Genomic DNA, 128,372 nt, shown 5'->3' on the forward strand with positions numbered 1-128,372 from the left:
TCGGATTAACGAACCTTCGGAATATCCGAACCTTCGGAATAACGAAGCTTCGGAATTACGAATGTATGCGATGAATGACGATTGTACATGGATCATAATTGCTCAGGGTTATTTTGCGGTGTTTATGAAGAAGAGTTCGATGTATCATTCGTATTGTGCCATCTTGTTTTTTTTATCGATCGACACGACTCAAGTGAGAAAACAAATCACAGAAAATTCTCGGAACCCCAGATAGTGAGTCGAAAAAGATTGAAAATGAGATAACAATGACTGTGAAATAATTTCCCACTTCGTGTGCTGGATTTATTGATTGGGGATTGAACTTACCTTAACCTTTTTTTTTGTTTTACACTGAAGTAATGAAAAAAATGCATGGTGTAAACTCTAAGTAAACACCCCAGTTAGAGGGCCTGCATGCAAGCAGACTGAAATTTTTTTTTTCGATTATTGGTGTCTTGATATTATTTTTTTAAAACTCATTTCAAATCAATTCAATTCATTTATATTTATCTTTCATCCTTTTCATATTTACAATGATAGTCCAATTTAAAACATATGGAAATGGAAAAAAATAAATGAATTGATATGAAATGAAATATACAACATATGACATTTTAATCAATTTGTACAATAACAACACCGAAAGGGGGGGGGGGTAGACCGGCTTAAAAGCAAAGGTGGTAGATTGTGGTAAAATTTATAACATTAGAATAAAATAAGTGGATAAAATTAATGAATGAATTAATTAATAAATAAGTAAATAAATACATATTTTTGATGAATTATGATAAAAATGCACACAGAAAATTGAAACTAAATTTTGGATGGTGCAAGGGATAGCAACGAAATGTACGTGTCAATCTCGAATAGGATCGTTAAAAGACCAACCCTCATATTTTGACTTTGATAACGAACGTTGCATCATTCTAAAAATGAATTGATGGACTGATATGAAAGTGTTGTGGAATAGCTGCGACTCACGGATCTTGCCATCCACTCCCCTATTGTTGCGTAATAATACTAGTGACACTGGGAGTATTATGACGTCATCACCCGTCTCGGTTGAAAATCGAATGAAAAGAAATTGTTGGTGCGGGGTGACTTTATATTTTGGTTACCCGTCGGAGAAGTGAATTGATTCGTACATGTTGTTTTTAATCCGGTATTGATGTATTCATATTTGTATGTAAATATTTCATACAGTACAAATATTAATATCATTGTAGAGTCCTTTTAAACATGCATTGTCCGAATATAGGCCCACTGTACATACACAGGCCCTGCCCAATGTATTATCTGTTTATCATCATTATTAGTAATGTTACTATCATTATTTACTTTTCAAACGCCTAATATCCTTTCCTAATTTATCTTTTACTCTCTCTCTCTCTTTGTCTCTTCAATGGTGTTTCTGTCTCACTGATAAACTCTCAAAGAAAAATTAGTACGAATTAGGGCCAGTTTCTTTAGATGTATATGAATGTACACAATTTGATTTTTCATTTTCTCGTGTATTACTCCCTTTAAGCCCCCCCCCCCTCCCCCAGGCGCTTTGTGACTTTACCCTCTGGTACTAATTAAAGCCTTCCCCAGCATTAATTATGCACGAGCTGGACGTATCGTCCCATCTCACATCCCCCTCTCTCTCTTCGCCATTCGCTAAACAGCTTCGTGTGTGAGTGTACACAATATACAAGTGCGCATACATACCAACTCTACTGTACACGACTGTATTCATCAACTCTTCAGTGTAAATGAGCCCCCCAAAAAAATTGACGCGCAGGAGCGAAAAGTTTCCGAATATCCAATGAAAATTTAAAAGGGGCATTTTTTCAAACATAATACTCAGAAAACAACTCCATATTTGACCTATTTCTCTTTCATTTTTATTCTTCCATTGTTTCCCTTTTTGTGAATGGGGGGGGGGGGGGGGCAACAGCATGCCTGTACGCAAATGCGGCAATTATGAAACTATTTATAAACAAGATTTCTGCAGGAAGTCTTCTTTTTTGACAAAAGGAATTACAACTTTAAGAGACTAAGTATATTCATAATAATAAAAGATAGGCCTACATAATTATAAAAACGGAGATAAGAGAAAAAGGGTAAAAAGATAGTGAGATACTGATGAGGGAGAGATAAAGGGGAGTGGAATTGAGGGGGGGGGGGAATTATGAGCACTCAATAAATAGGACAATCATACATCAGTTTAGTTCATAAATCATAATATATATCTCTTTTAATTTACAAGTTTACACGGCAATGTACATGTATGCGATTTGCAATAGTTTTTTTTTACAAACACGTAAATACCATGTACTTAAAGTTTAAGACAAAGAAAACTGAATAAAACATTACTGTTTCGAATTAATAAAAAAAAGAAGTTTTCCCTGATACAAAACAAGCAAAGTATTTCTCCAACAGGAGTGAACCGAAAAGATATCAACTTGTGATTTTAAAATAAGTAATACATGAAATCATCATTACCAACTAACATAGAAACAGATTATTAAATTATAGATTATCAACGAAAGATGAATTTCAGTGCTATTAAGTCAAAAATATGATAATGATCATTCATATGAATATACATGTAATGTGGTTTGTAAAAAATCTGAGACTATATTTTAATCTACTTTTACAATATTATTCCTGAATCTACTGTAGTTATTGTAGTATTTTTTCTGACTACAGATGCATTCACTTGACCTCACCAATATCAGTTTATTACAAAATATCTGGAAAAGTAGCCCCTTTTTGAAGCATTTTAGAGAAATATAGCAAGTTTCTTTCAAATCTGTTAATGCCATAAAACTACAAGTGACAAACATTAAATGATGAATCACTTTCCTCACAGCACAGCACAACAACAAACAGGCGTTACTACCTTGAATGGTTAAACACATTTCTTTCCTATCAAACATTTAAACTGTGGACAGAGAACAGCAAAATCAGAACCAAAAAAAAATAAATGATAATAAAACTCAAGCGGAACTGAGTCACGAAACCACAAATTTAATTTACTCTACTATCAAGTTCACATCGAAACGGTCATCGCTCAAGATCAGACCTTAGCAGAAGATCAAACTCTAAAATGAAAGCCAAGACAAGAGTAGGGCCTACATGTACATGTATAGGCCTACATGTTCATAGGAATACAGTGTAAGCCAATGAATGACCATGTAAAATTTTATCAATCTCAGTGCACAGAAATTTGACATTAGCATACATGTATATTATGAACTGAAGATTCAAATATGAGCCGAACAATACAACTTAGTGTAAATTTTCTCCCATATGATACTACATGTACAGTTGTATGTGATGAAATGCAAGTTACAAACATGGATTTCTCACTGAATTTCTATCCATTCCCCCCATTTCCTCACAAAAAAGGGTGACCTTTAAATTTGACCTGTCTGGCAAGCTTCCAGCCTGGTCTAGGTATTTGGAATGAATAATTTCCTTCCCTTTTGTAGCAAATTTTTTTTCTCTCTCAATTTTGTCTAGATCCCCAACAATCGTTCACGAAAGCCATGCTGTTTTGCGGCTCAAAATCATACATGGCTGGAAAAGGCGAGGCCAAAGCAGGATGACAATTTAATGAGTTTTGTATTATAATAGGCCCAGTGAATTCATATGCCTTTAACATACAATGTACTATATAGTATGTAATGCATGTACCTCAGAAGGATTGCTGTATACAAATATATATTTTTTTGGTTTGGGAAAATACTTTGCACTGTTAAACGATTCGGGATATATATGGGGGAAACCCCTGCTGACTTTCGCTTCTACTCTTCGAGTGAATGAAAACCATTCTTTTTTTTCAATCAACAAGCTCAAGAGTTGTGTTTGGTCATTCTCAATCCAGGGTAATTTTTCAGACATTTCCTTGTTCATTCATGTCCAAAGTTCAGAATCCTCCAATTTCTTTCATGCTTTTGATCATTCAAAACCATATCCTGTACATGTATATTATTCATTTCCTCTTTCGAATGGCTCAATAGCAGGAAGAGGCGGCTTATATCACTGCCGTGCCAATGGAAATGCAGTACTTTAACGGCTATAAGAGATTTAAAAATGAACTTCCTCGTTCTTTGAAAAAATGCAACACTTTGGACTGACAGTACATGTAGGTTCAGTCCAATTGAGGAAATGTGTCTAAAATATCTGGATTTATCTGCAAGATTACAAAGTACAGAAGAGAACTGACCCTTATTTTTTATCGGCCCTTCGTGGCTTCTTAAATTCTTTTACCCCTAATTTGTTTCTTACAAATACAAATAAATGTGAGGCTGATTCATCAAATCCCAATTCACACGAGAGAATTGTGCTTTTGTATGTACACGTACATTATACCATACAGTGTAAAGAATGGGCTTGGCAAGAGAACGCTCAATCCGTCGCTCACACAATACCTGTACGTGCAGTAATGCACACACAAAAATTGGGTGTACATGTACATATACGTGCAGTAACACACACAAATTCGAAACCCGTTGAAATATCTCGCCCACGCACAAGCGATTCAAAGGTCGAACTGGCATGTACATTGTACAGAAATTTCCGTATACTGACTGCCTGCATTGCAGTGAGTACACATTCACCATGCATTTACTGTGGGAGTATGAAGGCCTAAGTGGTTTGTACAAGAAAGCAATGAATGCACAAGCAATACATGAATGCATGTACCAGGAATATCTCAAGTTTATCAATGGATATTCTTTTTTTCTCACGTTATTGCACATCCAAATGGGAGAAACGATGACCAATACTGTTTGATAATGATAGTCGATATGGGCATCATTTTAGAGTAAACATAGGTCCTATTCATAAATAAAGAGCAAAATTTATGGACTCAAAGTCAGGAAAATTATCCAATACATTTACATACAGGTCGACATTATGGTTCCAAATAACGTGCATCAATAACCCTATAGAAATATTAATTGGCCAGAAAAATATGATTATTTTAGAAACAAAAGTTTGAGAAATCAAAAGAAAAATCAGGTCTTGTAAGGCATTAGTTACAAGGAATTTATTAAGAAGATTAAAAATTTATGAGTGACCCTGCTGACTCTGCATATTTTAGTATAATCCAAAGAAAATAAATTTCAGTTATAATCAAGTACTAGTAACAGCCACATACATGTATCAATTATTTAAAGAACTGAATTTCAAGACATATCTTGCACGGCTCACAAAGTAGCTGGTAAGTGGTGTTTGGCTTACTTTGAAAAGAGAAAGAAAATACACCAAAACAAGAAATAAAATCTTTGAAAAATCATATTAGAAAAAAAAAAAAAAAAAAAGACAGACTGCCTCATAATCATTATCATGTAGGCAACATCAAACGGACATCAACGTCACATCCAAGAACAAAATATATTCATCATTAGATAAATATTAATTAATCAGCTGCTAAATATCATGAGCATCCTTTGGTTTTATGCAGGAGCTTTTTCTGATAATTGACTTGTTTTACTGTTTTTCCTCTTTCGAGGCTCAAAATTGCATTGCTTTGCTTTTGTTGAATAAACCAAAAAAAAGTAACTTGCAAAAACAATTTCTACCCTACCATTTGGCGAAGCAGGCAACAGTCATTTATATTGAACTTGGTGTGTTTTCCAAGACTGGTAAGCCTTCTTCAAGTCCATATAAATGATATATCACAGTACAGTTTGTACAGTACAACCATAGAGCTATTGGTACAACCAACAATAATTTTAGGAGTACTTCGAGGAGTGATATTTTCATGGACAAAACAGAAGTAATGTCTGTATTCAATAGCTGTTAGCCTTAGGCCAATCCTGTTCTCCATATCTAGACAACAAAAAGCATGTCATAATTTTGCAACAACTTTCTAGCATTTCAGATGTATAGTGTCGAGGGGCATGTATCTGCAAATCTGCTCCCTTAAAAATTAGAGAGTCTTGAGAGTCGAATGTAAACTGTATTTTTACGTTAAACGTAATCTATAATTTAGCATCATAGTACTGTCTTTAAACATCATTTTAAACACTTGTAAATCAAAGACTATATTCAGTTCATATCTTTTTTTAAGGGAAACAAAGACAGAGTTTTAGAACCTTTCACCTGGCAGTGATAGTTTTCTACATAAAGTAGTAATTTCTCAAGGCTCTTTAAACTCTATAGACTATAGTCTTAAAGATTTGATACTATTGATAGCCAGTGACAAAAAAATATTCTAGTAAATGAGTCTGTTATTGTTGACTTGAAGTATTCTAAAAATATGTTTTCTGGTAGATCCAATTGTATCCCTCGAAGAAAAAAGTTCCATTCTGAAGTTGCTAAGCTGAAATTGTACCATTTGTGTCCAGATTATTCCTGAATAGGGTGCATACTTGAAATCTAGTAGTAGGGTATCTTTCCACAATAGAAGTTTGGCGAATATCCAAATTTCTGCCTGGTTGCTTGACAAAAACTAGACAAGCGAAGTAATTAAAAGTCTGCTCTGTGATGTTTCACTATTTCATCAATAGTCTGAGAGCCGCTAGTCCACCAAGAAAAGCTCCCGTCACCAAGAGAGAGTTGAATGCTGCCTTTTCCTTCCAGTCTTTGGCTTTGAAACTTTCATCAAATTTTTCCTGAAGAGAGAGAAAAAAACATAAAAATTAAAATTCATGTCATTCTAGATTTTTTCTTGATATAATAATAGTTTAGGAATTCTTCACGTATCTCAAAGTCAAAATACATCTTCGGAATCTATTACTAGTATCGCTTTGGCTCAATAATTCTTTTCTTACAATTATTCTTACTTTCATTTTGAACCATAGTATATACCGTATATTGGAAGTGGGTTAAAATAAAAAAGAGATTATAAGATAAAATTTTCTGTGACGTACCCATCCTCCTTGCTTATTTATCCATGGAGTTAATCTTGATGCAACATATCGTCCTGCAAATTCTGATAAGCGTCCTACATGATAACCTTTTCCATTTTCCTGGCAATATTTTGCAAGGCGGGCTGCAAACACATAAACCATCACAACACGTCCCCAGTTACATGACCCTTCCTCAAACATGGCATTCAAACTTGCAGTGAATGCCTCTTCACCATCTTTGTCCGGATCATACTCCAAATTGTTCACTAATCCATTCAGGGTGATGGCGTATCTTTCCTCAACTTCATCCCCAACTCTCCTCAATGTCTCTGCATGCTGGCAAGGCGGTCGGCGTCCATTGTGTTTTCCAACTTTGTAGGAAATATAATCGTCCCCAAGCTGTCGTGCAATAAGGCCTGACTCGCCTTCCCCCACCAGAGGATGTCCGTTCACCTCTGCATCAGGGCTTGGTGGTTGTTCCTTCGTGACATTCCCATTATAAAACAACTGCTTGATACTACTTTTCTGAGGCGAAGAAGCAGTGAGAATTGATTCAGACATATTTGGAGCTCTTTCACATCCGCCAGACCATCCAAGACAGCACCATATGCCCGTCTCCTCTTCAGTTGTCGTCCGGTCTTCCTGACTCATTCAGAGAGATCCCCTGTGCTCGCGCTACACACCACAACGGGTCAATGCAAGATCCGAAGTGATTCCAATATTTTCCGGCTATAGCTTTTGGTTGCGCTGCTAGCTGCTCGAGCAGTTGGTGTTTCACAATACGAGAACTGAGAGAACTCCGTGTGTGGTAAAAAATCTATTGATCCCTTATATCTCGGGCTTGCTCTTTATACGTACGTAGATCTATGCACACGAATTCAAACAACAACACACACGAGTGAAATTACGAAATGACGCTCCGTAGTTCGGGTGTGCCGAATATATACGAACGCACGCCGACATCTTAGTTTCGGAGAAACCGAACCCCCAATGACTAAATTCTACCATGACGTAAACTATTGTGACGTCACATCACCACGAGCAACCATTCGTGAGGCCGCGAGAGAGACTGGTTGATCTTGAAAGTTCGGGAACTTCCCTAAATGGCAGCGTCCATATCCCTCTCTATTCATGGGGATAAAACTTATTTCTCTTGGTAAAATTGGATTTGAAAACAAAGCTATCGAGTATTTTCTTTAAAATATGTTTCCATTGGAAAATTGTCTTTTACTCTGATATTGTCAGATAAAAGAGACTGACAATTAATGTGTTAAAAATTTTAAAACCCATACTAATGTTGAAACGTCACATACATTTCTTCACCCCTCTTTCAAATCAATAATGGTTTGATCCAGATTGCGCAATGACTGTGACATCGTCAAACGAATATATACGTTGTTTGACAATATCCACATTCAGTGAAGACGGAGGGATTTTTAATAGTCTGGTCAGTTAGCGAAATTATGTGGACACGGTGGACAAAAGCGTGATTTTTTCTCCAGACCTTTGTTTATGTATAAGAATTAAGAATGGGGTATGCTCCAAAAAATCTGGCTGCAGGAACAGTGAAAAAATGGGTAAAAATGTCAGAATTTATGAGTTCAGATTTGTCTGATATATAGACTAGCGCTAGTGCAAAACTCAATAGCAGTGCATTATTTTGCATTGGATTAGTTCTTGAATTCAGACCCTTTTTGAACAGATCTTCTGTTTGTCCTCGCATCTCAATGCACCAAATATCTGAATGAAGATGCTAACCAAGCCGAAGGGTGACGGTGGAGGGGGTTGAATGTTGGTGTGTATGTACATATTTTGGTCTTGGGGTAAAGGTGTGCAAGACACATTTTTTGCAGGTGTTGGAAATTGTGTTGCCATGGTAACAGTGTATTATTGCAAAAATAAGGTAAAAATCTTGCAGTTAGAACCACTTCCTCTGTTTTTAACCGATTCTCATGAAATTTGGCACACACATTGGCCTTGAGGTGAAGATGTCTAAGACACACTTTTGTGTGTCTTTCAGAAATCTTGTTGCCATGGTAACGACATATTATCTGGTGAAAATTGGGGAAAAAACCTTACAATTCAAACTGTTACATCAGTTTTCAATCAATTTTCATGAAATTTGGCACACACATTGGTATTGAAGTAAAGATGTACAAGGCACTTTTTGTGTGTGTTTCCAAAATTGTGTTGCCATGGGAACAACATATTATATGGCAAAATTTAGGTAAAAACCTTGCAATTTGAACTACTTCATCAATTTTTTGTTGTTGTTGTTTTGAACCAATTATGGCTCACACATTGGCCTTGAGGTAAAGATGTGCAAGAACCTTTTGTCGGAGAGTGCATTGCCTTGGTAACCATATTTAGCCAGAAATATGGGGAAAACTCATTGTGGATCATTCTACTTCTCAGTTTTCAGCCTGTGCTCATAAAAGTTGACACAAATATTCATTTTGGGTAAAGATTCATATTCAGTATTAAAAGGGAATCAAGCCTTGGTCATAATGTTGTGTGCATGGAAAAGGAGAAAAATAAGAAGTTTTAAAGAAATCGGACAAGCAAAATAAAGTTATAGCTGCTTTAAAATTAAGATCCCTAAGGCTATTAGTATGTAGAATTCAAATTGGCAACTGGGTAAGTAAATTATGACAAGGGGTGAGGTCGCAAGGAAAACTTTCCCATAAGACTAGTAATTAGTTATCAGGATTTTTGGTTTTCTCCTAAATCCCAAATCCATTGGGGCCGTAATATAAACCCGGTAGTATGTTTTATGTCGTCATGAAAGAAAGATATAATTTGAAGTAAAACTTTTGACAAAAAAGAAATTTTAGCTAATTAATTATTCCAGTACATGGAAGAGTGGTCCTTGCTTTCTTACATCACTATGACATCACATATGCGGTCAATTTGAAGTCTTCATGGGTATAGTGATTACCAATGTTTATAACTTTAATATGTTCACAACTTTGTTATGGTTTGTCCGATATTGTTCAAACTTTGACCTAGAAACTTGTCTGATTTTTCATTTTCCTCTGAAACCAGTGTTTATTTGGGTTTGATTCCCCTTTATAACGTCATATAATAGCGCAGGGTATTAATCACCTTCAATGACATTTATAGGCATTTTTGGGGGCGGAGAAGGTCCTTAAAAACTGACAACATAAAAATATAGAAGGTTAAAGGCCATGACCATGACTGAGGAACTTAAACATTCTTAAAAAAACACCCCTTACATTTTTTTATGTGGGGGGGGGGGCTTTAGAAAATTGCCACATAAAGAGTAAAAGGAAATTATAACGACTAGGAACTTAACCCCCCCCCCAAAAAAAAAAGGGGGGAATCCTTTACACTTCAGCACATTAATTTAAAGCCTCAAACATTCTGCTTTGAAAAAAGGGGTTTCTGCTAAAAAATGTATCAGCCCCCTATTTTTTCGGGGGGGGGGTGGGTTAAGTTCCTAGTCATAATCCTTTAACTGTAATTTAATGAGGTCATTTTCTAAAGACCCCCCCAAAAAAGAGTAATGTCTAGCTTTAAAAATGCATTAACCCCTGAGGGACAACGGTGTATACTGGTTTGAGCATGGGGAAGTAGAACTAAAAGTGGTATGGGGAGGGGTGCACATCTTGAAAAGATGGAACTAAGGTTTGGAAAATCAGCTGTTGAAAGTAGAAGGGGTACACATTTTGTTTTGCTTGCCAGTGTTGGAACTCCTCTGCTTCAGTGGAAGGTGTCATATTCACCCAGTGTACCTCCAGCCTATATGCCCTTAAGGGGATGCATTTTTTAAGAGTGTTTATCATTTTTATGTTTCTAATGGCCACTGCCTTTAACCTCCTTTGATGTCAGATTTAAAGGACTAATCCTGCCCCTTCCCCTCAAACCCAGAAATATTAATGAAGGTGATTAATACCCCCACATTTTAATGCAGAGAATACATTTAGAATTTAATATGAATCTTTACCCTAAGATGAATATTTCTTCCAATTTTTATGAGCACTGCCTAAAAACAGGGGAAGAAGTTTGATCCACAATAAGTTTTCCTACATTTCTGGCCATCATATGTGGCTACCCTGGTAATACACTCTCTGACAAATGCAAAAAAAGGTTCTTGCACATCTTTACCCCAAAGGCCAATGTGTGAGCCAAATTTCACGAGAATTGGTTCAAAAGTAGTTCAAATTACAAGTTTTTTACCTAAATTTTTCCATATGATATTTTGTTACCATGACAACACAGTTTCTGAAACACACACAAAAAGTGCCTAGTACATCTTTACTTCAATACCAATGTGTGTGCCAAATTTCATGAGAATTGATTGAAAACTGATGAAGCAGTTTGAATTGTAAATTTTTTCCCAATTTTCACCATATAATATGTTGTTACCATGGCAACAAGATTTCTGAAAGACACACAAAAGTGTGTCTTAGACATCTTCACCTCAAGGCCAATGTGTGTGCCAAATTTCATGAGAATCGGTTAACAACAGAGGAAGTGGTTCTAACTGCAAGATTTTTATCTTATTTTTGCAATAATACACTGTTACCATGGCAACACAATTTCCAACACCTGCAAAAAATGTGTCTTGCACACTTTTACCCCAAGACCAAAATATGTACATACACACCAACATTCAACCCCCTCCACCGTCACCCTTCGGCTTGGTTAGCATCTTCATTCAGATATTTGGTGCATTGTGAGATGCGAGGACAAACAGAAGATCTGTTCAAAAAGGGTCTGAATTCAAGAACTAATCCAATGCAAAATAATGCACTGCTATTGAGTTTTGCACTAGCGCTAGTCTATATATCAGACAAATCTAAACTCATAAATTCTGACATTTTCACCCATTTTTTCACTGTTCCTGCAGCCAGATTTTTTGGAGCATACCCCATTCTTAATTCTTATACATAGACAAAGGTCTGGAGAAAAAATCATGCTTTTGTCCACCGTGTCCACAAGTAGGGCATTTTTGACGCTAACAGACCAGACTATAATACGTCTTGTAAATGTTCTTCTAGAAACTGAAGTTGTAACATTTACACAGTATTTGCAGTTTACTACAAGTTTGTTGTAAGAGAATCTGCCGTGAGTAGACATCTACCAATTTGTATACTAATTTGACGTTTTGTTTTAAAATTTCATTTTTTTGTAGGGAGTCTACTTACGTCCTCCATTGATTTGCATGTACTGTAGTGTAGTGTAGTATCAATATACATGTAGACTATGTTATTTCAGTGGGTCTACTATGTTGATGCAGAACTTAGGTTAGATAAAATGGTAATTGTCAACTGACATTCAGAGACAAAAGTTAGTGATGTACATTCCATATCCTACACGTAGGCATACTGATGTTAAAACAATATATGTTTTACAACTTACAGATCTCGAGTAGTTTTCACTTCATTACATGTTCAGACTTTTGGATATTCATTTACATGTTGTTATGTTATACCGAGGTTATTTTACCTGACTGCTAAGAAAGCACGAATGCCTGTGAGCAAGCAACCAGGGGACCAACGGCTTAAGGTCCTCTCCGAGGGACCTGGTAATGAGGATAAATGCCTTACCAAAGGGCACTAGCGCATGATAATGACAACATAATTATTGTCAAGAAAATTCACGAGTGTTTGAAACAAGGGGTCAGTCACAACAAAGCTACATCATGTATTGTGGTGATGGATCAACCTATGCACAGTTTAAATTCAAGGAAGAGGCTGGCAGAGGATTGATCAGGGGCCTTTTGTACACACCCCCCCCCCCATATTTGGGCCGGGGCATGACCCTGGGAAGTCGGGGTGCACCCTAAGATTTGTCTAGGGGGTGCTGTATAATGTTATACACCGTATGCAGCACCCCCCTGGAAATTTTTGTTTTTTACAAAAAAAAACCATTTTTTCCACCAAACCAGCATCCCCTCTTCAAAAATCATTCCCGGGCCCCTGGGCCGATGGCACTTTAAAGCGGAAAGTCTCCCCCATGACTTTTACTCTCCCTTTAATATAATTGCTAATAATTCAATACATTGATACATGATAACAATACGGTGCCCCCCCCCTGAAAGAAACATATTTCACTTTTCTGGTCCAATGCCAATGCATTATTTTTCCCGTTTAGACCTGTAATGATAAATTCGTCTTTTCTTTTTATTTATTCACAGATTGAAAGGCAGTGACTAAATTACAGATATCTAAGAATAAGCCACAGGAATCATGGTGCTTCAAGTCCCGAGCGATCCAGAAGGCCGCTTGACCAAAGGGAATGGGAACACTCGACGAGACCATCGAGTTCTGAGGGACGGCGGAAGCAACGACGAAGGCTGCAAAGAGCACAGCTTGCCAGAGTATTTCCTTCATGGCAATGGCACAAACATATTAAGAGGGTCTGGTCCGCTTGGATTAAATACCACAGATAGGACCAATGGTGTTAACCAAGGAATGGTATCCACAGGCCCTGGAAGAACAGTATCCACCCTACCTGAGAGGGCGCTTCTCCTGGAGAACACTGGTAAAGAATTGAGGAAAGTGGCAGACATGTTCATCATCACCAGGAACACTGGACACGAACTGAGAAGGATAGCTGACGAGGTTTATTTCAAATTTTGCGGGTCGGAAACTCACCCTCCTGATGTCATTCTGTTTGAGGATATGGCTGGGAGTAATCTGCGGAGAAGAAAATCATGACTAGGCCAAATAACCCATGAGGACTAGATAAACTTAAACTATTCAGGAAAATGCTGCAGTCAATTTACTTTTTTATTGTGTACATAACATGTTCAATGCTTGGATAGTAAGTGCACTCATGACAGTTTCTGAGCAGGCCTCCATGTAAACCTGTCCACAGTGCCTTTAATAAGTGTACTTATATAAAAGTTTTTTAAGCAGATAGAAAAAACAATACTGTATTCGTTTTGTATTATAGTTTTGTATATTCACCTTATAAAAAAAGATTATTTATTTATTTACAACCGATTCACAACATGATCTCAAACAGAGCTCAAACACTCGCCTTGATTTTGAGTCTGTGAATGGCATGAATTGAACGTGTGATGGCGCTAGTACTATTATTACCATGTGGAGAGTGAAGCTGTTTTAACTCTGACATGAATCGTACAGGGAATTCACAAACGTGAAAGTATATATTATGATTGTGATGCACACATCAATGTCTTTTTTATATTGTTTTTGGAGTGTACAAGTCATGCAGGTTCATGATAATAGACTATCCTTGCCTTACTTCATTATTGTCTCATAATTGTTAGCTTCATTTTAAAGGTCAAGTCCACCTCAGAAAAATGTTGATTTAAATCAATAGAGAAAAATCAGACAAGCACAATGCTGAAAGTTTCATCAAAATCGGATGTAAAATAAGAAAGTTATGACATTTCAAAGTTTCGCTTATTTTTAACAAAATAGTTATATGAACGAGCCAGTTACATCCAAATGAGAGAGTTGATGATGTCACTCACTCACTATTTCTTTTGTTTTTTATTGTTTGAATTATACAATATTTCAATTTTTACGAATTTGACGATTAGGACCTCCTTGCCTGAAGCACAAAATGTTAAAATAATCGAATTCCACGTGTTCAGGGAGGAATTAAACTTCATTTCACATATGACAATGGCGAGAAAATAAAAATATTTCATATTTCATATAATAAAATACAAAAGAAATAGTGAGTGAGTGATGTCATCAGTTCTTCATTTGCATACTGACCGAGATGTGCATATAACTGTTTTGTGAAAAGAAGCGAAACTTTAAAATGCCATAACTTTCTTATTTTACATCCGATTTTGATGAAATTTTCAGTGTTATGCTTGTTAAATTTTTCTCTTTTTATTCAAATCAAGTTTTTGTTCGAGTGGACTTGTCCTTTAAGTAAAGATTTGTTTTGAACGGTATTGTAAATTTTGATAGAACCCGCATGAAAATAATGAAATAATGCAGTGCAATATTTTCAAAGGATTTGTTTAATGCAGAAGTGTAGTGTCCTTTTGAAGATTAGAGGTTGCAATATCATATTGTATGGTTTGATGTACATTCAGTAAACAAATCAAACATGAAAATGTATATATAATATACAATGAATGGATTTTTCTTCTTTTTTTTCTTCTCCCTCTTCCACTTCTCTTCCTTGGTGAGATTTTATTTAATTTACATAAAAATAATATTTTCAGAATATAGATCATAGTTAATGTTCCAGTTAACCAGTATAGTAGGGACCTAATGTGAAAAAAGACAAGATGGTAAAATAACTTATCAAGGATGGATGTGTGTGTGAGGGTGTGCGTGTGGGGTGGGGGTCTCCAGCAACCCGATAGAATGGCAGTTTTAAAGGGATACTCCATTCTGAAAATAGTTATATATAAATGAATAGATTAAAATTCACCGAGCAAAATGCCGAAAATGTCACCAGAATCTGATAGCAAAGTAATGGAACTTTAACGTTTTGCTTTGTGTCACAACACAGTTACATGCATATCCCGGCGGTATTTAAATAAGGGGACTGGTGACATCAAATTTGTGAAAAATAAGCCAAATGTTAGCGATTGTACGTACGCTTGATCTTTGCGATTGGTTGTAAATTATTTTTGTACATTATTGTTGTATATTATAGTCAATGCAATCGATCGTAGAAACATGATCTACGATCGTTGCTAATGATTGTGTTACGGCCCCCCTGATTCTCACTTTCACGATTCGAGCCATAATTTTTTTCTTGATTATTCATACATACATAATGAGAAAATATCAAAATACAAAATTATTAAAATAGCATATGTGAAATGTGAATACACAATCAAATTACACTGTAATAAACATAGCATTGAAAACGTGATCTATATAAATCGTGGAGTAATCGTATAGCGATCGTATAGTAATCGTATAGCGATCGCGTCGTGCGGATCTAGGTCTGTCGGTCATGGCATTCGCTGTGATTGTAAATGAAATTTGAATGGCTAAATAAAATCCATGATCAGCTACGAAAGGCCAAATGTATAATTTAAAAAAATCAAACAAACCGTAAAAAGCCAATGATATGCAGGCAGAAAGGAGCAAATTCACATGAAAGTTCTTTTACTTTTAGAAGATGTTAGTAGTTATAGCGAATTAGCAAGTGAAAAGACTTTAAATAAAAAAAATTGACATGCTGGTTCTTCCTGCATACATTTTGTACATAGATTTTGTGGATCAATTTATCCCATAAGGTGGCACAACTCACCCCACCAGATGGGGCAAGTTGAGCCATTTGACATCGTGTTTTTTTTTTCAAAGGTCACAATGACTTTCAGTGTGGGGGTAGAAAGTTATATATAGGTGAAAAGCATTTCCCAAGAATCAAATCTAAAGACTAGGTACTTATTTCTACAATATTATCAGTCATTTCAATTCTAACATGCAAAATGCAAAAAGTGTCACAACTTCATTTGGGAAAATATTAATTTCCCTTCAGGTGTTTTGCATCCGGGCTATTGGCCCTGCTTTTATTGTAATTTGTTTACTGCGGACTTATACTGGTTTATATTCAGGGCCGTAGTCTTTCTTGAGGAGCGTCCTTTTTCAAGCCTTTGTGCTTATGACTGTCCTCTCTCATACAATGATTGTTTATGGTTATTTTACCGTGAAAAGTTGTCAGTATATTTTCTATAGTATGATCAATATTTTGCATGAAAATAAAGAATCAATCGATCAATCAATCCTAAATACATCTGTTGGCGCCCCTGCTACGCAAGTTATCAACGAACACTAACGGAAGACAGTAATGTAATTCTGTATGCCAATATGTATGTTTTGATATCGATGGTCCCTAGATAATTTTTTAAAATAATTTTTCATTTTCTTCCTCTTGCAAACCAATAAGTTTACAATCAGAATTCATATAAATCAAGATTTTGTACATTACTTTATACGAAACAAAGAAATATATCAATATCAGTGAGATTGCAACCTTTCATAATTATTACAGATGAAATTAACTGCCCAATTTTTCTAACATAACAATCTGAAAGCAGAGGAAAAAATATAAATCTACTAGTAAAACAGACTTTGTCAGAGATTTTTTTTTCATTAAACAGAATAGAAATTATTTCTTTTTCACATAATTGTACAAGAAAAAATGGATAAAATATTATTCTAAAGGTTAATAAAAGAAAGGTTATTTTGCCTAAAAAGTCCCTACACACTTACCTTACCCCCATACCCCCTCCCCTCTCATCTCTCCCCCAGACACTCACTCAAGCTCACTTCAAATTTCACCACCACTCACAACTCCACCCCCCCCCTTCCCCAGTCACAAAAATCATACATCCATCTACACACGTACACAGATAATACATTCTGCTCTGGTACAACTATCTTTATTTAACAAATAAACAAAACAAATAAATACGAAGCAACTTATATATCCATAGTATTTGTTCTCATTTTCTTAAGTGCACCCCAGCTTCCCCCTTTTTTTAACTAGCGCATGCGCAGTCTCATTTACTGCGACCGCGACAATTTAATGTCGCCGTCGCAGTAAATGAGACTGCGCATGCGCTAGTTAAAAAAAACAGAGAGCGTGTGCGCGGTGATTGGTTAAAAGTTTCGACTATGACGTCATTGCTTAGTAACGTGCGCCAAACTTTCTCCTGGCCGGCCTTGCATGTATACGGTATGAGAGATGCAATTCTTCACATGTGTTTGATCTTCTTTACCTGTTCGATACGGTTGCTCTAGTTAGCTAATTTTCCGGAAATTCGAAGAACTTGTTCAACAAACCATCGGAAACTAAGGTGAGGTCATTTTTTGTATTTATAGTTACATTGTCATTTATATTTCTTCTGAACGAAATGAAAAATATGAAAATTAATTTCATGGTGAATGCGTGTCAATATGTTTGTACAAGAAAGGCTTGTACAAAGGATGAAAACCTGTTGCTTTTCCGCATCAAGTGCATGAGTGTGAGTGATCGTTATAAATAATTAGGTATAGTGAACGATGATGTTGTAATTTATATAATTGTTTGCTTAATCGTGATAAAACGTATTGATAATGATGGTTAACTCCTCAATTGTTATAATAAAGGTATATGCAATCAAAATGGCTGTCTCACGCGTAAAGATATAACTTTGATTATTCTTAACTAGTCAAAATTTTGGGATTGTGTCGTCTAATGCTTATCTAAGAATTCGTCCACAATTCTTTGGCTTTATTTGTAAATATTTTAATCAAAAATCTTTTTTAAGAACCATGGAGAATCCAGAAATTCTTGAGTTACCCAAGGAAATAGATCAGCAAGGCATCCTGCAGCGTAGATTCAACAGACCTCGCCGCCAGCCAGCCGCCACTAGCGGCGAACAGCACGCCGCTGATATGGCAACTGAGATGCATGCTGCTGTGGTAGAAGGGGCTAGTGATGCGGGTGCTATGGCAACCAATCAAGTTGCCCCAACTGTCCAGGACAACGGTGATGATGGGGTTGTAATGGAGGTAGGAAAAATATTATCTGTTTGATTACAATGTAATGTAGAATAGATAAGTAATCAAAATAAATAATTTACCGATAAATAAATGTTAAAAAGACAAAGCATGTCATGATTATGGTACATAATGGCTGTTGATAATGGATGTAATCGAGATAACAAAGAAGGAATGAAGATGAGATTTTAATATTTTTAGTAGAATGGGAGTAGAAGAAGAAATAGATAGCCACTATCCTCATTCGTTGTTGCTGTTGTTGATGATGATGATGATGGTGGTGGTGACGATGATGATGATGATGACGGTGATAATAATGGTGGTGGAGGTGGTGGTGGTGATGATGATGTTGGTGGTGGTGATGGTGGTGATAATGGTGATGGAGATGATGATGGAGATGATAATGATGGTGGTTGAGGTAGTGATGGTTGTTGATTATGATGATGATGAAGGTGATGATGATGGTGGTGGAGGTGGTGGTGGTGATGATGATGATGTTGGTGGTGGTGATGGTGGTGGTGATGGTGATGGAGATGATGATGATGATGGAGATGATAATGATGGTGGTTGAGGTAGTGATGGTTGTTGATTATAATGATGATGATGGTGATTTATTTATGACACTTATGGTGAAGTTGATAATGACGATAATTATTGTGGTTGTGGTGACGGTGATGTCAAGACTGTTAAAACGTTTAGTGTGATTTCATCATATAAATCAGGTAACTGTAGGGTCCTCCATGAAGCACTCCCAGGTTTAATATCTGTAAATTAAATTTATTTGATCTACATATAATAATTATGCAGTTCAGGCTTTGGAAAGAAAAATAAGTGCAAATTAATCTTTCATGATAAACTTGGCAATTCTGGTGAGAAGGAAGCAAGGAAGTACATGTACCTCTAATCGATCCATGATACAGATGACTAAATGAGTCAGAATTATTGAGATATACATACAAACACTAATTGTTATAAGTATGAAGTGGATTTGGTTAGTTAACATATGTCCGTGAACCACGACGTGGTCCACAATTCAGAAGAAAAAAGTAATTATAGTGGCCAAAAATAGTTTTCCTCATATTTATTTCTATTAATATACATGATGTTAAGACGGGAGTCTCCCATTTCATAATTTTACAAAATTTGTTTTGCTTATTGCAGCAAAAAGGGAATGAGAAAAACAAAAACCCTGAGATAATGGAAGTGATAGAGATGATTATCATGTTGATGATGATGAAGATAATGAAGATGATGATAATGATGACGATTAAGATGTTGGTAATGGTGATAATGGTTATTATCATTAATGATGATGGTGGTGGTGGTGGTGATGATGATGATGATGATGGTGGTGGTGGTGGTGATGTGGTGTTCATGATGGTGGTCATGATGATGGTTACAATGAATAAGATGATGATAATGGTGGTGATGAAGATGATGATGATTATGATGATGGCGATGATGATGTTGACAATGATGGTTATGTTGATGGTGATGATGATAATGATTTTTATCGTAATTATGAATATGAAGATGATGACTATTATGTTGATGATGATGATAAAGATAATGAAGATGATGATAATGATGATGATGACGGCGATTAAGATGTTGGTAATTGTGATAATGGTTATTATCATTAATATAAATATGGAGATGATGGTGCTGATGACGATGATGATGAGGATAATGATGATAATGATGATGGTGGTGATGATGATGTTAATGATAATGATGATGGTGCTGGTGATGATGGTGATGATGATGATAACTGTATCTACTCCTGCTGATGATTATAACTGACCACGATGTCGTCATTGGCAATGACAATGATAAGTTTATTTACCATTATGATAAATATCATAACAGGTTACAGAAACACGGACCCTGACAGAACTAATACTAATATTTAGAAGAAAAACATTTCCTCACCTTACAGTTTGCATTATAGCGATAGAATCAGAATAAATTTGAAAAGTACAATACAATACAAGAACAATGAAGGTAACTTTTCTTTTTATTTTATTTTTCTTTGTGTGTATGTGTAAAGGCCGGGGAGAGTAAGGAACAGAACATTGAGCAACAGCTAGCAGCAGCAAATGCACAACTTAAGGTAAACAAACTAAAACAAAATAAAAACAAACAGAATCAAATTTGGTATGTGTGTCTAAGGGCCACCGCACACCTTACGACTGCTTGCGATCTGATTTTGGAACAAATCACATTTTGCTAATTTTCTGAAAATGTGAATGAAACATATCCCTTTATTTGAGGCTAAAATTAATTGAAAGAATACTAATACAAGCTGAATGCCTCTGGCCGTCTCACCTGCATCACGCAGTTCAATATAGCAGCAGTGCTGACTTTGAAAACTACTCTAACTCGCACAAGATGTTCAGTGATACATGGTTACTCTTATGTCCACTTTTTATGAACTAGACCAATAAACTTACAGAGATATGATGGTTATTCAACAAAAAAACCCAACATGGCCAAAGTTCATTGACCTTACATGACCTTTGACCTTGATCATGTGACCTGAAACTCGCACAGGATGTTCAGTGATACTTGATTACTCTTATGTCCAAGTTTCATGAATCAGATCCATAAACTTTCAAAGTTATGATGGTAATTCAACAGATACACCCAATTCGGCCAAAGTTCATTGACCTTTGACCTTGGTCATGTGACCTGAAATGCGCACAGGATGTTCAGTGATACTTGATTACTCTAATGTCCAAGTTTCATGAATCAGATCCATAAACTTTCAAAGTTATGATGGGAATTCAACAGATACCCCCAATTCGGCCAAAGCTCATTGACCCTAAATGACCTTTGACCTTGGTCATGTGACATAAAACTCATGCAGGATGTTCAGTGATACTTGATTAACCTTATGTCCAAGTTTCATGAACTAGGTCCATATATTTTCTAAGTTATGATGACATTTCAAAAACTTAACCTCAGGTTAAGATTTAGATGTTGATTCCTCCAACATGGTCTAAGTTCATTGACCCTAAATGACCTTTGACCTTGGTCATGTGACATGAAACTCACGCAGGATGTTCAGTAATACTTGATTAACCTTATGGCCAAGTTTCATGAACTAGGTCCATATACTTTCTAAGTTATGATGTCATTTCAAAAACTTAACCTCAGGTTAAGATTTGATGTTGACGCCGCCGTCGCCGCCGCCGCCGCCGTCGGAAAAGCGCCGCCTATAGTCTCACTCTGATATGCAGGTGAGACAAAAACCATTTTGAAAGATTGAAAGCCTTTATTTTGGAGTAAATGCAAAATTAGTTTCAATCGAAGCTAATCCTACGACTGCTGTGACGTCATTACGACTAGATATCAAATTTGCTTTTATTCTAAGAAGGATGATAGCATAGTCACAGATTTGAACATACAGTAGGTATTCGTACGATGATTTCGAACATTACACAGTACGATATTCCGAGTCTCAATATTAGCATCAAATTCTACTACGTTTTATTCCAAAATTGAGTCGCATACCAATCGTAAGGACGTGCGGTCGCCTTAAATTAATCAAGGGTAACTTTGCCTCTGACATTTTCAACTTTCACAAGATAAAATATTGATATATTGTTGTTCATGATATTTTTTATTTATTGTTAAATAATCCCCAAGTATCACAAATTTTGGCTTTTTTATGCTATCATTTTTTTTGTAAATAGCAAATACATAATATCACACGGGTGCAACACTGATGTAAAATAGTAAAGTTAATTGTTTGCTTATTAAATATGAAAAAAAGACAAACGATTGTGTTATACACTCAATGGCTTTTCAAACATAAATGAATTGTATTATCTAGGTCTGTGGGATTTCAAGTATATAGGGAAGACATTGATTTCGATTGTTTTTTTTTGTAGTAAAGAAGCTCTTTGCTGATGCATAGTACTGGTTACTTAACATGAGTAATGAGTAATCAAATCAAGTTTTACATTTTTGGAAGAAAACAAAACAATTCTGAATAATAAACTACGGAAAAAAGTGAATTCGCATCATCGGCACCCTTATTCGCTTACTGCCAATGCTGCGCATATCACTATTTTGTGAAAATGAATGAATATAGAAAATGTCATACATTTTCATCCGATTTCGATGAAATTATCAGTGCTATGCTTAAAAGAAAACTTGTTATCAACTCAACGTTTTGTTAAGGTGGACGGACGTTTTAGACCCTCGATCTAAATATACACCTATTAAAAAAAAAACCTTGAAAATATGCAGACTAGTTCGATTTTAACCTTCTTCAGGCTGATTTCCCTTAAATTAAGTAGAACCACCTAGTGTAGACCTGTCTTCTGTATTCCCTTTTTTTGTAATTTTCACTAGGACTTCAAAGCTCTCTTCGATGCTGCCAAATCCCTGACCGGTTCCACAGAGGACATCCCCGCCGGAGTTCTGGCGAAGGGACTCTTGTCTGCTTGGGAGGAGAAGCAGGATGATGCCCGCCAGATGAAGGCAGAGATCGCTCAGATCCAGAAGGACAAAGATCGCACACAGGATACGCTCAAAGTGATTTACTTATTACAATTGATTAAAAATTAAACGATTATTCATTGATCAAATTTTGTTAATCGGTTTGTCAACACATCTGGTTTATGGGATACAATGAATAACCTCATGGCATTTGTAACAGTTTTTCAACATTTTTTTGTTAACATTCGATATCCATGCAGAAAATCGTGACGATTGTTTTCTATTTCATTCTCATTGGATATCCTTCGTTCATTAAAGTCACTTATATATTTGTCCATCTATCCATCCATCCTTCCATACATTTTACATCTGTTCATTCATTCATTTTTATCAACTCATCAAAATAATTCCTTACATGCTTTCATCTTTTTATTCTTCCATCGACGTAGACCCTTGAAGACCAGTTGAGTGAACTGAGAAAGGACCGTGTTTTCAAGGCTTGTAAGAAACATCAGAGAAAATGGTGGCGCCGATTTTGCTTGTGTGGTGTCGTCAAGAATAACAACAAAGTGGGCGTGGCCTCTGATGAGGTATACATTTTGCTCCATCCGTTGGTTTAAAAAATAAAATCTTGCGTTCATTCGTATAAAATATACATTGCTTGGATTATTTGACAATACTGTACTTTTATGATTAATTTTCTCACTTCATTCTAAATACCCCCCCCCGCTCTCTCTCTCTCTCTCTCTCAACAATCAGCCAGCTTTGCAATCTTTTATCTTTTTAGTTTTCTCCCTAGCTGTTCGAGTTTTTTTTCCATTTCTAATAACCACCGTCCCTTAACTCACAAAGTAGTTTTTCCCCTTTACCATCATGATTTATTCATCTTCCTATTTAATCCCATGTTTCAGGATGGCCAATTTGCAGATTGGGAGACCCATTTCGCAGACGAATTCGCCAAGCAGAATTCCACCATACGGTAAACACCACGTCCCTTTCTTAATTTTAGAGGCGCGTTTCATTAGAGGGGAAGTTCGTCCTAACAATAAAATGATTTTGATAAAGGAGAGAAAATGGCGGGAAAAAATATTGGTGAAGGTTTTATGGAAATCGGTCAAGGAATAACAGAAAAAATACTTTGATGACACACACCCTTGAAGTTAATGATAATACATTTATAAGGCGCCTTTTACTGATGTTTCTAAGCGCACTGTGTTCTGTTTATAATTTATACGAGGGAGAAACAAAATGGAATGGGAAAATAACAAAGCTAATATAACTAATACTAATTATCAAAACTGGTGTGCACCTCCAATTGACCGACCCACAACTGCGAATCATTTACTTAACAGGTAAGTTCTGAGTGGGGTCTTAAACTAACAGACATGGCATTGTGAATGTAAGAGGGTAGATTATTCAAAATTCTATATTAAAAATATTTAAAACCAATTTGATATCAAGTACGTATACAGAGTGAAATTAAAAATAGTCTCGTCGGCTTTTTGCAATGTATTTTCCCAAAATTCTGGAGAAAGATCTTGATTTGCTCCCCTTTTCAACAGTTTTATTTCCTGTGTTTAGTTGTTTGTGTTCTTCTGTATTTCATTTTATATTGCCAATGGTATTCCGTACAGGTCCTTGCAGAAGGAAAAGGCCAACCTGGAAATCCAGATAAGCAAGCTCAATGATAAAAGTGAAGCAACGAAGAAGACGGTCAAGGAGATGGCCCAGAAGCATAAGGAGATGGAAAAGGGAAGGAAGGAAGCGGAGAAGCAGAAGAAGAAGATGGAGGGAGAGAAGGCAAAGGCAGAGAGACTGAAGGGGAAGGCGGAGAGGGATAAAGACAAGGTAGAAAAGAGGATGATGGAGATGGAGAAGAAGATGAAGGAAGCGGAGAGGAAGAGGGAGTACGTGGAGCGGATCAACAGAGCTGTCATTGAAAAACTTAGTCTGATGAAACAGGAAATTGATCTAAAGAATGAAGAGATCAGCCAGCTCAATAAGATCAATGACCAGTAAGTGATTCCTGTTTCTATAATATACATTAACTCAGACTTTTTAAACACGTCTATATAATACATGTATAAAGAATAGAAAGACACCCTCGCATTTGAAGTCGTCATGCTGACTTACCACTTATATTTTGCATAATTTACTTAACTATGTGCAAACGTTCTCAAATCTGTGTTTAAAACATATTTCGTATTTACTAATTTTCCATTGAACAACTACGAACGTATTTGTATTTTTCTTGATAATATTGCAATTCACCTCTTGATTTTGAAGTATTTTTTAAAATGTAATCTGTTTGATACCATATTCTAAGAATGAATGGCAAATAAATCACACATTGTTATGTCACCAAACTCTTTCAGTCTGCAGACGATCACTGATATCAAGATCAAGCGTGAGAGGAGGACCACCATAGACCGTGTCGTCTCTGCCTGTCTTTACATTTATACACCTAAAGAATTATCAAGCAACGACTTGATGTCCTTCAACCAATCATCGGGTCAGGTCAGGCTGGATGTGGTTGGCACGGGTGGCTTTGGCGAGGTAATGATTGGGCGTCTTAACGGAGAGAAGAACCCTGTGGCCGTTAAGAGGGCGCTAGTCACACAAAATCTGACTGCAGAACAACAGGATCTTCAAAGGGAACGACGAAACATCCGCTTCGAGAAGGAATCCAGAGCAGGTCTGGTGATGTCCGACTCGCCGTACTTTCCTCGATTCTTGGGAAACGTGTTGATGAATGGAGATCAATGCCTCGTCACAGAATTCATCGGAGACAAGATCAAAGGCAAACCCTATCCTCTCTACTATGCCATCTTTCCAGAGAAAGGGTGCGATCCTGAGCCGAAGATGAAAGAGTGGAATTTGGTAGCCATCGGTGAGGACATCACTCGAGGCATAATGGACCTGCATGACCGTTCTCTCCTGCACAATGACCTGAAGGATGACAACGTTCTTCTAGAGTTCAGGCAGAATCGCTGGGTGGGAGTGATCATTGACTTGGGTATGACGAGCACAATGTCCTATCCACATTTCTCAGGATCTAACATGTCTACCAATGAGAGGGTATACTTCGTCCATACAGCACCAGAGGTCTTAAATGGCGGTGAGGCGTCAGTGGCTTCGGATATCTTCTCTGTAGGATACATCCTGGATTGCATCGGTAGATTCATCAAGGATGATGACCTACGTAAATTGGGTGGCATGTGCTGTGAGGGAGATCCAAAGGATAGGCCAGCTTACTTGGGAGAAGTGCTTCCTGGCGTAGTTGATATCAAAGAGAAGCACAAGACAGTCGCTCGGCTTGCAGGGGAGCTGATGAGGGATGATATAGATGAGGAACAGGAGGAAGGGAAAGGTGTTGATAAGGATGAAGACTTCCTAACTGAGGAAGAATCCCAGGGAGAGGAGGGAGAAGAAGGTGGTCATCAGGCAGAAGGTGAACAGGACGGCAGAGAACATCAAGGGCTGGAAAATAACGTCCAGGAGGAGGAGGAAGAAGAAGATGGTCATCAAGCAGAAGGTGAAGAGGGTGACAGAGAACATCAAGGGCTGGAACATTACGTACAGGTGGAGGTTGAAGAAGGTGGCCATCAAGCAGAAGGTGGAGAGGGCAACAGAGAACATCAAGGACTAGAAGTTGAAGTCCAGGATGAGGTCGAAGAAGGTGGTCATCAAGCAGAAGTTGAAGAGGGCGACAGAGAACATCAGGGACTGGAAGATTACGTCCAGGAGGAGGTGGAAGAAGATGGCCATCAAGCAGATGGTGAAGAGGGCAACAGAGAACATCAAGGTTTGGAAGATGACGTCCAGGAGGAGGAGATGGAAGAAGTTGGCCATCAAGCAGAAGGTGAAGAGGGCGAAAGAGAACATCAAGGACTGGAAAATGACGTCCAGGAGGAGGGACAAATTGAGGAAGGAGGTGTTGAAGCTGGGGAAGAAATAGATGAAGAGGAAATTGAAGGGCAAGGTGGAGATGGTATTGTGAACCAGGATGAAAGAGACAGACTAATGGACCAACTAGTAAGAGAGCCTGTAGAGGAGGAAGGTAATGGTGAAGAAGACATCCTTAGAGAAGAAGTTCCACATGAACAGGAACTCAGAGATATAGCCGTAGGCAATGGGATGCAGGACGTAGAGGATCAAGGTATTGCAGAACCAGTGCATCCCAATGTCATGGAAGCAGATCATGGTCGAATCAACCTACAGATAGGAAGAGAGAATAACGAACAAGCAGTGGCGGAAGTTGCCGGAGTTGGCTGAAGGTATACAGGATCATCATGGAAGAAGTGGGAACGGGAGTTGGTTCTCTCATGTCGAGTCTAATGAGAAATTTACTACCCTCATCAAGAAAAGGAAATTGTTGATGAAAGAATAAAAATCTAAAGGAAATGCCAACTTGGTCAGCCAGGACAATTTTAACGTGCCAAGGAAACTTTAAGAAAGATCCAATAAAGGAAGCATGGAGACTTATTGATGGAGAAGGAGAGAATCTGAAAACTCAAGGAAACGACAAATTTCATGTAACCAAGGGTAACCAAAACTATAAGCAAACAAGCTAAGCATAAGACAAAATAAGAACATTACTTTTTTATTTTAATAAAAATGTTATATCTTACTTGCGAAAAACTGAGGCAGGAAAACTGAAAGAAACAAGAAATTTGACGGGGGGGGGGAAGAAAACAAGAAAATTGAAAGAAATAACAAATTTGATACTGGGGGAAAGAAAGCAGAAAATCTAAATGAAACAACAAATTTTATTGGGGGGAATAGAAAGCATGAAAAATCTGAAAACAAAAAATTTGATGAAAGGGATTTTTGTATAATCCAGGAAAACTGTTAAAAATAACGAATTTGATTGACAGAACAAAACGAAGAAAAAATCTGAACTAAATAACAAAAATCTTTGAACAGTCGCATGGAAAACGAAGATTATGATATTCCTTCTTTTACATGACGAATATCAACTCTCTTCATTGATGGATGGATAATAAATTTAAATTAATGTAACTAAGGGTAACCAAAACTATAAGCAAACAAGCTAAGCAAAAGACAAAATAAGAACATTACTTTTTTATTTTAATAAAAATGTTATATTGTACTTGCGAAAAATGATACAATCGTGTTACATTATTTTCTTAATCATGAACTCATTTGCTATGATACGACCAAGGGAATGAAAATCAAGCTTTGCTTTTCTCGGCAAGTCTCTCCGTTCATTTCTCGTTTCTTTTTATCAATAAAATTACTGCAACAAATTGTAGCTTTGTTTCATTAATATTCAACATTTGTTACGAAATTTCATTGATTTGTCTGTATTATCTATTATATTGAATATGTATTGTTGCTTTGATTGTATTTTGAAAAAAATGTTGAACGGAAATAGATAAATCTAAATAAATCTAAAATAGAGGAAATCAGGAGAGCAGATAAACACAAATTGTCATTATTCTCATAAGAATCCAGACCCAAAGTTTAAAGATAGATTTGATGGGTTAGAGCAACGAACGTAGAGGGCAGCAACACACGGCAGTGTTGCTGCCAAAATAAGGAAGTTGTTGAATTTTAAAGATTTGCATTATTCCGGTGAAATACAGTTCTAGGCATGTCTTCATGAATATTCATTAGGTCGACTGATGATGTCATATCTCAGCTTGTTCTTTTATATTTTATTATATGGAATCAGGTTTATTCAAAAAAATTCTACCAAGAACTAAAACAATTGAATTGACAACTGATTAAGTGCATTAATAATTCTTTGCTGCAACTTACATCATCATGATGGAAACACACAATTTACACATGAAAAATAAAACAATTATGTTTTCATGTAATAACATAAGAAAAAGGAAAGTGGGGATGTGACATCATCAGCCCACTTTATGAATATTCATGACGATATGCATATGACTGTTTTCACAAAATAGTGATAAATTTTAAAATTCAATAACTTTGTTATTTGTTATCCGATTTTGATGAAATTTTCAGCATTTTGCTCTGTGAATTCTACTCTATTTATCAAAATATAATTATTCTCAGCCTGGGCCATCCCTTTAAGATACAGGGTATATACTTAATTTACAACAGATGTTGCAGGGAAATAGAAAGACCAGGAAGATAGAACCTAAGGCTAAGGATTCATATAAAATAATTTAGTGTAGAGAGAGGTAAGATAGAGATAGTGGCCCATATTCTGAAGTCAGGTTTAATTTAAACTCTAGTTTTAAGTTGTGGTTTAACTATGGAAAGCCAGTTGTAACATAAATCTGTAACAGTAAAGGTTAAGATGTATCAGCTCATTGACTCTCATATCATTCTTAATTGTACAACGCCTACTTAGCTTGTTGTACGCGATCAAATGGGAGGCTGAATGTCAAACATTCGTACCGTTGCACACAAGACGTACCATCCAAAATGTACCATTGCACGGCTTTAGGAGGTGACGTCACAATGCGATTTCATTGAATAAGGTAACAATCAACGAACGTAGAGGGCAGCAACACACAAGCGTCAGAGTTATCAATAGACAGAGTGGCGACACGCGCACTGAAAACATGATACGCGCGGTCAAAGGTCAGCCATGGGGGGCTGATTAGTTCCCCTGCGCACATGCAATTATTTGGCAATCATCACTATTTTTATTCCCGTTTTTATTATTCCTGATTAATTGCTTTTCGGCAAACTAGCCTAGGTCCGGAAGAAATAATAATCGAGTCTAAAAGTAATTTCTCCTCTTTGATTTAGAGCTTGATGATGGATCCCCTTTAACATTTTGGTTTAATTGTCTGGCAATATTTATTAAAGCTCAATTCCGTTTTTTTTATTGAAAATTAATTTGAAGAATTATACAAGTTTGATTCACTCAATTTATAAATAAAAAATGGACAACAAAAAATAGGCAACAATATGGGAATACAAAAAATTAACAAGGTGATGCCGAAGACATACTGGAGTGGAAAACTTGAGGGAGGGGGGGGGGGGCAGGGCAGTTTTTTCCTTCTGAAACACACTACACTGAAATTTGTAATCACAACGCCGGTATCGTACGGGGGATAATAAACAAGAAGCAAAATATAAGTGATCACACAAAATATATAGGAAAAGCATATATTTTGACGATATATGTTTTTTACTTAAAGTTAGAATTTGATATAGTCCCCTGAAAAATGTGGGCTATATTATTATTTGCGCTGATTTAGGGGGTCGATCGGGCCCATACAGGTGGCAACTCCTAGCTACAATATTTTCACTGACTGTCAATCAATTAGAAATAGGAGCATTGTACTCATATCGAATTTCATGTCTTAAAATGAACTCGAATAATTTCAACAGTTTGAATATTAGAATTTAATTAAGATGTCAAAGGCTTTGTAATCGGATCGGCCGGCAAACTTGTCTTTTTTATGTCACTTAAAAATTAACCATTTATGTTTCTGTTTTGTATAACGAAAAGGGGAGTCTTAGTGATGAATTATTTCTTAATTTATTGTTGTTTTCTTTAGTATTATCATTATTATGACTATCATCATTGTCACTATTAATAATTATCATTGAAATCATTATTTTTATTATGATCATCATTGCCATCGTTATAATTACTATTATTAGGGCGGCGAACATCATACTTTCTTTCTCTTTTCTTTTTTAACTAAAAAATTGAGGCGGTTTTTGCCACCCCCCCCCCTCCTGGCGATGCCCTTGATAAGCACTATCATCTTTTTGATAGGGGGCAAACGATCTAAGCGTTATATAAACTTTTTATCAAACGAAAAATAGGGGGTATAATGAAAGTGCCAATACCCATACAATCGTACAAATTCCCTTCGATTTTCTCTTCTTTGTTTGAACTATTTAAAAATATTGATATTTTAAAAAAAATGTAGAGGGTGATCGCCTTTCAACCCGTTGGGCCTGATCATCATTATCATAATATCTTGTACATATCTAAAGAAATGTGATTTATAGTTGTTTCCATCTTAACTTTCATCAGCGGCCGCAATGTCATTCTAAGTGAAATGATGTAGGCTTATTTTGAAATGATCATCTATTTAAATGCTGATTATTTTCCTCTTATTTTCGGAACTTTTCGATCTTCTTAGTAAAAACACTTTCACTTGATTTTAAATTTGCGGATTGACAATAATTGTCACATTAAAAAATATTTACCTCCATTTCCTTTCATTGGTTTAATCTGACAATTCTCCTGGCAAATGGTGGAAATTGTCAATAATCTTTTAGTTGTAAATGTACATGTTTATCAGTACTACCCCTCCCTTTATCACTCTCTTTGCCTCTCTCATCTCTGGGTCTCTCTCTCTCCCTCTCTCTTTCATTCTCCGATGTATACCTTCCTTTCTCTTGTGCAGTGTAATAAAAAAGAAGAAAAACAGAGTCTAAACTTTTATAAAGACGCTTGTAATGCATGTTTAAGATGGAGAGCCTATAGCTATAGCAAGATCAAGGACAAATATTGAAAATGAGGGAGAAAACAACCAGACTGCTTAACCCATAGAGGCGGATCTCATTGGCGGAGCAAAAAAAGGGGGGAGAAGAAAACAAAAGGAAAAGGGAAAAGAGAGGAAGGAGGGAGGCGAGTGAATAAAATAATGTGAGGGGAAGAGTTGGAAAATACCCCCAAAGTATCTTTCATATCACAATATATTGCATGTTTGATGTCTGTGATACATATCTTGTTCAATATGCTGATACGGAGCTTAAAATATCAAGTTTTTAAAATTAATATAATACAAAACATATTTCAGCTCGGACATCGAGCTTTCATTATTTTCTTTGATTTAAAAATTGATTTCTGGGAAATCAATGAAAAATTGAAGTCATCTCTTTGATACTTACTCCAAAAATGTATTTAAAACAACAAGAGCTTAAATCATACTGTATAGGTTAATTCATTTACATGCATCCTATTCATAGTTACAAAAGTGTGTCAAGTTTTCAAGCCTTTACATCAACAAATTTCGTAATCTCATTGGGCTTATTAATTAATAAATAAAACGATAAAATTTTCGAGAATTCTTGATAATTCAATAATTTTTTTATAATGGAATATTGACACATTTCATTTGGCGTTTAGGAAGAGGAATAGAAAGATGACCATTTTCATATGATGACAAAATGTCCTTAGAATGTCCCAGTCATAGGTTAAAATAATTCAAGAAATATCAGCTCTCGCTTCACTTTCGCATCATCTGTTACATGCATTCCATATCCACTTTACATTTTTCAGATCAGAATATCAAAATATTTAATGTAGGAAGATACCTAATTACCCATCTTCATGGTTTACAAAACATGAATAGAGAGTCCCGTTTTTAGGTCTACATGTAAGTCTCAATTTTTTTCCGCTCGCATTGTTTAATTATTCTGTTCATGACTACAAAATTAGAATTTCCTTTTTTAGGTCGGAATGTCAAAAATTTTCAGCACGCGCTTCTCGCTTGCATTACTTGATTGATCTCATATGTATCGTCGTCATGGCTAACTGCAAACAATCCTTAACAGGTCCCTTTTCGATCAGGCCAGAACGAATATTAAAAAATTACTATTTATTCATGAATTATTTAGCTACATACGCATTTTGTTCAGGATCACAAATTACCCAAAAATGTTCATTTTTCAGGAAAATCTATATGAAATTTTTGAAAATTTTAGATCGAGCTTCGTGCTCGCAATAGTTTAAATAGGGCCTTTATATATTCATGTTGTTTTGTAAGAAAGAAGTGACTGTTAGGTCTAACCCTTCAAAGAAACAAACGAAAGTAAACTTTGAGCAGTCGATTGGGGAAAATGTTGGTGAAAAAATTCTGCCCCACCCCCTTCCCCCTCTTGGCAAAAGCTGGATCCTCTCCTGATCACCTGATACTTTTTTAAAAGAGAAAACAATAATAAGATATCATAAGTGATTTCCATGTAAGAAATACCGGTATACTTCTCTATGCACGATAAGATGGATTCAAACAATACTTTGCTTTTAATCTTGCGTTATGTCACTCAATCCTTCACATCCAATAAAGCTCATAAAAACTTTTAAATTGCGCATGCCTATCCTATATATACATCGAGAATGACAATAAGAATGAAATAAATCTCAATCGGAAAATCATATCTTGGTAATTTTCCCATTACATTATCACATGCATTAGATTAAAAATAAACAGGCTGTTGAATCAATTTTAATTAAACTAGATTTTTTAATAATGAATTTCAAATTTGAATAACAGACACTTCTTCTTCTTCCTCTTCTTTTATCGGAGATCAGCATCAAAATGCAGTATGTTGTAATCCATCCATCCATCAAGTACATTGCATTTGAAGGTGAAATTACATAATCAATTCATTGAGGACAGGAAAGAGATACGTTTCATATGAATTTTATATAAAAATAGCATATATGGAAATGCATTTTGATATAAGATAAAAAAGATGGATTATACATGGAAATATAAATGTACATCCTAGCACAAGGATAATAAGGGAATTTCATTGAAATGTAATACAATAGTCCCAATGACATGATGCATTTGTAACAAAAAAGAGGAAATACCATAACAATACATTCATGAAAATAAAGAACAATCATACATAAAAATTATATCAATATATGTTGTTCATTCTTTCCAAATTGCACAATTATAAGGGGGAATGAAAATATATTTTACTTTCAATCTTGCATTATTTCCTGATTGTGTTAACTTTCATTCCCTGATAAATTATTTTTAAAACATTATCAGCTGAGATGTTTATTAGATTATGACTTACCAGGAAACCACCTTTGAAATGAGTAAACTCTGTTCAGCTAGTTGTTTCCAAAGATGCTTCAAACTTGTAGTCACTGAGGTCATTACCTTAATTGCATGATCTTTGAAAACACATGCAATTATGATAACAAAATTAGTGATCAAGTACAGTTACCAGCAGATAATCCATAATGAAGATATGAGGTGCTTAAATGTGGCTACACATTAGACCTGTGCCATTGCCATCATCAATCCACGCAAGCATTGTTGTCATAGTCATATTAAGGTCAAAGCACATGTTAACACATTTTGAATACTACACTGACATACACTTAGGAGTGAATAAAATTACAGTACTGTCAGGAGGCCCTGAACTTGTAGCTAGATGAACGATCCCCATAAACCAAACACAGCTGGGTTACATGCAGCAATAAATATGCAGTCGCTGATAAATATATTTGTACATGTAGATCCAGCACCATTACTGCTATTGAGGACATAGACCAAAGCACTTTGTGTCACCATTCCTTCTGTTTGTATTAATTAGAATCTAGATTGATTCACCTGCTGTCTTGAGAGGTAGATCTAAGGTCTTTTATTGGATTTTAGCCTCTAAATATCGATTAGTTAGAATCAATCTTGGCCTAGACTAGGTCTACATCTACTGTAGATATTGACCAACATTTATTAGTCCCTAGTCCAGATCGAGTAAATAGACTTGAGTATACTGTCTGCAGTTCAGTTGTTAGATTGCAATTTTAATCTAGCAACTGCACTGCTTGCAGTGCTCAAGTCTTATTACTGACCTGACTACTTAGGCCTAAACTAAAGTTAGATTTATGTTTTCAAAAAATCTAATTCTAAAATTGTTAGGGCCTAACACATTTGCCTTATAAAAATATATTAACAAAAACAGAGTCTACAGTATAATATAGGGATACTTTCCTCTCTGATGAGATATTTTCATCTATATATCAGTAGATTTAAGATTAATACTAGCAACTTAGAACTAGACCTAGGCTAGACTAAAGTCTAAAGTTAAAAAGTGCCTCCACCCATTGCCATTGGTGGCGCCATCCCTGCAATTATCCGCCTACGGCCTATAGGGTGGGCTAAGGTTTCCGCCGCCGAAAGTTCCGGCGGCGCAGCTCCTTATCTTTGGCTAGGGTCTTATGAAGGGTAGTCCCATATGCTAAATTTTATGAACTGTTTTTGGGAGAAATTAAATGGATTTCCCCCAAAATATCATGAAATAAGTTGTTCAAAGATCCTTCAACCTTGACAGTCATAGTAAAACACTATTTTCAACTCGTTGAGGTAATTTGTGCAAAACATGATTACACAAAACGTGAAAAATGCATTTTTTCTCTCTTACCAAACACTTTTTCGACATTATTTTAGAAGCCTATTTATGCAAAATAACACCAGATGTATCTACAAAAAGGCAATTTTATATGTTAAAATACTCACATTGGCGTCTAGAAAATATATCCACGAGTGGAAAGTGTCGAGGTATTTAATCACTAAATGTGAGAAAACGTGTAGTTTATTGAAATTCCCGGAGGCATGCACCAAGCAGAAGATCACAAGCGCAGAAAATATGCCTGAGGGAACTAATTGGGGCTCCATAAAATATTGGACCAATCAGAGCACACTTCCGGTTTCGCCACTCTGCCTATTGATAACTCTGACAAGCGTCAGAGTTATCAATAGACAGAGTGGCGACACGCGCACTGAAAACATGATACGCGCGGTCAAAGGTCAGCCATGGGGGGCTGATTAGTTCCCTCTGCGCACATGCAATTATTTGGCAATCATCACTATTTTTATTCCCGTTTTTATTATCCCTTGAATTGATTTTCGGCAACTAGCCTAGGTCCGGAAGAAATAATAATCGAGTCTCAAAGTAATTTCTCCTCTTTGATTTAGAGCTTGATGATGGATCCCCTTTAACATTTTGGTTTGATTGTCTGGCAATATTTATTAAAGCTCAATTCCGTTTTTTTCATTGAAAATTAATTTGAAGAATTATACAAGTTTGATTCACTCAATTTATAAATAAAAAATGGACAACAAAAAATAGGCAACAATATGGGAATACAAAAAAATAACAAGGTGATGCCGAAGACATAATGGAGTGGAAAACTTGAGGGAGGGGGGCAGGGCAGTTTTCTACTTCTGAAACACTACACTGAAATTTGTAATCACAACGCCGGTATCGTACGGGGATAATAAACAAGAAGCAAAATATAAGTGATCACACAAAATATGTAGGAAAAGCATATATTTTGACGATATATGTTTTTTATTTAAAGTTAGAATTTAATATAGTCCCCTGAAAAATGTGGGCTATATAATTATTTGCGCTGATTTAGGGGTCGGGCCCATACAGGTGGCAACTCCTAGCTACAATATTTTCACTGACTGTCAATCAATTAGAAATAGGAGCATTGTACTCATATCGAATTTCATGTCTTAAAATGAACTCGAATCATTTCAACAGTTTGAATATTAGAATTTAATCAAGATGTCAAAGGCTTTGTAATCGGATCGGCCGGCAAACTTGTCCTTTTTTATGTCACTTAAAAATTAACCATTTATGTTTCTGTTTTGTATAACGAAAAGGGGAGTCTTAGTGATGAATTATTTCTTAAGTTATTGTTGTTTCTTTAATATTATCATTATTATGACTATCATCATTAATACTATTAATAATTATCATTGAAATCATTATTTTTATTATAATCATCATTGCCATCGTTATAATTACTATTATTAGGAAGGCGAACATCATACTTTCTTTCTCTTTTCTTTTTTAACTAAAAAATTGAGGCGGTTTTTGCCACACCCCCCCCCCCTCCTGGCCCTTCATAAGCACTATCATCTTTTTGATAGGGGCAAACGATCTAAGCGTTATATACACTTTTTATCAAACGAAAAATAGGGGGTATAATGAAAGTGCCAATACCCATACAATCGTACAAATTCCTTTCGATTTTCTCTTCTTTGTTTGAACTATTTAAAAAAAATGTAGAGGGTGATCGCCTTTCAACCCGTTGGGCCTGATCATCATCTTGTACATATCTAAAGAAATGTGATTTATAGTTGTTTCCATCAGCGGCCGCAATGTCATTATTCTAAGTGAAATGATGTAGGCTTATTTTGAAATGATCATCTATTTAAATGCTGATTATTTTCCTCTTATTTTCGGAACTTTTCGATCTTTTTAGTAAAAACACTTTCACTTGATTTTAAATTTGCGGATTGACAATAATTGTCACATTAAAAAATATTTACCTCCCATTTCCTCTCATTGGTTTAATCTGACAATTCTCCTGGCAAATGGTGGAAATTGTCAATAATATTTTAGTTGTAAATTTACATGTTTATCAGTACTACCCCTTCCTTTATCACTCTCTTTGCCTCTCTAATTTCTGGGTCTCTCTCTCTCCCTCTCTCTTTCATTCTCCGATGTATACCTTCCTTTCTCTTGTGCAGTGTAATAAAAAAGAAGAAAAAAACAGAGTCTAAACTTTTTATAAAGACGCTTGTAATGCATGTTTAAGATGGAGAGCCTATAGCTATAGCAAAATCAAGGACAAATATTGAAAATGAGGGAGAAAACAACCAGACTGCTTAACCCATAGAGGCGGATCTCATTGGCGGAGCAAAAAAAAGGGGGGGGGGGGAGAAGAAAACAAAAGGAAAAGGGAAAAGAGGGGAAGGAGGGAGGCGAGTGAATAAAATAATAAAATAATGTGAGGGGAAGAGTTGGAAAATACCCCAAAAAGTATCTTTCATATCACAATATATTGCATGTTTGATGTCTGTGATACATATCTTGTTCATTATGCTGATACGGAGCTTAAAATATATAATACAAAACATATTTCAGCTAGGACATCGAGCTTTCATTATTTTCTTTGATTTAAACATTGATTTCTGGGAAATCAATGAAAAATTGAAGTCATCTCTTTGATACTTACTCCAAAAATGTATTTAAAACAACAAGAGCTTAAATCATACTGTATAGGTTAATTGATTTACATAAAATTGCATAATTGGTCGAAAAAACTTTACAAACGATTTAATTCAACGTTTTTTTATTACAACCCTTGATGAATTTTTAATAAAATATTAACTCATGCATCCTATTCATAATTACAAAAGTGCTTTAAATGTCAAGTTTTCAAGCCTTGACATCAACAAATTACGTAATCTCATTGGGCTTAATACTTAATAAATAAAACGATAAAATTTTCGAGAATTCTTGATAATTCAATGATTTTTTTATAATTTCATTTGGCGTTTAGGAAGAGGAATAGAAAGATGACCATTTTCATATGATGACAAAATGTCCTTAGAATGTCCCAGTCCTAGGTTAAAATAATTCAAGAAATATCAGCTCTCGCTTCACTTTCGCATCATCTGTTACATGCATTCCATATCCACTTTACATTTTTCAGATCAGAATATCAAAATATTTAATGTAGGAAGATACCTAATTACCCATCTTCATGGTTTACAAAACATGAATAGTGTCCCGTTTGTAGGTCTACATGAAAGTCTCAATTTTTTTTCCGCTCGCATTGTTTAATTATTCTCTTCATGACTACAAAATTAGAATTTCCTTTTTTAGGTCGGAATGTCAAAAATTTTCAGCACGCGCTTCTCGCTTGCATTACTTGATTGATCTCATATGTATCGTCGTCATGGCTAACTGCAAACAATCCTTAACAGGTCCCTTTTCGATCAGGCCAGAATGAATATTAAAAAATTACTATTTATTCATGAATTATTTAGCTACATTCGCATTTTGTTCAGGATCACAAATTACCAAAAAATGTTCATTTTTCAGGAAAATCTATATGAAATTTTTGAAAATTTTAGATCGAGCTTCGTGCTCGCAATAGTTTAAATAGGGCCTTTATATATTCATGTTGTTTTGTAAGAAAGAAGTGACTGTTAGGTCTAACCCTTCAAAGAAACAAACGAAAATAAACTTTGAGCAGTCGATTGGGGAAAATGTTGGTGAAAAAATTCTGCCCCACCCCCTTCCCCCTCTTGGCAAAAGCTGGATCCTCTCCTGATCACCTGATACGCTTTTAAAAGAGAAAACAATAATAAGATATCATAAGTGATTTCCATGTGAGAAATATATTTCTCTATGCACGATAAGATGGATTCAAACAATACTTTGCTTTTAATCTTGCGTTATGTCACTCAATCCTTCACATCCAATAAAGCTCATAAAATCTTTTAAATTGCACATGCCTATCCTATATATACATCGAGAATGACAATAAGAATGAAATAAATCTCAATCTTAAAATCATATCTTGGTAAAAAGAATAATGGTGAACATTTTTTTTATTTTCCCATTACATTATCACATGCATTAGATTAAAAATAAGCAGGCTGTTGAATCAATTTTAATTAAACTAGATTTTTTAATAATGAATTTCAAATTTGAATAACAGACACTTCTTCTTGTTCTTCCTCTTCTTTTATCGGAGATCAGCATCAAAATGCAGTATGTTGTAATCCATCCATCCATCAAGTACATTGCATTTGAAGGTGAAATTACATAATCAATTCATTGAGGACAGGAAAGAGATACGTTTCATATGAATTTTATATAAAAATAGCATATATGGAAAAGCATTTTGATATAAGATAAAAAAAGATGGGTATACATGGAAATATAAATGTACATCCTAACACAAGGATAATAAGAGAATTTTATTGAAAATGTAATACAATAGTCCCAATGACATGATGCATTTGTAACAAAAAAGAGGAAATACCCTAACAATACATTTATGAAAATAAAGAACAATCATATATAAAAATCATATCAATATATGTTGTTCATTCTTTCCAAATTGCACAATTATAAGGGGGAATGAAAATATATTTTACTTTCAATCTTGCATTATTTCCTGATTGTGTTAACTTTCATTCCCTGATAAATTATTTTTAAAACATTATTAGCTGAGATGTTTATTAGATTATGACTTACCAGAAACCACCTTTGAAATGAGTAAACTCTGTTCAGCTAGTTGTTTCCAAAGATGCTTAAAACTTGTAGTCACTGAGGTCATTACCTTAATTGCATGATCTTTGAAAACACATGCAATTATGATAACAAAATTAGTGATCAAGTACAGTTACCAGCAGATAATCCATAATGAAGATATGAGGTGCTAAAATGTGGCTACACATTAGACCTGTGCCATTTCCATCATCAATCCACGCAAGCATTGTTGTCATAGTCATATTAAGGTCAAAGCACATGTTAACACATTTTGAATACTACACTGACATACACTTAGGAGTGAATAAAATTACAGTACTGTCAGGAGGCCCTGAACTTGTAGCTAGATGAACAATCCCCATAAACCAAACACAGCTGGGTTACATGCAGCAATAAATATGCAGTCGCTGATAAATATATTTGTACATGTAGATCCAGCACCATTACTGCTATTGAGGACATAGACCAAAGCACTTTGTGTCACCATTCCTTCTGTTTGTATTAATTAGAATCTAGATTGATTCACCTGCTGTCTTGAGAGGTAGATCTAAGGTCTTTTATTGGATTTTAGCCTCTAAATATCGATTAGTTAGAATCAATCTTGGCCTAGACTAGGTCTACATCTACTGTAGATATTGACCAACATTTATTAGTCCCTAGTCCAGATCGAGTAAATAGACTTGAGTACTGTCTGCAGTTCAGTTGTTAGATTACAATTTTAATCTAGCAACTGCACTGCTTGCAGTGCTCAAGTCTTATTACTAACCTGACTACTTAGGCCTAACGTTAGATCTATGTTTTCTATAAAAAAAATCTAATTCTAAAATTGTTAACACATTTGCCTTAAAGCCCTTATACAAATTACAAAAACAGAGTCTACAGTACTATAATATAGGGATACTTTCCTCTCTGATGAGATATTTCCATCTATAGATTTAAGATTAAGACTAGCAACTTAGAACTAGATCTAGGCTAGACTAAAGTCTAAAGTTAAAAAGTGCCTCCACCCATGGCAGTGGTGGCGCCATCCCTGCAATTAACCACAGAGATACGATCTTACGTATACAGCTTGTAGGGTGGGCTAAGGTTTCCGCCGCCGAAAGTTCCGGCGGCGCAGCTCCTTATCTTTGGCTAGGGTCTTATGAAGGGTACCGTAGTCCCATATGCTAAATTTTATGAACTGTTTTTGGTAGAAATTAAATGGATTTCCCCCAAAATAACATCAAATAAGTTGTTAAAAGATCATTCAACCTTGACAGTCATAGTAAAACACTATTTTCAACACGTTGAGGTAATTTGTGCAAAACATGATTACACAAAACTTGAAAAATGCAGTTTTTCTCTCTTACCAAACACTTTTTTCGACATTATTTTAGAAGCCGATTTATGCAAAATAACACCAGATGTATCTACAAAAAGGCAACTTTATATGTTAAAATACTCACATTGGCGTCTAGAAAATATATCCGCGAGTGGAAAGTGTCGAGGTATTTAATCACTAAATGTGAGAAAACGTGTAGTTTATTGATATTTCCGGGGGTATGCACCCAGCAGAAGATCACAAACGCAGGAAATATGCCAGAGGGAACTAATTGGGGCTCCATGAAATATCGGACCAATCAGAGCACACTTCCGGTTTCGCCACTCTGTCTATTGATAACTCTGACAAGCGTGTTGCTTTTAGGAAGGTCCACTTCGCTCAGATTTTGTGACCACCTTCTCCCAGAGCACTTTTTTGGAAGATTGTAGAGTTGATTTTTTTTCGTTTGTTCAATTTTATTATTTTTTATTGATAATGAAGCCTCCAAAGAAATATGTTAAATAATATTATTTTTGTATATTTGTATTTTTTAAAAATTGTAAGACAAAATGTAATCATGATTCTTGTAGTTTACGGAGCAATAAAAATACATAGACTGATGACATTTGTGTTACCGCTCTTCTGCTTAATTTCGCTGCCCCTACCAATCTACACAAGCTAACGCCAGAGCAAAGACCGTGATGTTCTGGTCTGGCCGCGCCGAAACTTCCCCGGTCACCTGTACCTCGGTGCGCGTACTGCGCTGCGCGAATGATGTGCTGGCCGCACTGCACTGGCAGGATAATCTCGACGCGACTCGACTTTAGCTAGATATGGACTTGAAAGATATAGACTTGGTCTGTCATTGATGTTGCACTATGGCGGATGAGCAACGATAAATATTCAAGGTTAGAATTTCAATTTTAACTTACAATGTAGATTGTAGTCTGAAAATCTGAAATAATTATGATAAATCCACAAATCCAACCAACATTTTGCAGTCCATCAGGCAGGATCGAATACGGCCACTACTGAACTAGCAAAGCCAAGTCCTAGTCTAACTCTAACGTTAGACCTAATATTAGACAGAAATTATCTGGTTCAGTATCGACCTATGTATATTGGCCGACGGGTCTTGACTTGAGAACTATCAATGGGCGAAGCTCTATGTCACATCTACTTTTACAAAAATTGTGTTAGCATATGCATGCAGCCAACCGTACCCTACCTCAGCACCGACCGGCCCGGGGCGCCGGCGCGGTCGTGCCAGCCATGGCGCCGGTATATCGTACTGGATTGTGTAGGCGCATTACGGTGCAGCGAAATTTAAATAAAGACGTATCAACGTCACGTATACTTGTTATCATATTGATATGCAAAGTCATCAAACCGTTGTCACTACTATGTAATATTTTATGAAAAATACAGGAATAAATGTTTCATATTTTTAAATATGATATTTGATTCAAAAGATTTTCAAGCAAAAATAATGATAACGAGGAAATGAAAATAAATCAACTCTACAATCTACTAAAAAAGTGCTCTGAGAGGATTTCGGTGGTCACAAAATGAGCTTGTCTAAGTCCGGGTGAAATTAGCAGACTGGTTTATTCATGACAGAACTTAATCCCGGTTTACTGAAAATGTACAAAAATTTGTGACAATAATTTAGTGATATATTATTTTCGAAATGTGATACATTATTATTAAATGCTGTATATATTTTTTGTTTTTATTGTTTCAATCTACTATTGTCATTATTCATTTGTTTACTTCTATTTTGCTGTCACTCCGTGAGTGTATTGTATCGGATCATGGTTTCGTTGGCATGACTACCAAATTGTTCGCGTATTTCATTTGCATGCGCGTATCGAGTGGACCTTCCTAATAGCAACACGCTTGTGTGTTGCTGCCCTCTACGTTCGTTGGTAACAATGCGCGTACAGCCCGCTGGCTAAATGCGCAATGTTGTCCAAGATCATGTGCGCTTGTGGGCCCGGCTTGTCGGATTTTGCTTTTTGCTTTCAATATTTTTGCTCCCTTTTCATGGATTACTGCAGGGAAAAACTCTTGTGTTTTTTCATATTTTCGCTAGATTCCGAGGCGTTGTACAACACAAATAGCGAATATTCTCATTCGTGCAATGGTGCGAGATTTCGCATTCGGTGAAAGAAAGAAACGCTCTATTCAACTCGGCTAACGCCTCGTTGAATAGAGCATCTTTCTTTCACCTCATGCGAAATCTCGCACCATCGCACTCTGCCTATTCGCTATTTGTATACTGTCTGGAAAAAGATTAGTAAGATATTGTCTTCAACATTAATGAATTAGATAAGAGCACAGTAAACATAAGCATACAATGCAAACATAATTTTGACATGATTGGCTTCTCATGATTTAAGCAGAGTTATGTGGTCTAAATTAAACCTGACTTCAGAATACGGGCTAATGTGGTTAAGTATAAAAGGAGTGGGAATGAGAGGACCGAAGGAATGAAGTGTAACAATAAGATTCAGAATTAACTATAATTACACAATAAAATATGGATAAAACATCAGTCTACTGTCAATTTTAAAATGCTTATTTTTGTACGACCGCTTGAAGGGAAGGAGTTTTTAAATATTTTGGAGTTCATTTGGCAAGAATTTCTATGTCATGATTGCACTAGATTTAAAGGATTGCTTAAAACATTCAATATTTGGCTTAGGTAATACGGCATTCAGTTAATCACCATTTCGTGTATAATAATAATAGACATTTATATAGCGCCATCTATCTAGAAATGTTCTATTCCGAGGCGCGTTGTTATTATTATTATTACCCCGGCATTAGCTCGAGCTTCCTGTAAGCACTCATGCATTCAAGGAATTAATCCTGCCGGGTACCCATTCACCTCACCTGGGTCGAGTGCAGCACAACGTGGATAAATTCTTGCTGAAGGAAATTACGCCATGGCTGGGATTCGAACCCACGACCCTCTGTTTCAAAGTCAAAAGACTTATCCACTGGGCCACAACGCTCCACATTCCATTCCATGTCTGTCAATAAATAGTTCAATATCATTACAAAGTCTCTATTAGGTGCAAGGCCATAATTATATACATTGGTTAGCTAAATTGCATGAGAAATAACCCATCTTTGTATCAGAGGATTGCCATTTCAGTGTCTTCATTAAATTTACAACTAATAGAAAATCATATTCCTTTATTACAATACGTGCCACTCGCCTTTGCAGTCTTATGATAAGTTCCCTGTTTTTTTTTCAATGAACAATTCCCCAAAACAGAGCAATCACAATCTATACATTGCTAATTAGTTGTTTTAAAAATTATTCAGTAAATCTGTTCTAAGAGTTGAACTTAAGTGTCTTCGATCGAGCATGTAACTTATTATTCTACAAAGATGTTTGACATGAACACTCCTATAAGATTATCAACTTCAACACCTAAATATTTTACAGAATTAACTTGTTTCAGTTGCTCGCCATTAAGCTTTATATCCAGTTTTCCTTTGTTATTTTAATAACGAGTTAAAATAAGCATAATATCCGTTTTAGTAGTATTAATATTTAAGCAATTATCATTATACCACTTATCAATTTCATGTAAACGAACCTGTAAATCGCGTTAAATGTTACTTAATTTAGAATAGGAAATATACAAATTAACATCATCAGCAAAAATATTACAAACAGCAGTGGAAATGCATTGTAGAAAAATAACATTAATAGATGTTAATTAGAAATTTGACGTTTCTAAAGGACACCTATACCCTCGCAGCTTCAGAAATTCAGAAATTAATTCAATATGATTGAATTTCATATCGAGCAGAAACCAATTTGCATATTATTCACAAATTTAGACATTTCAGCTAAAGACTGCATTAAAACTAGAAATCCCACCGTCGTGTAATCAACCCGGAGCTGGAAGACCATGGCAGGAACGAGGACAGACAAAGCTTTTGTCATGCCCGGGAAGATCAGATGAATAACAAACTTTCCCAAAACAACCACGTAGCGCCATTTGTCTGTTGCTTCCGAACCTTCCGCCATTTTGAATCAGAAATATCTACGAATAAATCATTATAGGCTTGGTGATTGGTGAAAAAAAATGGTGAAAATGGTAAAAGCATGAAAATTGGCACCAAGGTAGAGTAAGTTATTCTAAACATTTTTAGCAGGGGGTGTCAACTTGAGCTACCCAAACATAGCAATGGTTGCTAGGTAACATAGCTTAACCCCACTGGTATTCTTTTTCATTGTACAAACCTTTTTAATTTACGAATTGAATTTCATTGATCAAAGATATACTTTAACTATTTATTGCAGGGAACCCATACTAACAAGCCTTGCTTTCCAGTGGGTTCCCTTTTTTCATTTCTGTATATGATATTTTTGTGTTATGCTTTACATTGTAACTTTTGTTAAATTTGGAATGAAAAAGAATAAATGCACACTGAAAACCAAAATTGGTCGCCAGACTAGCTTAAAGTTAGTCCAAATGGTGCCCACCTGGACTAACTTTAAGTTAGTCTGCTTTGCTGGACTAGCATGATGGACTAGTTTTGCTTAGTCCTTCTTGCATGACTAGCCTTTCATTAGTCGGCTGACTAGCATGTTCCTAGTCAAGCGACCAGTTTAACGTTAGTCATGCAAACCCGACTAGTTTGATGCTAGTCCAGCGACTAGTTATTGGTTAGTCCAGCGAGCTGGACTAACATATAGCTAGTCGCTCGACTAGTTATTGACTAGTTTTAAGTTGGTCCAAATGGTGCCCACTTGGACTAACTTCAAGTTAGTCTTGCTGCTGGACTAACCTGATGTTAGTCCATCAAGCTGGACTAGTTTGCTGAACTAGCATGTTTCGGTACGTCAAGCTGGACTAGGTTGCATTACTAGCATGACGGACTAACTTGACGGACTAGCCATCATGGCCATGAAATGATCCAGAAAACCTAGCAGCGCCTTCAGACGTTCCCACCACGTTGCTAGACATCGCTAAATTACGAATGAAAATATTTTCGAGGAACAAAATATGAAATCAAGAAAATTTGTAAATTCATTTACAGTAACAATACAGTTTTATTATCCAAATATCATATATTTCCAAGACATGAAAAGTAATATCACATCATCAAAGTAATGGCATCCAGATGGGCTAGAGTAATACCAAATTTTAGACAAATTATTCCTCACTATTAAAATAGAAAAAATACCTCCTTGACAGTATTCATTAATAAATGCATTCTTTACAATAAAATGTTTTGAATTTGTTATTTGTTCACAAGAAAATAATATCAACCTTATTTCATCTGACTGCTAATGAAATTAAACTTCCAAACATATATGCAAAATCTATAACCTATTTACTTTTCCAAATGAAGATGTTCCTTCTAGATTTAAACATAACATTATTTTAGGAAGTGCAGTTTAATGCGCACTTCATACTACGATTATTTGACGATTTGTTTTTCTTTTAACAAGGTTATGTAAACCATCATATTCAAATTCTTTCTTTCAATTTATATAATGAGATAAAAAAATCTTTTCAAAATATATAACAAAAGAAAGTAATAGAAAATGTACATATTTTTATAGAATAAATCGTAGATTAAAAAAACGGTAAAACAAGTAACAGAGGAAAGAAACGAATAAAGCATTATATACTAAATATTCAAAATCAATACACTGAGCATAGTTTGCATGTACATTCCAGAGGAATACCCACTCGAGACAGGCCTGAACTTGAAAACATTAGAAAAGCGTTAAAAATATTGCATATTTATATACACTAAATACAATCATGGCAGAAAAAAGTAAATCAAAATGAATTCGCATAAAAAATCAAAGTAAATTTTCAAAGTTGTAATTATAATCATTAATTAGATTTCATTCTCGATACAGGGAATACATGTATATTTTGTTGAAAACAATATGGCAATAGGTGAATGTAGGTTGATATTCAATTGAAGGACTTGAAATATAAAAATATACATTTGACAACTTCATTATTTCTGGAAGTATATTTGCTTACTTTTGTTCGATGTAGAGTTTTGTACATTGCAGTATCAGTATATGTTATTATGATCCTCATGAAAATATCAAAACAATAATTTTGATACAAATTCAAGGTATATATAGGGAAAAATTTGGGTTTGTACTCGAGTGACAGAATGATGAAAAAATCCATAATACAAATAGTCAGATAAATTCCTTTGTGAAAAGGGTGATATGTAGATAATACAAATTAGAGAATTTGGTATGTACGAACTGTTTCTGTACAAATAAATCCTAATGCATTATGAAAGAACTAAATATTTTTCTCTGTAATGTCATAACACAAACATTTGCATTTGTTGATTATACAAAAAGAAACTTTTTCAAACTTAGTCATATGTATACCCAGAACATCCAATAATATACTTGGCATCTGATTAAGAAAACACTATTTAGATTTGAAATTGTGAAAACCAACATTTTATAATATACAGATTTAAGATAATTCTGATATTGTTATGGAACAAACCTTAACCAAAGTTATTAGGACACTGGAGTGTTGATTATACTAGATTTCAGCAATAAAGAATTAACACAGATAGATAAAGAAGCTTAATTATCTTAACTCACTGCATGTTTGATTTTTTTGTAATGTAAATATGGCCGTGTATGGAATGTTGTCTCCATCCTGAATATCCATCCTGATGTGGTGATGGTGAGGATTGTGTTCCGTGTCAGTCTAGATGTGTACGGGATTCTGTGACATTCCATATAAATAATAAAACAGAAGATGGAAATGACAATTAGAGTGATAGAAACAATTGGAGAATCAGGAGGATGAAATGAATATTATTCAAAGTTAGCAGCAAGTGCTGGCGAGGAAGCCACCACTATACGAAAATCATAGTAATGGTATATAAATGTATTTTTTGTTATAAAAAAATCATAATTGTCATAGAATTGCCTTTAAAAGATGGCCCCTGTATCTTACGTCATAATTACATGGACCATGAATAGTTTTCATACAGTCTGATACTTGTGGAGAAATCCCCTTAAAACAATTGCCTCATAGCTATTTCATTATAAACATACCAAATCCTAAAGACTAATGTGACTAATGTTTCCATAAGAATGTGTTTATTTAAAATGGAAGAGAACATGGGAGTTAGATGTTAAATGAGGAAGGAACTTTATCAGAAATTTCACAATATTTCATGTTTGTTAAATCATATCAACATTAAGTAAATGTGAAGGAAAGCAAAAAATTACACATTGAAATTTAACTAACCTCAGTTCTGGTGACACAAAGAGATCATTAAACTTTCCCTGAAGAAGTCATGTTGTTACCAAGGACGGGCCTACTGCTTTCGTCATTGCTTCTAGAATGTTTAAATGAAAAAGAAGAACAGATGTTCAATTATTATATTCACTTCATCTCTCTTTATCAATCGATGCAGAATATGTCAGGTACAATAAACAATAAAAACAGCTCATGACATGCAGCTCCTTTACACAATTAAGACCAACAGTGAAACGTTGTTTTGTACAGTATCATCAATGGTATAATGGTAATGGTCAACTTGTCAGTAATTAATCGTTTATAATGTTTTTTTTATTCTGCCTATATTCTTTTAAAATGTAGATCTTTTGAAAGCAGCAGATAAGCATAGAAGCACTTCCTCACCTTCTCTTTCTTCCTGACCTCTATCGTCTATAGTCACAAATGATTGGTATGCTTCTTCTTGCCATTCCTAAATTTAATCGATGAGTTATAGATTTCAGCGGACCCATTTTCAATGATCGGCATATACCATATTTCTTTATTCTGTAGACGACCCATATCTGTAGATAGTTGTGTAAAAAAAATATCATCATCATCGTTTTATTATAGAATCAGTGCGTCTTATTAGGTTGTTTTTTATGTGATAAACAATATGATTAATTAGCTCCTGCAGTTCGCCATCGTCATTAGCAACATATAAACATTAATTTTGTGCTTGGGATCTTTTAAATTCGTGGGTTATGTAAAAAGGGATAAACCTATCGATTTTCATCTACTTGCATCAGTTCATTTATAAAAGCCACTTCTTCTTGAACTTTAGCCTAATAATGGACATAGTTAATTTTCAACACTGCCTACAGCAGGCTCCAATTTCAATTGTTTTTAGTGAGATTCTGAATAAAGAATTTTTCTTGTTAAGATTTCTTTCCAAACTTATAGTGGTACAAGTATAAAAGTATCAAAATCAATACAATCCAACTGACAATGGGGGAATTCAACGTGTAAAACATTCCATTTAAAGACTGCTTTACAAATACAAAGATCCACCTATAATGGAAAATTATTATAAAATTTATATACCTACTTAATATTCCAGAAATCACAAATAAAATATAAAAACATTTATACTACTGAACAGTTATAATCATTCTCACAATTACATATCTAATCTTACAAAATTAAGAAAGAAACACATAGAATTTCCTTTCCTACATGTAGAAAACACAACAATCTCAAATAACTTGGGCTAAGTATGTATGACATAATTTTGAATTTCCTTCAAAAAAGATGCATTCCTGATACTAAAGTTAATTTCAAAAGTTCCACAAATCAATTTAACGCCTATTTAATAGTGCAGAGTCAAAAAATATAACCGAAAACACCCAGCCGAAGTTATCTGCACTATGATGTACTCTCCTAAGAATACGAAAATTCTCACACTCCTCTAACACACTTCACTTATATTGGAAACTGGGCAGTGACTTTCTGTGCCTAATATGCTCTTCGTCCTCTCCCAGATTTGTCTCTTTAGGATCATGCATGATATCGATTTTAATCTTTAAAAAGGAGGAAAATCGTACTTACTTTGAATTTTTCGATATGGTTCGACTGATTCTTGAAAACAGGCAAAAGATACAGGCTTTCAGTAGAATAACTTCAGACTTGCTTCCCTGATCGTATCACACAGCGAAATGATGACCCAAATGATGCATTGTTTGTGAAAGCGTTAATTTGAGCGGGCAATTTCCAACTGAATCAAAAGCTGGCTTAGGATTGGTCTTTGTATCCAAATAAGCAACTTCTTTGTAGTGCTCAGTGCTACTGCATGTTGACACTAATGCATGTGTTTGCTTTTCGGGTAATTCAATGCACAGGCTCAGATTCCAGTTAGGCCTACCTGTAAACACTGATTGTGGGACATGGGTTAAATATGCCTATAGGCAACATCTTGAAAGAATCAGAACATTAATTGCATGTTGCTCATCTTTCATCCAATCTTTTTTTTTTGCTTTCATGCACTTCATGATAATCATTGATATTTTAGAACTTTTTGCATTATTCAACAGATGTCTTGCTCCGTGTCATACTTTGCGCTGCAGGTTTTTCAGTATAACCATGATAATTATTTATTCTGTGAAAGTGCTAAAAATACCTAATCTTTTCTAATAACTATATGATTTAGGCGTACTAATCTTAATGCAGGAATAACAATAGAGGACAATGGTATATCCAAGAGCTTTCTTCATTTTCGTGGTGAAGCCAAACATACTTTAGTTTAAAAAAAGAATTGTAAAAGCTATCTTATTATCAGCATCTGACATGAATTGCCTCAAATTCGACAAGCCAGGCTGGAAAAACTTTTTCGCTATTAAGACAAGCAGGAAACCTTGCATGACAACATATCTCGATTTACAAGACTGAAACTAGTGTACTGCTTGACAAACTCAAAGCTAGTCTGTCTAGATTGACAAGTCATAAACTAGTCCGCCCTGCTTGACAAGCCCGAAGCTAGTCAGTCTGGCTTGACAAGCTACAAGCTAGTCCGTCCTGTCTGACAAGCTAAATGCTAGTCTGTCTCGAATGACAAGCCTTAAACTCGTCAGTCCTGCTTGACAAGCCAGAAGCTAGTCAATCTGGCTTGACAAGTTACACGCTAGTTCGTCCTGTCTGACAAGCTAAAAGCTAGTCTGTCTCGATTGACAAGCGATAAACTAGTCCGTCCTGCTTGACAAGCCAAGAGTTAGTCCGTCTCTAAACTAGTCCAGCACCGAAAATGACATTAGTCGAGCAATTTCGACTAATTTCAAGCTAGTCCAGCAGGCCGAAAGCTTGTCTTAGAGGCTGGACTAGTTTCAAATTCGGGGTTTTCCTAGTCCAGCAGCCTCGACTAACATGCCAGACTAGTAAAAGCCTAGTCGAGCCTCCGCTGGACTAGTTTAGGTTTTCAGTGCAATCAATCAATCAATCAGAAACTGAGCTTTACATAAATTTTGATCTGAAGCATGTTCATTTGTGTCACAACAGTTTTGATGCATTTATCCGTAGCAACGATTGATAAGGGACCTTTCAATAGCAACGAATTGTTTATCATAGTTCAGATCATTATAACTTTCTCAGAATAGCTCAGAAATCAAATCTGGCCCATAGATCTTCGATGTGTTGAATATTCCCCTAGGTAGACCCAAATGGGCACCATAGCAACGGTTGCTACGTATTTTTTTCCTCTGTAACCAATTTTCATAGGGTATGTTTTTCATGATTATAATTTATATGAGCCACATCTTTTCTATTAAAGATTAATACATCAACAACAACCCAGGAACTATTATATTATGTATGCCCGACATTGCAAAGTGCCAGTTGGCTAAGTGCCATTTTGATGTGCGTAAATCATAGAGGTACTAATAAAACGATAAATTCCTGAGATAGATAATCCCATGTGTTCCATATTATTGGCATGATAATACTTGATGCATGTTTAAAAAAACTCACATCAAAATCTCCATTTAAAAACCATAATTATTATGGATGAACCGACACATAAAAGAGATCGACCACGGATTAAATTACACTTTGGTGTCTTTCAGAGCATAGGGTTCTTAATATTTGGCATTACTAAACTATTTAGTTAGGCACTTATCATTGAATGATAATATAGACCTCATGATATTGATCGATATTATTTTGTCTCATCGAGAAATAAAAGTCTAGATATCTATTTTCAGGGGGCCCTCTGAATCTCTTTTAGGACACTGTATGATATCGACAAATGAACTTGGAAAGACTTCCGAACATCAACACGTAACAAGACCATTCTTCGACACCATTCTTCTTGTAGAATGGTTAAAAGGGCTCACTAGGAGGTCATGGGTGCTTCACTACCTAAATATCTCTTATCTTGGAGAGATGAAAAACGATAGCCAAGAATTGATTCAGATATGTAATCAAGTTAAAAATTATTGCAAAAAAAAAAATATCACCGGAAGGTAATTTTCAAATGAGTGCTTGGATAATCCCTTGCCAACATTAGTGGACCTATAACATTAGTGGACATAATGGCACGCACGTGCAGGGGTTGATTTTGACTGGTCAGTTCAGTCTCCAGACGTTTTGACCTGGATCAATCCTACGCAGCACCGGGATCTATCATGACTGGAAAGCTAATGCAGAATTTGATTTCAAAAGATCTTGCAGGACTATGCGCAGCTGACTTTGTAACCTACGTACGTGAAGCACGTCTACTCGGCCACAGAACAGTAGCAGCATGAGGTTCTGATATGCTATTTCCTTCCATATGCCTCCAATATCTCTCATGTCCATCTAAGATGGGAATAATTCTGCAGATTGCATTATCATCTTGTCTCGCAATGTAATGTCCTAATGGGGATAGATGTTTCTTACACTAAAGTTTGATTGATGAACATTCATTGTCCCATCGAAGCCCGGCATCGAAGAGAACGATGACTGAAACTTTCTTGATGCTTTCTTTCCTCTGTTGCCTCTAAAATATTTTTTTTTCGAGTCCAATGCATACTTACAGTCGTTTTGCTTTCCCCTAGTTCATTAAGCCAAGCAGTCTTACCTTTAATTATCGAATAAATATATGTCAATATTTTTTCTTTTCATCATCTAGGAGGTTTTGCAAAATATGTTAATGACTTAAGCATGACCCAGCATTGAAATCAAATTAAAAAAAAAATACGTAAATTGGCAATTGCTTCTAAAACTTTAATAAATTTGGGATTAGAATAATTGTTTCGCCAGCAAAAAGATTGTTTGAATTTATATAATACCAATATTGGAAACATCAAATTATTTGAATTTATTTCCCTACATTTATTTAGGATACCTTATAGAATGAAACACGTTTTTTGTTATGCAAATTAAGCTTGCTTAGTGGAGTTCGGTGCATTGGTATACGTCGACGTGCATGGCACACCGTTTTTGAAAGGTTCAGGATTCAGACACTTGTATCGGCCTCCGCAGTTTGGGGGAAACTTTGTTGTTTAACGTGATTTTAAACGTGGTTTTATGTCCCGCCAGAAAAGAGTAAGTGTTTTTTTAATTCATCAGATCTTTTATGTTTTCCAGATATGTCAGACAAATTAAATAAAGTCAATTTATAGTGTCTCGATTTGCTCGGTTTAGGAATATGAGCAGGGCGTGTAGTTTTTTTATCCGTTTTTCGGACCGGTTTCTGTTTCGGATTTCCGGTTTTCAGTTTTTGTCTAGATTCATTATAAATTATGCTAATTGAAAGCGTTGAGCCACCAAAGTGAAAATTGTATGTTTGTGTTAAGAACTTATTTGCGGAAGGAATAATGATAATATGAGTTTGATATAACAGAACAGAATAGTATTCGCATATATAGATAAACATAATTATGAACACTAAATCAAAACAAGTTTTGATTTAGGATCAAATCATTTCAGAATCAAATGAATGTTTAACTTCATTAATGTATACTAAGAAAAATGTTTGGTTACTGTTTTTATATTTACATTAATTTACAAACGCAAATACGTGTCGCATTTTATTTGCTAGCTGGCAAAGGAAATGTAGTAACCAATTGTTACTGTCTGTGAAAAGAATTAGAAGCAAATGCATTTGAGCTTTGACTAGTTTGATTAAATTGATTGTATATGCAAGATAAACAAAGTGACTTTAAATAAACCTGCATGTTCATAGCTAAAAGCAAATTGACAAAGTCAAAGAAAAGGTCAAAGAAAGTTGCGATTAATTCCAAACAAGAATTTTACACATATCTCTGTTTATTATTTGAGCAAACAGACGTGAATTATAATCATAATTTCGATAACAATTCGGTTTTATACTAATTATGATTACATTGTTTTAAAAGACAATAGACAATGGGTGTTCATGTATGAGAACAATCAAATAATTACACCTGAAACAAGATGCAGTGTGATAAAGCAATTTTATTTATTGATATACTGTAAACTGAACCATGAATGTAAACAAAGACTTATTATTGTTTTATATTTTGTTCAAACAGATCGAATAAATATACGTTTAAAGACGTTATATATCGGTACGGCGGGATATGTGACGGTTTGTGTTCCTTCTTTCGACTATCCAATCATGTTTTTGGAAAAGATGCTCAAATATAACGTGCAAGAATTGTGAAATAGACATCTCAAGTAAGTTGGAAGCTACTTGTTTGCTTTCTATTTTTCAACCATACCTTTTGATGACCTGGTACAGCATACAATATCTTGCAGTCTACCGCTTCATCTTCATGATTTGTAGGATGCGGCCTTAGTGATAAGTGTCAAAGAAATAACCGTTTCTCTCAAAAGATTTTGTTGTATAATCACCAAAATAATGTACTACTTTGTTACATATTCACAAGTAATGCATGTACATTAGATGCTTGAGGCTGTTTAGGTCTACTGAACGGGCTATACAGTGCCCATACAGTCAATGATGCGTGAGGCTGTTTCAGGTCTACTGAACAGGCTATACAGTGCACATACAGTCAATGATGCGTGAGGCTGTTTCAGGTCTACTGTACATGGTATAATTCCTCCAGGGAGAACCTTGATGAGGTCTTGGAGCTTGCGTTTCTCAGTCGCCCCAAGAGCTATACTTGCTGGAGCTCCGGTCCCTGTTAGGGCCACTAAGCCAGACAGGTCAAAGCGTAGAGTCGAGACTAAGAGTTATCCCTGGCCCTTCACGTTGGGGGTTGGGCTCAGGGCTAAGTCGGCTAACAACCCTGTCCCGTAAAAATAGAATGTTACGCAGGGATGTTACGGAAACAGTTAACGAATTAATGGCGTGATTAGCCTGGAGGCGTCTGGGGAGTAAATTAATCTACTTACGTAGGGTTATACTCCCCTAACTCCTGGCTTTGCTTTATATGCCTCTCTGTAGAGGCCAGGATTACCCGTGATGAACTAAATCACCAATTTTGTTTTTTGTTTTTCGCCCAAAGTTATGTACATAGACAAGTTTTATGTTTACCCCCATTTTTAAAAGAATTTTTGTTAATTTTCATTAAATAAATAGCAAGTTAAGAGCAAGCGCGTTCACTTACCCCGTCTGTTTACGTCGCCATTTTTTTATTTCTTTTGTTATCGATACCTAGATACACACGCGTGCAGAGCTGCAACTCAGATTTTAAAAATACTTGCATTTGCCGATTAATATCACGATTCGTAAAATATTTGTTTCGGTTGATAAATATCATAAAGTAATTTATATGATATTTATTGATTAAAACAAATATTTTGCGATTCCTGATATCTATCGGCAGATGCAAGTATTTTTTTAATCCATGTTGGCAGTAAAACGGTATAGGGGAAAAGGATGTGTTGGTATGTACCATAGAGATGTATACTAATCATAATTAGGCACTTGACAATGAATTTCAAGATCTCATCTTCTTCTATCAATTAATCCCATCTAGTTGTGTGTCTGCTGCCCTCTCTTGATAATAATAAGGTAGTTTGGACATGTTGGATGAACTATATTGCCCCCAATTCTTGAAACACGGATAACGTGTTAAGGAATATTGAATAACAGGGATTCTATTGAGAAATTGATACTTACAGAAAAAAGGGTTTGTTTTTCCATAATGGAAATATTCCTCAGCAAATATCACAAAAATTGAATTAACGAAAAATATGAAGTGATGAGATTTCTGTATTTCGAATTATTTGGACAAACAGCAGTTTATACATATGCAAATGAGTAAGGTGAAGTTTCGATGAACGCACCGTTTCAATAGTATCATATCATAATCTGCAATAAGTATTATAATGAATTATTGTTTGCATTAAGAATTTCAATGGTACCAAAATAAAATGCCATCTATGGGCTATCACGAATTACAGCAGTTTTCGGTTCGGATGTTTCGTCCCACAATTGATAAAATACAGGCCTAAACTTAAATGGTAATAATAACAATAATAAAAACAATAATAATAACAATAATGATGATGATAATAGTAACAATAGATTAGTACAGTTTTATATGTGCCGTTCAGAAGAGAAAAAAAAAATCATGCTTTACATCTCGAAGCAATAAGTAGAAAAATATTTATTTTCATGTTGATGAATAACAAAAATAACAAAGATGAGCTTGAAGCCTTATCACCTTTGAAGTCGCCTTGCCCATTTTTTTAACCAGAGAAACTATAAGTATAACCCTAAAAAAGACATGGGAGCGGAGTGTTATACGGCACAACCCATACCCCCCCCCCTTCCCTTGATTTTTCCTTTATTTGTGGGGGTTAAATCTGAAAGGGAACGGTTTGCGCCCCCTTTTTTCATAATACTTTTTTCTTTTCATGTCTCGTGCAACATTTGAGACCAAATTTGCGACGTTTGGTAGGCGGAGCCTGAACTACGTGCGACTATGTGCATTATACTACCCCCTCCCCAACGATTTCCATGTACACATGCCATGCAGATTATGTTTGTAGAAAAGATTCTTAACTTTCCTGTTATCTTTTTTTCCCCAAACGATTATAATCAATTAATAAGTGTTGTTTATGATCATAGAATTGTCACCGACAATTCCCATCGAAAAATTTTTGATAAAAAGTCGAAACAAGGAAACTATTTGAGAAATTTCAAAAACAGTAAAATGCATTTTATAAGAAAATATTGATTAGTGCTATTGATCATTCTTTATGTGCATTTGATCAGAATCCCATATAGTCTCTAAACAATATAAATTACAAGTTAAATGCTTATATTGATAGATACACTTATTTCATGCATGAATTAACAAAATTAATTAAACTTAACAAAGTTTGAATGATTTTGGAACAATATCTGAGAATGTTGTTGATGAGCAATCCCATATTTGAAGGTATCTAAATCTAATCTGATGGATTTAAAAACAAATGTAGAATTCCATACTCTCGTGGACCACGCCTATTCAAAGTCAAATTTCCTATCACAGGGAGAGGAGAGCAAGTCTGAAAAAAGTTATCTTGCTATTGATAGGCCTACAAATATATTTGTATTCGTAGTTTTGACATTTGCATAATTATGACGGAAAATATCTGTGGGGAAGTTATTGTTCGTCCAGATAGATTAAAAGAAAAAAATCACTGCCTAATTGTGGCTACAGTATCTGTACAGTAGAGTGAACAATATAGATACAATGCGGGATGTAGTTGTTTTTGTGTGATTTTCTGTCACTGAAATGGTGCATTCTTGTTCATTATATTTGTATGGTATCCTTAAGGGTGTCGCTATATTTACCAGTTTCCTTTGGAAACTCTGTTTTTCTTCAAATATTTATTGAAAACTTATCATCAATGTATAAAAATAAGACATGATGAGAGATTATTTCTTGGACGTTTTGTGAACGTGTGCTGTTTATTATTATCACCCGTTTGTCATGTATGTGTATATCAAAATAATTTCCAATATTCTTTCCTAAAACTTCTTCTTGTACATTATTTTAAAGCATCCCTTCCCAAGTTAAAAATCACACAAGTTAGAAATTATGTAATTTCTTAGGTCTTGTCCTTTTTATTGGGTCAATTTTATCAACTGTGATGAACTAATTCACTATATTCATGTGTTGTATTGAGATATCCGATTTATATACATGTAATAAAAGGTTGAATTAAATTGAACTGAATATGTTCTTAATTTTATTTTTACTGAACAACCCAAATATTTACATTTCTGTATGTTATTGACTCGAACTATTTTCGATTTTTAAAGCAATAAAACAAACATAAGCTGTATATAGGGAACCTACAATGGTAGAATACCACTTGATCTACTCACACTTTTTATAACGTTCCATTTGGTTTTATGCCACATGGTCTAATTTTAGTTATTGTTAAACAAATTTCTAATTCACATTTAGCAAATTTACCAGTTTGTCTAATTTCCAGTTCGTCTATACCCATTTTATCTAATATCCACTTGATGAACTGTTTAAGAACTGTTTTAATTTGACAAAGTACAAAATAATAAGTATAACAAGTTTAAATTGGTGTTAAATGAACACCAGTGTGTTTGCAGTGTGCAAGCATGCTGACAAGTTTCTTGTTTGAGCTCATTTATCACTCTTTCAATACAGCAATGGCTGGTTGCCCCATCACACTTTGTAAAACATAAAAAAACAAAAAGAAACGAAACAGAGGCAGACGGATATTCTAGATGAGAATTCATAGTTTTTATTGCAATTCTAAATCTCAGCTTGCTTAACACAGCACATGAGAAAGGTCAAAAGTCAAAGGTCATTCTGTCAATTACTAATTACGGTAAGGAGTACGGTATACACATTGAAGCGACACATCATATCACTGAATCAATGCATCTATTCATTGCAATTTAGTCATTATAACATAGGCAACAATATATCTGCCTCTCTAGTTTCTTAATCTCAAATCCGGTGTATTCTTTTCAATTCTATTGCCATATTTGTTACTTCATTCGGTACTGCATAATTTAATGTTCTACTTAATGACGACTTCAAATGTTTTTTGCGATCGGGAAAACAATGAAGATATTCTTGCATTTTTCCTGCTCTACAAACACGGCCTGTAAGTTCTTGAACTGTCTAACATGAGTAAATACAAACACTGTATAATCATCATCAATATTGTATGTCTAATGAGAAGCAATAGAGTTTGGGATAAAAATTACTTAATGGGTATGATTAGTCCCCAAAGTGTAAATAAGTAATGAGCTGAAAATATGGATTGGTTTAGATTTATATATATATATGATTAAACATATCATGTTATATACAATTGAAATATATATGACGATATAATTATATGATTGTTAACAATATACTGGGAAGGTACACAGAAAATATGTTGAACAACCATAACGTACTTAAATCATTAAGACTAACACCATTTCCCTTCAATTTAAACAATCCAAAATAGAAAATACATAGACATGGAATATCTTGTGAAATTTTGTTCATGCAAGCACACACTAAAATTGCAAAACAATTTTTGTTCGATAGCGATAACTTAAGACAACGCTAGAAAATGCATAATATGAAACAAAGTCCTTCATTCAACCAAACCCACCCCCCCAAAAAAAAAAAATGAATAAATGAATAAAAAATAAACCTTATATATATTCGTTGAGTGGCTCAAGCTGTTTATCTTATTTTGATCAAGATATTTAGAATTGTTTAATATAAAAAAAAGACTTCTGTTAAATCAAACAGATTGCACAACTATTACCCATCAGCATTTTCAACACAGTTATATCAAAATAAATCATCATTGCAAAATATAATGCAATACAGTTAAATCCAATTTATGTCATAGCATAAAAATATTTTCTTCAGTCAATCACCACAAAATCTAATTATGAAACTAGGTTTGTTTTAAAAATAATTGTCCATTTCATAAGCTGAAAGTTACAAATATTGATTTTAAAATTGAATCATAGTGATTCTGTATATCAGATATAAATATGTTGTGAGCTATAGTAAAGGCTTGGACATATAGGATTTAAAAGGAAATATCATTTTTTAAACATCTTTTCAATCAAAAGAATAATACAAATTAATAATTTGTTGATTTGGTTATCAAGAAACCTATATATTAACTTAATTTGCTTTACAAGTCACTAAAATATTGTGATTTACTGCTGTCACACACATAGACTTGTGAACATTGAAATGCCTACAGTAACAGGTTACTTATAAACAAACAAAGAAAAGATCTTGGAGAGCAAGTAAAAAAGGTGAAGTAAAATAAAATATCTATGATTACAAATAATCATCTAGTTGGACAATACATAACTTACTTAACACATGCTACAATCAAAATAGTTTCCCTTTGCTTTAGCAATTATAAATGCATGGTAATGAACTGTCTTAACTAATATCAATATTGAAAATGTCTCAAATAATCTTTCTGCCACCACAGATTTTGTTTATGTGACAACATTAGATTTGACAATGCGTTGTTAGACCAATCAATCAGCAAAAAGACAATACAAAGAATTGAATTATATATCTTTGGTAATATTGTACATGACTGCACGGAGAGAAGTCCGACCCGTCTATGCAAAAACATCTGCTGGAGATTCGCGTTGAAACACCACATCATTCTTGCAATGACATCATGTGCTGCCATGATGGCGCTCTTCCACCATCACAACAATTTACACTTCGCAAGATATACATGCAGGGTATCACCTTTTATGGGGCAAGGGTGGAGGCTTCCAATGGGAAAAAACAAAAACATCTTGTTTTCAGCCTGATGAGTAGAATTGTTATATCAAGTTACCCTGGTTGAGCCAAACAAGCCTGTGTTTTGATCATGGACCCATTAACTGAGTGTTGATAAGATATTTTGATAAAGATCATTGGATGTTATATTAAGACATTTGGACATAGTAACAGTGAGGGCTATAGGTACATGGAGAGTTAGATGATAATTTATGAAGATGAAGAGATGACAGAGGAAGAAATAGATATAACAGAGGAAGAAATAGAGAAGAGAGACAGGAAGAGAGAAAGAGAGAGAGGGTAAGAGTAAGGTGAGAGAGTTAGAGAGAGGAACCAAAGGGTTGAAGGGAGATTGGGGAAGGGGGTAAAAAGGGGGAAGAGAGGGGGGGAGGGAGGGGGGAGGGGTGGGGGATAGGGGTGCATAAGAAACTGCTTTATATTTTCATATTGGTTTTTTTTTTCATGCAAGTAAGAGTACAACATGAAAAATGAAAATCCATAATTTATTGTTCGAAATAGACATGAAATGAAATACTCCGAAAATTTGCTTTGCCCAATTGATCGTGGGCCCGGCAGCCACTGTGCTGCGCCAGATCGACGAGGCTCTATCCCTTTAATCGTTGAACGCCAAACGGGGTATCAGCAACTCCCATCTTTTAACGTCTTTTAGTCTGACGCAGCCGTGGTTTGAACCCCCAACCTCCCGGTTGTGAAACGGACGCTCTACCAACTGAGCCAACACACCGGTATATCATGTAAAAACGTAATGAAATCCCTTCAGTCATGTGTGTCAGTAAATAAATAAAAATTCAGCATTATACATACTACTTGTAAATCTCTCTTTGCTAGCCTAATGTCACACATCTGTAGATATTATTCATTTTTCATTGACACAGTGAATAAAAAAACAATAAGTAATCTTCCCTTTCAATACAGCAAGTCGATGGCTTATATATATTTGCACTCGTGTATATCATAAAAGAGGAATATGAAAATATAATAAAATACGGTATATAACATATATACATCCTATTAGATACATGTATATGATTATTGTTACCAAACAAGTGAGAAGTCAGCAGATAATTGCACAAAAAAACATTTTTTTTCATCAAAACGAATTGCACAGATCTGTTCAGCAGATAAAACACAAAAACAGTGAAATATATTTATTTGCAGTTAACAAAAAAAACAAGGTATGTGTCATATGAATGAGCAGTGGAAATGAGAAATAGAAACAGAGCGTATCAGAGAAAATGAGTGAGAGATTGATAGAGAGAGAGGGGGGGGTGATAGGTCGGGGTAATCTGAGAAAATAACAAGCAAAAGTAATATAGAAATAGAAGTTGACCTAATCTGTTCATGTAAATTTAACTTTCAAACATTTCAAGCATGTGTTTCAGCCTAAAATCACCTAAAATTATCATAAGCCACTATAAATATATATTTTCACACATACATCAGCTGAGATTTATTCTCATACCTTGTTAAGTACAATACATCTTGAATATATTCAGATAAAAGGTCACTATAGAAAACACAATTGGAAGAAAGACTTAAAAACCATCACAATACCCAAATTTGAAGCATTCAAATATATCCTTCTTTCCAGCAGAAGCAATGTAATCTATAATGCACAAGTTATACATTAAACAAAACAAAAAATGATAATAAAAACAGAAGCATTTAAAAAATTTCAACACAAGATCAGTCACTAATTTTGCACAGCAGAAAATATATACATACATCAAATGTTCATGAAGGCAGTATAGTGAGCTATAAGTAAGTGGGTATAAATATAATTTTCAATCTTGTTCGATATATTCACATATTCATTACTTTCCTCTTCTGTTTTTACGACCATCAATATTGACTTCATTTCTTCAAATTAATGTAATTCTGCATGTAAACATTTTGTTGACATTTTCTTCAACCATCCCAGGAGGGTTTTTAGCAGACAAATAAGTTCAAAGTTTAGCTTTTGATTATTGGCAATTTGTGGGCTTTTAAAATAGTGAAGACCTTTCTAAGACTGAAAATTGTGGGAACAGAGATATTTGACATTCTAGTCCACATATATATTGAAAATATATTGATTTTTTTTCTTCAACAATTCATTTTGAGGAGCTTCATTAAAATGGTGACAAATAGAATAATCAAATTACAGAATATAAACTTCAGTTTACGTGAGATGTAATATTTCTCGATACTTTTTTATTACGGAAGAAAATTACAGTAGAAAGGTCCCCTAAAGTGATACCAATCAAACTACCATTATATGGGATATATATATATGACACATTTCTGAAGACATGAACCATTTCAGCATTGCGTGCGGTCCCATAACATCACATCAGTGTGCAGTGCACGTACCTTTTCTTGTAAATGTTGATTATCTTCAAATTTTCATGCTGGATTACAAAGTTTATGCACGACCAATATAACTTCCCAGCAGAAACTTTCCCCAAAATATAAATTTTCTTGTTTAGAGAAATTAAAGATTCAAAACTGCATAGCATTTCAGAGACAAAAATCACTTATAAATACACATGTCTCTGCATTTAGAATTTCATAACATAGATAATTCATATCAAAACCATCTTGATTTATCAAATATACATATGCTATATGATATCAATGGAATAATTTCAAACACATATTTTTCTTCCTTAATAGCACTATTTCATCACTCATACAGATTGAATTCATGGGCTCTAGAAGTTAGCTACTTTTCAACGTTATGAAAATGTAAATTACACATACTTGGAATTAATTTTGCACACATCTCAAAAATAATAGTATATAGCAGAAAGGAACATAAGCACTTATACATGTATATTTATATAAGCACATTCAAGTCCATTACATTTGAGGTATAATCTGTAAAAGTATTTGGTATTATCATACTCAGAAAGTATTATAGGATTTAATTCTTTGAATTTGATACTTCAGCCGTGTTGATTTCAGCTCCAAGAAAATGAGTCAGCAAGAGATACTTACAAAGTCAAATATTTTGAAAAATTCATCGGAACAGTATATGTGACAACACTATCAAAATTAAATTTCTTCTCCATATGAACCCACCTGGCATTCATTCAATGAATATTGTTAGGAGAGGTATGAACATGCCTGCAATGTGAGTCCATAGCAGGCAGATTTTCTTTTTTTTTTTGGGGGGGGTTATTTAAAAGGGGCTACCTTTCACCGCCCACATCTAAAAATATGCAACATTTGATGAGCTTTTAACATAGCAGTATATGGGAACTTCCCAGGGCACTTCTGAGCATTTCGGGGGTGGAAACCGCCCCAAACCCCTGGGTATTTTTCCCCCTAGTCCACAGGTTGAGAAGTAGATGATGTATCCCAAACCTCTACACAGAATCTAATGCCCTTACCTCTCAAAAATATAGAGATGCTGAAAATTGCCATTTAAGAAATACAAATTGACTTCTTCACATGGGAAATCAAATCAATATGTATATCTGGATTTTCCATTATAACTACTATCCTTACATTCTTGAAAGCAGGATAAAATCGCTAACATAAAAGTCTTAAAACTGCACCCCAAAAGCACTCCAAGAATATTGAATCGTTATGGATGATTGCTCAAGCTGGCAAATCCAGCCCAAGTAGCTGATAATCAATGATGCATGCGCTAAGAGACACTGTATGTGGAGAAATTTCTTTTCAAGTTCTAAAATATAAATTATTGATAGGTATCATGGGTGAGGGTCATACGATACTGGAGGAAAACAAACCAGATTCATGCTCCAGGGTGACGTCAAGATGGGCAATCTTTGATCCCCCATGTCAGATTGACAGCAGATAACAAAGAATAGCATGAATATTATTACCGTGAGTAGGGGAAAAGATGCCCCAACGCACTGGCGGTGTGTATGGTGCAAAGTATAATGGAGGGTTGTTTCACATAATCCATGTTGCTTAACACCTGGTCTTAAGAAACAACTATAGACTTAAATAAGCTCATTTACCTAACCTGACAATTAGCTTTGAAATTCAACTAATATGGGCTATTTTGGAGGAATATTTTCTTTCAAACAGGGCAAATGACAGGGAGATGCAGATCAGGACACTTGGAGCTTAGTGGGCATCTCTGGAATATAACCCAGTGATTTGATAATCTATCAAGGAACTTGAATACTGAAATAAGCCCAGCATAGGAGATTTTCCAAGAGTAATATCATCAACTATGGAGATGTTGATAAGGACTCCGGGAGCAGGTTTGACTCTTTTTCCAGTGATTTACAGTACAACTCTATGAGTATGTTCATATTATAAGTAACATTGAGTAATTCTAGATAGGGCTGTGTCTTCAAGGATATGTCAAAAAGGACTCCTAATGCAGGGTGGATTTACATACTTCCCATCAACTTCAGGTCTGCTTTAGTCAATGTGTATTTCTAGATAGGGCAGGTCTTCAAGGATATGTTGATCGGAACACCTAAAGCAGGATGAACTTGCATACATTCCATTGTCTCAAGGTCCGATTTAGACCTTGGGTATTTCTAGATTGAGCAGTATCTTCAAGGATATGTTGATCGGAACACCTAAAGCAGGATGGACTCACATACTTTCCATTGACTTGAGGTCCGCTTTAGTACATGACCATTTCTAGATAGAGCAGTGTCTTCTAGGATATGTTGATAAGGACTCCTAAAGCAGGGTGGACTTACATACTTTCTGATGACTTACTGTCTGCTTTTGTCCATGGTTATTTCTAGATAGGGCAGTGTCTTCAAGGAAATGTTGACAGGCACACCTAAAGCAGGGTCGCTTTACAGACTTTCCGATGACTTAAGGTCCGCTTTTAAGTCCATGTTATTTCTAGATAGAGCAGTCTACTGCAGGGTGGACAGGTCCCTTATACCCCGATGATGCACGGAATCGTGTCGGCCAGGAGCAAAAGACTGATGGTCAGGAAAGCGATGTAGAAGAGGAACATGAAGCCTCCCATGACCTTGGTCATGCGCCATTTGTTGACTGCGATGAGGATCACCACCAGGATGAGCATTCCGAAGAGGAGGAAGATGGAGCAGAAGAGGCCCCTGCTGTCCACGGGCACCGGTGTACCGCTACGGGAGAGGCTCCAGAGGATCCATGGGAATGGTAATCTGCAGAGGGAAGAGAAAAGAAAGGGATTGAGACTATAATTACTCTCTGTTATTCGATTGCCATGAGACTCACATTTGCAATAATGACGACTCCTACCAATCATTTAACCCCTCCTCTGATAAGATAGCAAAAATTGAAATGCAACCTCTTTGTCCTGAAGTCACAAACAAGGTTGTCAGCCAGAGCAAAATTGAACAATAAATCTATTACTAGTAGACTACAATAAAGATTAATCCTGTTAATCTTTTTTATTGCAAGGCAACTTCAAGCACAAAGATCTCTGATCTGGGTGTGTACACTGCTGAACCGATCGGTATGAATGCAGCGGGTGAGAGACAGCGCGGTGATATCTAGTCATATCGGAGGTAGCTCTTTTTGATCTTCGATATGTTGATACTAATTAGGCGATGGACTCCTTCGACCATATTTCTTTATCACACATAGCATAACTTCTATTTGCATTTGAAAAAGGCACAAATCCTCAATACTGCAAATTGCATTTTTTTAAATACTCAACACTCTAAAAACACTGAGTAAAATTTTTACCCAATATTGCGTAGAAAGGGAACATGCATGTTTGCTGGGTAATTTTTTTTACCAAACCAACATGCATGTTCCCATTTTACCCAATACAGGGTAAACCTTATTTTTTATGAGTGAAGACGATTCAGAATGAAATATAAGTCAGAAAAAATTCCCTTTTATCTACTTACCCAACTGTTATGTCAAAGATGTTGCTCCCGACAGAGCTGGACACAGCCATGTCCCCAAGACCTTTCCTGGCTACGATCACGCTGGTAATCAGATCAGGTATACTGGTACCAGCTGCCAAGAATGTCAGTCCCATCACCTAGCAAAAAGGAACAAAGAGAAATTTTAAAGTTATTCTATCAATCATCAAAATAAGAAAAAAGACTCAAAAGGAGAGGTACTATGGCAAGCAAGAAAGCAAGAAATTTATCCACATTGTGCTGCAATCGACCCAGGCGAGGTGAATGGGTACCCGGTAGGAAGAAATTCCTCGAATGCTTGAGCGATCAAGGTAGCCGTGCTGAAGCCAGGGTAATAATAGCAGGGCCCGCTGGGAGAACAGTTTTCGGAACTGAAGTGGCTACCCTGGGTAAATATGCCGCTATTATTATTATTATCATGGCTCACTGGTCAACTGTTGGTACTTTTGAGAAATTTTAAGTTATTCTATCGTTCATCCAAAGAAGGAGAAAGATTCCAAAGGAAAGGTGCTGGGGCTCACAGGTCAAGTGGCCAAACTTTGAACCACAGGGTCCAGGGTTCAAATCCCATTGCATCACTCGTGTCCTCTAGCTGGCATGGCATTTATCTACATTTGCCTTTCTCCACCCAAGTGAAGTATACATTGGCAACTGGTAAGAAGGAAAATATTCCTTGAATGTTCAAGATAGCTGTGGAAATAATTTTAAATTATTAGAAACATTGTATAGTTGAGTGTAATTCATTTTTATCACAACTCTTTTAAAGACAGAGTCCTGGGCTGGTATTCAATATCGAGTAAGTATTTTATTTAGCACTTTACTTGGCTTGGCAAAAATGCTTGAACTGGTATTCATATCTCATCTAAGTATCTTACATTATCAAGCCAAATTTAAGCAAAATACTTAGTAATAACCATTGTGACATAGAGTTTAAGCCATTTAATGAGCAATGTATGTATTGCAGTATGTATAACTGCACGTATGCATGTTTGTGCAGGCAAGCCAGACTTACACTAGGTAGGTGGTTGACTCTTTTGCCCCCCCCCCCCATAAGAAAATGAATATCAAAGATGGTCGAGTATTTTACTAAAGCAAAATGCCGAGTAAAAACCCTGAAAATTCCTGCTAAGTATTGAATTGAATACTGGCTCTGGATAACAAAAAAGTTTTATCATGGAGAGAAAAATAAAAAATACATTCACATCTAATGTAGATGTCGCTATGGGCATGTTCTGACATGGAACAGCAAAGCTCAGAAAAGAACGCTCAAAAATTTTGTGTACAAATTTAATGGCTAATGAGGCCAAAAGGGGGGGGGGACTTGAGATTTTTTTTCTCACTTGAACGCAAGTGCATGCTTAGAAAATAATAAAATGTGACATTTGCTGCACAAATCAAGACAATATCATGGTGTTTTCAGCCTTATTTCAAAGGGCAGTGGTAAACCACAGTATTACTTTCATAAAGAGCATTTTCTTTTCAATCTTTACAAGTGTCAATTGTAGGTTTTATGATCTGTAGTATTCTAATATGCAATCAAGCAGACAGTTAGCGAGGAAAAACAACATAATCATCATTATCATCATCATCATCATCATCTGCACCACCATCAGCAGCAGCATCATCATCATCACCATCATCATTATCATCACCACCACCACCACCATCATCATCATCCTCATCATCATTCATCACTATCACCATCATCATCTTCCTCCCCCTCCTCCTCATCATCACTCTCACTTCCATCCCCTCCACCATCATCATTAACACCACTCTCCTCTTCCTTCTTCTTTATCTTCAATTTCGTCATTGTCACAAACATAATCATCAAAATCATCATAACCACAAAATCCGTTTTCTCCATTTCCTCCTCCTCATGGCAGGGGGGGGGAGGAGAGGGGAGGGGGGCAAGATGAGCAAACAGCAATTTAAATTAGTATATGTTCTTGTGGTGAATTTAGAGGTATTTTACAGTTATCAAGATAGATGGTTGGGAGTCGGAGGAAGGGAGAAAAGAACAGGGATGGGGGGGGGGGCACAAGAATAAAAACAGTAGAAGAATGACACTCAAGTCTGTAAACTGGAGCAAGAAATAGAGCAAGACACAGTCCCTTATAGCAACACATTTCTTCACAATCTTTCATTTCAATGCCCTCATACCTATGACATTTCTCAGAATATTTCCATCCCAATCAATACGTGAGACAGGAAACTCTTACACTGCCACATGCGGGGTCTTACTTGTTCCAAGATTCTACCGCAACATGAATCGATTGCTCTTCAAACACCCGCCCTTCTCAATAGTAACTTCTAAGAGGAGGTATAATACAATAGAATCAAGATATTCATTCTCGTTTCAAAAGATACAAAATAAATCTTCATCAAATTTCACTCAAGAGTGTTGTTGTGAGACACAGAGATGTACATTTTTTTCATACACTTTGTTACCCCCATCCATCATTTTTATAGGAATATTTCCCTTTCCAATAAAAATAAAACCAGGAGAAATAATTGAATACTCCTGGAAAAGAATTCTAAAGAATAAGCATGATAAACATGGTATTTCTATGAAAGACAAAAATAATATTTAAAAAATATCTAAAAAAATAAAGTTTTGGAAATAGAGATTCTTTAAAGTGTTAGAATTCAAGTTTCAATAATGCAAGGGATTATCTCATTACCAGGTCCCTCGGAGAGGACTTTAAGCTAATGGTCCTGCAGTTTGTCACTTCTAAGAAAGCAATCATATTTTCTAGCAATCGTGTAAAAACAACCTCAATTCTCATTGAAACAATTTTTTTCCACATAAAGAAAAGCATTTTTTTTACAGAAATCATCAACTATTAAGAGTTATTTTCTGAGGGGAATCATCGATATAACCTAAACTGAAATTATTCCTGAATATGCTCCACTTACAAAAATGCTTGAGAATTTGTTTAAAGAATGAATCATATTATTAATATTTTTCCTCACTTCACCGAGTTCTGCTTGGGCTCTTGGTGAATCTCTTATTTCAAAATCCAAATATAGAATAGTTTTCATAACTTAAGTGATACATATAGTTGAGGAATATATAGGTATGAATAAAGTCACAAATGACACAATGATATTTTTAATCACATTATTGGGACTGAAAAACTCCATCCCATTTGTGCTTTAAGATCAACAATTTTTTCATGTGACCGGGATTGCCATCCGTCGTCGGCGGAGAAAAGCCAAACACAATACCTCATTGTCAAATCATGGGTAGGATTTCTTTGCTTTGGGAGTTACACTAGAGTAGCTCGGAGCAGGCAAAGATGAATGCAATGTCCCGTCATTAATGTGCTTAGCAATGCATCTCTTTCAGGGACTCCAAACCACATAGGCAAACAGTGGCGTGTGTGCCGAGCAAATTCCCGTTGCCATGGTACTTGCAAAATCATGACTAATCTAATAATCTGGGGCTCTGTGCAAAAGAAGAGGCTCGAAATGGAAGCCCGCGGAAAGTAGCTTCATCATCTGGCGTTAGATTACCTAGATCTTATTACTTTATCTCCGTCTCATTACCGTTCGACGGGAGGGGGAGGGGGGATATATCTACTTGGGTTGATGGAGATGAAGGGAAGCGACATTCTGTTTGCAGTTTAACTCAAGAGGCAATACAGATATAAAACGTAGGGAGAAATTAGTGCCGACTCCGGAAAGGAATGGAACAGAAACGGGAGAATAGAGTAAATAGGAGGCTGTTTACTGGGCGCGAGAAAGATGTTAACAGAGAGGGGGAGATGGATAGGCTGTGAGAAAGATAAGAGACCCACACACACATCATTCACTGTCTTCTGGGGCAAACAGAGACAGAGGCAGACAGTGAAAGCAAAAGATCCAAAAAACACTTGAGGGAAGAAGGAAAGAGAAATAAAGTTTACCATAACGAAGAAGACTTCAAAGAGCAAAGGCCTAACGACACACGATATTATCGTGGCTGGGCTGTTAAAACCTTGTATCTCAAACTTTAAAAATTTCGTGGGCACCTTAGCAAAGGCTGTGTTTTAAAAATAAGGAAATGGTGACAATTTCATATTGTGTGTAACATTCTCCTGATACCTGTCAAGAACTCTTTCTAGGCAAATAAAGGCTGCTACCTACATGTTAATACTCTAAAATCAAGCTTATTCTGAGATGTCATAAAAATGAATATTTCAGTTTTGAGATACAAGGTTGTAACAGCCCAGAGACGATATATCATTTAATGAAGCAAAATAAAAGAGACAGATAAAAATGTGTTTATGTAATGAAGAGATATGGGCGGTAAAGGAAAGACATGGATAATGTGTGTAAAACGATAAACCAAGCAGTAGAAAATATAAGGGAAAAAAGAAAAACTAGAAGAGAAAGAAAGAAAATGTTGGACACAGACGTAGTTAGGTAACAAAAATCATGTCGGTGAAAAAATTCTATGCAAGGAGATAACAATCATTTCCCAGCATGCTTGTAATTAATCAACATTCACTGGCTAAAAATGGGATTTTTCTTTTACTTTTTCACCTTTTTCCCCTTTAAATTAAAGACACTTCAAAGGGAGGATGCTCTATGCAGGTGTTATGAAAGTCGATTATGACACACAGTTCCCTCGTGTTATGAAAGTCAATTACAACACACAGTTTCCGAGCATGATCCCTGAATTGAAGCAATCATGTTGATTAATAGGGAGTGAGGTACGAGCTTCAGGTACTCGGTATTGTGTTCAAAACCCTCTCAATTGATTATTAAGGTAGACTAAGTTGATGAAATGAAGACGTAAAATGGAAGGGAGTTCGCAGAAAAAAAAAGACAGAGTGAGACGCAGAAGACGAACAAGAAAGAGAAGAAGGATGAAAGAAATTAAGTTTTTCAGAGTGTGGGAGAGATACAGATAGAGCAAATGAGAGAGAGTGAGAGGAGAGAGAGAGAGGGGGGGAGGGGCAGAGAAAGCCATGGAGGAACAGAAGGAGAAGATAATACAAAAAGACGTTCGATTCATATAATCAAATGCGAGACAACTTTTTTTATTATCATTTATCGGCCTACTTTTTACAACCTGCTGCCTAAATTTCCAACCTGATATGTAATAATCTTGAATATAATTTTTGTACTGGGATACTTGAAATATGTTTTGTTATTTATATGTCAAAATGTACAAAAAAACCTGTAATTGTTGAAAATGGAAATAAACGAAATGAAATGAAATCTGCAAAAATGGAAAGGCTTTAACAATGCAGTCAATGAGGGTTTCTTCACAGCTTTTTTTCTTTTTTATATTTCTGGGGCAAAATTTGTACCCTGTGACCCACCCATCAATATCTGTGTGTGTGGTCTACAATTGTTTCTCAAATGAATTTTTTTTCACATTATTGAACAAAACTTACACAGAATAATGAAAAAAAAAGATATCTGATATATTTTCAGGAATATGTATAGTTACAGAGTAATGGCAATAAAGATCAGAAAAAATACTGAAAAATGCCAATCCATTTACAGTGTGGTCCCACATGTTGTTTCCGGTGTATAGCTACACCAGGAAAAGCACATGGTAATGAAAATGCAGATAATTTCAAGCAAGCATAAATCATTTGGATTAAACTTTGCTGTTCTAAATATGAATCACAGCATATGATAAGCAACTTCCAAACATTTCCTACCGAAATTCGATTTCCAAACCAGCACTTGATATTTGCTTTAATGTGAAATTTTCCCACTTCCAACTTCCTAGAAACAAAAAATGTTTAATAAGTACCTACCCAACTCTTTCCACTCATAATTAACTTAGGCATTTTGCAATACAAACATAATAGTCCAACAAGAGCATTTCTATGCAATGTTTGCGATAGTGAGAAAGAATAGATTGACGGAGTCACTTTCTTTTTATTTAAATAAAATTGAATCTAACTCTTTCATCAGGATTTCCCTCTAAATGCGCAACTTTCTTTGCAACCGGACGGTCAAACTCCAATTCCGCAATGTGTATTCAGCTTTGAGCATATGAACGATGGGCATGTATGTGAATATATTTAGTTTGACAAACATATTGGAGCTCTTGACCTTGTTAAAATGTGTTCACTGATGTGTTCTGACAGGTTGAAACAGCACGTAGCTATTCATACAACTCCTGTTCTCTATCTCTCTCTCTTTCTATTCCACCTCTTTTTACTCTCTCTCTCTGGTTGTATCTCTTTGTGTAATTTGTCATTGTCTTTTTGTTTTTTCTGTGTCTTTTGTCTCTCTCTGAATGTGTATACCTTTGTGTCAAGTTTGTCTGCTGTGCCTTTTTTTAATCTGTCGATATGCATATATATTTTTGTGCCATTTTCTTTTTGTCTGTCTTTCAGTGCCATTTTTCATCTGTTCTTCTGTGCCCCTTTTTGTCTCTTTCTGAATGTGTATACCTTTGTGTCATCTTGTTGTCTTTCTGTGCCCCTTTTTGTCTCTCCCTGAATGTGTATACCTTTGTGTCATCTTGTTGTCTTTCTGTGCCCCTTTTTGTCTCTTTCTGAATGTGTATATCTTTGTGTCATCTTGTTGTCTTTCTGTGCCCCTTTTTGTCTCTTCCTGAATGTGTATACCTTTGTGTCATCTTGTTGTCTTTCTGTGCCCCTTTTTGTCTCTTCCTGAATGTGTATACCTTTGTGTCATCTTGTTGTCTTTCTGTGCCCCTTTTTGTCTCTTTCTGAATGTGTATACCTTTGTGTCATCTTGTTGTCATTCTGTGCCCCTTTTTGTCTCTCTCTGAATGTGTATACCTTTGTGTCATCTTGTTGTCTTTCTGTGCCCCTTTTTGTCTCTGTCTATATATCTATATATGCAAGGGAAGGCGGGGTAAGTTGAGCATAGGGGCAAGTTGAGCCACCACCCCCAGGCCAATAATGAATGAGTCAGACATTGTGGTGGTGTCATGTATTGATGACCCATTACATTACCCTTTACCCAACCATATTGTTTTCGACTTTGAAACAAAACATACTTTTTTAGACGGAAAAATACAAATTTCAGGCAAAAAAGTAAAAAAGGGTGTAAAATAGAGGAGTGCTTTTTACCCACACATGTCATTAAATATAATAAAGAAATAAGAACAATATTGTGAGTCCAGGTATGGATCTTCATTCATTGTTTACAATGAGTTCTATGTGACTCATCAATATATATTCTCACTTCCACCATTTCAAGTGGGATTTTTTTATAAAGATTATGCAAGTGACTGATGATGAAATAAACACTTAAAATTTCAAGCTACGCTGTTTAACCCCGTCACTCTGATAGCATTTATTCTTTAATTTTCTTCAGCAGCGTTATTAGTACAGACATGTGACGTGGGTTAGGGGGGAAAAACAGTTTCAAAGGGGTTCTGTTTACCCTCTAGAGTGAAAAAGAATTGATGAGGCCAAGTACTCCCGTGACTCTCTGATCATCATTTCAAATCAAAGACAAGGTGAAATTGGCAATGAGCACAGGGGCCCGTTGCAGAAAGAGTTGCAATCAATCGCAACTCAAAAAAATCATGCGCAACTTGATTTTCAACCAATCAGCAGCATGCATTTGGGACTTGCGATTGATTTTTTGACTTGCGATTGAACGCAACTCTTTCTGCAACGGGCCCTTGGTCATTAATGATGCACATAATTCAGAAAAGATTCTACGGCCTTCATTATTCTAACAAAGAAGCAAAAATGATAAAGCACGCAAGAAAAAATATGAAGGGTCACCAGAGAATTGAAATATTCCTATCAGTGGTCAAATAGTCTCCTCCAAAGGTGTTATGAAAGAGATTAATTACATCACTTTTGGGGAAGATATGAAAAAAGTCTGATAATACTCAGATGACCTGAATTGAAAATTCCGCTTTTGTAGGATTTCAACAACAATTGTTGTTTCAAATACGGTGACACAAGATTTGATCCTGCGACATTATATTAGAGGTGGAATTTTAATAGAGTTTTTTGGTTCAGGATAATGATAAGGATTGGGGTTCATTTAGTTTTGTAGGTTAGATTTTATGTTTGGCTTAAAGGTCAAGTCCACCCCAGAAAATTGTTGATTTGAATAGATAGAGAAAAATCAAGCAAACATAATGCTGCAAATTTCATCGAAATCGGACGTAAAATAATAAAGTTATGACAGTTTTAAGTTTCGCTTATTTTTCACAAAACAGTTAAATGCACAACTCAGCGATATGCAAATGAGAGAGTCGATGATGTCCATCATTCACTATTTCTTTTGTTTTTTATTGTTTGAATAATACAAAATTTCAATTTTTACAGATTTGACAATAAGGTCCAACTTGACTTAACCATAAACTATTAAAATAATGGTAATTACACATCTTCAGGGAGAAATAAAACTTTGTTGCACTTGACAAGGAGGAGAAAATTAGAATATTTCATATAATAAAATACAAAAGAAAATAGTGAGTGGGTGACGTCATCAGTCTGCCAATTTGCATACCGACCAGGATATGCATATAACTGTTTTGTGAAATTAAGCGAAACTTTAAAATGTCAAAACTTCCTTATTTTACATCCGATTTTGATTAAATTTTAAGTGTTTTGCTTGTTGGATTTTTCTCCCTTTTTTCAAATCAACTTTCTGTTGGGGTGGACTTGCCCTTTAACATGCAGATTTTCATTCAGAGCAATTGTCATGGATCCTCAAAAGCAAGAAAATCTAACATAATATGACTCCATCCAATCTAATAATTCAGATTGGTTTTCTCTTAAGAAGGAAGGAGGGTGATTTCAAGTGTAGTGTGGTAATTGGTGTTTTATTAACCTAATATAAGTTTACATAAACCTTGGCTCCAATCAATCGCAACTATGGAAAGCCAGCAAAGTCAACATATAAAATGCATGTTTGTTCCAAAAAATTCTAGATATGAATGTATATCCATTGATTTCTTGACAACTTGGTTAAAAAGGACATTTTGCGAATTTCCTGTAGAAAAAATTATGACACTGATGGATTTCCATAGTTACACTTGATTGGATCAATCGTAACTCTTTGTAAGACGGGCCCCTTATGTGATTTTTCATAAACAAATTCAACACCAATTGAGACTTGTTCTTCAAATGGCCTTACTATTGTTGTTTGTATCGTGTTGATTTAGAAATTTGCCAACACCAAAACCAACTACAAAAAATTAATTTATTTCCCCAAAAGTAATTTGTTACCTTAATTCATTTTACAAGTTTACAAAATCTTGGGGGGAAGATCATTTGCTTTTGCATGCCCTACTTTGTGGAATAGCCTTTCTGAAGACATAAAAAAATGTACCTCTGTCGAAACTTTCAAAAATCTTCTAAAAACTTTGCTATTTAACTCTTAGCTCTTTATGCGCCTTGAGCACTCTACAGAGTGGATTTGGCGCTTTACAAGTCTCATTATTATCATTATTATTACTGGTGTATAGTGGTAAACTGCATGCACCTACAATGTAATTTCTAGAGTTGAATATTCTGTATCAGGCAACAGGTTTGTCAAATTTATTCGTGACCCTGCATTCATTTATTCAAGGAGCTTTAGTTTGAGGATGTCATGCTCTGGTCAGCTGGCCTGTAGACATAAACGGCACTTTATTTGACCACACGCTTCTGTGGATCAACAATGCTGCTGTGGTCAGCGAGAGAGGCAAAAACCATAACGGCCTTATCCCATTGGTGGATCCAGGTGGGGGGGGGGGGGGGGTCCTTAGGGGTTCAGATAACAGTTATCAACCTAAAGACTGAGTAATGCATCCAAAAGTGGTTTTAAGTGCCAGTAGGTGGTTTCAGACCGCCTCGAAGTTCGCTAGTTCCAGGTATTCTCTGATCGGGAAATTTACCCCGATCAGAAAATACCAGGTATTTTGGTAATGTGAAAGCAAACTACGCGTAATCTCCCCGAAAGAAAATACCCGCTAAATAGTAGGTACTTGGCGAAATTACGAGAACTTTCGTGGGGATTTTCCAAGGTCGCAGGTATTTTGGCGATGTGAAAGCAAATTACGGGAACTTTTAGCCCAGCGTGTCGTTGGGCGCGGCGGCGTGGGTGGCTGCTGGGCTAGTGAATTTGAATCTCGCGCCTTGCCTGCTTATCAGACCATACTGCGCATGCTCGTAACTTCGGGAACTTATCCCGAAGGGTACGTCGCGGGGCGGTGTGAATGCAGGAATAATTAATGGGTATTTTTTAGCCAAAAAAGTTCTCGTAATTTAACGGGGATTCTTGTGATCGAGGCGGTTTGAAACCGCCTAGGGAAAGTTTTTTGATACAAAGATTGTATACTGGTATTTTCATTATCAACGTTCATAATGATGGAGGGGTACGAGTCAAAAGTTTTACATTTCTTATGCAGTTTATCACCTTGCTACGTGGGAACACAGCCTAATGCATTGAAAGACCACACCCCCCTCCCAAAATATTTGAAAACTTACATGTTTTTACTCACAACTTGCATAAAATTCATCAAGTGTGCATGAAATCCTTCATTTTCACTTCAGTAAGTGCAAAAGCACCCCAATTACAAGCTTGGTTGCGTCGCTCCCTCGCTTTTGAGTTTTATGACAAAATTTCATGCATCCTGCCCCCCCCTCACACTAGGAAAAAATTCCTGCATACGGCCATGTATGATTCCATGTTGCTTAACGTTCATCGCATTCATGTCTTGCTGGGTGGTATTAAATTGAACATTGCCTTTGACTTATAAATCAAATTACTTGTCATGTTTATAAATAGGATGGGCAAGAAGGCAGTGAATGGTAAAATTGAAGTTCAAACCACAAAGGATTATCAATTTAAAGTAGATAGCAATGTATAGAGGAAGAGAGAGCGAGAGAGGGGGGGGGGTAGAGAAAGGGAAAGAAAGATAGACAGTCAGATATAAATAAACCTGCACATATTTAAATGGGATAGGGAGATATGTAAATGTATAATGTAGGACTTTTATGTATAGTTTTAAAATATGAGCAAGAACATTGTGCAAATCACTATGAATCATTTGAAAACTGGAAACACGATAGTCAATGTCATATGATATTCTATAAGAATTCATTGCAAAACAAATCTTGAAATTTACTCTATGGGATATTAGTTGTTCTCATTGAAGGTATTGAATATTAACTCAACTTTAAAAAAAATCTTTATCACTTCAACATTGAGTTTGTATTATAAGTGTTTCACTGACGAAGTGTATGATTAAGTTGCTGTCATGGCTTGAATGAAGCTATCAATTGTATTTTCATTTATTGCCGGGAGCTCTTTAGGAGCAATGGAAATCAATTGATTAAAGTCTGCATGAGGCACTCATTCTACCCACAGAGAAAGGAGTAGATGGGACTACACACAGATACAACTGAAAATTTAATTTCTCCTTATTTAACGGCATTGCCAGAGAAACCAGTCCAGTGCTCCGTAACACAAAGATTAGCGATCAATCGCTAAATGAACTGACCAATTAATATCAATGTTACATGCGCAGTTTGTTTAAAATTATGACCAGGAGCCAATCATTGCGGCTCTTTTCTATTTGCAATTCATCGCAACCCTTTGTGTTACGGAGCCCATATGATATTTCTACACCGATATTCTTCCACAAGGACACAAGAACGTTGAGGACCCTTGAAAATTGTTTTCCGTCTCATGATCAGGGGTCTATTTTGTCTACTTTGCTTTCAGTGTGCAGCCAGACAGGTCAATGATATGTAATACCAAGTTCATTATGTGGGGGATTTAAGTGCTTCGGTTGAGGGACTGTTTACAGCTTATACGATACAAGACAGAGCTAGGCAGAACTGGTAAACAGCCACCTACGTTGATCAGCTGACTGATCACATGACCTTATTTGTCATCCAATCTCACACCTTGAAAAAGCCTCGTGCACATTATTTATGTTTTAGACTGGTGCTATGATGGCCCCTCAAAGGCTTCAAGAAAGTTATTACCATCATTAATTCATGCAAATCAAGATAGGCAATCTCTCAACAAAAAAAACCTAAAGGATCACTGTGCAGCAATTGCATGAATGATCATCATCATCATTTATTTCTACGAGCATTCTCCGTCTCACGAAGGGTTACCGACTCTTCCTCGATGATGACACTTCCTCCTTCCCCCTCTTTCTGTCTGGAGCATCCTCCTCGTTCAGATTTTTCATAATCACTTTCCAAATAAGTGTTTAGGAAAAAGTCTTGTTAAAGCATCCGTCATTGTCAGAGAAGCTGCCAAAGCGATTGCAACGAGAGCTTGTTTCAACTCCCCCGTTCTTGGTAGCACCTTCAACGATTCACCACAGACAAAAAAAAGGAACACAATTATCGCCTTTCTCTTTGAATAATGAATATGAAATACGTAGCTCCGTTTTACTGTTGGATGATGAATAGTGGTAAACCCCACAGCTTTAAAGTCTATTGATAACTGCCGACTATGCAGTCAGTTACTGCAGAATATGAACAAAGTATCATCTGGGCCCGTCTTATGAATCCATCAGCGCAGTGAATTTTATAAGAAAACCAGGGATGCATGAATATACATCATAGCTAGAAAATATTTTGAACATGCATAATAGACGTTGACGTTGCTGGCCATCCATACTTGCGATTGATCGAATCAATCGTAACTATTTGTAAGATGGGGCCCAGGTTGATTTCAGTCAGAAGAATCATTGCATGCATTTTGCAGTTTGTCGCAAGTCATATTTAAATTTTAAAATCAGTATGAGTTATGCCGTCATTTTTTTTGGGGGGTATTGTAGGTTATTGCTTGTCTGTATCTTGTAAGAGAAGAGTAAAATCAAGCTAACATGCATCTGTTTTAATTGCAAGTGTTCATATCAGGGCCTCATTGCATGAAAATTATCATTACAGTAACTTTGCCAAGTAATGGTAACTTGCTTGGAATCCTTGATTTTGATTGGCTGTTGATCGTCGTTACCACGGTAGGTACCATTGGATGGCAAAGTTACCATAATTATAATTTTTATGCAACAGGGCCCAGATTTGCATTCGATTGCAAATAATTTTCTTGCAGTGCCCTGTGTGAGAGGTTCATATCTACTTGAGATTGATAGATGGTGGTTTTCTTGCACTACTCTAAATGATATTAAAAAAAAGGATCCTTCATTTTCTATTCAACTGTTTGTATCAAATTTTCTCTCTTGATATATTAAGGCTTTCCAAACACCCCTTGTTGATGTTTTAAAGTATTCTCCATTGAGCTGTTACTAGGTAGGTCTAGCGTGTGTGCTTCATCCCATTCAGTGGCTCAATGGGATGCCCTCTCGACACCTGATCTTTCTCGCTTGTCAGAATTGGGAAGTCCATGCACTTTATCATCATATCCCTTAGGAATGTGGAAGATGGGTTGGACAGGTAAGGGAGTAGAGGAGTGAGGGTGGGGGGGGGGAGAGGGGTAGGGAGAGGGAGATAGAAATCAAAAGAGGCCAGTCAATGTATTCTATCGTCCCAACTGCTAGGATTGTAGCAGATGGTTTGGAAAGGTAAGGGAGTAGTGGATGGGGGGGGGGGGGTAGGGGAGAGAGATAGAAAGAGGCAAGTCAGTGTATTTTATCATCCCATCTGTTAAGATTATAGAAGATGGTTTGAAGAGGTATTGGGGGGGGAGGGTAATAGAGATATAAAACAAAGCTAGTCAATGTATTTTCTCATCCCATCCCTTAAGAATGTAGTAAATCGGTTTTTGGACAGGTAACGGAGCAGAGGAGCGGGGGAGGGGAATAGAGATAAAAGGAGGCTAGTCAATATATTCTATCTTCCCATCCATTAGGATTATAGAAGATGGTTTGGAGAAGTAAAGGGGGTAGGGTAGGAAAGGAGAGGGGAATAGAGATTAAAAGAAGGTATTTTGGTAATGTGAAAGCAATCTACGAATAATTTCCCCCAAAGAAAATACCCGCTAAATAGTAGGTACTTGGCGAAATTACGAGAACTTTCGCTGGGATTTTTCCAAGGTCGCAGGTATTTTGGCAATGTGAAAGCAATTTACAGGAACTTTTTATCCCAGTGAGTCGTTGGGCGCGGGAGCTGTGAGTGGCTGCTGGGCTAGTGATTTTGAATCTCGCGCCTTGCCTGTTTATCAGACCATACTGCGCATGCTCATAACTTCGCAAACTTATCCCGAAGGGTATGGTTCAGGGCGGTGTGAATGCAGGAATAAATTAATGGGTATTTTTAGCCTAAAAAAAATTCTCGTAATTTAACGGGGATTCTTGTGATCGAGGCGGTTTGAAACCACCTACTGTATTTTCTCATCCAATCCCTTAAGAATGTAGTAGGTAGTAGATGGATTGTTGGACAGGTAACAGGTAGAGGAAGGGGATTAAAGATAAAAGGAAGCTAGTCAATGTATTTTCTCATCCCATCTTCTAGGAATATGAAAGATTGGTTGGACAGGTAAAGGGGTAGAGAAGGGGATAGAATTAGACATCAAAAGAGGCAAGTCGATGTATTCTACCATCCCATCCATTGGGATTATAGAAGATGTTTTAGAGAGGTAAGGGGTGGGGTGGGGGGTAGGGGAGGGAAGGAGAATAGAATAGAGATCAAAAGAAGCTAGTCAATGTATTTTCTCATCACATCCCTTAAGATTGTAAAAGATGGGTTGGAGCTGTAAGGAGGGGGGTAGAAGGATGGGGAGGTAGGGAGGGGGTAGAGATCAAAATAGCCAAGTCCATATCCTATACAATCCCATCCCTTAAAGGACAAGTCCACCCCAACAAAAACTTGATTTGAATAAAAAGAGAAAAATTCAACAAGCATAACACTGAAAATTTCATCAAAATCGGATTTAAAGTAAGAAAGTTATGACATTTTAAAGTTTCGCTTCATTTCACAAAACAGTTATATGCACATCTCGGTCGGTATGCAATGAGGAAACTGATGACATCAATCACTATTTCTTTTGTATTTTATTATATGAAATATTTTGATTTTCTCGTCATTGTCATGTGAAATGAAGTTTCATTCCTCCCTGAACACGTGGAATTCCATTATTTTAACATTTTGTGCTTCAGGCAAGGAGGTCCTAATCAAATTTGTAAAAATTGATATATTGTATAATTCAAACAATAAAAAACAAAAGAAATAGTGAGTGAGTGACATCATCGACTCTCTCATTTGGATGTAACTGGCTCGTTCATATAACTATTTTGTTAAAAATAAGCAAAACTTTGAAATGTCATTACTTTCTTATTTTACATCCGATTTTGATGAAATTTTCATTATTGATTCAAATCAACATTTTTCTGAGGTGGACTTGACCTTGAAGAATATACATGTAGAAGATGGATTGAAAAATTAAAAAAGGAAAAAGGAAGAGGGAGAGGGGGATAGAGATAGAAAGAAGCAAGTCATTCGCAAGACGATTCAGAAGAGGGGTTTGGGAGGTGAGGGGGTGGAGATCACCCTTAACCTTCCCATCCCTAATGCAGAAGATTAAAGAATCAGAGAGGAAAAAGGAGGTGAGGAATGAGGAATGAAAGGAAGGGAGATATCAAAAGAGGCATACTGGGGGAGAGAAAGATATATTAGGTGGTTTCAGACCGCCTCAAAGTTTGTCAGTTCCAGGTATTCTCTGATCGGGAAATTTACCCCGATCAGAAAATACCAGGTATTTTGGTAATGTGAAAGCAATTTACGGGTACTTTTAGCCCAGTGGGTCGTTGGGCGCAGAGCCGCGGGTGGCTGCTGGGCTAGTGATTTTGAATTTCACAGCTCGCCTGCTTATCAGACCATACTGCGCATGCTCGTAACTTCAGGAACTTATCCCGAAGGATGTGTTTCGGGGCAGTGTGAATGCAGGAATAATTAACGGGTATTTTTTAGCCATAAAAAGTTCTCGTGATCGAGGCGGTTTGAAACCACCTATTGATGTCTTGAGGGGGGGAATAGGAAAGGGTGAGAGGGGGAGTGGAGAAAGGATGAGAGGGGGAAGAAATGGAAAGCAGGAAAGGGGGTCCAGACAGAAACTGAAGGAAGGTAGGAGGAGCAAATACATACGATTGATCCGATCAATCGTAACTCTATGGAAATCCATCGGTGTCATAATTTTTTTTAATGAAAAACTTGCACAATGTCCTCTGTATGCAAAGAGAAGCGCAGTGAATTTTCAAGAAAACCATGAATGCATGAATATACATCATGGCTAGAAAATATTTTGAACAAACATGCATAATAGATGTTGACGTTGCTGGCTGTCCATAGTTACGATTGATCGGATCAACCATAACCCTTTGTAAGACGGGGCCAGAGAACAGAAAATATCATGAAATAAAGATGGTGAAGAGAGTGAAATCAAGATGAAGGATTGGGTCCATTGATGAAAGGAACTTGATTAAAGGGGGCGGCTTGATTAATAATCCCTTGACACACTGGAAATAGAGAGGTGTTACTGAAGTGCAATGTGTGTGGGGGGAGTGTGCATGAAGTCTCTGTCTTATGGTCATGAAAGATCTAATGACATTTACAAGAGAGTTGTGAAGAAGAAATCATAATAGAGAAACCGCATTTGTAGGGAAAAGGGGAGAGAAAGAGGAGAACACGAGAGATAGAGGGAAGTGGTAGACTCACAATCTGAGAGAGGACAGTTCTTAGACAGGGAGACAGAGACATGCAGAAAGAAAATCATTAGAGAGTACGAGAGAGAGATAGAAAGAGAGCAGGAAAAAGACTAGGAGAGAGAGAGAGAGAAAGTGAAGGGGAGGGAATAGATCTACTTACATAACAAAGAGAAATGCAAAGGAACAGAGTGACAGAAAAAGATCTTCAATTCAAAGTCTGTGACACTACTTGGTAACCCTCGGTGCTTTTTCCAGCAAACAAGCGTTTCGCCACGGCAACAGCCCTGAACATTTTTATAAACAAAAACGCCCTCTTGATTATTTTCCACCCATCCCAATCCGCCTTTCTGTGCTGATGGATAGAGTCTCTATTAATACCCGCTCCTGTCGATATGAAGCAAATATTTATTAATCAAAGGATATGGCCCGGATTGTAATCATGTTCACCGAGATTAATGAGGCATTGCTGGTCATAATAGATTTGATTGGAGGCAGCCAGTGCCCCCAGTTTCATAAACCCTGTTATCAAAATCAAGTTACAGGCTATTATTAAAAGCTACTGAAATACTGCTCTTTGATTGGCCAAGAGCAGTTTTTGCATTGCAATACATTTATTGCTAAATACAACCAGTTTTATGAAATGGGAGAATGAGATTACACAGTATGCACATCTCATGCTTGAGTGAATCCCAAACTTCAGAGATGCCAATTTCAAAGACCAGCTATGCGTGAGATTTTTCTGTGAATCTGAGTGAGATCACAGACATTGTGTACAATGTACATGGGGATAGGCTTGATAGTTGAGAGACAGAAATTTGAGGGGATGAACAAGAGTCCAAAATGCTTGAGTCTCACGCATAATGCGCGAGACTTGGTAGCTCTGAAACTTCAAACCTTGTTTTCTTCTTATGTTCTAAGCTCTTGTTGAATTTCCTATCAATTACTTGCAATGGTTATTGATGGTCAATTTTAACATATCATATATGATTTTAAAGCTTAGAAAACGAATTTTCAAGTTCAATAGAAATCTTAATATTCATTTTGGTCGACTTATTGTTGGTTTTGGGGTACCAGGTCACATTTAATATATTCTAACATGTTTATTAGTGTTTCTGATGAAAAGCATTAATTTCTAGAAATCTTTTTTTTTTCATTAAAGTCACTGGGGAAATTTAGTTTGAGAGTTTTAAAAGTATTGTTGTGGCATGCTGTTACCATGGCTAAGCAGTATTCAAGCGGGCATTCCTAGCTAATGCTCCAAGAACATGGAACGATCTCCCCAACTTTGTAAAGAATTCCGTTTCACTCAATGTATTCAAGAAAAATCTAAAAACACATCGTTTTCGCTAACTCCCGCTTGCCAGCACTGGTCTTTTATTGTTTAAATTTTCATTTGCATTCATATGTGTTTCTATGTTTTATTTTTCCTCTCAATATAATGCGGTTTGTATCTTGTATTAGAAAAGGCGCTATAAAAATGTATTATTATTATTATCATATTTCAAAAGTATATATTTTTCCTGAGCATTTTTTTTATGAGGTAGTAGGAGGCTCTGGGCAAGCAGAAACATCACCATTTTATAGCCAGCCCCTATTATTGTATTGTTAGTCATTTGATCTTAAGTCATACTCGTAAATATGTTACTTTTGTGATATACCACTCACTATGTGAAGAGGTCCTGTCAACAAGCTGTGCTTCACAGGAATCCAAAACCTATCATTCTGATACCCCTTTCATAAACCCAATTACTATGAATTTGACCCCTTTCATAAACCCAATTACTATGAATTAGGCAGCTAATAGCAGCATAATTTGGTCGTAAAATTGGAGGAGGACAAGAGTTATCCGCATTACTCTGATGCTGCTATTATCCGCATAATAGCGGCATCGGGATAAGATTTTGAGTTTATGAACGCATTTCCAAATAATGCGGATAATTGCCATGGTGCGGTCACAAGGTCACCCTTTTCCAACACAACCGCATCGGAGGGGGCATGTCCAGTTGTCATGGCGATTATCCGCCTTTTTCAGGACAGGCGCTCGTAAAAATAATGCGGCTAATTTTTGGAGTTTATGAACGCAATTTTTATTGAATTATCTGCATTACTCTTAGGTGGCTAATTGGAGGATAGGTTTATGAAAAGGGTATAAGTTCTATAATGTTATGCTTTGTACCACTGTTTGTGTTTGATATGGTTTGAATAAAATACTATACTATACTACACTATACTATTTTCAAAAGTGTCTTCTCCATGTTAATTTGAAGACCAAACACATCAGCAGAATCGTACCAACATTTTATTGAAAATGATTAGAGAAGTTAATTTTCCAAGATTTTAAGGTTAATTGCAATGATTTATATAACCAGGGCAATGGAAATATTGGTCATTCAAACAGTATTTCACACACTGTATGCTAAGATTTGACAGACATTGTTGGCTGGTATATACTACATAGAACTGATGGCACTGAGCTACCACCACAAACAGTTTTCAGACAGTGTGCACACTCTATAAAGTTTTTACTGTTATTCTGAATTTTCTAGGGTTAAACTATTGCTTTCACAAGGATGCTATTATAATAATAACAATAATAATAATTGACATTTATATAGCGCTTTATCAATCTACGACTGTTCAAAGCGCTTCACAATTATTATTACCTGCTCACTGCATGGATTCACAGCATTTCAAGCAGCCTGTTAGGCGCACACTTGCTAAACCAACCTCCTACCGGTAAACAATTAGCACCTGGGTGAGAGTGGTAAAGTGTGGATTGACGCCTTGCCAAAGGGTGCTAGGCCATGGTGGGATTTGAACATACGACCCTCTGATTACAAGGCACCCTCTGATTACAAGGTGAGAGTCAGAACCGCTACACCATGGGGCTTCCACTTGGATTTATAGAGTCAGGATTATTATTTTTTTATAATTCCTCACAAGTTATACAACAAATATTGTTCATGCAAGGCACATGCATGGGGTTATATGGAGCACACTAAATTCAGCTTTATGTAATTCAGACAAATAAGGCCATTACAAGAAACAAATCTACCCTCTTTTAAGTGCAGTGCAAAGTCATCTCCTCTAGAGTCCCACATACTCATTACGATGTTAGAATGCTGATGGCAGGCTAGAAGAAGCGAACCTCTCTTCTCCCCGCTTCCCCTCGGGGTGTTCTAAGTTTTCTCCATCAATGGGAATCAGAGGTGCAACCCGAGCAGCCCTGTGAGTGCAGATATCTTCCCCTTTTAACGCTCTTTATTTCCCTACAAAACACCTTCTCAAACCTCCTTAAACGATCTCGTACTCGAGTAAATCTCCAGTCCTGGGTTCCGTTACAAAAAACTTCTTATCAACTACATGTGTATATATACATATATGCATGATTTGTTAAAAGCTACTGAAATGATGCAATTTCATTGATCAAGAGCAAATTACTATCTGTAAATAGTTTTGTGAAACAGGGCTCTGTATGTCATTTGTGTGAAAGAAGTATCATACGGTTACTCTTCTGTCACACAACATGTTAGAGTTTCTAGGCGAAGACGACTAAAACGCGCAAACAATTTATTTGTGCAGAGAACCGCGCTGCAGGTAGGAGTGCAAACAAGACGAAATAAGGGGTCCATCTGGGGAAAATGGGGCGACTGTTTTGTGATCGGGCTGGGGGAAAATATCTTCCCGCATCTGATTGATGAGTTTGCCGGATCCATTACAGTCCTTGTGGATACTCTCATGAACGTTATCAATTAACAAGGTGCTGCAATATTCCGGCTTGATTTACGATTGCCAGGACTGGCTATTTATGCCTCGGCCCAAAATGACTGATGCCTGGATGTTCGTTTCAAATACGGAATTTATGTCATCCAAACAGATAAGACATCAATCTCATTGTTTCCATTATCTTGGGATTCTGCCAATAACATTTCATTTAGTAAACATCAACACCAATTTGAAGTTTGTATTATGAACACAGTTTTAGAGTACTTGGTATGTTCAATATTTTGAAATATTTTTTTTTTCTTTTTTCTTAATATTTGGTCTTGTTTGATTTTGGTCGTCATAGTTTTATCACCCTACAGTAAATATTGTGATGGTTGATGATTTATCATAAAAAGACAAAATATAAAAAAAAAACATCAAAAGAAAAAATAGTTATGTTATGAATGGTGCAAAAAGCTAGTATCATATGAATTTCTAGTACTCATGAAAGAGATAGAGATATCCCTTTTCATGAACTCCGTGAATTGTTTTCTTATTAAAAGAATAATTTGGGGAGGATGTATTATATGAAAACATTAAGTCTTACAATTTTTTTACCTTTAAAACACAAAATGAAACAATCTTGTTTCAAAATATAAACTTCATCACTCAAACATACCCCCTTTCCTATTGTCCTGGTAAGACATTTTTTCTACCAACTTTAAAACACAAAATGAAATATGCCCATTTCTCCTCCGGGTGAGACTTTTTCCCCACCAAATTTGTATTCAGATTTAGAATAAAATCTTATCTGTCCTACCCTTTATCGCCTCCAGAAGATGCCCCTGGTATTCCCTTGAGTAGGAGAGCATATTAAGAGTGAAACGTGAGAGATTGGGGGGGAAAGCATTAATGAACGAATGAATGAATGAGACCTACCCGTTCCTCGAAGCCGATGGTGTCTCCGACTTCCTTGGCCATCCACACCATGAGATAGGAGAAACCCGCGATCCACAGGATACTGCCGATGAAAGTTATGGGGTACCACCTTCTACTCTCCTGTTGCCAAAAACGAAAAAAGAAGAGAAGAGAATGGAGAGAATTAGATGACAGCAAATATCAAATTATGTCATAAACATGTTGTTGTTGTTTTTAATTCCATAAGATAAAAAATATACAGTTTTACAGCTGCGACTATAATCGTTGCTGCTGTTTTTCCATGGGGCCAGTGCAATCACCACTAAAATGATTAGGAATTGGACATGTACTGTGTTGAAGAGAATTTTTATTGGAGATTAATGGATGCACATGACAATCAAGTTTAAGCCGAAGTAAGCCTTCAGTCCCATTCCAAGTCATCCACGACATGAAATTTAATGATACAATGCATATCACATCAAACAAATTCTATAATCAACAAAATATGAGAGGTGATTGCATGAAACATCGAGGCAGATATGGTGTACGAATGCGTCATTCCAGTATATAAAAACATTGTGTAAGGTGTGTATAAAGAATTTTTCATTGTCCTTTTTTTCACCAGATATACAGCATATTAAGAGGTAATCTATTGATATTACATAAAATAGAGCACCGGATGCTTTGATATACTGATTTATGTCGGATTATTCATGACCAACGGGGCATGGTTTCTTCTGGTAGGGATGGAGAGTAAAAAGCTAAATGATTTATATCATTTCCATTGGGAGCCATTCTAGGATGCAATAACGAGGAGCTGAATTATTCATGGTTTATGATTGCCAAACTAAGGGGATACCTTGAGGGGATGGAAAAAGAAGGGAAGATTGCTGGAGAATGACAAGAGAGAGAGAGGGGGACATCACAGGGGCCCGTATTCTGAAGTCGGGTTTAGTTTAAACTCTGGTTTGAAGTTGTGGTTTAACTATAGGTAGCCAATTGTGGCAAAAATCTCTCTAACAGTATAATTTAAATGTATCAACTCCTTTTTCATTTTAAATCATTCTTAACTGTTTTGGAAGGCTTGATAAGTTAGCTTTCTTCACCATTCACTAGCTACATAAGAAACATCCATCCAATGTCAGGAAAGTTTTGTCCATAATTTTAGCACCCGACTTCAGAATACGGGCCACAGAGTTTATAGGAGTATTCAGACCGACTCCCACCACCAGAATATCTTGTTCAGGCCTCAAAGTACCTGATAATTATTTTCCTCATTCACACCGACCCAATGCAGACCCTTTCAGGGTAAAGTTCTCGAAGTTATATTAGCATTCGCAGTATGGTCTGATTAGTAGATGAGGCGCGAGCAGCCCACGGTGGTCGCACCCAACTACCTGCTCGGTTGGAAAAGTTCTTGTAATTTGCTTTCACCCTGCCAAACACCCACAACTTTGGAAAAAAATCCATACAAATGTTCGTGGTAATTTTGGCTAGTACCTACTATTCAATAGGTACTTTCTTTCAGAGAAACTTAGAGTATTTTGCTTTCACGTCGTCAAAAATACCTGGGTTTTTCTGATCAAAGTACAAACTTCCCGATCAGAAAATATCCCGTTTCTCAATCTTCCAGGAGGTCTGAATACACCTTCAGAGGAAAAGAGAAGACAGGGATAGAAGGACAGAGAAAATGGAGGGTAATACAACTATCAACAGATCAGGGAATCATGTAATACCACATTTTTAGTACAATTTGCCAGTTAGCATGGCTAGAACTGGAATTCAATGTGTTAGCATCAGTGTATATAAAGCAATTCGGTATCAGCAGACACATCTTAAGTATATTCATTCTATGGAGAAAACCTACTTTAATAGTAAAAACTCTTATATCATACATAGTAAGAAAAATGCCATCCGACTGATTAAAACTCAATCATGTGATAATTGTAGATTTTCACATCATAACACTGGGCTGCATTTTGTTGATCTCTCAAATTAAAAAGTTTTGATCTACCGTATAATCGCAACAAATGTTATCTGAAGTATGCAAAAATAAAAATGTTTTGGTTGGATCATGTACTATCTTTGGTCAAAGTGAATGTGTTTCACTGATTACTATCTTAGAGAGTAGTTCAATGCACTGTACACCAAGGTTGTGAAAGTTTGCTGCACTGCCTATCTTAGATGTGAGTTCATTGACTTAGCACTAAGTTAGTAAAAAGTGTGTTGCATTGTCTACTATCTTAGATAAAACGTTCACAATACAATGTCTACTATTTTACCAAAAAGTTTACTTGAATAATTGTAAAAGAGCATTTCCCACATGCATGATTGAAGCACACGCATGTGAGCATTAAAGATAAATTCCAGTTTTGGTAAAACGATCTCAAAATGACTTTTCACAGAATCTAATATAATGACCACCCAAGTCTCTGTTTGTCTGAATAAAAATATGTGCCAAAGGATTCTGGAAGAAATTGTGTAATTGCTGAAAAATTAGCACAATGAGCGCGGATTCGGTCACTTCCGTCAGGTCTTTATTCCAGCAATAATAATACACTGTCCCACGTGTGCCTATCTGTGTTGATCTTCAGTGTGAACATTTTTCAGTGTAGATTTCAAGATTTCAGAAAGTTCAGTTTATGTAACTGTACCAGATCTAGATCCTCAATGATATAGTGAAAATTAAGCCTGGTTTTACAGACTTTCTCATGAAATCAGTGTTTACTGCAACTACTGGCATTTCTCTTTAAATTGAAAACAGGGACGCATACATACCCAGGAGAAGGTTTTTAAAACTTTGCATGAATTTACCCCTACGATTTCCATGAGGTGTCATTTTAAAAATAATATAGTCCTTTTTCTTTCTATAATAATACAAATATATAATTTATATGATGTTGATTGCTACAAGCCATAATCACATTTAATAGCTCGAGTCATTAAAGGTATTATTTAACTTTGTGGGCAGCTGATTTAAAAGATTCTCAAACCAAGATGGAACATGTGTACAACTACATGTATTAGAACAAAAAAAACCCTGAAAACAATCATTATCAAGAATAAAAAGCTAAAAATACAAGGCAAATCCCAATTTTGTAATAAGGTGTCTTAAAGATGCTTAAAATGAACACATAAGTGTATGGGATGAAATTAAGATGGTGTTTCCAGTCACTCTATATTTCACTTTTTGAAGCACTAAATAATTTTTTTCGGACGCGATTTTTTCTGGGCTACATTTTTTTTAACATGTCACACATACAAGTGACAAGTGTGACCTTCTAGCTCAGATTTTTAAAAAAGTCAAATAAATGTTAGCCAATCGGTTTAATTGTAGAAAAACAGCATTTCTGATTCTAATGAAAAAATAGAATTATATGAGATGTTGTTTTCTTGGTAAGAAGCTCATCAGTAGATACCCAGGAGGCATCGCACAGTCAATTAGCAATCATTGTGTCAATTCTCGAGGTGCAGGTGTCATGAAAACAGGGATGGCTAGACCAATCAAGATTTACCTAAGGGGCCTGTTTCATAAACCTGTTACAATAATAAATCTTCGATAAGAGTTAAAATCTACTGAAATTTTTTTAATTTGATTGGCTGATGATTTGATATCATAAGAAGTCTTTATGAAAGAAAGCCTAGGCCCCTTATGACTCTTCAATTCTCGAGATGCAGGTGTCATGGAAACAGGGACGGCTAGACCAATCAAGAGGAAGTTGAATGATGTACATTTACCTAAGGGGCCTGTTTCATAAACCTGTTAAAATAATAAATCTTCAATAACAGTTAAAATCTACTGAAATTTTTCAAAATTTGATTGGCTGATGATTTGATATCGTCACAAGTCTTTATGAAAGAAGGATCTTCGGATTGATCCTCAATCTTCATTCTTGATAATAATAAAAATAATAATGATAATAACAATAATAGTAATAATAATGAAAATAATAAATAATAACAGTGATAATAATAATGACCATAATGATAAGAATGAAAAAAATTATTTTAATGATAACAATAATAATAATAATAACAATAATAATAATAATAATAAGCCACAACAATATTAATGACAATAATATAGCATATATTTGCACAGTGCACATATCCACCTTGTTTAGTGCTTAGCAAATTCCTACACTACCCCGGCTGAGCTGGGCTACTGATTTCAGTGCTCAATGCTTTTTGAGCAATTACCTCCAGACGGCAGCCATTTCCCTTGCTTGGGTTGAGTGCAGGACACAGTGGAAATTTTTTTTAGAAGGAAACTATGCCATGGCTGGGATTTGAACCCATGTACCCTGTATTTCAAAGTCCGGAGATCAATCCACTGGGCCACAACACTCCACTCTTAAGGGTTCGACAGCGCATGACCCAGGCAAAAAGTTTAGATGGCGCATAAAAAGACAAAAAGAAAAGACTCTTATGGCAACCAAAATAGGTACCAGAAATTCAAAGTGGTGCAATTTCCACCCTATAAGTCGATTCATGTTTCGGTCATGATCAAATTTTCTCAAATGACCTTTCCCATTTTCCATTAGCACTAATATGTTATATGAAAATGTTGCGTAAGCTTTCCCCACCAAAACATTCAAATTCTGAATAAGAATCGCATGGCATAGACCAGGCAACTAGAATAGTACATCTGTGATCATATTTGGAAATTGGTTGTTTTATTCTCCAATTTTGGTACATTGACTATTGTTTGGGATGCTGTCAAATACCAAATATTATTGAACACTTTGTTCCTATTCATCTTTGATGTGGTGAAAAGAAATATTTAAAAAGGAAGACATGAGTGATCATCAAATTACGAATGCCTCTGTTGGTGAATTTGAATGCACCTTCATGGATTATCTCAAATAACCTTTCACTGCTTAATTATGCGTAGTTAGAGCTGGGAACAGGGGGGTGTTTCACAAAGATTTAAGCATGACTTAAGTCGCACTTAAACACCAACGCGTACATGATATGCAATGCGCAATCTTACTGATAGATACGCGGTAGTGCGCGTCCTCATGGCACGATCTGACCAATGCCGTCAAGCCTTTCATACCGTACGCATGACTCTAAGTCATACTTAAATCTTTGTGAAACACCCCCTGGTCTATTGGAAAGGAATGTATCAACACTTGTTCAGGGTGCCTATTTTTATGCTAGAAATGAATCGAAGAGTCTATTCTTCTCCACCATCCATATTTCACCTATCCAGATGAAAAAGATAAATGAGGTCAAACAAATCAAGGATGCCAGGCAGAATGTTGCCTGATGGGAAATGAATGTTTGCAGGTTGTTTGGGGGAGGAAGAGCGGGACAAATATTCTCCATGAAGTGAGAAATGCGGCACCTGCATGGTTGGATGTGCCACATGCGATAACAGTCATCACTTTCCAGCGGTTAGTGCATATAGGTCAGGAAAATGGGTTACTTTGTCTTTGAAAAGCATAGGAGGAAATGCAAAGCATGTGTGGAAAAATATAAATTAAAAATCATCTTAGTTATATCTTAACCAGTCAATGGCAGAATTCTTAAAGTTGTAATTAGGTTTATAATTTACAATAGCCAAGGGATTTACAGAGTGGGATAAAGATTTTGCAAAGAAGTTTCAGAATAATGTTGAAGTTTTCATGATATTACAGTAGTAAAGAGAGAAAGAGAGAAAATTAAAGATAGATAGGTAGAAAGAAAGAAATACAGATAGATAGATAGATTGATTGACAGATAGATTGATTGATAGATTGATAGACAGATAGACAGATAGACAGATTGATAGATAGATACATTGCAATAATCAGTTTACAGTTTTTCAGTGTGTGTGTTCCCATCCTGAGGGGAAAAAATACTAAGTACTAAAAAAAACCCTGCAATATCTTATAAGACCTACTTATTATTTGCACAATGACCATTTTGAACTTTCTGAAGACTCTGAGTGGGTTATTCCAAGAAAAAAAGAAGGTTCATCTTCGTTGAAAGATAAGGGATGAATTCATCGGGTGTCACTCTCCTAGAGAGGCTCGGTAAGATGAAGAAGATTCTGGTGATGATGATGGATGACACGTTTCTCAGCTAGAAAACCATTTGGATGACATTTTGCGGTGACGCGGCCTTGCATCTCGGCCCCTGCTTCAAAAATGTGTAGCACTCTGCAATGACGCAGACACTTTGAAGATTGAGGGTGACGTAATCATTACGGAATAAAACAGAGATGGGGCAGGGACATTGGCCCAAATTCACAAAGGCGGTTTTAAAAACCCACGGTTGAGTCCATGGTTTATGCAGATTTCCTGTACAAATTACACTTAATTTACCATGTATCGGGCGCGTGTATGAATCATGTCCAATGCTGATGCGCGCTTTTGTCACATTGCGCTAAATTGACACCTGTTACCATGGTTAGATATGCTATTTTATTCATGAGTCCACTGTTTGAAGAGTGGACTCATGAATAAAAACGGTGGACTCATGAATCAAAAAGTGTTGATAACAGCGGCAACAGGCGTCAACTTGGCGCACTGTGACAAAAACGCGCATCAGGACTGGACATTTTTCATACACGCACCCGATACGCTCTAAATCAAGCGTAATTTATACGGTATAGGAAATCTGCATAAACCGTGGACTCAACCGTGGGTTTTTAAAACCACCTTTGTGAATTCGGGCCATTGAGTTTGACAATGTGATACTATCGTTCAACAAAGAAAACTGATTATACATGATATTTGGTGTTCATTTATCCTTTGGATTGTGCGTTTCTTTTTTTGATAAAACAGAATGAATGAAAAAATACATAAATGATTGAATATGACACAGTGGGGGCCTAAAAAAATTACATTGGTGGGTGGCCTTGGGGTGATTTTGCCCTCAAAATGCTCAAAAGAACCCTCAAAAATAAAGAAAGGTTACACATATACATACATATATATATATATATATATACATATATATATATTTGGGAAAAGTCCAGTGTACATAAGTAATGATATTAATAATAATGAAAAACGAATGATAATAATAACAATAATAATGACAACAACAATTATAATTAGACTTTCCTATTTGCACATCACTGGGTTGTGTATATAACTGTTTTGTGAAATATAAGCAGCATTTTAAAATGTCATAAATTTCTTATTTACATCCAATTTTGATGAAATTTTCTTCTTTGTGCTAGTTAGATTTTTTTCTCCTGATTCAAATCAACCGTTTCTAGAGTAGATTTAAGCTTTGATGTAATGGTAAAAACCTACGGTACCTTCATTCGCTGCTAATTATTTTGCAATAATTACAAACCATCTTTAATGTTCTTTGAAAACCCATTACCTGTAAAGTTCCTATGTCACCCACAAGCCATTAAATTGGTCATCAAAACATCCTTCAGAGATATGGCCTCAAAGACTTGCCAAAGACCTATATAAATCTATAGGAGAAACATATAATTGTTTCCTGATCGTTCTAGACAGAATCGATGCCAATCTCATTCAATTATTATTTTCTGACGTAGGAACACCCTCTCACGTTGTTTTACGTTCGTATCAGAAAGCTCATTACTCAACAAGACTGGTCCATCTGGGGGGTGTTTCACAAAGATTTAAGTATGACTTAAGTCGCACTTAAATGCCGACGCGTACAAGATATGCAACGCGCGATCTTATTGATAGATACCCAGTAGTGCGCGTCCTCATGACATGATCTGACCAATGCGGCCAAGCCTTTCATACCGTACGCAACCCGATATTTAAGTGCGACTCTAAGTCATACTTAAATCTTTGTGAAACACCCCCAGGGATTAACAAGAGGCAACGAGGTGTGGCACGCAAGAGTACGGTGGTCCAGATTGGATATACACTAAGGAATCAGTTCTAGGTGGAATGTAGGAGTTGCTACCCCTCTAGTCCTCCAAGCTAGGTGTCGATTCTTTATAGTCATCAATATATGATAACAGTCATCACACTGAATTTATATCTTCACTGAAAATAGTATTACCCCGGGGGGGGGGGGAGGAAGAGGTGTTTCAGAAAAGTATAAAGTCACACTTAATTCCTATTTGGGTAGGATGCAGTTCATAAAACAATATGGCATTGGTCAATCCGTGTTGAGGGGATGTGATCTTTCAGTCGATAAGACAATTTTTGTTCAGTTTTTGAGAGAGTAGTCAGCACCATAAGGTGTTAAAAAAGAAAGGAATTTTTAGAGCAATGTAGGACGAGCGAAATAAAACCAACACATGAATTTCAGTTTACACAGTTATGCATGACCTTTAGTCTATATCCTTCTACAATACTCCAAACTGTTATTTTTATTAATTTCAGATTCTCAGGTAACAATATAAAGGTGCAGTCAATGTTTGATCCAACTGAAGAATCATTTTGAGTGGTAGCAACTAAAATATTTCAGATATCACACTACTTTAAAAGATATAATGTAGACAAGAGGTAAACTACAGAACATTATCATTAATGTTATATTTACCCAAATAAAGAAAGTTGAATTAATCCATCTTCAGTAGATATCGAGTTATCAAACTGATTTTATATTTTGATGCACTACTAGTATTTGGTTCTACAAGATACCATACTTGAGGTAAGCCCTAAAATAAAGGCATAACAATTAGATTCATCCACACCGTGCTGCACTCATCCCGGATGAGGTGAATGGGTCCCCGGTAGGAATGATTTCTTGAATGCATCGAGCGCTGAAAGGCAGCTCGAGCTAAAGCCGGGGTAATGATGATGATAATAATAATGATAATAATAATGTGCCTCAGAATAGATTATTTCTAGATAGATGGCACTATAAAAATACCAATTATAATCATTATTTATAAATTTGAATAAAAATAAATGTTTATCATTATTCTCACAAATCTACAGAAGATGTAAAGTTATCAGATTGAATTGATTCATCATGGTGTTTATCTGCAGGCAATTTTTGTGAACATTTATTATTTTTTTTCTTGAGATTTGCTTTAATATACTGCACACCCTATAAGCACCTTAGCTAAATTTACTTAAAGAAAATCAAGTTTACATCTAGGGTAGATGTGAACATGCCACAATGGATTCTGATATATTTCACTCTACCGCTTCTATCTTCCACATGACATCAATACATGCTGGTCCAATGTACAGTTTTATTCACCAAAATCTCCCAATAGAAATAAATTCTAGATGTAAAAGATCTAGAGTAGATGTTAAGTAATTATATTAGAAATCAAATGGTTATATTGATGGAAAAAATAAATCTATTCATCTGGACTTACTTGTTGAAGCAGAGGACAGTTTCACGTCCGATCCGGGACGCTTCTTCAGCTCTTCTGAACTGGCGGGAATTCGTCGTTGCCGATTGGTGCCGAAGCACCGTCGATGTTATTGTCTTGGAGACGTCGAGGAATTTTTAGGTTACAGGATTGTAAATCCGAGAAAGGATATGTCGTAATCCTCCTCCTTTGTTGAGACAAAGGAGGAGGTTCCTGTAATCCGAAAAATTCCTCGACGTCTCCAAGACAATAACATCGACGGTGCTTCGGCGCCAATCGGCAACGACAAATTCCCGCCAGTTCAGAAGAGCTGAAGAAGCGTCCCGGATTGGACGTGAAACTGTCCTCTGCTTCAACAAGTAAGTCCACATGAATAGATTTATTTTTTCCATCAATATTTGACTTTCCTGGATGAATCAAAACATACATCAGTTTAAATGGTTATATTGTAATCATGAAACAAACATTTTTATACATACAATGACCTTTGACCTATGACCTCATAAAACCCCCAAATCTACTCAGATCATCTTGGCACCCATATCTATACGTATATAAGCTAAATTTGATGTTGTCAATTGGATCTTTGTTCTATGACCTTTGACCTTTAACCCAGTGACCCAAAGCTCAGACCAGTGTCACTCAAACATGCTTTCATGAAGCAAATTATGAGTTGATACACTAGCTGTACCTCTTTATTTTTCTTGAAGACCTCAGACATCATTGCACCATCTACAGTGGGCATAGAGAGCATAAAAATGATCACATGCTCTTTAAGAGTAGTATATGTATAGTGAATATAATCAAACCAACTTTATGGCCTATCATAAAGAAATGTGGCTACCCTAACACCTACACGTACTTGTACTTCATATTAATAATAAAATGCATTGCTGTTTCTATGGCAACAAACCATAAACAACGTCCCACCCACGAAACTTAGCATGACTGAGCAATATACTTAAGTCGTATCCCTCATTGCATTGTGTGTTTTATACACCATCGTCATTGAATTTGTTAACCTTCATATCGTAGGATACCGTGGCTATTTGCCACAATGCTGCATGGGATCAGGCTACAAATTGCTAAATTGCATTGGCTTTGATTTGGAGAGAAAGCGATGCGGTCCTGTGTTGTCTGTCGGCATGGTAACCGCATCCACAATGTCCGTGCCGCGCAACAATGAACGGTAGCCTTGGCGTGGTAGGATAGGCTAAGGTGAAATGAACTTGGATGCAGTGGTGGTGAGCTTTGATTCTAGGTTCGTTTGGCTTCGTTAATTAAAAGACAATGTCAGGAATGGCATTCATCTTTGGATGGAATGCAGCCACGTTGAGACTTTCACTCCTAACAGAAATCCACCAGTAGAATATTAATGTCGATAGCAATGGTACTTTATTGAGCTGAAAATTAAATGTTGCTTAAAGAACAAAAGGCAATTCATCAAATTTGATTGTGTGTTGTTGTTTTTGAGCGAAGCCCTGTAACGCACAAGTAAAAGTTAGCGATTAATCACGGGGCTGGTTTTTACAATTGATCATAAACAATCATCAATGCAATCAATCGTAGAAATGAGGCCAACGATCAAATCCCTAAGCTAAGCTTTCTTTTATAAGCCACTATAATCTTAAAAAAGTAAAAGATTGGTTAAAATACATCTACATTACCTATTTTTGTAAAAGAGCTGAGGCTGACTTTAATCAGTCACATTCATTTCTTATATCTCTGAGAGCTTCCAAATCGATCAATGGCATTAAATGAAACCTGTTCAATATAAATCTTCTTATAGGCTGCAATGGCAACTGAAGTAACGCTAATAATTTTGCTTGCTCATATAGTGCTAATAAGAACTCTCTGTTTATACCGCACGAGAATGCAGCTTAATTATCCTGGCCTTTTGTGTAGCTTAAATTGGTGTACAGTTATCACCAATCCACCATGGATTTTTTTTTTAAAGTAGCTGAAACAACCCTGTGGAGACATTTTATCCAATCAATTCTGACTCACCTAAAGAACATTCAGCTGGACCTCTGCTATGTTTATATTCAATATCTCTGAAATCCCTGACTCACTGTGCAGACATTTTAATTTCAAACCAACTGGACAACTTCCCTGCTACCCGCCCCCTCCCTTCACTTCTAATCCTACATCCCAGACAATATTGTGACAGCCGTTAGAAGGCATCCATGCGATTAAGTCGCAGCGAATCAATCAATCCGTGTTCATTTTCCCGATTAAGTGCAAGCGTTACATCAGCACGTCTCTGGTGTCGTCGGATCACAGATACCGGGGGTTAGTAAAGCGGGGTAATCGCTCCTCTCCCGTCATTGTTTGCATCAACTATGCTGTCATCGCCGGAGGGGAGAGCTCATTTCATGTCCATTTCCCCATGTTTTTTAATGTCAAGCATCGATGCCAGAAAAGCACTGTTGATGTGGAGGAACCTTTTATAGAGCTCTTTTTTCTTTAGTTGAGGCCGGTACATGAATATTCTTAGTTGCACCAGCACTCTCAAATTCCACTAGAATAAGTATACTACATTTTTTCTGTCAAACTTAATATAAAAAAATATGTAGAATTTGAGGACCTAAGGTACTAGCACCAGACCTGTCAACCTCTGGAAATAAAAAATTGTATTCTGTGATAAAAAAAAGCTGTATTTCATAATAAAATGCATGGTGCACTCGCTCATCGCGGTGCTCAGGCTGCATTCAAGCTAAAATGTAAACTGCTCATGCAGATGAAAAAAAAACAACAAACATTGAGACATCTCACCCTGGTTTTAACAAAATGATTGAAAAAAAAAACAAGTTATCTGAAATTACATTGATCCAATAACCATATTTGTGTAAGTTTTATGAAATAGAGGCATATAGAGATGATTTTTCTCAATAAATTACCATTTTGTAAAAAAAATATTTTTACAAAATCTTTTTTTTTAAAAGAAAACACGTACTGTCATATTTTGGTTGCAAAAACGTACTAAATACGCCAAAAACCTACTGGTTGGCAGCTCTGTAGCACTGATAAGAAATAAGTGGACTGAAATACGACATGTAGTATGCATGCTAATACGACTACAATTATGAGAGTTCTATCACATAGTCGTGATTCTACGACTGCATCCCCACTGGCTACAGGTAACACTTGAAAACAAATATTTGCTCCCTTTGTCTATATACTCGTCTAGCAGCGAGTAAAGAGCTGCATCATCTTTCATTACTTTACCCGATTTGCCACCTCATTAATTTTAAGGTCAAAGCTTAGGGAATAACTTTCTGTGACAGCTTCGGCCTGCACTGACAAATGACCGGTGATTATCCTTCATATATTCCCAGAATGCACCAGCTCTGATTGACCCCTCTGATCACTGGGTGTCTAACAGAGAAGCATGTGTGCGGACAGGCTCTATCAATCCAGTTCTAACTGGTTCCAATACCTGCGGATCTTCATAGATTTGAAGACAAAAGAAGTATAGCAACTGTGTGTACACGCTTGAGAGAAAATCAATTTTTTTAAATATATATCATATGAATAATTAATGTTTATAAGTGCAATGGACAGACAATATCATCTCTAAATGAATGAAGTATTCTGTCCATTGCAGGAGTGAAAAAAATATTCCATATTTGTTTCATAATGGCATCTAAAAACCGCTCATTGTCATTTTATTGTTTATGAGTTTGGATGCAAAAGTGCATGCAGCTGAAGCTGAGCATGCGCAAACATAACACATGCTGCAAACATGATTATGCGTAGTGAGTGTGCAATGGACAAAATCGTATGGATCTGATATTGCACAAACGATGACGATCATGACGTCATTGTAAAATGGGCTGAATAATCAATGTCAAACAACCAATCAAATAACAAGAATCTAAGAATGGTGTCATACTCCCTGACATTGTTGTTTCCCATTGTTTTTGAAGTTCTACTTTCTACAGACATTCCCACAATTAATTGACTTGCACAACTCCTAATATCTGAGTAAAACTTGATGTATTACAGAAGAGCACTTGGAGACTTCTCATAAAGTAAGAGTTAAAAGCACTATATATTTTATTACTATCATTTTTATTGTTTATCAGGAAGGAGGTGAGAGAAAAGCAAATTTCAAAGGCATTAACAAACATGACATCCACCCACGTTGCCCATAACGAAACTGTTTATATTTATAAGTGAAATATGAAGTGCCAATAAAGCCAGGCTAATCACCGGTGGTATATTTCTAGAAGAAGGCGTCATCAAGGCGTCGCTTGAGAATCTATATAGAACGTTCTGTAACGTTCCTTCTATATTTAGGGTTTAAAGGAGAATGAAACCATTGAAACAAGATAGCTTGTGTGAAAACAGAAAAGTTAAAATAACAGATCAACGAAAGTTTGAGAAAAATCGGACAAATAATGAGAAAGTTATGAGCATTTGAATATTGCGATCACTAATGCTATGGAGATAGCAAATTGGCAATGCGACAAAGATGTGTGATGTCACTTGTGAACAACTCTCCAATTACTTTAGTATATATTTCACTAGAATTGCCTCTTTTATCACATCTATCCATATATAATGTGTTCTGTTTACATGAGGGCATGTAATACATATTTTTTAAGAATACATCATGGATAAAGAGTTTGTATCATCATAAGAAAAAGCAAAAAGAGACATTTTGAGGGTATTTTATAGTCCACCAAAGGGAAAGTTGTTCATCAGTGACATCACACATCCTTGTCGCATTGCCAATGGGAGGATCACCATAGCATTAGTGATTGCAATATTCAACTGCTCATAACTTTCTCACTATTTGTCCGATTTTTCTCAAACTTTCTTAATTCTTATACTTTGATTTTTCTGTTTCTACACAAGCCTATTTGTTCCAAAGGTTTCATTCCCCTTTAATGACTTCATGTAATACCCCACAAGGGCAGGGGATTGGACGATTGTGGCACTTTTTTCAATGGCATGGTTATCAAAAAGATTCCTTGAGCTGGAGCTAGCTACCTACTAGATCGGAGCTGTTAAAGTATTCAATGATTTTCTAGTTATTCTACCTTCAGGAGCCTGTTTCATAAAGACGTGGAATAACGGTAATTTGCCATTATGGCTATTACCATGGAAACCTCCATCTTTATCAGGTGCTGAGCCCTGTTTTGGCAGGGTAGTAACCATCATAAGGTTAGTTAAATAATACAAGCCTTTATGATACAAGGGCCCCCAGGGCGGGGCTGGAATAATTTATACAATCCGGATTGACCACTTTTAGTCTATCAATCAGACCTCTCACGAATTCTTACCTTTATTTTAGGGTCCCGTCTTACAAAGAGTTGTGATTGATTCAATAAATCTCAATTATATGGAAATCCATCATTGTCATAATTTTCTTACCAAAAATACCAAATTTTCAAGACAACAATGAACATATGAGTATCCATCATATCTAGAAAACATTTTGAACAAACATGCATTTTAGATGTTGGCGTAGTTGGCTTTCCATAGTTGTGGTTGATCGGATCAATCGCAACTCTTTGTAAGACGGGCCCCAGATCTGTAAAGCATGAAAAGATCTATAAATCCAAATCCAAACCTAGATCTGCAACTTCCGAGTTCAATCCTTACCCACAGACAGAATCAGCTCTCCATCAAATTCTTTAACAGATTGAATCCAACTATCCATAGCTTTTGTAAAAAAATATTTGATCCTCTGGTATAAAATAGACTGCATGCTTGGGGAAATGTATCTGATGCTGATAAATAGATAATGGTTGGACCAGCTTTGCTTTCTAGTAAAAGACAAGTGTCCTATGTCCCTCCCCCCGATCCTCACCTGCCTATCAAAATGATTGTGGTCAAATTGACCGTACTTACCATCCGTCTGACGTCTGGTAGTGTGAAGTAGAGTAGGTATACCAACGGTGCAAGAAGGATGTATGTCACGCGTTTCCTCCATCCCTGGGGCCAACTGATATCAAGAGGCTCTTCGACTTCCATGTCGGCCATGTCCGGCTGCAACAGGGAATGCAATCAATAAGGCACAGAATTTAATCAATCAATCAATGATATATATTAAATGCATCTGCCATGTCATGCTGCAATAAGGAATAAAAATCATAATAATAATAAAAATAATAATAACCATATTCCTAATGCGCACTTATCCGCTCCATGGAATCCTTTACCAGTCAATTTTATTATTACCCTCAACTTTAGCCGCACTGCCTTTAGGCACTCAAGCATTTGAGGAATTTCTTCCTACCAGTACCCATTTACCTCACCTGGGTTGAGTGCAGCACAATGTGGGTAAATTTCTTGCTGAAGGAAAACGTGCCATGGCTGGGAATTGAATCCACGTCCCTCATATTCAAAGACAAGAGTCTTAACCATTACACCAACATGCCCCCATCAATCCAAGAATTTAATCACTCAATGAAATACCATCAAAGCTTGAAATACAATGAATGCATAAAGCAATGCCATTAAATGATCAATCAAATTCCATGATACTGCCCTCCTCCCCTATGATATGATTTATCAATATTATAATCGATTTACACTGCAAAAACTCTGGTGTTGATTTAACACTAGCCTGGAATCTATATACCTCCACACCAGAGAAGTATTGAAACACCAGCAGCTTGGAATCAATCCGATGATGTTTTGATACAAATTGGTGTTGTATAAACACCTATATGGTGTTAGACCAAAACCAAACTGGTGTTGTTTAACACTTCTCTGGTGTGGACATATAGATCCGGGCTTGTGTTAAATCAACACCAGTTTTTGTAGTGTATGATTAAACTATGGTCCTTGTATTCTCCAGTGAATCTATGAATTCATAATTCATTGATTTAAAACAGTTCCATAAAATGCAATCAATATGTAATTTCCTCCCCATCATCAATCTATAGAAAAGTAATTAATCACCAATGCAACTGATCGATGAGTATGATAATTGAAAATTACAGTGAAACCTGTCTCCAAGACCACTTCATTAAACTTAAATCAATGTATATATATGTCCATCAATCATAATACAAATACATTATTAATGAAACTTGTTCATAGTATAAGGGATGAAGAATAATATAATCAATTAGAATAGTATAAAAAATCAATTAAAACAATGTTTTAAAAATAATAATTCAACAAAACTATATTAATTCAGTGTATATTCACTACTTCAAATGGCATCAATTCCATAGAATATTTCTACTATTAGAATAGTACCAATAATCAATTGAAACACTGTTTTAAAAAATAATTCCACAAAACTATATTAATTCAGTGTTTATTCACTACTTCAAATGGCATCTCTCTATCAAATACTTAAAAAAAAATCCATATTTCATTGTTCGAAGTAGACACCAGAAATAAAATAGTCCGAAAATTTGTTTTGCCTAATTGATTGTGGGCCCAGCAGCCGCTATGCAGCGCCAGATCGATGAGGCTCTGTCCCTTTCATTGTTGAACGTCAAACAGGGTAGCAGCAACTTCCATCTTTTAACGTCTTTTGCTCTCACGCAGCCGGGCTGTGAACCCCCGACCTCCCGGTTGTGAGACGAACGCTCTACCAACTGAGCCAACACACACTGGTCTTCAAAGCTTTCATTTATTACCAATGATCGCAAGCAAAAGAAACTAAACACTTGCACTGTAAACATGAAAAGTGGTACCTCTCCAATTTTCTGAGTATGACCACATTATCTCTTCAATGTTCCAAGTATCAACACATTTTTTATCCATTGCATACCCTTCTCCTTTTACTTAAGCACCTATATGAAACTTGGGCGCCACCTTGTTTCAAGTACCATCCTTTACAGGGTGAAAACTTCATGAATACTAAAGCAGCTCAAACATTTAATTTTTTACGCAGACGATTACGGTTATATTTCATCACATTCTATTGATGTAACGGATAAGGGGGACATGGAACTTTTGCCAATTTGATGAAAACCATGTTATCGCATGTAGTGTGGACAATACATTTAGTTTCACTCAAATTATTTACAAAGAGCAAACACCCTTGTATTACGGCACTTTCTTCCTGAAATATAAACAACTTCAAAGGACGATGTTCCGGCACTGTTATGTTCGATGTTTTTTTATTCATAATGAAGACATGCACTTGCTTGCTACATACTTTAGGGGTGCAGTCACCCTGTATCTGAATGCCTTTCACGTAAAACAATATCCAATTTGGAGAAGAAGATTTATTCCCCGACCACCTTGTGACGATATCGATCTTTATCTCAGACAAAATAGAGAAAGAGAAAGGGAGGGAAGAGAGGGATAGAGAGAGAGAGAGAGGGGCGGAGGAGAACAGTGGAAAGGATGCTGATTGGTATATCTTGGTGCTTTAGCAAAGCGAAAAGTGAGATTTTTCACATAAAAGCAATGAAAATGACACTCAGATGAGATGCCCTCAAATTGACAGAATTATTGAATAATATACCCTAGAGGATCACTATCTTTGGGCCGTATCAGAGAACTACAGTAGTTATTATAGCTACATGTATGACGTAATTACATTGGACGTGAATAGATAGCCTGAATGATTCGCTTAACCCCTACAAGCAAGTCCCAAATTTACACTTAAAATTTTGTTAAATATCAGTTTGCATGAAAGACAGCCGTGTACTGTCCACTTTCTACATGAGGTCCTTCTCCTATGAATTCAGAAGTCAACATAACAAAGTCACTCATGATGAAGAGCAACTGTTCAATATGAGTCAGATTTGCAATTTGAAGTACAATTACTACACTCTTTTTTACACATTTCTTCGAAAGGGGTTATTGGAAAACTTTAAGTACACTCACTATTAAAATACAAACGACTTAAATTGTACATGTTATCTTTTTACCACATTTATATTCATTCAAGTTTTAATGTTTCATGTAACTCTTCTTTCCTTTCACCTTCTTGCTCATTAAATTTTCATTGTTTTTTAGTACCTTGTAGTCACGTTTTAATAGTCTCTCTAGGGACACCAGTGCAGACACACTCAATTGCCATAAATTTCTTATCAACGAATTCTTAGAAATAATATTCTTGTAGATTTTGCTAACTTGATTTTCTGTAAAACAGGTATACAACATAAAATCATGCTTTTTTCCTTTCTTCAGAAATGTGGCATCACCAGTATTATACCAATACCACTTGCATCTCTGTATTATGATTTGGATATTAGGATTATTTGCAAAAGTAAAAATTTTACTCTTTTTTCAGGGTCTGATTGATAGATATTATATCTACAGTGTATCTTATCTGCACACTATATACTATCAGACATTACAATATGTACATCCCCATACAAATATTGAGTTTATGTATGCGTGGGTGTGTGGGTTGAGGTGGGAGGGGGTGATCAGCTTTTTTCTTCGAAGAGGAACCGCTAGACTAAACAGAACATCAAAACAATCTAACTCGATCAACAGGTTGTTTTAGACCATAGAGGTGTCTGGCGAGTGGCCTTTTCACCAATAGCTTTGCTATATCAGCCAATCACACACAAGGATTTCAGTAGCTTATAACAGATGCCAGTGCAAACCACCATCAAGAACCTCCGTGAACATCCCCCCCCTCCTGCCCCGATGGTGTACTGATAAACCTGTACATGTAGATAGTGGCATTCAAACATGAATAGTTCGCTGATGCACATAATCAGCAATTATGCACGACAATTCTAAGTGGGGGAAGCTATTAAAGATGGACGGCCATTGCCGGGCGCGGGTATGACCTTTTCAAGGTATTCTGGCGGGATTGCAAGTCGTGACAGAGCAAATAATTGCATAAGAATAATGCATGGTAAATGAAGTTATCTTCTCGTAAGGAAGTTTGCAAATGAATTGAGATAAAAATTGAAAGAAAAAAACATTTGTGCAAAAAAGAAAGTTTTTTAATTTCAACATTGGCTCAGTAGCCAATCAAAATCAAGGTTTCATATAAGTTAAAATTATAATAAAGCCCGGGGTGACAAAGTCACTTCATAAAATTTGCCCCAAAATATAATTCATAATAACTTCATTTTTTTCAAGCAGATTATAACAGACACATCTTTGATGCACTTTCCCAGGATTTTCATGTTGTTGGATGTTACTGGTTGTATTTGGAGAAAACTCGTCTTCTACAGCATTGACTGGGGGGGGGGTGCCATTAGTTTTGTGACATGGCCACTCCAATGTAAATATTCAGGCCAATATTACTTCCCGACACATAAATCACACCTACATATTACTCTCATGTTTGGAATTATAAATAGAAAAGTAATTAATTGCAAATTTAAGAGCAAAAATACATCCATGAGAGAGAGCTATTCGGAAGACATACCTATAAATCAAGCAAAGCTCATCATGATTATTACGGCCATGACATGTGTGATGGACCAGTTTCACAAAGTGAATATTGATGTTCAAATTCCATATCATCCCGCACAATACAAACATGATTTGATAATCTAATCTATTTTTATCGAAGCGTTAAGGAAAATGAGAAGTTAATTCAAACATTTCTCCCAGTTTTTTAATATTCCCTTCTCCCCCTAACCTATGTAGTTACTGCCCCCTTTTCTTTCCTTGTTATTCAAACCTATTTTGCCGTTCTTCATATATGGTCTAGATTGTCTTATTTTACTTTTAATTACATACGATTAAGATTATTATAAATTTATCCTAAGGGACTTACAATTACAAGCTTCGCTTTTTAATAAGTCCCTCATTTTCATTTTTACATGCTAACTGTAATCTATAATTTGTATAATCATCAAAATGTATCTGGAACAAAAAGAATTGTATATATTCCATCTATTTCCTACGAATTTGTTAATTATTGAAGTATTCTTATGACACTTATTCTGTTTTGTACATTCATACATATGTATATATATGTTTGTTATGTTTAATATCAGAAAATGTAAGTGAAATAAACTAAACTGAACTGAACTTTATTTATTGATATCCTATGAATTACTTGAAAAAGAGACAGTGCAGTATCTAAACAGACTTTCAAATATCTGGTTTTAAGATTCACATACAGACAAAAATGTCAGGTGGCAACGATATTACCTATATGTTGTGACTATACATTATTGTATTAAATATACTATGTGAGAATGATTTAAAAGTAAATCCTGTATGTACAAATTAAAAAAAGGTGTTTTGTGGAGGAAAATTGTTTTTATGTATTGATCTATCTTTTCTGTTCTCTGACACATTATCAAAAACAGATTTTAACAGATGTTCTATATATTTATCTGACAAATTTGTTTTCAATCCCAAAGCTGACCACATGAATGATTTTCATTCTATGTTAAAAACACATTTTAGTCTCGTTATTGAAGAAGGTTAAAAAAAACATAGGCAAGGTTGTGTATCAGTCTCTGTTAGTCTGCCTGTGCAGCAATCACTTACGTCATAAACATCGCTAACATAAACATGACGAGACAAAACAAAAGAGAGGGCAATTTGCTCCTCGATTAGCGTCTAAATAAGCATCTTTCTGGACAGTTGATACATTGTCTGCCAAGAACCTCCATCATGTCTCCAATCAGCGTTACTTTAATGGACAAGATCACAGGAGATCCTGCCAGTGAGGTATATTGAATTTGAGAGAGACTAATTCTATTTTGGAATTAGATTGGGTGTTTGACTTGGTTGGGCATTGGTAAAGCTAATTTGCAGCTCTCTTGGTTTCCCTGGACACACAAGGGTCGGCAAAAGGCTCTACGAGCGCGTCTTCCGCAAAAGGTTAAGTCGTGTATCATCTTCCACTTGCCGAGCTCTCTTATCTATCTCTCTTTCCCTTGATACACGAATGCTCAGCCCGGGTTGTGACGTATTGCGTTGCCAGGATGCTTCGAATAAACCATCTCCCTGTTTGCGGAGAAGTTTGTTCATGCATGCATGTGTTTCGGTTCATTTTTTCAGGAGTGACGGAGAGTTCACCATGGATTTGAAAATGGATGATTGAAGTGAAAGAAACACTTGTGCTATGCTGCAATTTGAAATTTAAATGGTTTTTGATCAAAATTTCAATTCTTATATGGTTTTGCCTGTCAGATAACTATGTATTTTTTTCTTTTGCAACAATTGTTCATAATAATTGAGAATTGCTTTCTAAATATTCACAACACCTGTGAATGGTCCATGGTATATACATGTAACCACAAAAAAAATGATTTCATATGACATTTTTAGCAATCCCTAACTAGAGCATTTGTTTCAAATGGTCAAGCACCAAGAGTTCACATCATAGGAGAATAGAGTATCACAAATTACTACGGATGTCACCTTGGTACAAACTATGAACATCAAGATATTTTTATCTCTAGGATTTCTTTCCGACATATTTTTCAGTGATGGTGTATTAGCTCAGTTGGTAGGGTAATGGTCGTCTATATGACTCATGTTCAAAACCAAGGCAGTGTGCTATTGCTCTTTGGAAAAGAACATCAACACATCCCCACAAGTGACAACTGCAAAACTATCTATCGTCTGGTAAATGCAAATATTCTTGCTATCTTTATAGTTATCTATATAGTTAGTCAAGTAAAACAACTCAAACATGCCATTTTCATATTGTTGGCCTAAAAATGGTTGGCCTAATGGTCCCCAAAAGGGGACCAGTGCCATCTAGACATTTTAGTGATATTCCTCTTCTAGCATAAGGTCAAGAATATTTCCTTTAAATATATGTACAAAAATTAATGTTCTTTGACCTACCTGATCTGTACTTTCTTGAGACTCCATGTTATTGACAGCAGCATTTGCAGTCAACTGCTCCGTGCTCTTCTCAAACTCCTGATCCACTCCATTGGCGATAGGTCCAACATTACTATCAGTGTTCGTTCCACCATTGGTGGCGCCATTCACTATGATTGTCGTTTCGCACAAGCCATTTCCATTGCCCTTCATATGGTCCGTTGGCTTGTTTGTCTGGAGATGCGTTGCATCGTTACCGAGTTGGTCAACGTCCGTAATGTTCCGATGATGTCCGTTGAGAGGTGGTAGTGGTGTCAGCGTTATCCCGTTCCCGGTCTTGACGCTAAGGGGACTATCGCACGCTTGCGACACTGTTGTAATCTGCGTGGGTTCGTCCATGATTATGTCCCCGTTGGTGTATCCATTGTGATACGATATTGTTAGTTTTTGATTTGACCTCGCACTCTCTGGTCTGCTTGCGGGTTGTTCGTTAGGCTGTTGAGACTTGCCGTTGCCTGTGGCTTGGGGAAGGCCAGCCTTGTGCTGTGTCTTTGCCATCACTTGGAGCTGCATAGCCTTGTCTTCAACGACGTCCGCTGATAGAAAAAGATTTCATCAAACAACATGAACATTTTGGTCAGATCTACAGAACCCCTCCCCCACCCCTACCCCTCAAGAAAAAATTGCATCTCTTCTTTTCATAATGGGCAATGGCTTTCAAAAATATCTTCCATAACTATAAAGAATCACATTTGAAAAACTAAGCTGTGTAGAAAATATTCTTCAATATTATCTCTTACATCAATTCTTTTACAAAAACTATACAGACCATGCATCTGAAAAGCTTGATCTGATTTCTTCCCCCAAAACTTAATAAAATAAATAATAAATTAAAATAATGAAAATAATAACAATATAAGTGTAAAAGGGTAGGTGTTTGTCCCTTGAGTATTCTAAATTTCCTTTATATTTTTTTACTCTTTTATTCCCCATGACCACATCTTACAAAGAGTTGTGATTGATCTGATCAACCAAAACTATGGACGGGCAGCAACGTCAACATCTAAAAATGCGAATTGGTTCAAAATATTTTCTGTATACGATGTACATACACACATTAATCGTTCTCTTGAAGATTCAGTGTGACTCCCTTTGTTTACTAAGGAGATTGTGCAAATTTCCTGCAGAAAAAAATAATGGTATGGATGGATTTCCATATGGTTGAGATTGATTGGATCATGGACTCTTTGTAAGACCGGGCCCATATCTTGTTCCTTGTCCGGAACCACTCCCCACACCTGGGGACCGTTTCATAAAGGACTTGCAACTGTTGTAACTTTGTCATTATGGCAACTACCATGGCGACCTTGATTCTGATTGGCTACTGAGCCCTGTTACCATGGTACATGTAGTTGCCATAATGGCAAAGATACAACAGTTGTAAGTCCTTTATGAAAGGGTCCCCAGCTCTTGAAAAAAATTGTTCAAATTGAAAGATTTTGATACTCACAGTCACTTAAAGGGTCCAGTGTGTGTAACATGAGCTGTAGGGCACCATGACGGAACATGCTGGCATTGTTGCGGAAGTGGGGTAGACTTACTCTCCGGTCGTTCTGTATAGGGGATAACAAGAATGAATAAATGGTCGTGAAAGATGATGATAAAATAAAAGGTGATGATGATGATGAAAGGACAAGTCCACCCCAACAAAATCTTGATTTGAATAAAAAGAAAAAAATTCAACAAGCACAACACTAAAAATTTCATCAAAATCGGATGTAAAATAAGAAAGTTATTGGATGTTATTTGGATGTAACTGGCTCGTTCATATAACTATTTTGTTGAAAATAAGCGAAACTTTGAAATGTCATAACTTTTTTATTTTACATCCGATTTTGATGAAATTTTCAGAATTGTGCTTGTCTGATTTTTCTCTATTGATTCAAATCAACATTTTTCTGAGGTGGACTTGACCTTTAAGAAAGGAAGGACAAAATGAATAAGGAAATTCCATATGTGCAAAAAAAAAAAAAAAAAAATCAGTAGGGAAAATTGTAACAGCTTCAGGAAAGACATGCAGTGGCAAATGAACACTTACTACTGTGAGTAATAAAGACAATAAAAAATAAAAAGTGATGATTAAAAAAAATGCTCTAAGGGCTCTTGTCTTACAAATAGTTGCGATTGATTGTATCAATTGCAACTAAGGAAAGTAAGTAAAGTCAACATCTAAAATGTATGTTTGTTTAAAAAAATTGGATATGAATGTATATCCATAAATTCATTGTTTTTTGACAATTTGACATGTTCTCCTTTGTTTACAAAGGACATTTTGAAAATTTCCTGTAGAAAAAATTGTGACACTGATGGATTTCCATAGAGTTACGATTGGTTGGATCAATCATAACTCTTTGTAAGACGTGGCCCAGATCTTTGAAGCCTGGCAGTCTCTATGAACTACTCATGGAGGTACAGATCTTTCCTCGGGTCTATGCATTATTCAGTTTTCAGTCTTCAAAACTATTTTCTGCTTATATCTCAAATACATGTTCAGCAGTTAGAAAACATGGTTAAAATCAATGGTGATTAAAAAATTAGTTTGAATATTGTGTTGCTCAGAAATGACACAATATAATGCATTGTACACTGTTTCTACCCATGGACCCTATTTCATAAAAGGGTTGCTTAGTGATAGCTTGCTGGAATATCACCTTTCAATCAGGAAGCAGAATTTTCACTGCTGTCATGGTAGTTGATATTCCAGCTCGACTTGTTATCATGACAACTTTTTATGAAATGCATGATATCAACCTTCTGGAACCTGAAGTTTAACTAGAAAAATTGCAATCAACGCATATGATTCATGCATAATTCTGATTTGATAATGATGAAAATGCTTATGGGCATGCAAGTACTGTATCATTAATGGGCCTATGTAAGCCTTGCAATCAATTGCAGTTTTACTGTTATTAGGGAATTTTAGCATCCACTTCATAGACACTTTCTACAACACACCAATTCTTTTGAAAATGGAAGTCAGGTGACAACTGACAGACCAGAGGTCGTTGTCGAAAGTTGGTGGACAGGACAGCACACCATTTCAAGATTCGGACAGGATGTCATATTCGCAATTTTAAATCTGGTCCAAACCTTAAGATGATGTGCTGTCCTGGTCCACCAAATTTTGACAATGACCTCTAATCTGTCCAATGTGATTTGACTTCCTTGTTTAAAGAAATTGGTGTGTTGTAGAAAGCATCTGCAAAGTCGATGCTAAAAATAAACTTCTAGGATTTGATATTTAGTTGACTGGTGAAGCTACAATTTAGTTTTGATACACCATTCTCCTTTTAAAGAGGTTTGCACTGTAATTCGTGATCACTTTATTCAACTGAAATTATCTCTTTTATATCGAATAAAACTGAAGAAAAAAATGCCTTCTCGTATCAATGAGGAAGAATCCACTTTGTAATCTCTTCATAATGACTCGATGAAAGTGATTACAAAATGAATCACTTCGTTTTTCCATAAATAATTACATACACTTGCAAAGCCAGAGAGGATAAGATCAATATTACTTCAAGGCAGATTGATGCAATTCAGCAGAGACTGAAACTTTATTCTGATGCTCTAGCAGAGGTTGTAGAATGTCGATGATATCACTCTCCATGGGTACCCTAAAAAAGAACTTTCAGCTTTACAAATTTCAGAGTCGAATTAAGATTTCTAGCTGAGATTGGTGTTCTAATCAGGAAGCTCCTTGACAAGAAATACAATCATTTTTTTTTTATCTCTATCCAATCAACAACCCCTGTAATTATGATCAAAGTTTGATTGGCATGATGAAATTATAGATGACCTTTGAAGTGTACAGTAACCGTTGCCTGGATTCAGTTGACAACCAAGCAAACCGCCAAAGACAGTAGAGGTTTAGTACGAGATATTATTAAACTTTTCAATGACTCAGGTACATGCAATACACCCAGCTCCTCCGCTCCCTGGGGAATATTCTTGCCAAATATCATTTTACAGGCATCTGATTTTTCAGATACTTTTTGACATCATAATGTCACAAAAGTGTTTTGTAACACACAGGTAATGTACAGACCAAAATTTCACACCCCCACTTAGCCACAGAAACTAATCACCTACATATATAGAAACATCTGAAATGTTTCACAAAAAACTCTGCATTAGGTATACCCACTTTCCATTTGACCAGAAATACAGAAATTGAGAATCAACAAGCTTTTGAAACTAACACCAATTAAGATTTTTTTCCCCTGAGATCAATATACACATCAGGATACTTGTAGGTAGGGAAGTCCATCAACTTTTAATCTTGAGTCAATCAACGATTCCTGCAATTATCATGTTTTGATCGTCACCATGACGATGATCAGTGACAGTTACAAGTATATAACAAACAAAATGGCTGCCGTGTGATTACTCTTTATCCATTGTACGCAAAAGATGGCAAGATAATAAAAAAAGTCTATATTTTACATGCATATTTTTCACAGAAAAGAGAGCTTATCTTGATTTTCACCTAATGAAATGCAGAAGTCAAAATATCTACTTTTTATTAATATTTATACTACAAAAGCCATGTTTTAGCAAGCATCACCTCTGTTTTCAAATTTAAAGAAATACTAAGATGATTAAAAGCTTGTACATGCATACATGTATGTGAAATATATACTTGAAAAGTTAATGTACATTTACGATGTTGTTCCTACAAACTTGTAAAATCATTTGAAAAAACTTTCTTATATTTACCAGTAATAAGAAATAATGATGATAATAATAACTGGGTTTATATGGCGCAATATCAATCTACAAATGCTGAAAGCACTTTTAAATTATTATTATCCGGTCATTGGATTCATAGTTTTTTTCATGGCCTGTTAAACCCTCATTCCAAAGACTGCTTGATCTTTCAATCAACTTTCAAAGATCTCTGAGATCTTTCACGATTCCTGATGGATCTTTCAGTGGTCTTTGGGAGTCCCAAAACCTTTTGAAATGGTTCAAATAGTTCTTCAGCAGTCTTACGGGAAAATGTTGTTTTGGTGGTCTTTCAGCAGTCTTTCAGCGGTCTTCCTATGAACTTTCAAAGTTCTTATTAGTCTTTCCATGATCTTTTGACAATCCCTCAATATTTTTGCAGAGATCACTGTTAGACTTGTGAGAGATCATTGAAAGATCTCTGAAAGATCAGGGAGTCCATGGAAAGAATTCTGAAAGATCACTAGTTGCATAAAAGATCTATGAAAGACCATTGAGAGATATCTATAGGACTGGGAAGTATCAAAGAGTCTTTCCCAGTTATTTAAGGAGTCTTTCTGAGCCATTCCACAGAGATGACAAATAGAGTGATCTTGGAGACTGCTGTATAAAGACCTTGCTAATTTTTTGGTCTTTCAAACGTCTCCCCCTCATACAAGTACCCAGGTCTGGGTGAAAGTGGCAAAGCGTTAATTGACACCTTGCCAAAGGACACTAGCCATGGTGGGATTCGAACACAGGACCCTCTGATAACAAGGCAGGAGTAAGAACCGCTATACACCATGGTACTTTCACATGATTAGCAGTTCTATTTTCTCTATACTTTTTCACATTGACGGAAATGATCCCCTCTTTTGGGTACACACTTGCTTTTTCACTGATTTGAAATTATTCTCACAACTTTTAATGAATAGTTTTGGTATCAAAATGACCGAAAAGTTGCTGCCATAATCTTCATGTACAAACAGCTTAAGAGGGAAAGCCGAGTAGAGATAATTCTGTTCAGATTTTAATGAATAACTGCCACGATGTAATTAGACATCTCACCAGGAAGTTGCATCATGACATGATACGTCAGTTAGCTGCAATCATGATGTTGAAATAATAAAAGAGTGAGAATTAAAAGAATAAATTTGATAAATTAGATCCTGGAGGAGGAATTACATCCATGTTGCCATGGTAACCCCTCTAGGAGAGGTTTCTGCCATCAGTTTATTCAATCATACCATTCATGTGCACATAATAACATTATACGTGATGCATCGCTTGATGTTTGAATGCAAATTAAATTCTACAGCATATCCCACAAAAAAATGCTAATGCCACTCTAAATGAGTATAATTTGAAAATTACCACATCACATTGTATATAATTTTATAATCATAAACAAGCATTCATGTTTTTTTACAATTGGTTAAAATTTTATATGATATGATCTATTGAACACAGAGATAAAAGAGTCTTCTTTCATTGGGGCATTTCATGAAAGGACTTGTCGGACGTTTATCCGACAGTTACTATAGGAACAGTGCCTTTCAGCCAATCAAAATCATGGAAAGATGTCAGATCTGACAACTTGTCAGATGAAAATATTGATGAAACGTTCCCCAGAAAACCTCTCAAACCAAGTTTTTCATTAAAGGTCAAGTCCACCCCAGAAAAATGTTGATTTGAATCAATAGAGGAAAATCAGACAAGCATAATGCTGAAAATCGGATGTAAAATTAGAAAGTTATGACATTTCAAAGTTTCACTTATTTTCGCAAAACAGTTATATGCACAACTCAGTGGCATGCAAATGAGAGAGTTGATGACATCCCTCACTCACTATTTCTTTTGATTTTATTGTTTGAATTATACACGGGTCGTGTAGTCCAGTGGTTAGAGCATTGGACTCATAATCGCAAGGTTGTGAGTTCGAATCCCAACTCTGCCATTGTCTCCACTTTGATAAAAAGGCCCAAGAGTGATATCTGTCGTCTATTACGTCAGCCACTATGACTGATTAACCTAGACGTAAAATGTTTCCAAGGTAATTGGTTATATACCAGCTTGGCGTTTACCAGCAAAAAAATGCTGTCCTGCCGAGTTCCTACGGGAGTTACCACAAACAATTTTGACAACAAGACTAAACCATAAAATGTTAAAACACGGGTAATTCCACATATTCAGGGGAAAAAAGATAACCATGAGGAGATAATTAGAATATTTCATATTTTGAACCATAAAATTGTTATAAAGATGGATGCAAAATAGAAATTGAAAAGTCTTGATTACTTATTGTGTTATGGCCAGCAAGGGGTCAAATTTAGATTGTGCATGATCTTAAATTACATATTGTATCCATAATTAATGTTAAACTTCATATTTATTGCTCTTGTTGTTCATCAACCTATATAATAGAATAAATGGACATTGCATCTCTGTGCATCTTCTACAAGGCTTTTCTCAGTTTCCTTAGAGATCCATAATCTTTGCTTGTATGGGATACAAGAGAGCACCAGTCTATTTTATTACTCACTTTTGCTTCCTCTTTCCCTGTATTTCTCTATATCTTTTATCTTCCTCTATAATGGCGCAGTCACATTTCCCCTATGGCGAGTCAATAACAGGTGTTTCACATTTTTTGTACCAGCTACATATAGTTGGTTTGAATAAAACGGCAGTTTTTGGCTCGCCTTAGGGGAAATCTGACTGAAGCATAACTCTCTCTATCTCTCTTTATGTTTATCTCTTTCACTCAGTATGTTTCAGTATCTCTCCCTCTCTGCATCGCTGTCTTTTCGTTTCTGTCTCTTTGACTCTATGACCCGTATTCTGAAGTCCGGTTTAACTTAAACTCAGGTATTTGAAGACTTCTTTTCATTTTTCTTTTAGATCTTAAACAATATTTTCAGTTAAGTATTTTCATATTTAATTAAAGTTGTGGTTTAAGTATGGATAGTCAATTGTTACATAAATCACTAACAGTAGAGATATCAAATTTCAGCTCATTTGGCTCTCAAATTATTCAAAATTGTCTAGGAAGTATAGATAGATGATTGTCTTCCCCATCGATGAATCAGGAAAGAGCACAGTAAACATAAAGAAACTTTCAATTTAATACAAATTTTGACACTTTTGGCTTCCAATAATTTTAGCACAGATTTAGACCATGGTCTAAGTTAAACCTAACATCAGAAGACGGCCCTACATCTTCATTTGCATCTCTACATGTATATTATCTTTTTGTCTTTCTTTTTTTTCTGTACTCTCTCTCTCCTTCTATACCTCTCTCATTCTCAGCCTCTTAACTTTGCTTGTCTCTTCAAATCTTACTTTCTCTACATATACACCGTCTCTTTTACGAAGTGTAACCTTGATTCCCACCTTTGTTTACCACCCTCTCATCTTTCTCATAAAATCTTTTTCTTTTGTCTTATTTTCTCCTCTCTTCATTCACGTCTGCTTCTCACTCTCTCCAAAATCTCACCCCCCTCCCTCATTAATCTCTTTTATTAATCACAGATGTATCGGTTGTTATTAAACCCCATCTCTATTGACCTTTAAGTTTTCCCTTACAAGGAGTGAGGGCTACTAAAATATCCTTTTTTTTAATTTTTGTTTTAAATACTCTGTTGTTCTATCAAACTAGATCTGCATTATCTTGGTTAATCTCACTCTCTTAGCTTGCAGTGGGTAATTTGTAAGAATGTATGATTCATGATGAATCATTTCACCTCCTGTATCCTCCTTACGATTTTGTACCCCCGCTGAATCCACTTCAACCTGTTGACTACCGAATCATCCCAGCTTTTGATCAAGCAACCATTTTAACTTTTGCGTTTTGGTTTTTTTTTTCAAAATCATTTCAAGTTAATAAAAAATATGCTGATTTGTGTCATTCACATTTCCCTTGTTTCAGAGAAAGAAGCAAATTACTCTGTGCAATGATTTTTAAAGAAATGTTTGTTTCAGAGACTGTAGCAAAGACATAACACATCTGGAATGTGAAATATTGTAGCAACTGATGAAAATTAGGATTGTAACAATTAACCACACCAGAAACACACTTGTTATGAACTGAAAAATATTAGCTACAAAAAAGAGAGCAAAAAACAAAAAGTCGTTGAGTTCTCGCATATGCCACTAGGTGGTTTCAAACCGCCTCGATCACAAGAATCCCCGTTAAATTACGGGAACTGTTTTTGGCTAAAAAATACCCATTAATTATTCCTGCATTCACACCGCCCCAAAACATACCCTTCGGGATAAGTTCCTGAAGTTACGAGCATGCGCATAGTATGGTCTGATAAGCAGGCAAGCCCAGCAGCCACCCACAGCTCCCGCGCCCAACGACGCCCAACGACACGCTGGGCTAAAAGTTCCCGTAATTTGCTTTCACATCGCCAAAATACCTGCGACCTTGGAAAAATCCCCGCGAAAGTTCTCGTAATTTCGCCAAGTACCTACTATTTAGCGGGTATTTTCTTTCGGGGAGATTACGCGTAGTTTGCTTTCACATTACCAAAATACCTGGTATTTTCTGATCGGGGTAAATTTCCCGATCAGAGAATACCTGGAACTGACGAACTTCGAGGCGGTCTGAAACCACCTACTGATATCCAATTTGATGGGATAGTGCCCCTGCTGTGTTGCGTAAATTTGAGGAAACATAAGGGCCGATCAAGTTAGTTAGGCTCTACATTGTTTAGACTTTCATTACAGAATGGAAAAAAGAAACACATACTTGATTAATACACACCTGCCCACTGCTAAATAAACCATTCGTATTATGCATGGCATCTGCCACCATGCAGGTTTACCAAGAAGATCCTTTCCCACTGAAGATCTTTAAATTTTCTTGACTTGTAAATCAGATTAATCTTAATAATGTCCACAATATAGTTAGTTACCTGCAATCAGTGAAACTGTACACAGCAAAAACTGTGGTGTTAACCTGTGTACAAAGAGGACCACACCAGTTATTTTACACCGGTGTTAAATTGGTGGTGTTAGTTTTACACCTATAGGTGTTATTACAACACCTTTGGTTGTTACATTTACACTCTTTGGTGTTATGTTCAATCTTTAGGGTGTAATTTTAACACCTCAGGGTGTGGTCCTCTATTAACACCAATTGGTGTCAGTTTTAACACCACAGTTTATACAGTGTATCATCAAGTCTGAATCATGGTGAATATATGTATATATTCCACATTTACAAAAGTGTATCACCATTAGGATCACCATAAGGTGCAAATTACAGAAAAGGTATCAAAAACCTGAGAAAAAAAACCTGAAAAAAATGGTAGGCCTATCTAATTTTGTGGTATTGAGACTTGGAAGATAGGCGGAAAAAGGTGGGAAATTTTGAGGTGTCTGTCAATACCATGCAAGAGATAGAATCCCTGTCTAAAAGCTTGAATACAAAGTAGGCTCCCTGGTATGCCTTGCATCCTACAATAAACAAAACTGAGAATGGATGATGATGTATCATAATTAATCACACATAAATATTTCAATGTAAAGCCCAGTCTCCTCTTCAGTTTGATGTAACTTACATGATTCCTCATTCACATCCGAGTGAAACAATTTGAAGAAAGAATACAATTTATTTGGCGGACGGTGTCTTTATTTGATATCATTATTAAATCAAGACCCTTTCACATTGTTCCATGCAAGCCTCGCGTGCAACTTGTGGTCGACTAATTTTGCTACCCGCAGGTCGGCCATATCAACAGTAGACCTGGCTCTGTGTCTTGCTACTGTAGGACACTGTATCACATGTTAATCAAGTCAATGGATATGATAACTTCAAACCTCTCCTATTTTCTCCCCCCTCCCGTACCATTAACGACGATGCTCACTTAAGCAACGGCTGGACCACCGTAACCTAGTAACGTCACATTCCCTGTTGCCAACCAATCAAAATGGAGGCAATACGAAGCTATACTTGGGAGATGCCATCACTTCTAATTTTTCCTTCTAGCGGTACTATGCCATATCACTGAACCTACTCAATGATATCAAGGTTATAAATTGTTCAACTCTCATGAATAAAACATGATTAATAATATTAAGAGTCAAAATTGTATTTTTTTTCCTCAAAATGCCCATTAGCAAAGGGTAAAGTAATTTCATTACTGACATTTTTTGCAAAGAATCATGATATGTTACTGAGCTGTACTTAAGTCTGTAATGATAAATATTTCAGTGAAACAAAGAAAAGGTTTTCCTTCCCTATTCTGCAAGGGCTCAAGCATCATCACAGTCATTAACAGTTTGGGTGTCAAACTTAATTTTCCTATGTCTTGTAAACATTTAGTCTTCTATCAATAAAAAAGATATCAAACTGTTACTCCAAATTGAAATGATTGTTTAGAAAAAAATGTTGCATATTTTTGTGTATCCTCACTGCTCAAAATTGTGAATTTCAAGCAAAACTTTACAAACCATCAAATTTTTCTTTCATATATGATATATACAGTATATACAGGTATATATGCATTTTTTTTGGGGGGGGGGGCTCAATGTGCCTCTGTTGCACTATTGGCCAAATTTGAATGTGTAAAGATTCAGGTTTCTTTAGATTGGTAAATATTTTATGAAAAAGATCCTTGGAATCATGTAAGGTGGGCTTGATCTGAACCAAAATAATAATAAGCACGAAGGAAATTACTTCATTTTATTTTCCTTTTCATCAATACAGAAGCCCTTTCACCAATAAGTATGGTAATATGAGGAATAGTGTTGAACATGTACATTTTTGTGCTTTGTAAAGTTGACATTTCTATGTTTTCCCTGCCCCTCCCCCTTCTCTCTCTCTCTTTTCATCAATACAGAAGCCCTTTCACCAATAAGTATGGTAATATGAAGAATTAGTATTGAAGATATACATGTTTGTGCTTTGTAAAGTTGACATGTCTATGATGCTTTCCCTGCCCCCCCCCCCCTTCTCTCTCCCTCCCCCCTTCTCTCTCTCTCCCTCACACTGAATTTATGTGGTTGATCAGAAAGCAGTAGCTGACTACAAGCCTCCATAAAAAATAAAATAATCATTAAATCTCAAATTATTCCTTCTTTTACATTTTCCCTTTCCTCTCTCCATCTAAAAAATGCAGCAATCGGCATGTCTGACGTCAGGTCTCTAAGAGACAGGAATAAAAACAATACAGCCAGGCGAGACTCCTTGAAAATAATAGCATACTGGACAGTAGAATTCCATTTTAATGAGGAAAGATGTTCTCAGCTCCGAGTACAAGTATCCAATTTTGTGCATTCTGGACCAAACAAGAGAAGGAATTTAGGTGAGTGCTTGTTTCTGCATCACGCGGTATAAAACCAATGTATGAAAACATTGTACAAGAAATGGTAACCCATCTCATGAAATTTTGCCATAGTGAGAAACGGAAACGAGATATGAAGTAATATGTATTCCATGCACATTTTTTTATGCACAACCATAATATCAAGTGCAAAAGGGTTTTAACCAATGAGAATGGCATTAGCTAATGATGACATCTACAGATCTGTGATTAAATTATATGAGGAAATACATGACAAATGACCCCAAAATTGTCATAAACACCCTATCATGTTTTTTGGACTTTTTTTGGACAATTTTTACCCCCTGAAATACTCAAAACAGCCCTGGAAATTTAAAAAAAGCACTGGAAAATCCCCATTCACACTGCCAAGTCAAAGCTTACCTGCAGTAGCAGATCTAGGCAGTACATTATGAAATAGCCCCAGAATATAAAAATAAAGGATATTTTGCCTGCCCCTAAAATGTAATAACAGGCCCATCAACACTTTATAAAAGACATATAATTGGTACACAGTAGAAGAAAGAAGAAATAACACATTGTTCAATCTTTTCACCCTAACAACAAGTTGTTTAAACATTTTTGTGATTGTTTAATCTTTTAAACAACTTGATTAAAATGCTTAAACAGTCGTCTAAAAAGTTTGTCTAAGCAATGGTTGTTAGAGTGATAGGCTTAAACAACATGCTGAAAATTTTAAACAACATTCTTACAGTGGATTATCTTCAAAACAAAACACAATTTTGAAGACAGATCACAAATAAAATATATAAACTCTTTAAAGACACCACATCCCCCTCCCCCAAATAATTGCACATCAGTTTATCACAATTAAAACATTTGTTAATTGTGAAGAAATCTTTGAAAGAATTTGATTTAGATCACTATAAATATGCTTTTCTTTACCAAATGAACATGGGGAAAAGAAACATCCTGGCATCCTATTCTGGCTCTTCATATTGTTTCTAGAGTTGTGTCTAATATTTAGCATGAATTTGTGAAACAACCCACACCCCCTTCCTCCTTTTTTGTCAACAAAATGGGAATGCCAACTTAATTGGGGCCATATTTCAAGTAAGGTTTCTCCAAAACCATTATCTTCTGCATGTATGAAACCTGGGGAATGTTTCACAAAGATTTAAGTATGACTTAGATTCACCTTAAATGCTCACTACTGCATATTAATAAGATTGCATGTTGCATATTGAGTACATGTTGGCATTTAAGTACGACCCTAAGTCATACTAAATCTATGTGAAACACCCCCCCCCCACATCATAATAATTTGTCAATACTAAAATACTAGTTTCATATCTTCATTAGATGGCAGCTACCAGTCTTTCATAATGATAGCTGGATATATAAAGAGCTTTTTGCCTGAGGATACAAAGTACTATTATTACCCCGACCTTAGCTCGAGCTACAATCACCGGCACTCAGTGCATGCAAGGAATTAATCCTGCCGTGTACCCATTTACCTCACCTGGGTCAAGTGCAGCAGTGTGGATAAATTTCTTGCTGAAGGAAAACACGCCTTGGCTGGGATTCAAACCCAGAACTCTCTGTTGGAAAGGCAAGAGACATAGCCACTAGACCACTACGCACCCACTTTTTTTTACACATGATCGTTGTAATGGCGATGACCATTGATAAACTCAGTGGGGTGTTTTTACAAAGCTGTTCGTAAGTTAAGAGTGACTTTACACTCTACATGCAAAAGAGCTTATCTGGTCCCCCATCATACTCATCTTAGAGTGAGACGAGGGACCAGTTATGTTGGAGTGGAATTTACATTTGTGAGTGCATTATTATAGCTCCTTGTGTGAAGTTCAGCATATCATAGAAAGCATCTTAACATGTTTTTTTTAAGGTTTTATTGTTCCTGGGTAACATGGCTGAACCAATGTTGACAGGTAATGCAGGCCGGGCTCTGAACTTCTGCACATATGAAGTTTAATAGCACTTCTGGCAGGCTAACCTTACAATACAGGAACAAATACACAGGGAATTGTGGCCATTGTGACCCAAAATGGGCCGTGAAAAAAAGATTAAAGCTTCTAATATGCCTTTTTGCAATGGTACCCTGAAATGCGTGGCATGCAGCTATTCTTTGTTACTGTAGTCCTTTCTTCAAATTTTGTATACGCACTACCAAGCTGAAACAAGTCATTAGAAATTCTCTATTCCACCTTGAATCTGTTGAAAGCTGCATTTGATATAAAAAAATTAATAAAAATAAGGATTATAGCTTAAATTGCTATTTAATATTTTTGTATTTATGTATGTTGTACTTATTCTATTCAATGATCAATGCGTGGGATGTTTTAGACATTTCTTATATACAGTAGATGATGAGAAGATTATTTAAACTGTCAGAAATCTATTATGTCGACCAATGTCTTCAGTTAACTCTACCCCACTTATGCAAATAGGTTCAGTACAGTAACTTTAATAATCCACCATCTATCTTCAACTGGGTACAATTTTACAATAAGGGATAATTCAAATGAAATTCTAAGAATGGCTCATTTTTATCAATGCATTTTTTTTCTAAGCAATCCCCTAGAAATGTATAGTGAAAAAATAAGAAACCACTGATAATCTTTTTTTAATTTTATCTAATAACTATTTAGGCTTTTTTCACTACTGAGGAATTTCGCAGATGCTTATGGAATGACAAGTTCTTAGGTAGTGTACTTATGCATTATCGTTACTCTGAAATGCTCTTCATCGAGTGATTGGATTAGAAGTAATTTGAAGTGCTGGAAGTATATGAAGTGTCGTATCAGTGCCAGAACGCACTTAACGTCACACTTTTGTGCATCACATGCATGAAAAAAAACCCTCAGCAACATGTACAGGTCCAGTCAATAAAGCCTTTTCTGCACCAATGAGGTGCACAAAAATATTTAGCTAAGGGTGTTCTTGAAAGGACACAATTAACAAAATATGTGTATTGCCCCTGGGCTATACCAGTAGAACTTGAATACATATTTTTCCAGTACCTACGTATGTATGTATAGCATCTGGATCATGTCAAATCGTCATGGAAATTACTTTCATACAACAGACTTATTTTTTTATTCATAAATAAAGATGGTCTGTCAACAATTGAAATACATAAATATAGCCTGATTATGGGCCCGTAAAACAAAGGTTGGCAATCACTGTAGAACATTTTTCATGACTGATTGCATTGACTACAATGTACAACCAATCATGAAAATCAAGCGTACCATTAATCGCTAACCTTTGCATTACAGACCTCAGACACATTCAACAGGTTATGGAATTTCAGTTCAAAATCTACTTCTCCCCTTCAAACGACATCAAAAAGGGCTGGCAACATTTCTCACAATTCCTCTGAATTAAGATGAATAAATCCAATTATCTTTTTTTTCTTTAAAGAAGGCTCGATGGCCAAAGCATGACGGATCAAAATCTTAATGGAGTTGGAGATTAAGCGATAGAGGGCTGACCTTTACCCGTCTATCCTCTCCAATCGGGAGATAGTCATCGCAAGAGTGATTACAAGATTATTGAGTTGGCAGCTTGATACCTTGTAGGAAAAAGGTTTCCAGTTTGCTCTTCTCGCTGGTCGATTTTCCAACAACGCTTCATCAACGATTTATCCAAGGTTCATTTACCATGCTAACAAACTTTTCAAGTAACCTCTTTCTTTGACCCAACACCTCCGTCAACACTTGTTATTTAAGATTCAACTACAAAAGGAATGTTCTAAAAAGTAACAAAGATGGCCTAGTTCCTACCTTCACAGCCCAAATTTGTATTTAAAAAGAGGTTAAAAACTGAGGGGACTGAAAGCTTGACCAGGAGTCCTAGAATAACTTAAAAAATACAAAAGTCAAAAACTGGCTCATACACACACTAACAAAATAAGTAAAATAACCACATCTGATTCAGTTTGCCTCTGTATTTATAAACAAAATCCATGTAAATCTACACCGACTACAAAATCTCAGTGTATGGGTCTGTTCTCGTACAAGCAGCCCACAAGGTGCCTTATTATACTATACCCTTCCACGTGGGTTGATATGAAAGACTGAGTCAATGATGAAAGGATAAAGAAGTGATTTGTACAAATGGGTCATTGCAATTCAAGATAGAGACGTGATATCTGAAATAGAACCTACTTAGAATCGGAGTTCACTTGGATTTCTTCGCACGGAAACAATCTGTGGATGTTTTAGTTCACACTCTATCTAGGTTAAAAGAGCATTTGGGCGTATTGGGATGTGCTATCAAACAAGAAGTGGATAAGAGGGACATTTAAAACAATATTGATATAGTCTCAACTTTATTAGAGCATACATCTCCTGTGGCTAAAATCATTTGGTTGTCATGGTAATTACACAATAAGATCCACAGTTTGCCTCTATTGCTAAAATACAATGGGACAAAGATAAATGGCTTCAAATCCCCCAAATCATCAAATGCTTTTGTAAATCCAGCTATGATTACTTTACTAAACAATGTATGAAATGTATCAAACCTGTATACATATTTTCCCTAATTGAATCATTCTCTTCCTTTTCACTCTTAGCTATGATTTTTTTTTACAATGCAAGAAAGTCCTCAGACCTTGTCAAATGTTGTAAAGATGATGGGTAATATCCTTGAAAATGAATATAAAATGAAAATGAAAATCCATGATTTATTGTTCGAAGTAGACATGAAATGAAATACTCCGAAAATTTGCTTTGCCCGGCAGCCACTGTGCAGCGCCAGATCGACGAGGCTCTAGCTATCCCTTATAATTGTTGAACGCCCAACAGAGTAGCAGCATCTCCCATCTTTTCACGTCTTTTGGTCTGACGCGGCCGGGGTTTGAACCCCCGACCTCCCGGTTGTGAGACGGACACTCTACCAACTGAGCCAACACCCCCCATGTCTACCCGAACTTCACCTCATGTTCATGAATCCTGCGACCCATAACACAAAGCTCTAGCAATCATCGTTAGGACTGTTTGCATTGACTATAACATACAATCCATCGTGAAATCAAGCGTACGATCAATCGCTATCCTTTGTATTGCGGGATCCTGATGTTCCTTAAGATTCAAATCACCGACTTTTGTGTAACCCAAGAGATACTGATTCCAAGAATACCCTACTTAAGGGAAAATAGGCCTAAGTACTTGAAAACACAAGTTAAAAGGGGCTAATGAGAAAATATGAAATATGGGACGCATCATTACTCTACTCTTTCCTAGATATTACGACTGGAATCAGTCATTCTAGAATTCTACATCCTATCCAGATGAGCTATTCATGCCACAGTCATCTTGGCAAAATGGACCCCAGACCCCATCTATTTTTAATTCTTCAGTTTTGTTGGTTTGATTGCAACAATGAATTCACATGTAGAATCATCTGAACCCACACACTATTAAATTCTGAGAAGTGTTTGGCAAAACCCTTTAGGGAAAATGAATTCAATTGAAGCCCTGATCTTAGCAGTTCTCCTCTTATTCATCAAATTTGCAACATTGATATTCTCTTGCTCATTTTTCCTCGTTTAACAAACAAATAAATTGAGAAGTTTAAACTCAGTAATTTTGACATTTGCATCATGCTGCCAATTGAATAATATTAGTGATTATTTTCCTTCAAAATATTTAGTATAGGCTCACCCAGTATGAAAGTCCATGAAGCAATGTGAAATTTAAAAATTACATTTTTCTTCATTTGTTTTCTTCAATATCATGAATGTTATACTACTCTTAGGACTCAACACAAAAATATGTTTTTTTAATGGGCAAAACTACAAAATATGGTCATCCTGGGCAGGGATTCTTGAGGGGATGGTCCAGGCTTAAGTTGTTTATATCTAAATATTTAGAGTAAAATTCACAGAGCAAAATTTTCATCAAAATCGGATAACAAATAACGAAGTTATTGAATTTCAAAGTTTAGCAATATTTTGTGAAAACAGTTATATGCACGTCATCATGAATATTCATAAGGTGTGCTGATGACGTCACATCCCCACTTTCCTTTTTCTTATGTTATTACATGAAACCATAATTATTTCATTTTTTTCATAAATGTGTAAATCAATGATGTGTCTCCATTATGATGAAATAAGTTGCAGCAATAAATAACTAATGCACTTAAGCAGTTGTCAATCCAATTGCTTCAAAGTTCTTAGGAGAACATTTTTTAATAAACCTAATTTCATACAATAAAATACAAAAGAACAAGTGGGGATATGACATCAATTCATCAGCCCACCTAATGAATATTCATGAAGACATGCCTAGAATTGTTTCACCGGAATAATGCAAATCTTTAAAATTCAATAACTTGAACATGTTATACGATTTTGATCACATTTTCATCATTTTGCTCCGTGAATTTTACTCTATTTATTGAAATATAAATATCTTCAACTTGGAGCATCCCTTTGACGCAACGCTAGACTAATCAAAAACCAAAAACAAGATTTTACAATGGATTGTACTGGCTACAATCAATTTTGAGAAACAACTGAACAAACAATCGCTGAGCTCTGTGTGACAGACCCTAAATGGGTTAATTTGTATTTACGCTATCTTCAAGGACACACATTAATCCCCATTGCTAAGGTTATTTTTATCAGTATCAATGGCAAAACAATTAGGATCCCATTAAATGATTTGTGAAAACATCATTTCCCTTGAGAACAAAATGACAATCAAACTGTTTATTTGTCAACCAATCTCTTGCACAAACAAATCATCCCCCCTCTCTCTCTCTTCCTCAATATAGGATCCATTTGTAGATATTTTTTTTTTGGTTTCAGTATGGACCGTTCTAGTTTCACAGGGGGTCATATGAAAACATCCTCATTATTATTAAAAAATCAACTTAATTTCAAGGTTTATCTTAATAGAAGAGGGAGGATTGATCTTGTACAGATTAAAATTAATTAGAATTCA

General features: G+C 36.0%; 3 protein-coding genes across 4 annotated transcripts; 1 reads left to right on the forward strand and 2 right to left on the reverse strand.

Moving 5' to 3' along the window:
* Positions 1-5,915: 5,915 nt before the first annotated feature.
* Positions 5,916-7,731, reverse strand: LOC121415190 (bcl-2-like protein 2). The gene is made up of 2 exons (XM_041608353.1): positions 6,870-7,731; positions 5,916-6,611 (listed from the first exon to the last, which is right to left on the reverse strand). The coding sequence occupies exons 1-2, from the start codon at positions 7,497-7,499 to the stop codon at positions 6,492-6,494; spliced, it is 750 nt and encodes a 249-aa protein (XP_041464287.1). The 5' UTR covers positions 7,500-7,731; the 3' UTR covers positions 5,916-6,491.
* Positions 7,732-11,845: 4,114 nt separating this feature from the next.
* On the forward strand, positions 11,846-14,191 carry LOC121415191. Of its 2 annotated transcripts, none has more exons than XM_041608354.1 (2): positions 11,846-11,939; positions 13,012-14,191. In XM_041608354.1, exon 2 carries the CDS (start codon positions 13,064-13,066, stop codon positions 13,532-13,534), a length of 471 nt encoding a protein of 156 aa, XP_041464288.1. In that variant the 5' UTR covers positions 11,846-11,939; positions 13,012-13,063; the 3' UTR covers positions 13,535-14,191. The 2 variants fall into 2 exon arrangements, with proteins under 2 accessions (XP_041464288.1, XP_041464289.1); XM_041608355.1 differs by having other exon boundaries at positions 11,846-11,924.
* A 48,961-nt stretch (positions 14,192-63,152) lies between these two features.
* On the reverse strand, positions 63,153-110,950 carry LOC121415192 (sodium/potassium/calcium exchanger 2-like). The gene is made up of 6 exons (XM_041608356.1): positions 110,847-110,950; positions 109,358-109,932; positions 102,509-102,646; positions 87,409-87,528; positions 66,186-66,322; positions 63,153-65,471 (listed from the first exon to the last, which is right to left on the reverse strand). Exons 1-6 carry the CDS (start codon positions 110,902-110,904, stop codon positions 65,222-65,224), a joined length of 1,278 nt encoding a protein of 425 aa, XP_041464290.1. The 5' UTR covers positions 110,905-110,950; the 3' UTR covers positions 63,153-65,221.
* Positions 110,951-128,372: the final 17,422 nt, after the last annotated feature.

This window comes from Lytechinus variegatus, chromosome 5 (genome assembly GCF_018143015.1).
Source record: "Lytechinus variegatus isolate NC3 chromosome 5, Lvar_3.0, whole genome shotgun sequence".
NCBI lineage: Eukaryota > Metazoa > Echinodermata > Echinoidea > Temnopleuroida > Toxopneustidae > Lytechinus > Lytechinus variegatus.

Excerpts from the sequence above, each read along its gene's own strand:
- LOC121415190 (XM_041608353.1), bottom strand. The coding sequence starts at position 7,499 with ATGAGTCAGGAAGACCGGACGACAACTGAAGAGGAGACGGGCATATGG. Across the intron at positions 6,612-6,869 it reads TAAATAAGCAAGGAGGATGG|GAAAAATTTGATGAAAGTTT; the intron begins GTACGTCACAGA and ends CTCTCTCTTCAG.
- LOC121415191 (XM_041608354.1), top strand. The coding sequence starts at position 13,064 with ATGGTGCTTCAAGTCCCGAGCGATCCAGAAGGCCGCTTGACCAAAGGG.
- LOC121415192 (XM_041608356.1), bottom strand. The coding sequence starts at position 110,904 with ATGTTCCGTCATGGTGCCCTACAGCTCATGTTACACACACTGGACCCT. Across the intron at positions 102,647-109,357 it reads CTCAAGAAAGTACAGATCAG|CCGGACATGGCCGACATGGA; the intron begins GTAGGTCAAAGA and ends TCCCTGTTGCAG. Across the intron at positions 66,323-87,408 it reads CCATCGGCTTCGAGGAACGG|GTGATGGGACTGACATTCTT; the intron begins GTAGGTCTCATT and ends CCTTTTTGCTAG.